The sequence below is a fragment of the Homalodisca vitripennis genome, chromosome 2, assembly GCF_021130785.1.
Source record: "Homalodisca vitripennis isolate AUS2020 chromosome 2, UT_GWSS_2.1, whole genome shotgun sequence".
NCBI lineage: Eukaryota > Metazoa > Arthropoda > Insecta > Hemiptera > Cicadellidae > Homalodisca > Homalodisca vitripennis.
Window position 1 is genome coordinate 163,967,110 of NC_060208.1, and position 132,891 is coordinate 164,100,000.

Consider the following 132,891-nt stretch of genomic DNA (forward strand, 5'->3'; position numbering starts at 1 on the left):
GCTACAGAAATTGAATATCAAATTTTGCAATTTGGCAACAACGGACACTTCAAATTAAAACTCTTTCTCTTGTTCAAAAAGTGCTCAGTAAACAGAAATATCCAATTTATGTTCAGCTTAATGCCTTTTATGTCATGAAGAAGGGGAATAACTTTCCATTTTAGGAAAGGTAAGTCTGCTCTTCCTACCACATTGTCACTCTAGTTAAAAACCTGGCTTTCTGATCATTTTGCACATAAAGTGTGGTAAAAATACATTTTGTGATGAATTCCGAATTAACTGAGATAGTAAGGATTAGCAAAGGATAAAATTAATTTATGTTTTAATGTAGAAACTAACTTCTTATCGCTTTTAAAGGCAATATTAGACAATTTTATACACAAACCATAATCTCTAATCTATGGCATGATATTGCTATTATCAATCAGTACATGAGGGGAAAGCTGTTTGACAACAGTATGTACTAAATTGTCTACTACAAGCAGCATCCCACCTGTGCAGCTCATCCTCCAACTCTTCTTCCTGATCCAAAGCGTCGAGTAGTTTCCACAGATCGTCTTCAGTCTCTACTTCAGTTTTCCGACCTTTCCTCAACTCTGCCAGTTTCTGTCGATGTTCCTTCTCCTTCTGTCTGTGTCTTTCTGCAAGAATATTGTAAATAATCAATCACAAGAATAAAAAAGAAACTACAGTAATTGTTACACAAAAAAGATATACCAATACCCTTTACTCACTGGTTTCCGAGATGAAGTGGTCTACTATTCAATACAATCATAGTTATAAATCCAGTTAAAATAATATTAAAATGGTAGAGCAATTACTTAAGTTAAAATAATTTAGTCACTTGTTCCCCACCAAAAAGGGAGTTGTTTATCAAAGCTCCTTTAAAAACGATAAAATAGACCCCACCATAGGTAAATTACAATACAGGAATACAATACAATACAGGTATTCAAGGATAGGATCAACCATACACAGTCTTAATTGAAATTTCTAACTATGTGTATTTTTAGAAATAAATTTTAAATGTCTTACTTTTGAAATAACACAAAGTATAATATTTGTCAATTTCAAAATATATAGATATTTTGAGATTTATGAGTAATTTGTACTGCTCCCTACATGTGAAGCTTCTGAAACATTAAAGTTCAGGATCATATATTGTGTAAAAAACACCACCAAAAACAATTTGGGACATCTAATTACCTCTCCACTGTTTTTCTTCCTCTTCATCGTAAGGTTCAATGATTTCTTGGCAGTCAGCTGATCCAAATACTTCATTATCACTTGGGAATGATTTCCGCGTGGTCAACAGTTCTTTTTCCTTCTCTAGCTTCCGCAGCATCTCCTCACTATCTGGTAAATACGTGGAACTATAATTCAAGTTTGTTTGACTCTTTCACTGCTGACATCTATACAGTGCAGACTTCTATAATTCAGTATTTGCATACTGTCAAAACTTTTGGAATAACATTAAGAATGGAAAATAAAATTAATTAATTTCATATGGTCTATGATTTTATATTTATTTGGCAGTCTGTGACTAAAACTAATAAATAACAAAGCTAAAATTTTAGTTTATAATTATTATAATGCCGCTAGTATGATAATATTTGAATTAATAATACCTCCCAAAAGTCTATTTTATAGTAATCTATGTGTATACCTTCAATGAAGAATGTTTTAGCATAAATAGTGTAGTAGTAGAGTCATAGATATTGTATTTATGAAAGTATATGACTTTTGGAAAAAAACACTACTTATTCACTCATAATAAAGGTCAACCTACATCATTTGTTTTTTATACACTCCGAAATTACTATAAAATATCATAAGTAACCAATTTTCTATAAATTAGATATATTTTGTGTGATATCTTGTTTACTCATATTTTGATAAAAATCTATAATTTAGTCGTCAATTAAGTCTTTATAATTTTTTCCTAAAATATCAATGTTAAAAAATAAAGATTATTTTAAATAATAAATGTTGGAGGTATTTATTGTGCACACACACATATTTTAATGTAATAATCACAAAACACACACACACACTCCAAATATTAAGTATCAGCTGTTATTTGTTTCATTGTTGAATTGTCATCTTACTGTGAAGAAACTTGAGACGCAACATAATTGGACTAAACTTGGATTAAGTTAATTATTTCCTACCCGATTGATTTATAAAACACTGTTCTATTTGGTATAAAATGTTCTACAAAAGTTTATTTTAAATATTTTAAATGGTCAATACTTTAAAAATTTTATTTTCAAATTCGTTCAAACTTTTTTATTTATGAATCATATTAACATAAAGTTTTAACCAAAATTTGGTTACAATTGGTTAATTGGTTTTATAAATATTGTAAACAAAAAATAAACAAAACATATATACAAAAAATACATATAAACAAACTTATAAGTGAAAAGAGATAGGCCATTATTTATATTTAGTTTTTGGGTCCATGTATTCCATAGAACAATATCCTTCAATTTTGTAATGAGACTTTTGAAACCCTCTGCTATATAGGACTGAAAAAATTAACAACTTTAAAAAAATTTTAAAGACTATCCAATGTTTTTTTTTCATTTTTTTTTTTTAATCTGATGCTCATCGTGGCATCTGGTTTGTTAAGTAATCAAAGTCCAAGGCTACAAAATATAAGTCTTCATTAATTGTTCACAAAAAATTAAAATTCAACAACAAGCCAAATACAATAAGCTATATTGCTTAACCCTTTTAGTACCAAGAGTCGATTTAATCGGCACCCAAGTAATGACGAGAAATGCTGAGGACTGACTAAATCAGCTTTTTGAATATTAATTATTCTGTTACCAATTATTGACAAATGGCATTGTACTTAGTCTCATTGTATACATAATAAATCAAATAAAAATATATTATCTATCTTGATATGATTTGTTACAACAGGTTTAAGCTATTTGACAAATAGCAGAGTCGACTTATATATTGGTGCAGATTTTCAACATTTTGCACTAATATATACAAAAATCAAAATTCATTACACACATACTTACTTTGTTGAAATGATCACTTAAATATTTTAAGTAATAGACTACTATCATACCATTATATTTATCTTTGTAAAAGTTGTGAATTATTTTAGTGGAACACTACACAAATACCCTAAGAGTGATTGGCACTGAGGAATATGTCTTGTCAGCACATAATGCTCAGCACTGAATGCACCACGTTCTCAATAAGCACTCAAAGGATTAATTAAATATGCGGTGAACATAAATGATCTAAATATGACAGTTAAGCTTCTTAAATAAAATAACCAAATAAGTAACACTTTTAACTAAAATCATGAATTAAATAAAACACCTGTTGCAGCAAAAATAAACAGGATTTTAAGATACAAGAGAATTCAAAATTCGAAATGATTTTATACTATTTGGCAGCTAATAGAAATATTATATTAATATACTAGATTTATAAAGTAAGGCATCAAGATCTAAGTGTTTAAAGTAATATTAAAATTATCTGAAATAGTACAAATAATAGTACCTGAAATATTACAAACAAGATTTTTGATGCTTTACACCAGTTAGCAATCAGTCAGAGTAATCAGTAACTGTGCAAATGACAGTAAGATTTTATCCAAGTTTTAAATTTGGTACTGAGAATAGGTTATTTGTGACAAACTAATGCCATAAAATAATAAAACAATTTTACTTCCTTACGTTGGACTCTTCTCTGGCAAATGTCAGCTGCCTGTTTGGCTGACCTTTTGGCAAACCAGCCATCTCCAAGACACACCAAGATTTCGTTAGTGTGAACCAAGTTTCCCCTCATTAAAGCCTTTTTACCAATTGGCACCATGATGGTATGTGTCAATTCATCCCTCAGTGAGAGCAACCTATCGCTAACCTCCTTGTGATCATCCTGGTAGTCTTGCCATCGCTTGGTCTGCAACTCATTGCGTTCCAACGCCTGTAAATTATATTTCTCATAATATTTGGGATTATTTTATCTGTCAGTACAATACACAATAATGATAAAATGTCCATTACAAGCAAAATAAAATGCTGAGTCAGAGTGGACTTAGGTGTGTAATCCATACTAGAGTAAATTATTAGTAAATATAATAAATAATGTAAATAATTTAATTATATACGTTATAGCAGGAATAAAAATGTGCAAAATTAATTATGATTCTTCTAACTGACTTTCCTGGAGTGGTTAGGCCACATAAGCCAAACTAATACCACAGGTGTCAAGGTCAAACAATACAATCACCACATGACATCTCCTTACCCAATTCCTGTCAATCACTCAGTCTAGAGATGATAGAACCAGTGAAGTGATATTATCGGTGACTTCAGTCACTTATTAATATAGGAGACAAATTTTAGTGACCAGTGACTACATTTAACAATAAATGTTGTAGTTTGGACGTTAGACAATGGTTAAGACAAAGTTGAACATTTTGGAAATGCAATTGACCCCATTTAAAGTTTAGAGTAATATATAGTTTTTAAATTACAAATTTTTAAGCTGTTATCTTTTGTCTTTTCCTCGAAATGAAGAGGAAAGTTTTTATCGGCAGAATACATGTGGTGATCAGGAGTAGCGGCGACTGGTGGCGATGCATTTAACACAACTCTCACCAACATAATTTCCTTTTGGGAGGCAGAATACAATAACTGTTCCTCGTAATGACTTTTAAATTTGAAAATAGGTTAAACAAAGTCTGTTCTTTTTCATACTGTAATTTATTTTGATCCCCAATGAAGAAAATTCGTCCAAAAACTAGTGGCCTCCGGACAACACCCAAGTAACAATTTTTCTCTGATAAACATTTTATTTAATAGCAAAATTCAACATTTACTAAATAAAATTAAAAATAAACAAATGAATCACTGAGATATTAAAGATCTGATTTGCTATGTATGTATATAATCTTCAGTACTTTTGTATTATCAGAAGGCCACTATTCTTGGAGAGTTTTTCTTATAGGGGACTTAAAAAAAGGAACATTATTAGAAAGAACAGACTTTATTTGATTTCCTATGAAAACTAAATGTCATTATGACAAATGGTTTTTGATTTCTGCTTCCCAAAAGGAAGCAATGTACCAAGAAGGAGGACGCTCTGTCTCTATCTACTATTTGGTATTCGCCTAAGTAGGTAAATACATACGTAAGTTAAGTATTTTAAATATGAAAAATTAAAGTTAACGTTTACTAGCACTCATGTGATCTGTGCTTGGGTTTAGGTACTATCTAGAGGGAAGGCTTTCTTATGCCGGAAGTGCGTCACTGGTGGCTAAGGACATTTCCGATACGTAATTCCCAATCTCAGTAACCAAATACAAGCTCAAATCACGTGAGGGCTCGTAATAGTTTTCTTTATCTTCAATACTATTAGCAACATATTTGTTATAATGTAATCTAAACCTACTTATACTGCATAGCAAAAAGTAGATGGGGACATAGTGGTCTCCTTCTCTTGAACACTGCTTCCTTTTGGGAGGAAGAATACAAGAACCGATTGTCATAATGACATGTAATTTTGACAGTAAGTCAAATAAAGTCTGTCATTTCTAATAATGTAATTTTTAGGTCCCTGGTAAAAAAATCTCTACCAAAAGCAGTGGCCTCTGGATAATACCAAAGTAGCCAATTTAAAAAGTTAACTATCAATTTTAAATATTAGCTTAATTAGGATTATATTATTTATTTTGATCAAACATTATATTTATAATCATACATTTAAAATGTGTTTATGTTAATACAGATGATTTAAGTTAAAAGTTAAATATAATAATCAGTAAAAGTTGATTATATAGATTGGTATCTACACAATATTGATATAACAAACCGGGTCCGCTTATTGTACTTTACTCTAAGACTGAGACACAAAATAAATTGGGAAACATTAGTAGACTAATGAATAAATGTAGGATGAGTGTACATTATACAAATGTATTTTGTTTCCATAATAAATACTTAACTCTTATTGACATAATGGGTGATGCAGGTAGACTTATTTCGGGTAGGGTACGATAAGCGGACCCGGTTTTTTATATCGAAATTGGCAAACAATATTACTTAATCATAACCATCGATATAATCAATCGATACTGATTAATTATTTTAAATTATGGTACTTTGGGATTATACCGACCACACCAGTATGAAGAACACAAAAATAGAAATTTATAGAAACAAACATGATAGAACGAAAAAAACAACTCTTCAATTACAAAATTACAAACTTACAAGCATTTCCAGGTATTGTGATCGGTATTGTTGTCGCTGTTATCTTATCTTTCTCGAGAATCCTGATTACGGCAGGCCGCGCGGCATCACGTGATTTGCACGGTACATCATTGCCTTTCCATTACAATTCAACAATTTATATTTCTGATTAGCCCCTCTAGAATTTGATATTTTACTGATAGGTACTATCTCGAGGGATGTTTTTCTTTCGTCGACATCAGCGCGGGGCAGCACCGAAGGTGCTGTCGAAGCCCGCGCTGATGGCCGGAGGCACTCGCATTTTGGGTGGCGGAAAGTGATCAAGAATAAAAACAAGTTTTGAGTGTTTTTTTAATAAAAAGTTTAGTTTGGTAAATGTTTGTTTTTGTTGAATTTTTGTGTTTGGAGAAATGTAGAGGTAAAACACGGAAGTACAACAAAGCGATGCACCAGCTGAACGGGCGGCGAGACTCTGCAATCACGTTATCTACTAGACGCTCGACTTTGACCTCTGTCTGAGGATGGGGAGGTGTTTGCGATAAGACAATTCCTGTTTTATATTGACGAAATATTGTTCTACGCTAATCTAGTAATCAGTAGAAACGAAATGTGAAATAACGATTCATGTCTGGGTGTGGTCGGTATAATCCCAAAGTACCTAAATTATTAACTTAAATAGTCTATAACAACAGCTGTAAACACTTTAAAATAATACACGTATGGTAATATTTCTATTTTACATAAGTAATTTTAATTATTAAAAATGGCAGTCAATTTTAGAAAACTACATGACATTGCTTTGAAAGATGATAAGACATAAATAAAATATATTGTTTTTGTGGCTTCAACATGTTGGACTCGTACCGAAAACCCATTATGTGAAATTTGTGGGAAAGAAACAACTGTAACTGTGAGAGGAGCAAAATATTGTCGTCTTCAGTTTTCCTAATTTTTGTTATAATAATTTGTTTGATCACTGTAAATATTACATTCATATTTTAATTTAAAACATATGATTGTTATTGAGGACTATAGATACTTTTATATCGATTGATGGTCTAGGATTTGAGATGCGAATATTAGATATCGAAGACTACATTCTTCGATATAAAAAACCGGGTCCGCTTATCGTACCCTACCCCTTATTTCACATACCTGATCATGTGTCTGCTGTAGTAAATATTGAATATTATATGCTGCTTCCTTAATATAAATATTATTTTCAGAATTACTTGATGCCATATTGAATAATATAAAGTATACTATTATATATTTATAAAACTTGAGATTAGCACCACCAAACAGTAACTAAGGCCTAGCTTTCTTGGGTTCAACTACCATTACACAGCAACTAATGCTTAATGTTGTAATTTCACTCACTCCGCACACATAATATTAAGTAACACATTGAAAATCTGTCATAGCGCAAAACAGTATAATATATTAAATTTTGAAGACGAACATGTTCTCCTTCACAACATAACCTCTTTCCCAAACATTCATATTACCAAAACAACGCATGCAATATGCATATGCATGATTTCATGGTACGGTATTTTTTTTCTTTGTTTCCTAGGTAGTAGTGGTGTAAGTTTAGTATCACGCGTTAGGCAAGTTAATTAATGTGATAAAATGTATGCAGCCTCAGCCTCATATCTTTAGATACACTAAACACACCGCTTTGTAACATTAATCAGACAAAAAATTTCTTGATATTTTAATTTGTATTTTCTACTGCTTTGGTATAGAATTATCTACTGTATGGAACTCGCACGTGGAGTTAAGTAGAGGAGGAATGCGTCAATGCGTCCTCCACCTATCAGGGCACCCTGTCAATAACTTTTCATGCATTTCTAAAAACATTGCGCATGGTACATTATGAATTATTTACTTAATGCCATTCTAAGACTTACTGCTCTATAGTACTGAGCTGAATAGCGAACCAAAACATATTAAAAACCCTATAGATATATTTTGTTTGACACAGAAATATACTATAAATATTCCGGTTTAGTATTGAACAATAATGAAACGTAAGCAACAAATAAAAGGAACAGTTGGTGATAAATGTAGACTAATACAATGAATAGATGAGTAATATTATCCTAAATATTAAATGTAATACATTCCACCTAAATGAAAGGTAGCTAATATATTCATTATCCCCAAAACCTGATAAACCACATTTGTAGATAATTCAAAACTGAATAGGCTGTTAACGAAACGTGATTAATAATAAAGAAACAAGTGACATATGGAAGCTATTCATAGAGTAATAATAAGTTCAAGAACTACAATACACCTCACCGGTTCCTGGAGTTTGCATACAGGCCTATCAATTCCTTTGAAGCTTTGAAAAGAGATGTTTTTCGGAAGGTTGCACCCATTACTTTCTAACTAAATTTGATTCAAAACCATCAATCGGATTCAGACGTTGATATTCAACAACAGGTGCATAGGGTAGTCAATGAAATCAAACACACTCTGGAAAGGGTAATTTTGTTCTGGTGTAGGCCAAGCGTTTGATAAAGTACCATAGCGGCCTTTTATTCAAGATAAAATTACTTTACGTCATACTTTCAATAAAGATACTTCAGAATTAAATTTAAATATTATTATTGAGGTCTGAAAAATTGAATTTTTAGTTCAGCAGGGGAGTGTATTAGGCATCTTTAGTAAACACTCTTATTCACAGCAGATATACCAACGAATCAAGGGACGTCAACCGCAACCTGAGCAGGTGACACTCCAGCTTGGTTTTTTATCAAAACCAATTTATGGCTTCACATATCTTGCAAGATGTTTTGAATTCAATATCTGATTAGCTCAAAAGTAAAAATAACTGAAAATAAATCATATTACATGTACTCTTAACGTAAAAAATAATCATGTTCTCCTAACAACATTCAACTAACTCATAAAAATTGTGAACTATGTCAAATGTTAGGGAATCCACCCCTACAAGGCGATTAAATGGCGATCCCATATAACAAAAACTGCTGCTAAATATACTAATTTCGAAAATATATTAACTCTTTGAAAGATAATCAGGTACTTTGGGATTATACCGACCACACCAGTATGAAGAACACAAAAATATAAATTTGTAGAAACAAACATGATAGAACGAAAAAACAACTGTTTAATTACAAAATTACAAACATTTCCAGGTATTGTGATCGGTATTGTTGTCGCTGTTATCTTATCTTTCTCGAGAATCCCGATTAGGGCAGGGCGCGGCATCACATGATTTGCACGGTACATAATTGCCTTTCCATTACAATTCAATTTATATTTCTGATCAGTCCCTCTAGAATTTGATATTTTACTGATAGGTACTATCTCGAGGGATGTTTTTCTTTCGCCGACATCAGCGAGGGCTTCGGCAGCACCTTCGGATGGCCGGAGGCACTCGCATTTTGGGTGGCGGAGTGTGATCAAGAATAAAAACAAGTTTTGAGTGTTTTTTCAATAAAGAGTTTAGTTTTAGTTTGGTAATGTTTGTTTTTGTTGAATTTTGTGTTTGGAGAAATGTAGAGGTAAAACACGGAAGTATAACAAAGCGACGCACCAGCTGAACGGGCGGCGAGACTCTGCAATCACGTTATCTACTAGACCGCTCGACTTTGACCTCTGTCTGAGGGTGGGGAGGGGTTTGCGATAAGACAATTCCTGTTTTATATTGACGAAATATTGTTCTACGCTAATCTAGCAATCAGTAGAAGCAAAATGTCAAATAACGATTCATGTCTGGGTGTGGTCGGTATAATCCCAAAGTACCGATAATCACGTCTCTCTCCTAAATATAAATTGTTACTGTATATAGTACTACTGTTACAAAGTATATTTAAAATCAGTCTGGACCTTATGTATAATCAGTTATGTTATGTACAATCATAAGTATAACCAATGCGTCCAAAAATTTCTGTTCTTTTTTATGAGTTCGATGCAATTTCTTTTTTTTAAACAGCAAAAATATAGGTATAACTATTTATTTGTAATATTTGATAAAAGCTATTTTGGTCTTAAACTATTTATATGAGTTTCTTTTGCTTTCATACGATTAAGTCAGTATTTTTTCTCTAATTGTTAGCTCTAGGCAAATAGGCTTCAGGAAATCTCATGCCGCCTCAATGTATTATTATTGCTTCTTAACGTAAGAGTCTTGTAAGGATCGAGAATAACTTCTCGCTAAGGGTCCATCAGGCTCCTTGGATGAAGCACCAGTCAGTATTGTTTTGGTGTACTTTGACTTTACATCTATAATCCATTATCTAATACACGCGACCTGAGTCTTGATCATAACATATGTTTTTGACAGTACCTTTAGTTGGTTAATCTGTGTTTTGTTTGAACAGTTGAGAGTCTGTCGTCTGTCAGCTGCGAAGCAAGTTCAGTGTTACGGTATAATTTTAGTCACGTGAAATTAATTATCGCTAAACAAGTTTAGTAATGTTTATTTTACTGTCTTAATTGTTTTATAATAATAATGATAAATTATAATTATCATAATCTGTCTCAAACATTTATACCCTCAAGGGTGCGTGTCCATTTCCCGTTATGATCGTTATTTAAAGATCGTTATATGTAGACTTCTCTAAGCTAGGCTCCATTATAATATTTTAGTTGCGTTTACTGTTTATATAATATTATTAAGGTAGTCTTCGACCAAAATGAGCAATGAATCAGAAGAAACCCTAAGCAATGAAAGTTGCCAGGAAGAATGTCAAGCTTCTTCACTCCCTATTGAGGTAAGACTTAGTCTTGTTAGTCATCAGAAAAGCTTGTAAAATTCAATACTAGGTAATCATGTTGTTTAGGAAATCTGTACGTTTGAACAGGAATAATTTAATCATAGTCATTAGTTGTATGAATGATACCTTAACCCTCAAACTGGTGGTATCTGCTCCTGTATTGGCACCCTTTTTTAGCCATTTGCAAGAATTTTAAACTGTTATATTCCTCTAAAAATTCTTCAAATATAAGTTACAACTTATTATACATAATTTTTTTAGAATATTCCAAATAATAATTATAAATTAGACATATATTTGTTAATATTTTCTAATTTTCAAAGATTTCTGTGTTCGAATGTGCTTGATATGAATTTTAAAACATATTTTATAACTTATCATATACTATGTATGAAAGATTTATAAATAATTCAAAATGTACAGAAGAACAACGATTTTATCCTTACCACAATTTATATAGTTTTAGTGTCTTTACTTAAAAAAAAATGTTTACTTTGTTAGCAATTTTTGAACTTTATAACAAAATTCACTAGTAACATTTTATTTTCAGCATTTTTGTACAATTGCTTACAACACTGAAATTCAACCTATATATGACTTATTATGTATAATTGTTTTCAGGAAAACTAAAGGAATAACAATACTTGCTTTTTAGTTGCTTATATGTTCCTGTAGTTCTTTTATTCACAAAACATTTAACCTTGAAGAGCCTGATAAGGATGCCGGTTCCAATTCAGCTAATAGTTCTCTCAAATCAATTGATTTTTTCCTAAAATTACGTGTGACTTCATCAGCCCTCATTACTAATAACTAAACAAAACATAAAATAAAAATAAATCAATAAGACGGACACCAAAACACAACAGCAGATGTAACTAATAAGACATTTGGCCTGGTCAGCTAGTAACAATCAAAACAGTTGCTTGCACAAGATGTTTCTTCTAACTCTTCTAACCATACAAAGAGGAATAAAGTTTGATTTATTGAGTAATAATATACCTCAATTGTTAGCTCGATTATTCTTCCATCAATTGATATTCAGTTTTAAAACAAAATAAAAAATGCTCAAATAATAACCGATTTCAGACACATCTGCTTACTACGGCCAGTACACGAGTGGCCTAACTGCTGTATATACAGCTGTTGCCAGTTAGTTGGTTAATGGTGGGCATATTTGTTAGACAGGACAGCTGTTAACTTTTGTGTAGTTGTGAGCCTAGCCTGTTCTATCATTTGGAATTTTTGTCATCAATTTATGTTATTAATCTCACTCATGAAGAGTTATGTATATACAGTTTTAAACTGAATGTAAGTGTTTACCCAATAACAGTTAAGAGAATACTAATTCTATTAAATATTTAAGTTCATCATTTATTTTACTTAATTTAAGTAAATATTAAGCTTAGTTAAAGAAATTGAAACAATATTATTTTTACACAAACAATTACATAGAAGTGGTTTTAGTGCAGAACATCAAATAAGAGTAGCTGTCTGTATAAAATGTTTACATTTTTATGATGAAGTAAATTTTGGAAGAGAAAAGAAAATTCACGTAACACTTACTAATTGATTAATAATGCTTATTATGTACCACTAATAATGTAATACGAATCTCCAAATAATAGAAATACAATTATATTTGTATAAAAGTTTGATAAGCTATTAGGTTATATGCAAAACTTTCTCAGTAAGCCATTGTTAGTTTTTAAATTATACAGTTATCTTATTTATTATTTGCAGTAATATAATTGCTCATTGTGATAGAACAAGAGACTTGAGCTAAGTTTAGGGAAAAGAATTACAAAATGACATGTCAATTACATGGTACCCTTTTTGTTAAGTGGTTTCCAGAGACTTGCCAAAATGAAACAAACATTCATTTTTTTAATTGCTTTAGAATCTCTTCTAATTGAATTAGAAGGCTAGGAGTGGTATCATTTTTATGAGCCGTCTCCAGTAATATATATAACATAATATGAGTAATAATTTTTAAATGTGTTGCAATAGCTATACTTATTGAAAATATTCAAAAAATTCCAATGAATGTTTATAGTAATTTACTGTTGTAAATCACTTAGTAAAATATAAACATGGGATAATGATGGGTTCATTCTAACAAAATTTAATCTCAACATGATTTTTCACAAGTAAGTAGTCTTTTTTTACTGAATAATAATACTTATATATATATAAAAAAAGCGTTATTCCAAAAAGTATATAATTTATTGTAATAAAAATATAAATTTGAATAAAATAAATTAGCGCTGAATATTTAATAAGTTAAAAATAATTTATTTTTCAGAAAATTCTGCTGGTAAAAAAAATAATAAAAACTAATTTCTCAATTTTTACTTCCATTTTGAAAGAGTTTTAGACATAAAATCCAAGTAGCCCTTTTCTGCTACAGTAAATGGGATAGATCCTTGTAATAGATTTGGGGTTTCATTAACAGGAATATTCTTTGAAAGCCGTTTTGAAGAAATGTTGTCGCTCTTACTAAACATCTTGCATTAAAATATTTTGAATTACATGAAATAAAGTATCCTTGTAAATTAAACAAATTTCAATTAACATTACTTTTTGGACTGTAAATTTCTATCGGCTTTAAGAAAATCCATAAGGTAGATAGTCACTGATTTAGGTGTTATAATAGTTTTGGAATGACGGGGTTTTTTTGTTTGTACATGTAAGAAGGTCTAACACTTTTGTTTCATATTTGACTCTACCTTCAAACCCTCCTTAAATTCATCACATATTTATTTTTTTGAACCAAATATTTCTCTTGAAACAATGAAAATGTAGTTTCACTACTTTCTAAAACAAGTATACAAATATAATTACGTGAAATTATTGTTTTCAACCATTTAATTATATCCGACTTTTAACACTTGACTAAGGAGCAGCTCAATGTATGGTAAGACAAGTGCCATCAGACACCAATACAGTACTTTCAGTTTTGGTAGCGAACATGTTTGGTTAGTATTAGAATGTAAACAAATTTATAATATTACAATCACCTATTTATGAGATAATACAAAAATCAATATTATCATTTTATTTTATTTACTTTTTGATGTTAGATAGCAATAGATCTATTTTAATTCAATATTTAATGTTTATTGTTTTCATAGCCATATATGGAACTGCAGCAGATATATATTAATAACATAATAATCAACAGTAAGTGTTTTAGAAACAACTAAATAACAACCATTCAAACAAAACTAATATCAATGATAATGCACTTTATGACAAATTAATTAATAATACAATAAATTAGAAATGAGCTATATCAAAATAAGTTGAAGTCACTACACTTCATTAAAGTACAAAATGCAGGAAAGGTGTGAATGAGTATATAAAGTTGGCAAAGATTTTCCAGCTCAAAGACTTTGTTCCTACCTTGCAGCATCCTTGGAATTTGACTGTTTCTTGCGATCTTGTCTGAATGAATGGGGTTAACACATGACAATGAGAACCTTGCTTTTTGCCCCCACTAAGATTGCCAACTTCACAAAATGGTTGTTTATTGATACATTTCAGTTTTGTTCCAACTATTTTTTTAACTGTTTCCTGTAGTATACAGTTACACTAACTTATATATATATATATATATATATATATATATATATATATATATATATATATATATATATATATATATTAAATAGACTTCTTGATATAAATTTCTTTTAATATTTCGGCACTTGCTGTTCTCAAAAAGGATTAACAAAAAATAATAAAATAGTACATCAAACAAACAAAATTAACATAAATAAATAGAAATTTACACACATATTACACATTAGTTGTTACTAATTAATGTTAATGAAAAACACCATTTATTGCATAAAATAATAATTTTTTTTGTTGGCAAAAATGTATACTATCCCTCGTATATACTTTTTTGGATTTATAAAAAAGGACCATAAAATTAAACTAGTGTTTGTTTTATTTCTCAGGAAATTTAAATAGATTATTGAAGTTATATATTATTTAAAATATTAACATTATATGTAAACAACATTTAAACATTATATAATATATGAATTGACACTCATATAATTTTTGCTAATTTTTGCTTTTATATTTTCACTCACTGAAGATTTTTCTTTTCAATGTTTACTCATGACAACTAAACTGCCTTCACAGATGATAAAACATAATGACAATAGCAAGGTTTGTAGGTTTTGCTTGCAGCTGATTTGTTTACACCTTGCTATATTGAATCTGGTGGAACTTGGAAATCTCACTAGCCAACTACATTAAAATAATAGACATCCCAGTATAAAGAGTGTTGGACATTTAAGCCAGATGGCAAGTGTCCAATAGTATTAGAATCTGGAATTCAATTAATTTTACCATGCATTGTCATACTCATTGTCATGAGTCTGTTGTATAGAGAGAAAGTAAATTTATTAAAAGAACATATTATAATTTCAATATTTAGTTGCATATAGCAAGAATAATTTTAAATGGTTTTGTGTCGATTATCTGGTGAGTTATATAATTAATTGTTTTTATATTTTGTGAGTATACTGTACTTTTTCTCCCTGACACTTCAATAATTGAACACATTGTTAAATTTGATAAACAATCTTAGTTGAATTTCTATTTTAGATAACTCTTATCACATGTTTATATAATATGGTTTTTCAACCTTACAAGTTCTTAACAGGTCAAATTAAAAATTATTTTTTTAAATAATGGGATACATTATGTATGTTTTTAAGAATTACCACTTTATTGTAACAAATTCATGTATAAGTTATCATTTACATCCAAATTGTATATAGTTATATGTAGATAATTTTGCATTTAGCGTTTTTTTTTTCTGAAATGTGGAGAACATGAAGAATATATAAGTTACTCTCTTATTTTAATATTACGCCTTTTCTCCATTAAAGATTGATTCATTTTTATATTTTTAGATATTGGGAAGTTATTACTTAAATCAGAATAATAAAAAAACATTAGGCCTAATGTAAACGTGTATATCTTATACAATAATACATCCTTTAATACTTTTTGATAGATTTTATTTTGTACAATGTACATTTAGAATTCAATGAATTCATCATCAGGCACTGATGAATCTTACATGATGTACCTGATGGTGAATTCATTGAATTCGAAATGTACATTGTATAAAATAAAATCTATCAAAAAGTGTTAAAAGTTATAATTATATTAAACACTTTTCGAGGCTACATCTCTAATATACAACTTTATACAGGGTGTAACTGAAATACACCGACAAACTTCAGGAGGTTGTTCCTGAGGTCAAAACAAACCAAAAAGTTCCTATAAATGTATGTCCTAAAATGCATCGTTTTCCGTCTGTCCGTCTGTTTGTGTTTATTACATTAAATTTTTTTTCTAAACAACCATTAAAGGTACAAAGTTAAACTTTTCAACATATGCTAATCTAGTAAAGATTGTCAATTTAAAAAAAAATTGAAAATTTTTACTCAACAAAATTCAAAATGGCGGCTAGTTAAAATCTTTGATGGTGAATTTCTCAAAAACTACTTCCTGTATAAAAAAATTTACTAGAATATAAAAAAATACAAATTTATTTATAAAACGAACGGTACCTCATTTTTTGAAATCGCTCAAGAAATAAAAAAAGAAATAAAAATGCCATAACTTTTTTATTTCTTGAGCGATTTCAAGAAATGAGGTACCGTTCGTTTTATAAATAAATTTATATTTTTTTATATTCTAGTAAATTTTTTATACAGGAAGTAGTTTTTGAGAAATTCACCATCAAAGATTTTAACTAGCCGCCATTTTGAATTTTGTTGAGTAAAAATTTTCAATTTTTTAAAAATTGACAATCTTTACTAGATTAGCATATGTTGAAAAGTTTAACTTTGTACCTTTAATGGTTGTTTAGAAAAAAATTTAATGTAATAAACACAAACAGACGGACAGACGGAAAACGATGCATTTTAGGACATACATTTATAGGAACTTTTTGGTTCGTTTTGACCTCAGGAACAACCTCCTGAAGTTTGTCGGTGTATTTCAGTTACACCCTGTATATATATATATAATGTTTTTAGGTACGGTTTTGTATTTTAATTGTAATTTTTGATAATATAAACACCTTACTCATGAAATGGACAATTATTTTTATAAATAGGCAAATTAGGATCACATAGCTTTTTACTACAACTAACCTTCTTCTTACTCTACATTAACGTTATATTTCTTAATTGATGTATTATATAAACCACTGTAGGTATAACAGTATTGTTCTTCTATAGTAAAAGATAATACACAGTGTTCTGAAACCAAACAGATAATTTATCACAAGATATGAATTAATCCTATTTTCTTTATTCCTTTGCCAGTGCCACATCAACAGTACTTAAGCCAAGTCTGACTTGGCTAATTGTTTCAAATAAATATCTTGTAGTGTTCACTGCTAAACAAGAATGGCTGACAATTGAAGTGATGATGATGTAGAGGTGTTTCATAATAAACTTAAATCAGAGCAAGTACTTCTTGTTGTTTCAATGGCATAGAATTGGAATATATATGAAATATATTTTGAAAATTCAGGCTTCTGTGTTATGTAAATCGAAATTTATAAAATGTTTGATTGAATGTAGTGTATGGTTGGATGTGCTTGTACTGCTTACATTAAGTTCCATTTTGTGCTGAAAATTTAAAACACTGTTTTCAAAATGGAGAAAAATTATAATTTTGTATGTAAAATTGAAAAAAATAAGGGACAAAAATTTGAATTTTTGGTAAAAATCAGTTAGTTGCAAAATGAAGAGAGGAATTATATCTTCATGTCTGGGATTGTAAAATTATAGATCACTCTGTACTATATACTAGCAAGATGAGTTTATCATATCAGAAACAAAACTCAAGTATTAAACAAAATTAAATCAGGTTTATTTTAAAGTATGTATTGTAATTGGTTATTAAAACTTATTATTTTTGTAATTGGATTGTTGTATATATTTCACTATTCATTAAAATAAATGCTTGATCAAACAGATAATTTTATAAGAATATGTAACCAATCTCATTATATAATTTAAAAAGAATAAACATTACAGATTGCTTGTATTGAAATACAATATACTATTCACCCAACAGTATTTTTATTTTTGGTATTAAACGTAAAAAATTTAATTAATAACTTCTAATAAGAGCATTTTTCTGACTGTATGAGAGTGTGTCATAACAATTACTTTTAAGATATTTCAGAATTACTTCATTCATTCAGGAACCATTGAAAATATTTTGTGTTTTGAATTTCTATGCTACTGAAACTTATATGATTGTCTTTAATGATCTGCTATCTACTTGTATTTTCATTCCTTTTTATTTTTTATCTGTAAGCTATGAGCTCCACCCTTAGACAGCCACTGCAGACTGGGATAATCTGTTGTAATTTTTTAAAGTCAGAAGCCCTTTAAACAGAAAAAGTATAACTTAAAAAAAAAAAATCACTCAATGTGGAATCATAGGTTTTTAATTAGATATTAGATATTTTATAACCAATACCAAATAAAAATGGTTAAAAACAAACATGTGAACTCTTTTTACTGTCTATAACCTACATGAGTTATAGCTTCAGAGAGTAACGTGTTTTTTAGTGATGTATGACTTTAAAAAAGTATGCTTTTAATGAAAAATAAATAATCAAAGAAAATTACATTTTTTAACAAAAGTTTTCTCAAAAAGTTATCATTAAATTACTTCCAGTCTTTATTAGTATAAATATTAAAAATAATTCATATCCTTATATTAATACGTGACAGATGGTACCTCCTACTGGAAACAAGAGGCAGTGAAGACAATTGTTTATTTTCCCATGCTTACTTTCTTATTAATTTTTTCATTCAATAGGAAATCTTCTGAAAAAAATCAGTTGATGTTTGACTAACTGTGTCTCCTGATTTAAATTATTTGCAAATACAACTTTGTCTTATAAAATAACAACATGAAAAATGTAACATGAATGTATTATAAATGAGTAATTGTATTTATAAATTCAAATGTTTATACAAGGGAATACTGCTGAATTAGGTGTAAGAGAAAACAGCATTTCAGTTATTTAGAAAACAAAGTGAGTAAACAAATAGATGTTAAGGTCTTGTGAAGAAATTAATGAAAAGTGATGAGTTCCCAAGCTGCTGATACTGTTAATCATAATAATACTACAGAATTTTGAAAATTGCGCTAAACTACCTTGGATGCCACCTCTTGCATGTTAAACTGTTTTCCTTTGTGCCAATGTGTCTCATTAATATAAAGTGCTCCTGAATTCCACTTCAGATGCCTATAACTTCTTGAGTAATGATTAAAAAGATTTCTTTCTATTTTTCTTGTCTTTAAAAAAGGTATTTTAAAGAGATGTGAGCAAAATGCTGTTTTATATATACATTCCAACCGAAAACTGATTGCACCACCCCGATTGAGAATTTTACTTGAAAAATGTTAGATTCTCTATCTAACTAAAGGAACATTAATTTGAGAATTATAGTAAAAGTAATAGTATATGTTTGTAACAATTCAGAAGTAAATTATTACCCTATATAGATGGTAGGGTTCAATTAGAGGGATTCACTTTTAAAGTAATGATTTTCTCCCATAAAAGTTGAATTTGACACAAACTCTGTATTTATATATCTCATTTTTAAGATTTTTAAGAAATCAATATGCAAGTTATAAAAAATACCATGCATATGAGTATGCACTTTCAACAGTTTCATTTACAGTTTAAAATTTAATTCTAATTCAGCAGTTTGTATGACATGACTATTGTTACTTACACTGCATATGAAATAAACAAAAACACACATTTGAAATACATTTTTGTAGGTGTTGAACAGAATTAGACTTGACAGAAATGGAGTACTCCTCTGAACCAAGGTGATAATAAAACTATTCAATACGTATCAACAAGTTTGGACTGTTTATATTTTATATTAGAAAGGCTGAGCACTTATCGATGATTTTGTTCCAGGTTGTAATATATCTGATGGAATTCTTATCTTACTCTGATCGTATAGCAGCAAGTCATGTTTGTCGACATTGGTACGAGGCGTCTCTCCACCCAAAGTTTATCAATCAGGAAAAAGTTGTACTAAAAAAATCCGCGTCAGAAGCTTTGCCCATTTTTAAAAATGCTTCTAGACCCTATTTTCATTTCATGTTTATCGATCTAGAGATTAGCAATAAAATGAAAGAGTTCTGTCTAAAAATAGCCCCTGATCTGAAGTCTTTCTACCTCGAAAACTGTGATGTGTATGAGAAAATGCTGGTGGAGATTCTGTCAGAGTGTACCAGTTTGGAGGCTCTAGTCTTGGAGAACTGCAGAGAGCTGTTCATGCCTGGTTGTCTACTTGACTCTCCTGAAGATGTGGCAGTACTGTGTAAGTCACTGCAACACCTGAGGGAGATCAGTTTAAGTTCTAACCGTTACCTGTCGGATGCCATATTCAACAGACTAATGTCCGCAATGCCCAACTTGAATACCATTTCTCTGGAGGGCTGCCAAATATCGTACCATGCAGGCCTGGTTAAAAAGTATTACCCGGATAGTTTAACTGAAAGCAATGCTGATTACGCATCGGAAACCGTTCTGACATTTTGGAATTTATTTAAGTATATTCAAAAACGAGCTAAATTCATAAAAAATATAAATTTAAGCAGAACTTTGGTGGATAGTAAATGCTTGTCTGTTATGTCAGAAGTGGTGGAACTTCAGTTAGAAGGTTTATATTTAGTTATGTGTGAACAGTTGAATAACGTAGCTATTCGGTCACTCGCTCAACACCAGAAGTCACTAACTGCCCTGGACCTGAGCTGCTGTGCCAGAATCACTGACCAAGCCCTGCAGTTCATCTGCAATGACCTCCATGGCCTGCGCAAGTTAGCAGTGAGAAATTGCCGTGCGATCACTGATTTGGGTGTAGTTCACTTGAAAAATTTGACGAATCTGGTGGAGCTGGATATTTCTCAATGCGAACAAGTGACGGCAATTGGTATTCAAGAAGGATTGTGCTCCAAGGAGAACCGGAAGTTGAGGAAACTATCCATGGAGGGTTTGAACACGATAACAAGCACCACAGTGATCTCACTAGCTGAGAATCTACCACTACTTACCCACCTGAACCTGAGCTACTGCTTCAATGCTGTGACAGACAGCTCCATCCAGGCAATATTCCAGCATCAGTTGAGGTTAAGGTCACTTCGCCTGGCTTGCTGTGATGCTGTAACCGATGCAGGACTGACGGGCATGGGCATGGGAGCTACAGTCGACAACACCGTGATAGATGCCGTGGTAAACTCGATGGTACTGTCTCAGCCACGGCCCAACATCTCGCTTAGGAGTCGGGCAGAGGAGGAGATTGTTAGGGATGCCTACAGGAAGAAGGTAGTACAACAGATGTGCGAAGCTCAACTCACTCAAGGCTCTAGTGTTGGATACTCATTGGCCCGACTAAAAGGTATGTCTTTCATTCTAGTATTAGTAGGTAATACCTCTTATATGTATATATTTTAGACCTATAGAATCTTGGATTCTAATTAACTATTTTCAAACAGTAAATTTTGTACAGCCAGAATGTGAAATGCATGTTTTGTGTGCCAAAAATATTTGAAAAAATCTGGTTATAAAATTTGAAAGACTAGAAAGTAGTATGAAATTCATAAGGAAATTAACAATGTGAAAAGATTATTACGTGACTTATTTTTGGAATGCCATATTTTTTTTGAGGGAAACCAGGACACCATACTTAGAGATCCAGGACTAATGTCCCAGAAAAATGTAAAAATTAAAATTCTTTAAAGTAAATTGTGCTTTAATTTAAACTTACAAATAAAAGAAGTACTGTTTTGTTTTTACAGCTAAACAAACGTTTATATTACAGTGAAGTCAAATGTTTTTATGAGTTATTTTTCACAAGTGGTACTCTAAGACCGAATTGAGTTCAAGAATGATGCAATAAGGAACATTTTAAGGAATTTAATTTTTGTTTGACACTGAGACAGTTGACTTGTTTGAAGATTGTTTATTGTGTATTGTACATTAAGTTTATTGTATTACTTTTACTTTCTAAGCAAGTCATACTTTTCTGAAGACTTGACAGTGCAAAAGTTCAGGTTGTGTTTTCAAATTCATAGGAAGAAAATAGAATAAGATAATATTCAGGCAATTGCCATCGTTATATGGTACAACAAATATAATACTAAATTTCAATGATTGAAATCTACTCTTCTTTTGGTGTCAAATAAGTCGTAACATATAAAAAAATCTAAAATTAAAAAGTGCAGCAATGGACTGCCACTTAAATCTTCACGTGGTACCTGACTGATGCATGTACCACGTCTAGACTGGAGAGAATGAACCTTAGTAATGTCACTGCACAGAAATCACAACACAAACAAAACATCATCACACATGCACAAGCGGTGGACATTTTTCAATGCTATTTAAAAAAAGTATAATAGTGTCAAATATCCTAAACCTTATTATATTTTCAAATCATTCATATCAATAATAAACTTTAAACAAAGAACAATCTTGTTTTATTTTAGTGACAAATCAAGATTTTTGTACTGTTTCTACTAACTGTTGATTAAAACATGTTCTACATTAAAATCGTGTGCCTATTGAATCAATTATTGGCACTTTATAAAAAATGAGACTATTAAAACAACCGGTTTTAACACTTGATATACCTTTTGCTCACATGGAGTTTCTCCCCATTTATTTTCTTCTTAATTTTTCATCTACTTCCATCAGAACTTTATTTTTCACACAGATATATCGGTCAAAAGCTCACTATGTGGCATTGAAATCATTTCAGTGTTGAAATAAGCTAAAACGATTTCTACTTTTCTAAACCTCAAGAATTTAATAGTTTGGCAAAGTTAGGCAACTGTTGAATTAATGCACTCCAATTGATCAAATAATCATAATCACTATGCAAAACTTTCTTGCAGTCCTCAGTAAACTTTTCTTTATCAGTATCTATATAGCTATTACAGCTTAGTTTTTATAGGTGCCAGTGAAAACACTATTTATTTTTTGGGAATATTTTATTTTTGAATTTTTTCCACTTCTACATCAACAGAAGGTACGTTATATGAATAAAAAATATTAAGGTGTAAAATATTTGTTGGATAACAGGTATCTTTGAAATATTTACTCAAAATTTCTTATTAAAAAAATGTTTTTACCTTAAAGTTTTACATTTTTACAAAATTATATTCATGTTATAACCACAACATGACAAACACCTTTTATGAAAAAGGTTAACTTCGGTTTGATCTATAAATCTCTGGTTGGCTACATCTGAAGTTTCATACTTATTTTACTGATAATTTCTTTGTCTCTTTTTAAATACAGCTCAAGTGAAAGAAATATTTTGTGGTTACTACTACCCTCTGCAGGAACTCCAAAATGTGCACTATTTTACAAAAATATGTACTTAGTGATTGTGTGGAAAGCAATTGCTTTAGTACAGTTTGAAGATTATTTTACCACTATATTATAGCTCGAATACAAGAATGGATATAGTAGAATATTCTAAAGATCTAAAAGATTGGTGGTGTTTAACAGAAGTATTTCGCTTTAACCTCTTCAGCAGCTATACACATTTCTATCAGAAAAGATATTAGTCATTTTTGTTGAGGAGATAGCTCCTTTCATGGTATTAAAATGTTCATTGACTTATTATCCTCTGATATATCAGTTCTATTACCATGACTAACAAACATGTAGCAATTTAGAATAAACAATATACTTGTCCATCATTTCTTCTCCTTTTTAGGAAGTCCATTTATTTGAATATTCTTTAACCCTAGAACTGGCAATCAACATTTTAATGCGGATCTGAATCAATTTATGGGTAGCAATCGACATTATAGTCGATCTGACACGTATGTATTTTGACAGTTCATAAATCAACACTACCATCACTGTATATATACCATTTCTAACAGAAAGAATTGTGATTTCAATGGTGAAATGAAATTTGTTTTGCTGTTTTGGGAACAGTGATGTCATAAAGCTTGCCAGAAAGCCCTCTTCATCTAACCATTTTTAAAATTAGTGATATAGCTTATTATGTTCTGTTATAACTTGTTATTGCTTTGTTTTAGACTATACTATGCTAAATTTTGAAAGTATTTAGTGCCACTTTTCAAAAACATTGAAATTAAATATATATATTAACAGAAACAGGTTATTTTCTTCAATAAATAAAAAAAACCATGGTAAAATTGGTTCAAAACATTTATGAATTTTCATGTATCTAAATACACTTCTTTATATAAATATCACTTTACACACACACACGCACACATATACCCAGACGCACGTGCACGCACGCACACACACACACACTCACATATATATATTTAATGTAGTACATTTTTTGCATGTTTTTATACCATAATTATCTTTTCATTTCCAGAAAAAAATAATGTATTTCACATATAGGTTTATGATAAAAATGAATTTTTTGTTACATAACACTATATAAACTTGTATAAATACATACAAGTTTGTTTGCTATTAGTTAAATAACCCTGACAGTTTTGCATTAATATCAAAATGTTCTTTATGTACAAAGGAGAGTATTATTTTCAATACTTGACATAACAGATATATTAAAAGTAATATTAATGTCAAATAAGTATTAGATTGATTATAGAAAGAACCATATTGTCCTAAATCATCTGTGTTGTTAAAGAATTTTTATTTTTATCCATCAGGTAAAAAAAGAAAATATGACAACTTGGTGAAAGCACAGTATAATAATAGTCCCACTAAGACATACTAGTCAAACCTAGGTTACATAATCAAACCATCCTGGGATATTTGTACACTTTTGTGTATTTTTATTATTTAGCTAGTGATAAAAATATTATGATAATTATATATTATATAGAAATATACATTATATATAATATCATAAAACAAACGATTCTTGTATATATATATATATAATATATATATAGTCTGAATTTCGGAAACAGCTCCAACAATTTTCATGACATTAGTATGCAGGGGGTTTTGTGGGCAATAAATCGATCTAGATAGGTTTCATTTTTAGAAAACGTTGTTTTATCTGTGTTTTCAAGCAATGAAAAACTGCTACAAAGTCAATATTTATTTATGTTTTATTTCCTTGTTTACATTCTATAGTAAATAAAATCTGGTAAATGGCATCTGACATATCATAACAAGAGTGTTAAGCCAATCCTCACAGCTGCCATTTCATTCATCAGAGATGCCAAAAAATTAAAATTAAAATTGTTGTATAAATTAACGAAGGTTGAAAACGAAAGTAAATTTTGATTGTAGTATAAGTTGATAAATAATTTCACTCCTTTTAAAATTAAATCTATCATCTATTTCATATACTTCGTCCCACACGTACTACTAAAGTCAAATGCCTGCAAACCTTAGCTAACATTATACAAGCAGAAAAGTCTCACAATTTAGATGTTTCGACGTCTACAAGATTTACGGCAGCGTGCGTCACAGGGTGTAGCTACTGAAAATGTTGAGCAACGAGAGTGACGTCTGCAAGATATGCGGCAGCGTGCAGCACAACGTGTAGCTACAAAAAATGACGAGCAATGAGAATACCGATTAGAAGAACAAAAACGTTGTAATTATTTACTGACACATAAATGTGCCGTTATTGCAGCTGTGCAATATCACGCCTTAGGACCATTTGAAATTTTGTGTATCCATTGCGGTGCATTGCATTTTCCTGAGGAACGGGTTTCCAATCTCATAAATAGAAATTCTTTTGGCGACTGTTGTTTACATGGACAAATTGTAATGGAGCAACAACAATGTTCAAATGAATTAGTACGTCTTTTTTTAACCATCACCCATATTCAGAAGAGTTTCATTAAAAAATATAAGCATATCTTTTGCTCTAGCATCCTTTAAATGCAGACTATGACAGAACAATGAATAGCCATGGCATTTACAGTTTTATCGTTTGCGGACAAGTATATCATAAAATGAATCTCAAAACACGATTTACCAGAAATAATATTGAGCAAAGCTCGGTTTCTTGATATTATTATGATATAATATATGACAGTTGATTGTGCAATACTTTTATGTTGAGAGTGCCACTTGAAAGTACAATAATTGTACACTTGAAGTTATGATAATCTTTATACATTTGTAACTAATTCAATTTCTACTTTGGGTTTATCCAATATCACTTTAAAATTATTATATTAACTGACATTGATGAAGGATTATTATTTATTTATTATTTACTATTATTATTTATATTTGTGGTGGTTTGTTTTATTTTGAAATATAGCCGCTATTGACAATGAGTCTGTAAAACCAATACAACTTTAATCATATTACAATAGAAATGACAATAGACAATAAAAAATAATGATTGATTCATTAGCTCAAGTACAAATTTTACATTGAATAGGTACTTTTATATATTTATGATAACAATAAAATTATATTCATATGCTATTCTATTTCAAATAATTCCTATATTAAGCATCAGGTCAGTTTTGCTAGATATTTTTTTAGTTTTGTTCCCCTCCTAATATCATATGGGATTTTTACAAGAAAATTATTTTCTGCATATACAGTTCTTTTAGTATACTTACAAACAATTAGATTCAAAAAGTAACCTTTTGTTCTTATTTGTTCTTGTTTGTGAAGTTTATGATTTTTTTGTATTATTTAACTTATTGTATATTACAAATATAATTATTGTATCTAATATAGAGCCCATAAACCATTAACATACTTAATTCAAATTTAAAATATCTTTTACAAACTCATTAAAAATGTAATTTAATATCATTTTAATTAATTTAAACTTTATTTGTGGCACAATATAAACAAATTTCGTATGTAATATATGATTGATTGTGGGAGTAATTTATTGGTTTTAAATGTTTGGTACTCCACAGACTTGACATCTTCCTAATTGCACATAGTTAAAACTTAGTTTTATTTAAAAATAACTTTAATATGACTGATAAATGGTTATATAAAGTTAATCTAAAAATTTTATTTGGTCAATAACATCTATACTTTCAATATTACTTTCAATGTTTGGATTCATACTTTGGCTAGATTTTTTTTATGTAAATAAATAAATTTTGTTTTATTAGTCTGTACTTAAATAGTAATAATAAAGGAGTTGTTCTAAACTGACCAACTCTAATGTACCTCACATTTCTGTTACTTCCTCTGATGTACCTGATATTTTCAAATTTGAATTATCAGCGTAAATGCACATGATTCAAAATTTAGACATTTTCTAACATTTTTAAAATACCAAAGGAGGGGAAGAGGTCCTAAAATGAACCTTGATGCACTCTTTGAACTTATTTTAAATCCGATTTGACTTCAAATATTATAATTGTTGGCTGTAATATTATTTATGTGTACAAATTGTTACCTATTTGATTGATGAACATTAGTTAAACCATTTTAGTGTGTTATATTTTATACATATTCTTTCTAGTTTTGATAACAACAAAGAATGGTCAATACTGTCGAACAATTTTGATAAGTCCATAAAAACTCCTACTACTTCTCCCCACTCATCAATTAACTAAATAAAGCTCACGGCTGCTGTTGGTGTTGATTTGTTTCGTAAGTCTGTCTAGAATGCTTTTTAAAATATAGTTATTTTCTAAAATAAATTATCAATTTCTTGGATAAAACTTTTTTAAAGTTTTGAAATTGAAGGCAAGAGTGAAACTAGTCAGTAGCTTTACATATCTATGAACCCATTCTTTCATGAAATGTAATAACCTTTTGAGATTGTAAATTAATCTGGTAAAGAAACATCAATAAAGGAAGAATCGATAAAAATTGATAATACTTTGCTAAATCGCTGTTAACAACTTTTATTGATGATATTGGAATATAGTCATAGCCACAAGGATATTTATTAATTAGAGTCAATAACCTTTTGAATTTCTTCATTAGTTTGTGAAGTATCTGTTTATTCTGTGATTTATCAAATTTGGATTATCAATATTATCTGTAAGATTGAGATTAGTTATCAGGGTTTCTAATACCCTTATTCTAAGCTATATCTATAACATCACCGCTTCATCTCCAGTTCTGTTTTAAAACTTATTGTTTAGAGTTTTCCTCTTAGCCCCAACTTCTGAATATATTATAAAAATTGATTTTTATTGGAATATTTTTTCAAATGTGATTATTGAATAATTCTGAAATATATGACCCAGATCTGTGAATCGATTACACCAATTTTGAAGTAATAATTATTATAAGGTAGGAGTACACCACACCATATATTGCATTGAGGTTGCATGTGAAGTATTGTTATTAGTTTATTGTAATAAAGGCAGACAGAAGAGAAATTTTTACAGCCTATTGAGCGATAGCCTTTAATGACGTTCAGCTATGCACCATGTAGAACACATTCTTGTCTATGTAGAAATGAAGTTTCATTTACAATTTAAAATGTATAGATTTAATCTTTCTAGAGATATCTTTTTAAAGTATTCAAACGCTCAGCCAAATCCCATAGAGGGATATGCCTATCATCAAACACGACGTTGACTATGTAGAAATAAAGTTACATACAAAGATCGTAGCTCAATTAGTTCTTGAGATTTCCAGTGGAAAACACTTTTTACTACATAGAAAATAAATGTTACAGTATCACTGTTGCTATCAGCCACATAAAAAATTAATGAACATGATCCATATTAAAAATAAAGATGTAAAAATAATGTTATTGTCATTTCAAAAATCCGTATGTACATGAGCTCATGATTGAATCTAACCCCAGCACGGTTTGAAGGGCCAAAAAATCCAACAAAAAAGAAGGTATGTTATATTACATTGTTAAATGTGTTTCATTTTGTGCAAAACTGTGTTGTTTGTTATTCGGTGAAACAAAATTGTTTGTAAATTTATAGCAATTAACATTTTTCAGGTCTCCAAGAGCTTGACTTGAGGTCTTGTAACAAGATAACTGATGTCAGCTTGAAGTATTCCTTCCGTTTTCTGGAACTACAGCATCTTAACTTAAGTCAGTGCCAACAGGTAATTTTACCAAGCATGTTTGTGGTATTAAATGTGATATAAAATCGTAAAAGCGATATAAAAATTATCAAGTAGAAACCAAAAAGTTTTATGGCCATGATTACACTGAGAGATATCTAGACTTTGTGTTACACTCATTCCTACAGGCAGTGTTCTGCAAGATGTCACATCAGCACAACCTAATGTGACATCTAGTTGACAAAATATTGCTGTTGTTTAAGTACAATACATTTTTAACAAATTGAACGTTTACTCTCTTTCCTCAACACACCAAATTCTGTCAGAGGTGAGGGTGACACATCCTGGTAATGTAGCGATGATTTAAACACTAAACTACATTTAAATGTAATCAACCAAGACTAAATATTCAATTTGTAACTAAAGGTAAAATAAAAATAAAAAAGAATTTGGTGTGAAATAAAATGTATATTAAAACGTATGTGATTTCAGTCATATTGCAACTGTGTGGCTTACTCTCCCTAAGTAATTTTGTGATGTGTGAGAACTTTAAGTTAATTTCAATTTGAAAAAGGAGTAATTTTATACGATACTCCTCGGTTTATGTCAAGTGATTGCAGGAGGAGCATATTCAGAGATAACTATATCCTTCCCAAACTTTTGTAGCAGAAAATTACAACTGTCTGGATAAGCGTACATCGTTAATAACTTGTCAAATTGTACATTTTTAGTTTTAACTCAATTAAAAATTATTTTTATAATTTCAGAATATGCTTAATTTTACACAAATCACTTCAGCTGCTCAGTAATACAGTTTGTAAGTAAAAACGTAAGCATAATCAGTTCGAGAAATCTCTGGTAGTGAATGTGTTATGATCAGTATAACCAAGTAGAAATACTTTGTTTAAAATTTGTTATTGACGATGGAAGGTTTGAAAGTATAATGGAATTTCGGACATTTGCCAGTGTTATGTGTTACTAAAAAGTAATATAACATGTTTTTTTGTTACCTATAATGATGACAAATGTCTGAAATCCTATTATCCTTTAAAACTAGAGGTAGTTGTGAACAGTTTATTGATGATACAGCAGACCCCTATTATATAAATTTTATATTATATATAAAAATATATTAATATATTATTTATAAAATATATTAATATATTATATATATATATATAATATTAATATATTATATATAAAATATATTAATATATTATATATATATATAAAATATATTAATATATTATATAAAAAAATATATTAATATACAGGGTGGGCCATAAGTCAGTTGTCACTAGCAATCCTTAGACTTTGTTTTATATGGAGACCACTTTGAGCATCTTTTGTAGGTTCATTGAATACTACATGTTTTTCCTGTATTAATAAATTGTATTTGTACTACATAGTAAAATAAATAAATGCATTTGTATTTTCGCTTGTTTGGTATATTATTGCACCAAATGCATTTTTGACCAAATGCATATTATGGCCCACCCCGTATTATATATAAAATATATTAATATATTATATATAAAATATATTAATATTTTATATATATATATATTATATATATTATAATATATATATATATATATATATATAAAATATATTAATATATTATATATAAAATATTATATTATTTATTATATAAATAGCAGACCCTATTATATTGTAGGGACATAATCCCTCAATATAATATCAAGATTACCTTACTGTAGAGTTGCAAACACAGTTGTACATTCAGTAGTCTAATTAAAATACTATCTAAAAATAATAAGCCTAATTTTGGGATTTTCTAATACTACAATTAATTAACCTCAACAGTACTTTTGAGAGGACCAATTGTCTTGGTGCGAGTAGGAACCTCATGAACCCTTCTCTATCCCTCCCAACTATGAAGTATGTATGGGATAGTGGATTTGACCCCAAAATCCGGAATAAAAATCTGGATTAGTGGATTATATTTTTACTTTGATATTGTTATCCTGTTCACTAGAACCAGTTGTATACTATCAACATGTGCACTTTTAAGTTTTAGCATAAAATGTTATTCAGCTTTTCTAATTATTGTACAATTAAACACTATGACTTGAATAGCTATGGGTGTTCAAGAGGGCACAGGTAAGTTTCTTTATTTTATTATGAAAAGAGATATTTGTTGAGTATTGACATTTACATGGGTGCCCAGATAACGCATGTCGGCCTCCAGGCTATTGGTGAGAACAACCCCAGTATTGACACATTGAACCTGAGTGATTGCTACAATTTGACTGATGATGGCATCAAGGCGCTGACTATTACTCTGCACCGGCTCAGATATCTTGACATCAAGGTATACATCAGAATTATGTCCTGACATTTCCTTGCAATTGTACAGATAACATGCAGTAGATGTTTTGTTAAGCTATAGTATTTTTGTATATCTGTTCTTAAACAAAGTTTTATACATTTTTTATTTCTCGTTGCAAACTTTAGTCATTAAAATCACCCGTAGGATGATCTCTCTAATGAAAACTTAATCCAATACAGGTTACTAAATGTTTGGATTAATTGTATTTCCATTACGTTACGATAGTAACATAGTAACATATTTATTTCCTCGGTACCATGGGTTAGTAGACATTAAATTATGTATGTGGCAAATTTTGGTTAGTTAGTATAAAACATAAAGAACTCATATCGGTTTATTAAAGAGTTACCCATATTCGGAAGAGTTTCATAAAAAAAAACATGAACATCTTTTGCTCTACCATCCTTTAATGCAGAAGATGACAGAACAATAAATAGCCATGACATTTACAGTTTTATTGTTTGCGGACAAGTATATCATAAAATGAATCTCAAAACACGATTTACCAGAAAAAATATAACAATAGAATTTTGGAAGTTTCCTACTTCTTTACTAATCCATATGTAATGTTGTTACAATGTTATAATTCACTATCATTAAACAATTCTTACTCTATGTGATGGAGTGATATTAAGCTGTTAGTTCGGGTATGATTCCCTTCCCGCTTGCACTGGGTACATGCATATGCCAGTTGTAGTAGTCTGATGGATGGAACAGCAGATGCACATGGATCTGAATCTGAGTTGGTTGATGAGTATCATATAATTATGAATTACTTTAAATACAATTCAGGGCAAATTCTGATGAGGTTTGTCAGTGACATGTAATTTATATTTAAAATTAACTAAAATGTTCTCATAATTTTAAGTATTGATTAATTAGTTAGCCATGTCTGTGATTGTTGTAATATAACCATTGTGCCAGCATCATTCACCTCCGAAATTACTATAATTTAGTATTTTTTTTTATGTTTACCTATTTGTGGTACTTAATGGTAACAAAGGGTGCTTTCTTTCTACAGACATCTGGGTTATGGGTCCAGCATGCTTCCATTGCGCCTGTAAACAGGAATAAGCTTATATGCTATATATAAGCTAATATAACTAAGGGCTAAAATAGGAGCAAGGGGGCAGGAAATAAAGTGTTTGAGGTCTTGTTACCACAACTGCCTTATCAGTTAGGGCCTTAGAACTATTCTTAGTTATAACGCAAAAGATTCTGTTATTCTTGTCCTACAATGGAAGTGCAATACTGACGCTTAATGCTGTGCTTAACACCTACGATAGGGTGAGAGCTCTCGCTTGATTGGCGTAATCAAATTGGATTTACAGAATTTTTGCATTGACAAAAATCTATTTTAAACATGAAAAGTCATTTTGGAACTCCTCTTTTATATCTGAACTGAAATGCAACTTTTTAATGCCCATTTAACACTTAGGAAATTATTTTTCATGGCTTGGCTTGTTTTGCAGAGTAATTACAATAGCTTGAGTTCTATTGGAGATATACGTAGTTAGGAGACCTCACCAAATTACAATTAATTATTTTACATTCATTAAAAAAATTAAATATATTACTGGCCGAGTGTAAGCAAAGCATAGAGTCTGTCCATTCAAGAGGCTGGAGAAATTTAATTTCTATCTGTCCGTCTATCACCTTGTCTGAACTATTGACTTCAAATTTTGCATGAAGCTTCATTTCTATATAGACATCACTGAGTTCCATGATTGTGCATTAGGGTGGAACGAAAAAATATAGTTTTTTATCTCAATATATAATAGTTATAAAAAGTTGGCTTTTGCTATTATTTAATTAAATTTAAAGTTTTAACATGATTGGAGTAGGGTAAGAGGTGTCGCAGAGGGGTAGAAATTTTGATTTTTTAGTGAAATTTATTGAATATCAATACATTTTTATCTTTAAAAAATATTGTTGTATTTTTCCATTTCTGCTTCAAAAAGGCAGTTATAGGTGACTAAAATGCATTAGATAACACTTTATCACAGTTGGTGACAAAGTATGTACGGTTAGAGTGCAGGGGGAGCGTGTTACTGCTTGTTTGCAGGAATTTGGTGGGAGGGGGCTAGAGTTAGAGCTAAATTCGAATAGCTAGAGCCAGTAATCGAAAAATGGCAGTTGCAACCAGTGTTAACAATAAAGTTGGAGAGAACAAGGTTGTTTTTTGATGGCAGAAAGGATAAGTAATTGTCAAAGAGAACAAGGGAACAAATTTTACAGAAATACTGTTGTTGAAGAACACGATTCGTTAGTTGAAGGACCTTATTCTTTATTCTTTAATTCTGGCACACGTTGCTCCTGGCTCTGGTACAGGTGAAAGCATCAAAGAAAGTATTATTGAGTATATTAATAGTAACTGTGATTTGAAATTGAACAGTGTAACTGCTATTGGATGAGGTGGCACTGCTACAAATACTGGACCTAATAATGGTGTTATCGCTCTATTAGAAAATAATATTTATTGTCTTTGCAGTGGCTAATGTGTTTGTTTCATTGCAACGAGTTGCAATTGCGCCACCTGTTTTGTGTGTTAGATGGAAAAACAAAAGGACCTACTGAGTTCTGAGGAGTATTAGGCGAACTACTTGAAAAATGTCATGAGCTTCCAGTAGTTACGCACTCACCAATTGAGGACAACCTTCCGGACCTAGAAGTTAAACAAGATCTAAGTACTGATCAAAAGTATTTACTTGAAATGTGTAAATCAATCTCAAATGGAATCTGCCTCCCTGATCTAGCTATGAAGAAACCAGGAATGTTAGCACATTCACGATGGGTGAAGTTGGATAGCCGCATTCTCCGGTTGTATGTTGGAACAGAGAACCCTTCAGAAAACCTGAAAACTTTAACAGATTATGTAGTTAAGGACGCTCCCATCTGGCGTCACATTAAGCTGAAGCCCATTGTGTAAATGAAGCCAAACTTATGGAAACTGATTTCGTTCACGTTACCTTTCCGACGAGCACCTCAAAATAATCGACTCAAGTTATTCAAATAAACAGCTACTACGCTCACCCTGTAAACATGCTGCTCTGCATGTTAAGTGATAAGAGAAAACACATTAGAGAGTTAGGCATCCAACGACTTTTGAAGGCAAGGTCAGAACGGAAGAATGAGGTATGGAAGTTTGTGATACCTAAACTAAACTTCAAAGCTGAAGACTACATCGACAATATCAACTGGGCTGACATAACAATCACAGAACCACCAATGACAAAGCACGTGACTAATGAGGACTTAGCCAAGTACATAAGTGAATCAAGAGAAGATGATTTGATGCATTCTATTGATTTTCCTCGTTTTCCCTGTCACACACGAGCAGAGGAAAGAGTAATCAAGCTTGTAAGAGAATCATCACTCTGTGATTGCGGTCTCGAATAAAGAAATGGATTTGTCAAAGCCAGAAGTGCTTCACACAAGATGTTGCCAAAATTTGAAGAAAGAAACACTTACCTAAAATGTATAATTGAGAACATTGAATATTGATTTAGCTTTGTTGCAATGTTTCATTTGTCTATCATTTGTATTTTATGAATTTAAGTCTGTTTAATGAATAGAATGTGACTTTATTGCATAGGTTAATACATTTTCTACTCTTTCATTTGGTTTAATATTATCATTGTACTATAAAAATAAAAGGAGAAATTCTGTAATAAATTTTAGGCACACAATATTATATATTACTACAGCAAAGCCAAAATAGTACATAAAAAAACCTTTGTTTTTTTAAAGTTTTAAACCTACTAAGTGGGACTATAAAATGATGATGGCAGCAAATCTATTTTTTCATGATTTTATGCTTAGTTTTAATTAAATTGACATAATAAACATAAAATATCATCCAAAAAATAAATTTAAAAGTTCTAAAAAATTTGAAAATATATAGACAAAAAACTATTTTCAAGGCTTTTGCGGCACCTCAAGATATGTTTAAAACTTTGTAGAATTACTTCTGACATAAAAAGACAAATTTTGTTCACTATTAGAATGTATAAAACAGAAAACTATTTTTTGTCCGATACCAACGTTCCACCCTATTGTGCATGTTGCCCCATGGGATTTGGCTGAGTGTTAATAAATACTTCTACTTTGATCATATGGGTACAGAAATGGCAACAAGAAAATAAATAAATTTGTTGTACAAACTTGGTATGATCATATGAGATTTTTATATGTGACATTTTTCATTTGTAGAGTAAAACTAGCTGTTACCTACGGCTTCGCATCAATTTCCTGTTTTTAAAACAGGGATACTATGGTTATATTTCTTTTAACCCAGATACTGGTGAGGATTGCTGCAGTGACTTTCTATCACTCTCAACAATTGGTCTAGGATAGGAGTGTCAAATTTGTATTTTAGTAAGTTTTATTTATTTTATACGTTGAATTTTACCAAAATTATATGCATTTGAAATGGATAGGAACTATTTAGATCGATCTTGTGAGTTGTTAGAAAGTGAACCAGTAGACCAAACACCGGTGGTAAATCTGATTAGGCCTAGTGTAAGATCTGAGTACTCCAACCAAAACTAGGTTTATCATTGTACTTTTTAATATATACATTTTTATAACAATTAGGGATATATTTTCACAAAGCAGAATGTTTTTAGTGGATAAAAAATCAATTTCTTCAAAATGAGAAGAAAATTTGAATATTGCTTCTAATTTTGAAGATATGATAAAGTTTGACATATATGAAAATTGTTGCTTTCCGGAAGTTTTTTATTGATATAAAAATAAACATTTATGAAATAAGTCCATAAAACTATATATTTTCTGAAACTAGGGGAATGCATAAATAATATTTATATTTTGGAATTTCGATTTTGTACAAATATACCACTTCTGTAGATATGGTCCCATCCCCTAAAACCAAAAACAAAATATATGTAAAAAAAGTTTCAAATTTTCAAAAAGAAAAACAAAAGAATTTTTCCTCTTAAAACTTTACACAGTAAAAATACAGACTTATAAAAATGATATATGACAATGCATAATAAAATAGTCTTTAGTATTTCTTATATTTTTTATAAAATTCCCTTGTAAAACTTGGAAAGGTTGTCTACCAATAGAGATAATTTAGTTGCCAGTCCTTAATTAAATGACATTTTAAACACTCCTTAGGTAATTTATTGTCACTGAAAGATACTCCAATCTCCCGATCAGTTTTAGCTTTAAGTTTAAAGAACAATGTTTTGGAATCCTGGTGGCGGAAAGTGAAATAGATTTTACAAGCACCCTTGAAATAAGTCGAATTTCTTAACACTCCATTATTTTTTAAAAAATAGCTCCGATTTCAGTAAAAATTTACCTGTATTAGGCCGGCGTAGTAGAATCACAAGTCAAAGTCATAAGCTTTTCAGTTAACACATGATGTAATGAATAAATGATGGGGCTCTATGTAGTTTTGAATGGAAATAGGCATATTTTAGGTACATATTATGGCTTTGAAGTTTTTCAGATGGTAACCAATATTGTTAATGGCTCTTATTTTAGGCTTTCCATGTGTATGAGCACTTCTGGCTTTAATTAACTATATTCCCTGCATGAAGGTTAAGTTTGCTTTGTTGTCCAAATGAAGAAGATACACACATATAGAGGTCTAAGAAGCCATCTTCTGTTAAGAAAAATAACTTTGTTGGGTTTTATACTTTAAATCTTAAAATCTGTACTAAAAGTAAGATATTAGCTTTGTCTGTGTCATCTGCATTTAAGTAACTATCAAGCACTGCATACTTGATATTTACTAAAATCTGCATTTAATAGTATTGTTTACTAAAACTTATAATTTTCTTATCTGGATTAACTCTGTGCTCAACAGTGATTGCAGAAACATTTTAAAGAAGAAGTGTTGTTACTATCATGCTTACTTTATGTTTTCAAGACAGATAAATGTAAATAAATATACAATGGTAGTTAAAATAATTAAACATATGGTTGTGCTGTCATCTTACAATGTTTAAAAAGAACAGTTGATTATATTTAACTGGATCTTTAATTAATAACATGAGTTTGCAGCAATGCATTTCTTATGGGAACTTTTACAACTTAAAGCCAGTGGGGCCGAGTCCTGAGGTTGCAGAGAGAAATCTCCTTAGTGCGCCTCTTAGGGCGCAAGATAAGCATATGTACTAAATTTTGTGTTGATGGGCACTGATGAATCATTAAGTCAGTCAGTCTATTTCTTTTTGTATATAGTCCATCCAATTTTGATAATCCGACATTAGCCAGTCCGATACGTTCGGTAGTCCGACACGCTCGAAAAAGGCTATGGGCAGTCAGCGCTGGCCGCTCAGACCACTATAGTACTGTACAAGTGTACATCTTTTTGTGTCTCATGTTACAACGTGAACACCCCACCCCACTCCACCAAAATCGAACATTTCCCCACTGCCTCTCAGCCATCTGTGAGCTGTCAGTCCAGTCTGTTCGTCCTTTGCTACGATACGTGTGCACACAATCTATTGTGTTGTACAGTACTGTACTAGTAGTGATGGCATCCAAATGTAAATACACAACACTGAAACTTGAAGAGAAGTAGTCCATTATTCAACTTTATGAACGAGGGGAGTTGCCGGCTGCGTTAAATGCTGTGTACGGAATAGGGCGGGCAACTGTATATGATATTGTGAAGCGTAAAAGTAGCATTGAGCAGTTTATGAAGTCTGTAGTAAGTACGCTTGGACTTATAATAAAAAAGCTAAATTTTGTATAATAAAATCATAAATAAAGATGACTTTTGTGCCAGCAATGGCTGGCTTGATAATTTTAAATCCAGATATGGAATATGGTTTCTTGAAATGTCTGGTGAAAAACTGTCAGCTGATGAGTCAGGAATCGAGGCATTTAAATTAAAGTTAAAAAATAAAATTGAAACTGAGGGCTTGACTCCCGATCAACTGTACAACGTTCATGAAACAGAGTTGAACTGGCGTCAGTTCCCAACTTCTGCTTCTGGCAGAAAGTTAAAAAAGGAACGTTTAACGTTAATGCCATGTACAAACGCTTCTGGCACATATAAGTTAAAAATATTGGTAAGTCTAAAAACCCTAAGTGTTTTTAAAAATGTTAAAAAGGAAACACTACCAATTGTTTACAAATTTCAATATCGAGCTTGGGTTTCCAAGGAGGTTTTTAAAGAATGATATTTACGGAACTTTATTCCTTCTGTTAAAGAGTTTTAACTTAAATGAAATGAAACTGAAATGACAGTTAAAATCAAAGATGGAAGCATTGAGATAATGTTTTTACCAAACACAACATCATTGATCCAGCCACTTAACCAAAATGTCATAAAAACCATGAAAATGCACTACAAGAAACGCTTGTTGATGAAAATTGTGAGCAACACAACAGATGATATTTCAGACATTTTGAAGAGATTTAATATCAAGGATGCTGTCATCAACTCTGCTTATGCTTGGAAACAAGTTACAAATTAAACATCATCAAGTCTTGGAAAAACGTGTGGCCTACACAGCCATTACTTGAAAACGATACTGAAAACGAAACAGATTATGATGAAACTTACTTGGATAGTTTGTCTATGACATGTTCATTTATTAACAAAAAAATGTTGAAAGAAAATGAAGGCATACCACGAGAAGATCTAATGAAGTGGGTAGTGGAGGCTGATCTAAATGATGATGAGATTATTGAAGAGACCACTTCTCCAGACAGCGGCAAGACTGACGGCGACGAGATCGAGGTGGCTGCTAGTTCTTTTAAAGTTGATTGTAATGACGCTGTGTCGGCAGCTGCTACTCTTATAACTTACTGTCAAGAGCGTGGTAATGAAATTGAGACAATTGTTCATTTAAAAAATCTCCAAGAGAGTGTGATCTCAGAATCTTTAAGTAAGAAGAAGCAAAAAACTTCTTTTTTTTAAGTGTAAAGATGGTATTTTAAGAGTTTTTACGTGTGTATTACGTATGCACAGTTTGTTCATTCTACTATAATTAGGTACGCACAATAAAAAAGTTTGTTCTTACAGTACAGTGTTTACTTATTTTCACGTTTCTTACTGATTATAGGTTATTTATGCATTGTGTAAATGGCACCCTTGGTAATCCGACAGATGTGGGACCAGCACACTGTCGGATTATCAAGATTGGACTGTACTCATATATGTATAAAAAAATAATAGAGTGCAAAAGAAATATTGAAAGATGGTAACAAGATTTATTTGATTTTAGCACGCTCAAGTGGTTTTTGACACTATTCTTATGTACAGTAGGTGCATTTCATATTATGTCAATTTACTTTTAAAAATTTTATATAAATCTTCACCTGTCACAGATTAATAAGGTTATAAGGATTGTTAGCTCTTTCAGATATTTATGATTCATGATTCTCTCAAATTGTTATATGTCACATAATATGTATTATTACAACAGATGTTTCTTGTTCATTGCCACCAGCATGGATCAGAAATTGAAATCCGTTATAATCTTACTCCAACAGTAATGAAGATTGTTGTTCTTTGTTTGCATTTATATTTCATTATTTCAAAGTACTTTAGATAAACTTTAGGCACAGATAACGGATTTGAACTAAAATAACTGTCTGTCTTTGCCTCGTTGCAGGGATGCAATCAGCTGACCGAAGCCTCAGTTGATGCGATTGTGGAGAACTGCCGCAACCTGAGGTATCTGGATGCGTCTTGTTGTAACAAGATGTCCGATAAGATTGCAGAGTTGCTTCATCGGTTACCAGCACAAACCTTCTACAGTCGAGGGGAGCCACGTGTATCTGCACCAGTGCCGCCACCACCATTGTTACGTCACTGACAGTGGAGTTCCCGTCTGCCCGTCTATGTTGGCATCTATCTAACTCTCGTCATCCTCAAGGTCGTCCTCTACAGCTTTGATGTTCTGTGATCCGTGTTCTGTTGACACAAGTCTAGATAAGCTGCCTATTACCAAATGCCTACTAACAAGTTCATTCGCAGTTGCATGGGACTTAAATTAACAATTCCTATTTGGATGACATAACATTAAAACGTTTTAAAAAATTTGGACTATTCATCTTTTATAAATAAGCATTCTAAAACTTCAATACTTGTGTTTTATAAAGTAATCACAGTATTTTTTATACAAAAATTATTTAAAAGCTCTAAGATTTTCATAAGGTAAAATGTGTGATAACAACCATTTAATAGTGGGCTAAATAACTTGAATGGTAACGGTTTTAATAAAAACTAATGATATACCAATATTTACATTACTGTTTTACAGATTTTACAATGAAAACCAGAAAGCTATTTTATCAGAAAGTTTATATTCTCTTAAGATGTTGTTATGAATATAATGTTACGTTAGTGTAGAATTGAATTGTCTTCATTGTTTTTTTTATAATATTATTGTTGGTTGTACTGTATTCAGGTAGTAATTGAATATAATTTTTCAAAACTTAGCAGTTAAGATATAAATCTTAATGAGCAATTTGCAAGTTGATATTGAACGGGCTGTGGTAAGTGTTGATTTTATCTAATGTTTTAGCAATAATATGGGCAACTAAAATACTATGGTAGATTTTGAACTGCCTAAATTTAATTCACACAAAATAAGAAAGTAATAAATTAGTTTTAAAGAAAAATACATTTTAAAGTTAAATATTTTTTCTATATATTTTATTGAAGCAATACAGGTATAGTCAGTTTTAAAATACAGTAGATATAAATTGTTTGTAATTTATATTAAATAAGTTATAAATGTAAATAGTTTTGATAATAATTTGCAAACAAGACATATGCAGGTCAATAATGTCATGTAAATGCATAATTTTTATTTATTATTGTTTCTGTTTTGTTAAAGGAAATTATATTACTTTAACACATTGACTGTGGCACCTCACTTTGTCACTCCCACAGGCGGTATTAGGCTATGTGGTTCATCTCACATAAAACAGTTAAAGTTTTTTGAAGGGTAGAGATTACTATTATTTAATATGTTTTTATATTTTATTTAAATACGTAGTCCCTCAAATTACTTTCATTATACTTAAATTATATTTGAATAATTTATTCACATTATCGCCTATAATTAGTACATTTATGATATATAAAATGAGGAATTGTGTTTAAATTTTTTGTTTATATATTTTTGGAGAACCTAAAGATACATAATTTATATTACTGTGCAATTTACTAGTCAATACTTATTTACTTGAAACATAAATGTCATCAAATTATGTATATTTTATATCTCAAAATAAAAGTACAACTCTATTATTTTATGTATAAGTGAAATTAATTAAAGTATATATGTACAGTTAAAAGTGTTATTATTTCATGCTTTCTATATATTATAATAAATACAAATATTGGCACAAATTAATTTTGTTATATTCATACAATTAAAAAATAACTTCTATTGTATTTTATTTTTTCATGGAGAAATCAAGCTAAAAGATGTGAGGTAATTGAAGTTAATTTTTATGAACTTAAATACAACAGCACTATACTTAATATATGTATTGATTTAATTATAGTATCTTGACCTCATCAATCTTACAGACTTCTGAAAAGAGTGATTTGGTGTTTGTTGCAAAATAGACACCATAAAAAAATCTGTTGTTTATTCTAAATGAGAAAAATGTTAATTTCTTATCAGTTTATTGATATTATTGTTACAGCAAAGTTATTAAGTCCCATAGCACCACACAATTTCTCCAGTCATTGGATTTATAATTCACAGAACAAATTTTAAGTTTTTAATTTTCATGCCAAACTAAAGTTAATCCATATACAACAATAATGTTATATTTTTTAATCCATTCTGTTTAAATACTAAAGCAAAAATGATAAAGAAGTTCAAAAAGTCAAGAACGTAGAACATTTTCGTAACAATTTGTTTTGAATTTAGAATAAAATGAATTTAATGAGTACCATTTTAGTATTCCATTTTCTCATATTATAATTTCATACTACATATTTTTAATTTAACTAAACAATAATTTGTAATATATGCACTGTATAATAACGTTTAAAACCTTATAAGCAAGAAACTTTAAATGTGGTATGATTTTGATATAAAAATAGTTTTATTTGGTGAAATGCATTATGGATGTTATAGGTAAGAAACTTTATGTGAAAGACTTCACAATGGCACTCCACTGTATTGTACTACTTTCTGTAAAATGATCTCACCTTACAAATTTTGTATCTCATTGTTTGGATTTATTTGGAAGTGTGTGAGGAGTGACATTTGTATTAAGTAGCATGTTGTTATATTTAGTGGTTAAAAAAATAGCAACAAAATAGTCAACTATCTGACGTAACCAAATATTTTAGAATAATCAAATAATTATTAGTCTTTTTATTCAAATTCAATTTTAATATCAGTTATTATTTAAATGGTTACTTCTACTATTACTGTTACTATTATTTTAATGGTATTATATAAATATATGTTTTGCACGGAGAAAAGACTTGTTTCACGTCATGGAACATCACGCATGTTTATGTTTTCCACATGCTTTCTAAGTAGAATGACAGCTTTAGCTAAAAGTAAACAAACGAAGCATGTTTTACTAAAACTACTAGCAATCAACAACTAGGTGATAAGAATGGGGTCTACAACCAGCTATGATGGAGTGTATATATTTTTATTATTTGGATTCACAGGTAATTAATATATGCTATTTCTTTTTCAGCTAATAATTCTAATGGAGAAAACGAAGACAATTATTTTGATTCATCCACAAAACCAAATAAAAAAGTGGTAATGAAAGCTCTGAAAACAGCAAAATAGAATTTGTAATTTACAAAAGGCAGAAAATAGAAGTAAGTGTAAATGGAAATACCACTAATGAAGTAAAGCAACCAAGGCAAAACTGTTGGCTAAATTACGTTAAAAAGAACTTTCAAGACAGCGTTCGCAAAGATACAGATACAATAGAAGAGCAGATAGTTTGAACAATGTTGATCTTCTTCAAGGAAGGCAAAAAGAATTGGCTAAATTACGTAAAATGATATATTTAGAAAGGCAAAAAACGTAGAAAATGATAACATTAATTGTTCATCTATGGCACGTTAAAAAGAACTTTCAAGATGTTTGTAAAGATATAGAACTAATAAAAGAGCAGATCGTTTGAACAATGTTGATATTTTTAGCATTCAATTTAATAATGAGCAAACATACTTTTTCAAGATATATATTCACAGCCCGTTATAAGAAGTAGTCACTTCCGACGGTCAGTCCTGCATCTGCTTTACTTGTATTCAGTGTATACATTTTGAAATTACATTTCATAGAAATATTAATTTCTATTAAAAATCCAGCATGCTGAATGGCTTTGGATAGCCTCCAATGATTCTATCACAGAATGATAACTGTTACCATTTGTGTGAATTGACCTTGTATCCATATGAGGATTTTGTAGCAGACATTCTGTGGCAATTTGTAGATAGCTTTACCATGTCTTTTTCTTGGAGTTGTAATCAAGTTAAATCTTTTTTTATTACCTCATTTTCATTAATTAAATCTAAATATTGAGTATTTTTTATTATTGTCAGAGTTTACTCAATATATAAGTATTTAATATCCTTCTATGTATATTTATAAATAGCTGTTTTTGTTGTTTGCTGGTACATAGTGTGGAATCAGAACACTTCAAACACAGATTGTAACACTGGATGACATATCTTCTTCACATAGACTGTTATACTGTAATCAAAGGTGGTACTGTAATGTGTACAGAATACATTTAAATATTTTTATTTAACTAGTCTGTACTTGTTTGATATTATATATGCTGAGAAATTTACCCCTTAACAATTGATTGAAAATATCCAAAAACGTACAATTTTCTTGATTTTTAATAGTTTTGTTTTTTAGTAGAAATGGTTTTTTCTAAGTGAAGATATTATGTTTATATGGTAAAAAAACCCATCAAAGTAAAGTTTTTCCAATTTTTTCTTAAAAGTATGTTTGCCTTAAACCCTCTTGTTAATAATATTATTAAAATATACGTGTTATAAATAGCTGTTCAAATGTAAGTTTTCAGTGTTTTAAATTGATATTTCAATGAAAATTTCCAATTTTGCAATTTTTAGAATTTTTTAGCCATACACTGCTTTTATTTTAATCTCCTCAGATCAGTATAAGCGTTCAAATGGCAAAATTAAAGTTGAGGCTTCAGGTTTTACTTATTTAACTCAAAACCGAAACAAATAGAAAGCCTTAGACTATTTAGTAGTTTTTTATAGTTTATTTTTGTAAAAATAACGACAAATACTTAACATTGAGGTCCACTACAATGTCTGATACGTCCATTGCACACTAATATGTTTCTATATAACCGTGTAATTGGTAAATAAATTTATTGACAAATTAGCAGTTATCCCAGCTTAACTCCTATTTGTTGCTTGAGTTTGATATGTAATCTTCATTACTCCGCCTCTTTGCCTCTTTAATAGATAGTCTACAGCACCTTCTAAGAGTTCTCAGTAAGCAGTAATCTGTGGTAAGTTTTTTAATCACAAACTCAACCATCACACTTTGTAAACTTTTCAGACATTGTTCTGAAAGTTCTGTAATTATAATACATACATCCAGCACTCACTGTCTAATCGTCTAATGTATGCGGATGACACAACCCTTTTAATAAAAGATGACTCAGCAGAAGAACTTTATGTTAACTCTTTAACATCACTGCAAAATGCTCTCATGTATAGCAAACTCAATGACCTAGCACAAAACCCCGACAAAACAAGTGCATTTCAGTAGGAAAAAAGACCAAACACCAAGTCTACCCAATACATGAGTAGGTAATCAGGTCAAGTTTTTGGGTATCACAATAGATAACAAGCTTTCATGGACAGAACAAGTAAATAACACCTGCAAAAAAATGAGCACAGGACTCTACGTAGTAAAACGAATCAAATGGATTGGAACTTTAGAAGCTGCAAAAACTGCCTATTACACATTAGTGGAATCACATATCAGATATGGACTGGTTGTCTGGGGCAGCTCTGCTGGAAACCTTAATAGAGTACTCATTTTACAAAAGAAAGCAGTTAGGACTCTAGATGGACTGGAACCACTTCAAAGCTGCCAACAAGCCTTCCAGTCTCTGGGTATACTAACAGTAACGGCTCTCTACATATTTGAAACAATCATACATGTTGACAGACTAAACCTCCAGACCAACAGTGACGTCCACACCTACCATACCCGTAATGCTTCCAGATACATATTGCCTCAACACCGCACTGCTCTTTTTGGTAAAAAACCATCATACATTGGTAGAAAACTCAAAAATATGCTCCCAGAAAACATCAGATACCCATCAGGAAATCGACTCAAGAAAGGACTTCAAGACTACCTAGTGAAAAGACCAATATACACCCTTGAAGAGTTCCTGACAACGCCAAGCTGAGAAAGAACTGCACTAATATTGAATGACATAAAATATGTGAACATTTTTACTTGTGTTGACATACTCTCTTTGAATTTTGTATGGCACTATTACTGTACTTTATGTTCATTTAATAAAGAAAAAAACAAAAAAACATAATTTTCATAAAAATTATCTTTGAATTTCATTTTTTAGTCACAAGGGTGATTATACAACTGGGTCCTAATTGTGAACATTGATATGGTCATATTTTAAAAATCATTGTGCAATTATCTCATTCGGTTTTCTTTGATAATGCCAATAAAAAAGCTAATCACGTAGGTACTTGGGAGGTTCCAAGAGGTGGACTTTGGTATTGCAGCGCAACAAGTCATAGAGAACAAAACAGGAGGGAAACAGTCTGTTCCCTATTACAGCTGTGGAATGTTTACTGAGTAGAAACATTTTGACACTCAAATGGCAGGTCTAACCTTGGTTACTTCTGCGATAGATCAAGATCAGTTATTTTCTGGATAGTCCTCGTAACACATTTAGGTTAATGTAGAGGTTTTATGCAACTATGTTAAATAGTGCCAAATAAAGTTTGTGTTTTACAAAACACCATATAAATTTGAAAATACATGAATACCCAAAAATAAGTGTTCCTAAAAAGAATTTAAATACTAGCCTCAGCTTTCTGTGGTGGTGAGGGCTGTTTTTCTATAGTTTCACGATGGCATCTCAAAGTTCTTTTCATCATTCTGGAACTTGTTGAATCTGCCCATCATTGCAAGATTGGTAGTAGTGTTGGTTGGTATTTCCCATAAATATAATGTAAGTGACTGTTTTGAAAGTTGACTATTGATTCATGTTGGCAGTGGACTGCTCTTATTGTACTTACATTCAAACAAATAGTTAAAAAAAAGGTAAACACATGGTTTGATATGAATTCGGCCCTAGTCTTGTTTTGTAAAGTGATTGATGTGGAATATTATTTCATTATGTTTAGAATTCCAATAAAAACAAGATCAGTTATTGTTAATTGAATTGTTTTCATGCTTTTCTTTTAAGTTGAAATCTGTTAGGTCCATTGTGAGTTGAAATTCCCATTACAGAACAGTATTGTTGTGGTTCATGGTGGTGTAGACGAGAGCTTATTGTTGATATTCATGAGTGTTGGACTGTCACAAGCTTATCAGTGAACAGTCGGCAGGCTGAGTTGAATCAGAACATGTTTGGACCTGCTATTTTAAAATCATTTGAATACAGATGATAGAACCTGGGTGTCAAATGGCTTGTGTTATTTTCATTTCAGAGTTTTATTCTGTATCCCCAAATCATGCCTAGTCTACTTCAGTTAATATTTGTAGAAAAAGTTAATAACTATTACACTTACATTTTATTATCATATTATTGCACTTTGTTATATTAATTTCATCGTTTATTTAAACTTTTCATTAGAGACAGTTTGGCATTGAAAAGGCTAGTTTTGAAACATTGACTGTGGGAAAAGACATGCTTTAGATTAACACCAAGTATTTAAAACATTCCTTTATTCAAACGACAAACACATTAAATTGAATAAAATACATTAATACAAAATTGGTTTGCTACAAAAATTTATGTCAATTATGTCACTTTTAGTTTATTTTTAAAACGTGTAAATTACGATGGGTCTAATGTCTAATCCAAATACATGATTGAGTACACATAGTTTCATCATCAACATCAATATTTTTATCTTGCTCCAACTAGTTCTATGTAAGAAGACATATTGTGATGTTGCAATTTTCAAACAATTCCGAAATGTGCAGTCAGTAAATTCCAATGTCTGCTAATTTAGCTTGGCTTATAACTGACATTGGTTCAATAATTCCAGGATTCAGAGCTTGGTAAGATTTTACCACAGTTCAAAACTGAGAAACATTTGTTGTGTAATTCACCTCCCTAAAGACATAAATAGCATTCATATTTCTGTTAATTTAAGCTTGAATATTTTACTGGGATTGAATTGTAGATGCCAATTTGCTGGCTATTTTAAATGCTGGTGATATTTTCTTTCCAATTAAAATTTGGACAAATTCATCTTCAAACATAACAGTATCATTTTCGTCTCAGATATCATCGATAATTTCACTAAAAGGATGATAAATTCACTAGTTTTCTTCACTGTCTTTTCAATCGGTATTAAAAGAAAAAAAATGAAAAAAGAAACTCCTCCACACCAGTCTGGTAAAAGTTTTACATTAGTAATATTAAATGCAATTGGTACAGTTTTTGAGTTATGATAAACACAACTGGCTATCTCATAACTCTTCAGAATTTAATTCCTAGTCCAGGTATAAATGTAGTCATTATTTTTATGTAAGGGATCTCTAGAGAAAGATAATCTTTTATCCCTGCACACAATAAAGCTGTAAATGTTCATCTGTCTGCTGTAAGAGGCAGATTTATCAGGTACCTTGGGGAGCACCTGATTGTTGTGTGACAATACCATAGTACAATCTTTGTTCTTTTTAATGAGCATTGGCAATCTCTTTATTCTTGTAAGCATGCACTCTATAAAATTAGTATTAAATTGATATATTACACATAAACGTATGTCTAAGTTTTAATTAAAATCATTTGGTATAAAATTAATGAGAAGTTTTATTTAAAGTCTTGCTTACAGTACAACCAGAATAGGTACTAGGTATACTCAACTGACATTTGTATGGTATCTTATTATTTCAGTTCCATATCAAAGTGAAATAATAGCCAGACAGATATTACTAGTTGGAATAAATAAATTGTATGAAATAACATTTCTAATCAATATTCTTTATGTGAAATGAAAATAAAGGTGTTTTCCTTTTTGATTTTGTTAAAAATTGCCAAATCATTATTAAAAATCATTAACAAGGATATCAATTACCATTCAAAACTTCAAATAGGTTCCTGTCTTACAATAAAAAATAAACGTAATTCAAGAAACCAAAATCAAAATTAAAAATTTAACAATAGTGAAATCTATAAATAAAAATGTAACGAAATTCAAAACATATAAAAGCATTAAAGACACCATCACATTCAAAATATGGCATTTAAATGAATACTGGCCATACACATACACACGTATATTGAAAACAATCTTGAAATTTTATATGTGTATGCAATAGAAGTCAGCTGATGTAACTGTAACATGTTTTGAAATTCACAAAAGTGCCAAAATCGTGGCGCTACATGAAAAAAAATTATAATTTGGTAGACTTTTTAACACTATAAATTAAGTACAAAATTTAGCCATCTTGATAGTTATAGCACATGTTAATTTAGTTCAATTATTTGTTTATTTGTATTGTATTTACTGTGTGATTATGTTTTTGAATTTTAAATGTCCATAGTACAAATAAAAACAATAAAAGTGTTGTAGGTTGTTTATACTTTTTAGTTGTTTTAAACAGTTTTGGAGGCTACACTACTAAATGTAAAAGTTTTTAATTAAACATTTAGTTGGTTTAAATTTTGTGTATATTATACACATCAAGGATGGTGTTGTCCTTAGCTTCTTACAATTAATTATGTATATATTCCTGGATTCATAATGTAAATTTAATTCACAAATATTGAGAGTAAGAAATGTTTCCACTGGCCTCGAAGCTGATTTGTTAGTTGTTGAATAAAATTAAATTTTCAGAGTTTTTAAGAACTACAGGTTCAATAAAATGTCTACTTGACATGAGGAATGAAACAAATCAGTAATGAACCTTAAGATACGTTTATTAGACACAGAAGTAAACTATTAACATTCAGCTTTAATATTGAACAGTAATTTTATTGGAAGTAAACAACAAATCAAGTAACAGCTAGTAATAAATGTAGACTATTACAATAAATAGATCAGTAATATTATGCTAAATATTAAATCATTATCCCAAGATTCTTTTTGTGACATAGTACTTCAGATACCGTGGTGGTATCCGGGAACGCAGTGGTTAGTGAATACTAGTTTGAGTTAAAGAATGTCTGTCTTGTGATTAATAGGTATTTGAATCACCTGTGAACAGTGTTGGCTTTATCTCCATGGCATGGTCCGGCGATTGATGTATATCAAGAGTTGCTTCATTAACAGAGTTTCTTGGATAACTGACTGGATCTTGATTTTCATATAACTCAAGTTCTGGTATTGGAGCTAGATCTATGATTGATACTGTTTTGTCCTATCCATCTTAGAATCGGACATGTGCATAATCAGGATTTGCTTGAATGAGTTCAACTTCTTCCAATTAAGGGCCAAATTTGCTAGATCGGTTGTTGATTCAGAATGAGGACAGGACGAGGTAGGGAAAGCCATGTTGGAACTGAATTACCATAGTGAGATCTCATGGGATGCTTGAACCCCAGCTCACTTCAATGGCTTCTGGCTTCTGACAGAAATGATTTCCAGTCTTTGGTTGGCAAATCTTGGTTCCCTAGGGCATGTGTGATGGTTTTCTAAATTATACAATTATGTTTTAAAACTTGGCCATTACCTCTGGGATTGTACACTGGATAATGATTTGACGATTTCCCATGTGTTTCAAAAAATGGTTTCAGTTCTTGTGACGTCAGTGCTGATCCAAGTTCTGAATGGATAAAAGAAGGAATTACAAAAGGACTGAAAATTTCACTTAGTCTTTTGATGATTGTTGATGATGATTTGTCTCTGCATGGATAGCGTGAATACTCATAAAAAATAATGAGAATTAATTCGTTTTGATTGACACTGGGCAAAGGTCCTTTAAAACTATATTTTAATTTATAAAGCGAAGATTGAAGAACTCTCTCTTTGTACTATAAAATATAATTTTATTTGTTTTGAGCCGGGAGCGTCTGTAATTTAGTTTTTTGTGGCCCTGGAAAGATGTGGATTCCCATGTAATTGAATATTCCTTTTTGATGGCGGAGGATTCTGAGTATGAAATGTATTGTGCTCTACTTGTAAATGTGCCTTAATCAGTGTGTCATCCCCGTGACAGTCCTTTTGAGGGAGGGGGCATCTCAGCCGTGCCGTGCTTTGTGTGTGACAGGTGAAAACGACTTTGGTGAGTGGCATCATTTCTTTATCCAAACTTTCCTATTTATGTACACCTCCCCCTTTTCTATACGCTTTTGTTGTGAAATTTCTAAAAGATTCATGTGATGTTGCCTCAGATTACCCAAGTAATTGAAAAACCTCGGTTTCAGCTGTACATACTCTATAGCACTACTTCCAAAGAATAGGGCAGTTTTTGTTTTGAACCTGTGACAAAATCTTGTAACTCCATGGTGGAAAAGCTTCTTGTGTATTTCTTTAAAATTAGGCCTGCCTTGAATGGAACCTCACAACCTGGATTTGGTGTCAGCAACTCCATTTTCTGTTCCTGGAGGATAAACAATATGTTTAAAATGAGACAGTTCCAGGGTCCAAGTTTGAATCTTTTTACTCTTTAATTTCCCAGTACTTTTATTGTCAAACCTAAAAGCAATGGATTTTTGATCACTTATGTGCTTAAAGGGTTGCCATTAAGAAATAAAAAATTTCATTAGTATTTTTAAGTAAAAGACATTAGGGTGTCTTGCCTGTGATAGTGTAGATCAGGTGCGTTTATTACCACTGTAAATATCCTGGATAGGTGCCGTAGTTGCAGCAGCTACATTTTCTTTTAATTTTTTAAAGATTTTTACTGATAGCCGTAATAAAGATAGGAAATTTTTAGTGGATGACAGAGGTAATTTCTTCTTGGAAAAGTTTTGAATAAAGCTGAGTAGTGAGCGAAGATGGCTTGACAAGAACATCGAAAGTGAATATCACGGGATATACCCAATTTGAGTAAAGGCAATCTGGATCTGGCCAGATTTTACTTTTTGAAGTGAGGTAGTCCAAGAGGTGAATCAATTCCTGAAAAATGAGCATTTGTCCATTTTTCAGGGGTAAAATGTATTTCTTTGCTTCTTTTAGATATTTTTAGGTACTTTGCTATTTTAAAATTTGAATTGTGATCTGCTTTGTTTATTATCCCAACCTCCACATCATCAAGATACGCTACAGTACACTTTAAATCTTCTTGGATTATTGAGTCTATATTTCTTTGAAAACTATAAACATAATTGTTCATCATCTTCAATTTGGAAGTGGTGATAGGAACTGTAAAGATCAATTGAGCTGATTGTACTATATTTAGAAACCCGTTTTACATTTACCCTTGGTAGTGGGTATGCATCTAGTGTAGTAAAACGTTTATAGTTTGTGAATAGTCAATACACAATCACTACTCTCTTCCATATCCCTTGATACAAGCACATAGGCTCAGCTAGTTTTGTAAAACAGGCAAATGTTTCTTTTATGGATTTAATTGAATCATAAATACTAAACATGCTGTTATTTAGATTTTTGTGCTCTTGTTATGTAATTGCTACCATGAGCGATTGTGTTGAAAGTTTGCATACACACTGAATTAACACTTTCCTTCAAGTATGCCTACATTCAAATGTACGGTAATATGTATTCCTTCAAGTATTTCAAAATCATAGAACTCCTTAATATTAAGAAGTGATCTCATAAAAAGCTAACAAATTCCAATTTTAGGATTCCTCTCCCAGGTCTAAGATGGTTCAAATTCTACTGATGTCTTTTGAGGTGTTCAATAAAATATCATGGAATTTTGCACGGAAATTCGAATGGCCATCACTTTTCTCAAGAGTGAAATGCCATTTAGAAAAGATACCTATAAAGTCCCTGTCATTCAGCAAGAACTTGCGTGCAAATCTTCGAGTAATAGCTTTTATAGGCGAGTTATCTGCATTCTCAACGAAGTAAAGACAAGTCTGCATACACCATTGGAGGTCTCCAAGACATTTAGCTTATCCATGCAGAGCTGCTATACATGGCGATCACCGCTTTATCAGTTGGAACCAGATTACCAGATTTGTGAACTGGATGATATCTTTTCCCGATTCATACAACTTGCTGGTACTAAAGTTAATGTTTAAGCATTGTACTAAACCGGGTTTCAACTGTAAGTACGAGAAAGTTTTCTTTGCCGTCTCTAGCGCTACACGCTACAGTTGCGGCACGAAATTCTGCCAAATATGCAACTGTCAACAACAGCTCTTCTTGTTAGTGTTTTAAGTTTTCGATGAGAGGGTCCACCAGTTTATTATGCTACAACGCCATTGCGTGGAGTTCAAAATGATCTCTTACTAGGACCAAATGAGACCGCTTTTGACAGTAAGGGACAAACTGACGTTGTTTGAGATTATAACACTTTAAAGCATAATATTGCATCAGTGAAAGGATTATATAAAACTCCTAGGTAGTTTAAAACACAGGAAGAGCGTGATTAATTGTTAAGAATCACGTCGTGTGCAGTTTTGATGACGTAGTTATGCGCACATGGAGATGGACGATTCTCGGGCGTAGCTTATCAGTAATAGAATACCTAAATATATTCACTTTAGAAGTATGTTTCACTGTAGGGAAAAATATTATGCTTTCATGCATTCATTTTTGAGTTGTGGTAAAACTTTACTCGTAATAATTTCTGTTTATACAAGTGACATTCATAGACATTAAACTCCACAGTAGCGTTGTTGATTTAGCCGTACGAATCTGCAGTAGAATATTTGATATTGATCGAACTACAATCTAACAGTTTTTTTATCGTAAAACTTTGATTGTTTTACATGAAAAAATAATAAATATAGTTTGTACCTTCTACTTATTAGAACTAATAAAACATAATTCATTCAGTAACTACAAAGCATTGAGGTTCCAGTTGGTAAAGGAATTACTATTTGATTAATTTTATTCATGCGTATTACACAGAGTGCCTCGGGAAGGATATCTATTTTTAAGTGTGATGATATTTTAGAGCTCTATATGAAAATATATGTGATTTTAGGACAATGTATATAATGAATTCTTTGGCCAACATATGCATGAATAATAATTTGGCACCGAGGTTCTTTCACGTCATCCATTAAAAAAGGAAGATCCAGTCATGTGTTGATTCACATTTAATGTGTATATAGCTTATGTTAAAGGGCTTATGTTTTCATATATATATATACATATGAAAAGGGTCTACTTAGGTCAAAAACACTCAACTGATTTTCATTGTGAGTTATGAATTTAGAAAACGTGTATACCATTCTAAGCGATGTGGGCACGCAATATAACATTTTTGCAATATTCAAATCTAAAAGAATAAAAATAAAAAAAATCGTTTTTATCGTTTTATAAAAACATGAAACGATTCGCAGTACTATATTTTGTAGTAAATTTCGAGGTAAGAAAATTTTAAAGATCAAAGTTCTACCTTTAGTGGCGTTTGGTTTGTTTACCACTTGCATGATTTTGTTTTTGTGATAACAAAAGAATGACTGCTTACCTGACATCATTATCTACATATCCCTTTTAGATGAGGGTTGGCACACTGAGGTATAACAGAATTAATACTCGTAATAGTGTCGACAGTGAGTGTTACCAAATTATGTTGTATATAACAGTTAAAGTTGCGTTACATAAGCTTTTGTATTCCGCGAAAATGGTAAGATTGTCTATCTTAATTAATTGTTCACTGAGTTATTCAAATGAGGCAAGCAAACAGAAACAGGTACTAGAAAGAAGATGACCTCGAATTCAACTGTGGGTAGCAGTAAAATACGTATTCTCAGTTCAGTGTCTCTAAAACAGATATACCTACAGGCATTGGTGTTGTTATTATACAGGGTGAGTGGCTCTTGGTGTGACAAAATTTTTTGGGTTATACTGCAATGTAAATATGATACAATGGCGGTTATAAAAAAGTCTAACTCCAAAAATTAGGTCTGAAATGAATTATTTTCAATTTTTCTAAAAAAACCGTGTTTTTGTACGTAAATCTGTGAACTGCACCTCCCTCCACAAGACGTTAATGGAGTCTTGAGAACACAGAAATGACTGGGAAGTCGGCGATCAGGGTAGTGAGCTTGATGTTCTTTGGGCAGCACGCGCATTTCCATAAAAAAAAACCGTAAATAAAGTGCATATCAGCGTATTCTCGTGTAGTGAACTCCATGGCAGCCTACACTTGACTAAATTGAGCAGAAGGACTATTGGAGGTAGAAGTAATTCGTGTGGACACTGGTCTTACAAAACAAGATAAGGAATGAATGTACAATACTGGTGAAAGTGATAAGATAAGGAATTAAAACATTGATAAAGGATGTGACCATAAATCTGTAACTAGCATCCACAAATTATTTTAAACTGCTTTACTTTTTTGTAATATTCAATTCCTTGTTTTATGAGGCAGTTTTATAAAGCATAAAAATTAAGTACAGTTGTTGTTAAATTGTTTTAATCTTTTTGTAACTTGCATGTTTTTTTAATATTCAAACCTATAAAAGTAGGTAACCGAATACTTAACGATGGTCATATGGCATACCATTTTAAAGCGAATTAAATGGCAAAGTTTTTAATATCACTTGACACATTCTTGTGTACAGGGTGTGGTAAAAAGATGTGGTTCAATGATATTTCAGTTTTTCTGAAACTTAGCAACTTTGCCATTTGAATCGACCTGAAGCTTAATTTTCTTTTCTTAACGTTTGAACTGATAACTTTTTCAAACTGAAAATTTAACGGAGAATCTAAACATGATGTAGTTTGCTCACATATGTCTATACGTTGCTGAGAAATATCATACTTACGTACAAAAACACGGGTTTTTTTTAGAAAAACTGAAAATAATTCATTTCAAACCTAATTTTTGGAGTTACACTTTTTTATAACCGCCATTGTATCACTTTTACATTGCATTGTAACCCAAAAACTTTTGTCACACCAAGAGCCACTCACCCTGTATATGAACAATAGTAATTGTGAAGTAATTGTTTTTGTTTGTAAATATTCCCTTTTTTGTTGATGTTTCAATTTTTTGCAAATGATTCCTGATTGAGAAGACTGAACGAGAAAACTGCCATTAAATCTTGAGGAGATTTCACATTATAAATCATTAAATGTAATTGTAATAGTTTTAAGATCTCTTTTTATTTGATTGTTTGTAAAACTATCTATACCTAATTATTTTTATTGTCACAACGACATATTTCACAAAAAAAAAAAAAAAAAAAAAAACATAACAATAATGAATTATTAAAAACGTATAGCAAATTACCAGGTGTAATAGCGTAATATTACTTCAAGAAAGATTTATGTCGAAAATTACTTGCTTCGCTCCACAAGACCTCGAATCCGGTTCTGCCACTTGTATACATATCATATATAGATGATTAGTAAATTTCTAACTTTGAAAGGGCTCCTTCTTGAGGGGTAGTCTGTTGTTTGCACATTATTTTCAATTAAAGGATAATCCATTTCCAATTCCAGTGAAAGGAAATGCTACCGAAGTCGTTGCAATAGTTATTGGTCGCAAACCGAGCGGAATCACTGCTAGAGGGCGGTTGACTGTATTGGACAATGGATCACTTTGAGATGGGACAGTGAACAAGTGACATTACGGCATCTTTTATTTTTAGCCGTATTCAATTTATTCGGATTCTGAAAGATCAGATTAAACAAGGACTAAATTAATAGGCATGATAATTTAAAATTTATTGATTATCTTTATTTGGTACCAGAGGAATGTCATCAACACCATTACACAATTGGCTCAGTCAAAAACGGGTCCTTTGACAGTGTGAAGCCCAATTTTAATTAAAGATTAGTACTATTAAGATAATTAAACACACTTTCTTGCGTACCTTCAATCCATGAACTCCATATTAAGCTTAGTACAATGAAACGACTCCACACAAGACATTCTGAATATATTTGCTTTGGAATGGGTATACTTAAACTGTGTTTTTCACTCTGTATGAATTTGGGAACTGAAAGTATGAAAATAGTTGGAGGTAGTGAGTTGTTGTAAAATAGGAAGGACTCATCATTCATCTTGAATTCGTATATAAAGGATTTTTGTCAATGATATTTTTGGAAAAAGAGTGGGACCGAAGAAAAGTAACGATTAGAATAATTGAGCGCAATCAACTAATTTTAAGTCAGCAAAAAATCGTATTAATTAAACACATGAATCCTTCTGCTCCAAAGTTACGTGGATTCCCTCAAACTGAACAAAAACGCAATACCCGTTAGACCTCAGTACCTTCCCATGAAATGTATAAAAAGATTGAAACGTAACTAAAAGAACATCTCTCATTTCTTAATATATATTTAACAGAAAATATATTTTTAGTTTATAGTGTTATAGTTTATCAGCAAATAAAGAACATCGAGATAAAAAAAAACATCACAATATGATGCATCGTTTAATACAGCAAACTTGACGAAACCATACAATATTAGATGATAATTGGAAATGAATTTATCAAAGGAATCTGTACGAGATGTATACAAATGTGATTCTGCTGGTATATGTATGTAAAATAAAATGTACAGACCCTCATATTATGTTGGCAAAAAATGCCGTCCGTTTATTAAAAGAATCTCTGAATACCAGCAAAAGCCCAAATTAGGCGAAAAATAAAGTTTTACGCAGCATCTTAGTGATAAAAATTACCGTTCAATATTATGAATAAAAACACCGATATTTCTCATTTTCGACAAAAAGGCAGATTAGATTTAAGGACGCACACGAAGGATTCCGTATTTTTAAATCTCATAAAATACGAAACCTGAATATGTAAACCGATTAACTGTTCCTACTTAATTGTCAACCGTCGTTAAAGCATGACAATGACCATGTAGTGACCGAGACAAAATCACAAGAGCTTGGACAGCTATAGTACGAGACATATCATTCCAAGCCTGGCCGTTTGTCTTTATCATTAATCATGAAAAGAAATCTCAATTAATCATTTTAACACTAGTGTTATCGTAAAAAACTAATCTTCTGTACTCGTGCGAAGTTCAAGCAATATATCTCAGACTGAAGTGCATTAAACAACAGTTTATTTGCCGCAATCCAAGCTTGTAATGATATCTATTATATAGTACTATAATAGTACGCACTGGCCGACAAACCTGTATACGCAGTCATTGACAAGAGCTGAAGACAGAGTGGCGAGAAAACAGCTTTTTATGTTGTCAAAGATTAACCTTAAGGAATTTAAAATATAACAATCGTCTGGCATATAACAAATTAAAACATTGTCTTAATATACTTTGTTATATTTGTTGACTGTTAATAAATAGCTGAAGCTCAAAGTTATGCAAATTTATTCTGTGGTATGTATTTTATTTATGGTGTACAAATGACTAACTTACTTAGCCAAGTAAACAAAACCAATTTACTTTCTTTTGCCTTGATTAAATACATTTGAATCTTCAACAGAGCTGTGCTTACTATAACATGAGCAATACAATATTTTTTAAATTCTTAGGTTAAGAAAAAAATAGAGATATATTAAATATAATCAATTTTTTGGTCCTGTAAAGTCAAATATCTTCACACAAGTAATGGCCGAAGTAATTTATAAACGTGCAATTTTCAATGCATTGACTAAAATAATAATAAAAATAATTTGTGTTTGAAAGGAATAATTTGTGATATTCATGTTTAAACGATGAACCAGATATCAAACTTTATTTTACAACTTTCCTTTCTGTTTCATCCACTCACTTGCTTGAGCCTGACAATAATCAAAGGTATGAAATCAGAAGTTATGAGACAAAACAGTCTGAGACAGCGAATTGCTGGAATACCGAATAGGAGTTAAGGTCGACAGGAATGAAGGTTTGGTGTGCGGTAATGTTATTCGCTCATGTAATGTTATGTAGGAAGTGCGATATTATTAATTCTGCTTCGAGAGCTTTCCTTTCCGTGCGAACACAAAGCGGAAATTTCCTGATAGTACACAATTGTTTGAAACCTTTGATGATCACTTCATAGAAATATAGTTAATTGATGATTAAAGCTAGTATTTACAGAAAATATAATTGGTTTAACTATGTATGAAGATGTGAATATTACAATTATAAAACTAAAGTAGACAAAAGATAAAAGTTGTTTATTGCAGTAAATACAGTTATACTCTTTTTTGACGTGACAACGTCTTAAATTAGGTTGCGGCTCGGAGTCACTCATGAAAAAGTGTAACGCCCGGTAACGTTACGATGCCCGTCCAGTGGGTCCGCCGCACGGGATCCGCACGGGATAAAGCAGATAACTGTGGGTCCGCCGCACGGGATAAAGCAGATAACTATGTTTATTCGTGAAAATGTGGAGTGCTTAGATTCGTCATTTACAACAACTACAACAATAAAGGTAAATAATTGTACACTGATATTTCATTATCGTAAACTATGATTGATTGATTAATTGTTAGATTGACACAAAAGTTGAGAAACTGAGTTTATAGGTTATGTCATACTATTGACAAATGTTGATAGTGTTAAGTAAATTATTAGTTTAAATCACTCTGCAATCAATCGTAATTCAGTCGATTGAGAAGAAACAGCGCGTATTGCTAGTCAAACATTTAAAATAACAAATTATAACCTCTAACCTGTCATAACAGTGCGACCAAACAAACGAACTAAACCGACCAATCACCACGCGCGGAGTTAGAATTTAACTGTGTTTAGCAAGAATTTCAAATTCCAATTTTAGTAAATGTTTTATTCAACTTTACCATTTACAATAACAAATTTTAATTAATTTCAAATTATGTACAATGTTTTAGTAAACAAAATATATTTCTATAGTTAAAATTTGTGCAATTCTTATTTTCATTCAATTCCTTGTTCCTATTGTGCAATTTAATAATATTCATATCAATAAATATTCTACCGAGAAAAAGACGTTGTCACGTAAAATCTTCGCCCGTAAAACCGACTTTACAGGCAACCATAATTTTTTTTTTATCCTTAATATACACTAATGGTGTTTACACTTAAAATGTACAATAATTACTTACGTATTAAATACATTGAGATATTTTACCCTCGCTGTGAAGACTCCTCTGCAGTGAATAAATGTTAAACTGTAAACTTTTAATTTTATTAGTAATGTTTCAATGTAATGAGAATCGGTAAAATAGTCTAATAGTAGGCCTAATGAATTTCGTGTACTTTCTTAAATATTCTCAGATTATTACTATATATTTTTCCAAATAGCACAGCAAGTATGGATTACCAAAAATGTACTGTTTGTTGTATATATTTTGAGAGGATTCCTTCTACACCATTGTCATTTTTGAAGTGTCAGAATTGAAACCACGATCTCTCGGTTACAGAGCTGTAACTTTACAGCTACGTTACGGTGATGTCACGATTTGAAAATATTAATATATTTTACAAGTTCTATAAAACTCTGTTTAAAAACGGCTTCTTTGAAATGTACCTATAAACATTTTATATGTTTATTCGTATACGACGTTACAAAATGAATGGCTTAGACCTATATCAAAATTTTGAATTAAATATAAAAAACTGTATAAAGTATATTTAGTATAATGTATACGATACTCACTTCCGAATGTATCGCCTTAATAAAAACGTGATCTTGTAAGAAACACGTCTTGTGGCGTGTCCCGGAGAAACACGCGTCGAGGACTCAAATATTGGCTCTGTCTCAAGCAATAACAGTTCGAAATCAGATGTTGTTTGTTATCCTACGCGTGACCGATTGTTTTCGGATGAATCAGACGCCATATTGTTAGTACGTAATTCCATGTTTGAATGTACTCACCGTCTGGATTTTAGTCCATTTAATGACCATGATGAGGTGGCAGTCTGTGTAGCACAATGCCGATTACATGAGAATGCACGTGTGTTCCTCAAGTGCTCATGGTATCCTAGCAATGGAACAATGGTAGTCGATAACGATCCATTTGGAGAGCCAAATCTCTTAAGACTTGGTGCAGCGATTCAGTCTCAGTTCCACGATTCATTCCAATGCACATTGTTAATATCTGAGAGCTTGGATAGATCTTCGTCATTGGGACGACAGTTACTGATGACACGCCTACTGTAGTTAGCTCAGTGCAACAAGATTAGATGAAGTGCTGGGATGAAAATTTCATTCTCTGTTCCTGTTATCTCTGGGATGTTCGTGTCAATTTGTCAGCTAGGCGAGGTCGATCGGTAACATCTGTGATGGGTTTACTGAGTTTCAACCATCCATGATATATATGATGGATTACGAAAATTGGTTTGTTCAGTATTTATTACCAGACTCAAAAGCCCTAGAATTTGTGTTAGAGTCCGTCCACAAGCTGCAAATTTGTGTAGCCAAACGCCGTTGTTTCAAAAGATTAAGATCACTCCCAATACCCGCAATTGTCCTCCAGGATGCTTAAAAATACCTTGCTACCAACGAAAGGTAAAGATTTTTGTTCTAATTGGTTCTCTTATAAAACGTATCTCTACGTTTGAATAATTAAAATATCTATCTAATGATTTATCATGAAAACATAACTCTCAATGTAGTTAGTTGTTATGTTAAACCATACAATATAGGCATAATACATGGAATTCACTAAATTTACATATAGGTAGTATTTTTTATTTTTGTAGTTAAGATAGTACAGCTTTCTGCTTTGTATTCTTGATGGAAGTGAGTAGGTTTTAATGGAAAAGACATTTTTCATACTTCCACATTTTAATTTATTTAAAAAGCGCTTGGAAGCATGAAAAATATCTTTTCCATTAAAAGATAGTACAGGACAAATTGTATTTACTCTATGGGAGAGATGTGATGTCAGTATGAAATCAGCGAGAAGAGAATATTGGTGCATTTAAATACAATCTTTACTATCTCTTTGATGCTGAACTGATTCAATTTTTCAACCGCGTTGAATTCAATCCTTCGGATCATATCCTCTATTAATATTTTTGAAATAATTCTGACAACAATGTTCAAAAATAGAGATTAATTTCTGCAATTTCATTGTTGGTTAAAATATATTTTTGGCAATTTTTACGTTGGAGTACATATTGTAACCAGATAGAACTAAATCTAGATAGTAGGGGAGATCTGATTCGTGTAGAAATTGTCAATATTAATTTGTATCCACAGTTCCAGAGCGATGTGCTGATGTGTAAGAAGCATATACTGATACAATGCACACTTATGATGGGGTTTTCCTTTTGCATACAACGCAACGAAAGGAACTTATTCATCGAGCATTTCTAATTACGGTCTTGTGTGAACAAACAACTAATGCCCTTTTTTTTATACACATTCTACTTTGGTGATCCCTTCTTGTTCTATGATATGAAATGTGTAATAACAAATTCATATTTTACCCACAGACGAAGAAACCTGCTTCCACTGAATCAGCTGGAGATCGTTCTTTCCCACTAATATTATAAATGCAAAAGTTTGAATGTTTGGATATTTGGATGTTTGTATGCTTAGATGTTTGGAGGTTTGTCCACGAATCACGCTGAAACTGCTATACGGATTGTGCTGAAATTTGGAACAGGTATAGGTTTTGGTGTGAATTAACACTTAGAGTGCTTTTTACCACCCATAACACATTCATTTCACCAAATAAAGTCAAATTCAAATTATTTGTTTAAATTCGAATGTTATGATATTGGAGTGTTTTACATTGGATCCGGCAGATTTCTATAAATTGAACTGATACTTAACAACTGTTATCACTTTCAGCTGAAGTTCATCAAAGAGGCAGAAACATGTTTACATTTAAATTTTAGTAAATATTGAATTAGTGTAAAGTGCTTAATCAATAGTGTAATGCAGATTGCAAACACGAAGTTATTTAATTTTAAATTTAGATTGCGCCAATGGTCAATAATCCATCTAATACAATATAAATGCTATTTATAAGCTGTTATAACAGCTGGATTTGTATAACTGTTGGATTTGTATAAAGCTGTGAATGTTTGCACATAACGTAATCTAATCTGGTTAGTTCCTTTAACATTGTGTATGGCCTTTTTACTGTAGTTATTGAAAAGCAAATGGAGATAACATTGCCCTAATACTTGAAGCATATACCCCTAATACATATTTAGTGATCGGTAAAAATATCAAAATCACTTAATCATAAAAATTTAACCTAAGTTAGATTCCGAAACCAACATATGAGACCATTGTTTTGGTTAGTGCAACAGCATAAATCAATTGTGGAACTGTAAATAGATTAGACCGGGGGTGAATTTAAACGACGAGAGCAGACCCATATTGACCGCAGCAACTTTTTAGTTGTACAATACACTTTCGTCATTGGGATAAAAAGGCTAACTCTTATTGTTACTGAAGCCATCGAAAAACTTCAATAAAATATCATGGAATGTGGGAGGGAAATACTAATCTTATAAAAACTGTTTCTCTTTACGACTTCAGGATCCCAAAACTCTGTTCTTTAAACTTAAATCTAAATTGGATCAGAAGATTGGAATAGCTTTGAGTGACTATCGATTATCTCTAGACTGTTTATTATGTCAATTATGTCATAGAAAAAGAATACATAGATATATTGTCCAGTTTTTCAACAGAAATTGCGTGCGAAGCAGCGGGTAACTGCTAGTCATTATATAAACTAATAATTTGTATTTAAGTCATAATACGATTTCTAACTATACAGCATCGTTCAATGATGTTGAAAATATATTTCAGATCCTCCAAAAGGATGCTGAAAATATTGTTTATATGGATGTTTTAGTGTTACCGTATCCAGACTTTTTATAAATTTATCAATCCACCCTCGTAAATATTGTGAAACAGAGCGTACGAGTATCTACAGTAATTGGATTTGTAAAAAAATGAAGCACCATACATATAAAAAAATAAAATTTATAATAAAAAATTTTCTGTGTTATACGTATAATTCTACTAGCATAGCATACTCATTTTTATCGTCTAATATCCGTCATTTTATGTTAAAAATAACTTTCAAAAATAAATAAAACTAAATTTTGGTATTTTTAACTTTAGCTATTTGCCGAATGCAGACAATAAGACTGTTTTTCTACTACTTCTAATCAGTCTCGCTCTTCTTATGCTGCATTTGTTCCTCATCTAGAAAAGCAATGACGTCATATAGAACAGTGAAGGGGAGGACCTTCCTTCTAACCTGTGGATTCAACCTTCATCTTGTACAATACAGTAGTTTCAGATCAGTATCTTATGATAAGAACTAGTAATTTTGTGCAGAAAATAGGACAGAAAAAATACAAATAGGAATGAATCTAACTGATTACTTAACTTTAAACAAGGTTTCCAAACCAATAGTTTGGTCTCACCAAAACCTTAAGAGTCGAACTTAGTTCAATGATACCCCGTAACAACAATGTTACACTGCGAACACTTTTAGGCTCTTATTTTTCCAAACGGTTTTCATTGTTTTAAAATGTATACCTTATACATATTGAAACGATGATGACAACAAATTTCAATTTTTTTATTGAATACCCATTAAATGTATCGAAAAACTAAAAGTTTTTTGTGTGTATCAATCATAATACCTGTACCTTTATAATGAGACACACAACTTCCATAAATCTAAGAAAATAAGGCAATCTAGTGGTCTCTATTCATTATAATATGTTTTGTTAAGCATATAATCATTAAAACATTTTTACATTTCTAATTTTTAATAATTGACTTAAGTATTAATATCATAAGTTGTTATACACGAAGTAAAACAAATATTCTAATAAAACAGCTACAGTTAAGTTGTGATTGAATATAAACTTGACCAGAGTGACATCGTACGTTGTTAGTATTCAAGAATTCTTTGATTATTCAGTAAATACGTACTAAAAATAATATTTGAACTCAAGAACTAAAAAACTAATAAACTCTGCAACCTTTCGCGAATAAAACAAATCTATCAACGGGGAGACAAAACACAGTGTATATTGATTAGGCCCTCTTCCTGACAGGCTAGCCTTACTCGACTCTCTTTGTTGTGGAGTGCCGCCAGAAACTAGTAATTTAATTTTTTTATTGGACGTGTTATATTTTCAAGGATTTATTGAAACCTTTCTAAACACTTTTCTGAGTTCTTATAAACTGTAAGTTGCTATTACTTAGTGAAACGAAAATATTTGTAAAATCGCCAACGATTGGGGGAAGGGAATTCACCTTTGTCGATGTTTAGTTTCTTTGATTCTCTCAAAATAGAGTAAATAAACAAAACAATAAATGCAGGAAGTAAATATGAAATTTAAGCAAAGGCATTATTTTTATACTTTTTTCTCTCGAGTTTAACAGTGTCTTGATTTTTAACATTGTTATATAATTATTTTAATAGTGTATATTGTAAAATAAAAAAATATTTCATAATATTTTAGACTACGGTCTTTGTGGTTTTTTTGGCAACAAATTTGTATTATATCCAATCATTCTATAAATTGTCATAACTTTTATAACTTCAACCTTTTGTAGCCTAAAAATTTTAAAATACTTTAAAAGCTGTACAGCAGGTTATAATGTACATTTCATCATGATCACATACAATGCAATTGTGCGAAGAGGTTTTATCTTTGCACATTATTCCAATTATGGATGGTATATAGTTTTACCAACTTATTAATATCGTTTTATACTTCTTTTCCGTGTTATATCAAAAAATGAAAAAAAAAAAAAAAAAAAAAAAAAAAAAAACACTTAATGACATTATGCACTCGCTTCATTTCTAAAAAAAATATAATACCTTTGATACAGGTATTATTAATAACTGAATGTAGTGCAACTTTCAAAAAGTTAATCCTTTTAAGCAAACGTATGTGCTCTATTAGTTTCATTACCTTTTTGAGAGTTTTTGTACTTTGTTACGTGTTAAACTTGTCCGATACGATTGATTTCAAGTTTGATACTTTGAAACTTAAAATAAAGAAATGTTTAGCAATAACTATGAAATGAAAATATTTTTCCAGAACAAGATCGCGTTTCTCGTGTGAGGTGTAGCCGAACACGGAAATAAAGCAATCGTGCACTGGCATTGCTTTTCAGGTGAGTTGCAAACGATAATTTTGTTTATAATTGTATCTATGATTTTTTATAAGGATTTCTTTTTCTATGCGTATGTCACCACTTTTCTAGACTTGCTTGGATATTATTATTTTTCTGTGTAATATCATAACAGGTTTATACCATTTTCAACCGTCCTATAAAAAATATTACATAAAACTATTCCAGTTTTCATAGTCTTTGAAAATATCTATTAAATATAATACTCATTAGTTTTGTTGAATGTTTTTAAATACATTTTGGATCGGATGATAGATAACTGTGGTACTTTGGGATGAGTGACAAAACTGAGAATCAAACATAATTTCATTACTTCTGCACATAAAATTCATTATATGGAAATAATTCTGTAGAATATTACTCCCTAAGGGCTATGGCCCGAATTCTATCAGATGTAATGAATGACTCATGAAAGGTAATTCACTATAACTGATGCAAATGATGTAACGTGATTGAAGTATAACCATTTAATTCTCAGTAAAACAACTCACTTTAACTATATTAGCCTACTCTGAAAACAATGGTACGCTTTTTCCTGCTGTACATATTAAAAATAGTATTCAAAATGATTGTTAAGCAGTTTTTACTCTCACAACAATTTCACGACTTAAAAATACCTTAAATACTATCAATAGATCGTACGTTTGAAATCAGTTTTTTTAAATTTAGTTAGAAACATACGTATAGTAACAATGTTTTTTTTTATTTAACAAGACAATATTTTGCTAGCATGAGCATAAATTTCTTACCATAAACAATAATTTTTAATTATATGATTAAGAACCAAGAAAAATAGGGGAAGTTAATTGACATGCACTGCCACAAAACTTTTATGAATATGAGAACAAATGAATACAAAGAGTTAAATTATTGGTGTACTAATACAATGATTAGAATAACGAATATTTTGAAGTCTATTCTTTTTTTGAAAATCCTTCTAGGCTGCGACCCACTAGTTTCTTAAGTTGGAAAAAATTCCATCATGGTCTCTAAAGTTCCATTACTGAAAACAAATGTTATTAATTGAAAGAGTCTGTTAAATGTAATCAACTGTTCTGTGTAGTACGTTTTATGCACAACCATATTATATGCTTAATTAATTTATCACTGTTTTCAATGTTTAAATTTTTAGCCTTGAACCGTTTTTAAGCACAGAGTAAGAAAATGTTTAAGTTTAATTTAAAAATACTTTTGTCTATACGTTTTAGCAAATAAATGTCAAGTATCAGTGCTTTGGTCAGTTCTGTAATGAAGATATCAAAGACAAAATTACCATCCTAATTTTAATATAAATTCAAAAACTATAAGTTTGCTATAAAACCCTTCTTCGTTGTATTTGGACAGAAGTAGGCTTCTCAGACCTGCTTATGAATCGATCATCTTCGTAGTTGTGGCACCAGTAATATTTTAGAGTTTAAGTAAATCATATTGGCCGAAAGTAGACGCTTTATGACAGAAGTAGGCTTCTCAGACCTGCTTATGTATCGATCATCTTGGTCAGTTGTGGCACCAGAAATATTTTAGTGTTTAAGTCAATTATAATGCCGATAGTAGACGCTTTATGACAGAAGTAGGGTTTATAGACATGTGTACATACATATATTTTCTTGATCGTGGCAACAAGATAAGCTAAACATTGGCGTCGGATATACAATTCAATCGAAACAGAAGTGTAAAGCCTTCGAAATTGCGTGCGAAGCTGCAGGTAGCTGTTAGGTAAATATAATATTGAGTATCGTTTGTTCTCCAAAAATGCTCTAACGTTATGCATAAGTGTTCGTTCGACTTAATTTTTGTTCAATACATAATACATAATATATAATACGTATATAATATTTGGTTGCGTTACTTTTCATAAAACTCACTTCCTGAAGTACTGTAAAAAGCCTCATTTTAATAATCATACATTTTAAAGTTTGGTTACAAATTTACCCAAATTACCTACTTTGAATGCTTTCTCATTCCTTGTGGAGTGATTTAAAATGTGTTTCTAGAAAATTTACCTTAAAAAGGCTGTGAGTTGGAAATTAACAAAACTTGACCTGTCAAAAATAATCTGACCACCTTAACTGCATTACCTAAATCCTTAGTACTTAGTACAAAAAATACTCAGTACAGTCTGTGGACCAATCAAAGGAGCCTGATTTTTTCCTTTAGCACGGATGCATCTGTGAGAGCCGTCACTAATATTGCAAGCCCTAAAATTGAAATTAACTTTCAATAAAAAAAATACGAGATAGTTTTTACTTTAGCTTTTATTTTTACCGTCTTCATGGTGCACCACATCATATAAAACAAAATAAGAGAGAAGCTCCGTTTTCAGAGAAGCTTAACATTTCAAGGTTAACAGTAGTGCATTTATCATAGGTAAGATAACAAACACGATTTAAATATTACTTCATTTTCGTAAGTTAAGAATTAAAATAGTTTAGTAACATCTGATAAAGCGTTCTTCATGGTATTGTATTAGCGCTCTTTACAGTACGAGTAGCTGGATATACCTCATAACAATAGGCTGATCATTTATCTAACTCATATAAACCCAAGAACTGGAGGAATTTACAAGATGTCGACTAGTTTCTGAAGGTAATTGCTGCCTCAATAGTGGAACTATGAGCACGTATTAGTTGGTTTAGAAGTGTATAAAATATTATAAAATACCACTGACATCTGGTGAATTATAAAAATAACGCGAAGTAATTTAACCTTAAAAGACAAAATAATGTCCTAATTATACGTGCAAGTGAAGATTTATGTGCAATTGGTCATAAATGGCACACTCCGATATTAAAAACATAGTTTATATGTTCTATATCCATATCCGTAAGCAATGTATTTACGAATACTATCTATATGCGTATAATTGTATCTATGTAATTTTTATTGTTCCATTCGATTCGGTTAGATCAATAACAACCCCTTACAATAAAAAAAGAGTTCACGTTACCTACATCGTTCAACATCACGTTTATTAATTATTTTCATATTCATTCTGAGGAGGGTGAAAGTCAAATTTAAAACTCATAACTGCACTGTAGGTGATTTTATTATACATTTCTGAATTATCTTTGAATAATTTAATAGTTATTGAATGATAGCGAGAAAGGTAGTTACTATTTGGGAATTGTGGCAAAGCATAAGTGAATAATTAATTAAATATGACATCATTTCTTCGTTTATGTTATTAAGTACCCAAGATTCAATATCATATAGTTTTATTTTCTTTACAATCACTTAAATATTCTCAGCTATATGTATTATGCTGCTTACTACGTATATACATACCTGCCTGCAATTATATTATTATATAAAATTAAACCATAACTATTAGCAAATACAAGTAGTAAATACAACGTCTCTTGAGACGTTTTAAGGAACGTATGCAAAATTTAGTTTTACAAGAAATGAATTTGGGGGAAAATATTTGTAATGTGTAAATGTACATGATAAATATACTATAGGCTACACTATTAAGATATTGTATTGTTAAGAAATAACACCAACAACGGCAACAGTTCAAGAGCAGAGCACTAGTGCCTTATTCTAGATGTCTTCTTCTTAAGGGCTCAACAAGAAAAATTGTTTTCCCAGTGATGGAGGCAACGAAGAATACAGTTCCATCTCTGGGTTACCGATGAGACCCGTACAATACACTCTTAGTTGAGACACCTCACGTCTCAGATACATTACTCTTTTTGACGTAATAATAAAAGGAAAGTGACATTTAAAATTCAACGCAAGGAAAAATGTTAACAATTTATTGTTATCAGATAACATGCTCACAGATTATATAACCAATTGTTGATGGTCTGTAAACAAATGCACGATCCACTCGAAAACAGTAGTCCATGCAGGTGTCTAAATAGTTTCATGCAGTATATTATTCATTCAATATGAAACCTTATCATATTTTAAAATGTAGCAAAATAAATAATAGGTCAACACAATGTATTATTTTGGTCACAGTAAAGTAATATAATCATATATTTTATATTTTAATTTCTTAAAAAATAACAGATGTGTATTAAAACTGTGTTTGTTAATTTTATTGAGGTATGTTTGATGTACTTTTTAAATGTTTTGTATTTTGATATTTTATAGTAGTAATATTATAAATTTTATTTTATAATATGGATGTAAAAAAATTAAATTATTTTAAACTAAGATATAGGGGAAGTGTGCTTAAGTTGCACCATGTGCCTAAAATGCACCTCTGGTGTTTTGGCAAAATGAACAGACCATACAGTGGCTCCACGAGGTACCAAGGTGAAGCTCTAACAGTAAAAAAGTCACGCCACTCACTTGGGTTAATGAGGGATTGATTGCCGTTCGTATAAAAAACTTTTCGTTTATTTCACAGTGCGCGTGATATTTTTGGTGATTTTGAGTTTATGGTACCACGATCAGGTGAAGGGTGAATACAATTCTTATTATATCACTATATAGTAGGCAATCTTAGCTTTTAAATGAAACGTAGTCCGATTTAAAATATGCAACCTAACCTCAAAACACGAAGTAGTTAGTTTCAATATTGGCGATTTGCCTAAAATGCACCGCACCGGTTTTCCTAAATTGCACACTTTTTTTTACTGGTTGCAATTTAGGCTAATATGATATTGTTCCATTTCAGATGGCGAATAAAGGCAGAAAATACGTTATATGGAAGGAAGAGGGTATGGAAAGGGCGATTGCGTCATCAAGAACGGTGATATGGGCATTAATGCAGTGGTCGGGTGTAACGGGGTGCCGGAAAAAACATTAAACCGTCGCCTCGCCGGAAACAAATACCTATGCAACTGATTCTAAACAGGTTCGTTCGGGTCGTCCCCAAAGACTTGCCAGCTGAGTTTGAAAATGAATTGGGTACAGCATGTATTAGATTTAGAGAAAATGTTTCTTGGAGTTACCCGAGATTTGAAGAAGTTTGCGTTTCAACTAGCTGAGGCTAATGGTCTACCGCATAGATTCAATATGGAAACCAAAATGGCAGGGGATAAATGGTATGTATTCTTTTATTTCAAGGCATCCACAGTTGTCTTTACGAAAACCGGAGGTAACATTAATGGCTAGGGCCAGTGGGTTTATAAAGGAGAAAAAGGATATTTTCTACAATACACTGACAAAAATAGTTGATGAAAACAAGGTGCATAGCCTCTGATATTTTCAATGTCGACGAGACTCGGCGCTTTCAAACCGTCCAGAGGCCACGTATGATTTTGGCTCAAAAAGGCAAACATCAAGTGGGGTCAAATGACTAGTGCAGAAAGGGGTACCCTTACAACTGGGATATTTTGTATGAGTGCAGCTGGTGTTTTTGTACCACCAATGCTTGTTTTCAAAGTTTTGTTATCAAACCCGAATGGAAAATAGGAGCTCCTCTTGTTTTTTTCCCCCCTTTATTTTTATGGTCCACGTTTGACATGACTGAGAGTAGTTGGAGCAATGCTGAGGTATTTTTGAACTGGTCAAAAACCTTTGTGGTCTTTTATCAAACCTATAGTAATGATAAAAAATGTCTCATTATACTAGATGGCCATACGTCACATACAACAAATCTGGAGGTTATAAGAATATGCCAGAGTCATGGGGTCATCTTGTTATCCCTACCATCACAACACAAGTCATAAGATGTAATGATATGGTATGATAAGAAAAACACAAAATGAAATCCAGTTATTTGAGTTTAAAAAGTTGTGTTTGATTTCATTGTATAACATAGTAAAAGTTTTCTTTTCAATGTCCATGATTCAGAATAAATGGTTTTTTTATGACATATCGTGTTTTATTCTTCCAAAACATGATTTTAAAAGCGGTGCAATTTCGGCATAAATGGAGGTGCATTTTAGGCACATAAAGTGCAATTTAGGAAAAACTTTTTTGTTTAATTTAGCTCGCAATTTTGTTAAATGGCTACTTATTCCAAAAATAGCCATTAAATCTTCTTTGTATAGCCCTTAATGATAACACTGAAGAAAAAAAATATTCAAAAAAATTTTGTTTCCTGAAATATACATGAAAGTGCTTAAGGGTGCGATATAGGCGCACTTACCCTTACAACACTAATAATGATTATTAAAAATCTTTCTATTGATAAGTTAGTTAGTATCAATAAATCCTTAGCACGGGTGGAAATATAATAATAAATACTATGGAATTTTAATGTAACTTAGATTAAAATCACAATATAACGTTTATACATAAGTTAATTAAGTTTCATACTAAAACAATGTATATACATATAAAATCATGCAAACATCACTCTAGCCATATAAAGATGTGGTGCCTACGAGGAGGCCCTCCTGTTCAAATCCTGAACTGGTAACTCAGGAGCAGTTTTGTTCCTTTTCTTCGGACAAAACCCACAGCACAAATGTTGGTTGAAATGTTTCCTTATCGTCTCACAGCAGACGTAGAGGGCGATCGGGTTCATCCAGAAATGGAGACAACCGTAGCAGTAAGCGTAGGACGCCGCGCTGTTCCAGTACGTGTCGGCCACTTCCAAGAAGAAAAGTCTGAGAATGAGTATATTGTGAGGCATGAACCCCACGAAGAAAATGGCCGAAAGTACAATTACCATTTTAGCCACCTTGTATCTCATCCTGGCCATCCTAATCTGACCGACGGACATCCGGCCGGACTTGGCCGCATGGTCCGTAGTCTGCATCAAGTGACGGGAAACACACGCGTACAGCACGCAGATCACACACAGGGGGATGGTGTAAAACACGAGGAAGTCGAACAGAGATAAATATTTCGCTATGTCAGTTTTGTCTTGGTTGATGACACAATACGATCTCTCGGTATGCCCTTGAATACCGTCTATACGGTGTCTTCGTATTCCAGAATTCATGAATTTTGGTATAGAACACAGACAAGACACTATCCAAATGGTGATATTTACTATTATTGTCATACTTTTGGTGGAGAAGTGGCTCTCTATGGGGTGTACTACAGCGTAGTACCTTTCCATACTGAGGGCAGTCAGGGTCAGAACCGTGGCATAAGTCGAGAACTCCATGACGGTCTGGGAGAGTTTGCACGTGGTCTCCCCGAAAGGCCAAGTCCCCGCGAGGTCGGTCAGGATGGGGACCGAGGCGCAGGTCAAGGTCACCAGGAGATCGGTGACGGCTATGCTGAGGATGTACGTGTTTGTGTTGGTGCGGAGAGCTTTGTTTCGACCGTAGACGAGTAACAGTAGCGAGTTGCCGACCAGTCCCAGAGTGAAGGTGAAGCAGTTGACACAGAAGATGACGTAGAACATAAAGTGAGGAGGATTGGGAATATAGGAAATGTTGTTGGTGTGGTTTGTGATGTCCTTGCCGTGTGCGTCTAGGTCCAACTGATTGTCTCGAACTACGTATCTAAACAAAACAAAATTAAGACATCATTAAAACGTCACACGCTTGACATATTTTCTTCATTACTCACTACTTTTGTAAAAATATTTATACGAGTATAACTAAATATGGTAAACATATAACATGATGTATTTTTATACGGATTAGATGAAAATTTCATATTCTAAGTAGTGCAGTTTCTTTAAAAAGTATTTAATTCAGAATGTATGTAATAGTATAGTGTAGTAGTATAAAAGTATATTACAATATGGCAAATACATAAATCAAGGGAGGGGTAATCTACACCATGTGTCGCGTAACAGGCTTTGATAAGCTTGTATCCAAAAGTATAGAGGTCTTTCCATTCTCGATACGTCTTGTTCACAGAAAAGAACATGCGCACATTCATACATAAAAGAAATGTATCTATCTCCCCGGTTGACTCTTCTCTGTGGGACGGACTCGAAACCTACTTCGTTGACCCTAGCGTACGTTTAACATTGTAATACGAAAAAAAGGAATACACAATTTTCTTCCTAGATAAACATCCATTTTATATACGAAGTAGTACAGAATAAAACGTATTTTACAAAATCATTCAATAACATTTTTTTTTTTATTCTTATCGTCCGCTTTCCCATACTCTCGAATTTTGTACAGTAAGAACAACGTTAAACCTTATAGATATGACTTTGTGTTTTGTTGTAGAATTGTGTGAACTATCTGATATTAATGAAATTAGTAGGGATTAGGGCCCATCCTAAAGCTTGTTAGTTTTTTCGAAATATTTATCTGTTAATCAGAAAACTTATTCATGCTTATTTAATATTTTATTATTTAATAATAAAAGAGTATACCCTTTACAAGACAAACTCAAAAGAGTTTGGATGTGTTATTGACCAAGTCTCTAAAATGGAACATCTCCCATACATTATATAACCAAATATGAGTAAAAGTGAGGTTTATTTTTATAATTATGCAACAACTAAACTCATGCTAATTTCACTACACCCGGTTTTTAATAAACCCATTGCTCATAATTCTTGTATTATTTTACTGTACGATGAAAAATTGTTTAAAAGTAAAATTTATCTAACTACTCAAACAAGTATATTAGATAAAATAATATCATTGTTGTTACTACTTATACCTGTAACACTCAATAAAGTTGACTAAAGAGTAAATCTCTTACATTTGTATTTAAAGTTTTATAACCATTTTATGATTTAAAATCAACTTTAATGCAGTAGAAAGGAAAACGTCGATGTAAATTACAGGTTTTGTCCATTTTCGTGCAGGTGATTGCACCTCATGAGGTCAAAGCTGGGGCAGTTACTCACGAACACGACTGTTATCACAATACAGATAAGTGCTTTTGTACGCCATCTTAAACTCCCGAGTGTGTGGTGATGTGATAATTCTATTCTGTACCGGTATTTAAAAGGAAGTACAAGATGAAGAGCCTTGTTATGCCACGACGAGGAAAACAGGTCTGAGGTTAGAGGACACTGCCAGGGCCGTCTCTAGGTTCGGTGCGCCCGGGGCAACCGTAGCCTTGGCGCCTCCCTACTTACCTAAATATGAAAAATTAAATTCACATAATTTTCTAACATTAGATATTTATGTATATTATTTAGAACATTATTTGACGCCAGTATGCACATCAGTGAAGTTAGTGGTGGTGTTATTATCACGCTTCCTCCTTTAGCCTATAACAGAGGCGGCGCCCGGTTCCCCCTCTCCTTGTTGAACGGCCCTGGTAACTGCTAATATAGTCACACGTTTCACATTCCTTAGTAATGTTTTTCGTTTCATAAGGAAAAATGTCGAAAATAAAGTTTGAGAACCTATAATCTTAAGTTATGGCAGAAAACTTATCCCTTTGATGTTAAAATTGTATTTCGGCTAAAATTCTATGTCATTAATATTTGGGACACTATTAATACGTATTACAGTTTTTTACGTATTTGGATGTCTTAAATATTGCATGCATGTGGGTAGGTTTATGTTACCTGTATCAACAGGGTTAGGTTAATTAACAAGATATATCACAAGATTTTAACTTTAGAAGTTAATAGATATCTTACACAGTTACTGCTGCAGATGGAAGAATAGTTTCGTTGTATGTCGAAGGTACAACCCAGTCTTCAACACAACAGTTGTCAGCTATACAGAATGTAATATGAGCTCTATGAATTTTATGATTGGTTTCAAGGATTTGATTTCAAGTTATTCATTTCTGAGAGGAAACAGACAAAGGGAAAATAATAATGAGGCCTGAAACAGTTTGTGCCACTTTACCATCCATCACAGAAAACATTAACAAATATTACTGACCTTTACGTGCAGCCTTATTAGTGATGTTGGTGATCGTGTACTTTAGCAATGAAATTTCGTTCCCAAAATAAAGGATTAGTATTCTTTATATAGATACATAAGTGTCCTAAAGATGTACGAAAAATACTGGCCATCAATCGCATCCACATCTTGGTTGTTTCCTTAAACTAACTATGGACCCGATTAGCCATCAAAATTCCATTTTAGGAAAAAACGTATCACTGAAAAAAAATCAGAAGAAACAGATTAATCTGTGAGATTTCATCTGGTTTTGGATTGAGCTTGTATTACTACATATAAATGTGACTTATATGTTTTGCTATATCGATATAACCCAATCTGGTAGTAAATAGTTGTATGTCTATATGTTTTACATAGGACATCTCGATAACCAAATAAGTTGAACAATGTAGTTCAGATGAGGTGTACCTACCTTCGTGGGATTTAACTGAGCGTTAGTGAAGTTTACAGGCCTGCTTTCGAGAACTAATAAAACCACAAACATGAAATTTTGGCACGTAACTTTACTTCCACGTTAACAAGACATAGTTCAATGAACATTTGGTATTTTCTCGCATCTCTGTTTGTCGTTCCGAAAATAGCCCTCAGTTTTCGAGAACGGCTACAGATGTGAACATAAAATTTGGAAACCTGATCTCCGAATTAAAACAATATCCACTTATCTCCGAATTCGGTCTATATCCCAATTAGGGGTCAAAGGCGACCGTTTATTAAATAATATCAGAACTACGATAATTAAATAAATTATCCGTCACGTTAATTTACTCCAGGCAATGTTTGTACGCTGACATTTCAGAGCTGACATATACAGTGATCTAGGAATAAATCCACCAAGGCCGCAGGTTACTGCAACTGGAATTTCCTTTTTTGGTTTGCAAATACACAAATGCGTATTTTTATCGCACGCTCACTTTGGCGCACATTGAATTATAAATCAAATCAAATCAAATCTTTAATTGCTCGCAACAATTTCTTCACGTTGTATGGCAAACGTCATAATTATTTCTAAATTTTTAACTCTCATACTACACAACTACACAACTACCACATTCAAACTTACATAATTTTTCATACATTCCAGTCTCATTCATCCTTCGCCAATTTCAACCCACTTACAGCGCTGGAGTCAGTTATCGAATTGGGCGGTCTCCCAGTTAAACGCCAGAAACTCGTCATCGCTGTAGAATGCCTTTGACACCAGAAAACGAGCTTTTGACGCCTTGGGCGTTTGGGCGTTTTTCATAGAATTTGGCAATCTGTTGATGAAGTGAACACCTGCCTGCGAAGGCAAGTGCTCATAAATTACCGTTCTGTGTGTTCCAGTTCGGTAGTTATCTCTGCCTCTAGTCTCATACCCGTGTATGTCACGTCCCCTGGTAAGGGCACATTTAGACAAACAGAAAAAAGATGTTTCTAAAATGTAGAGACTGGGCAAAGTCTACAGTTTCAAATTTTTGAATGCTGTCCTGCACGACTCTCTGAAATTCAACTTTGCGATAATACGAATAGCTTTTTTTGTAATTTGAACACCCTCAGGAAATTATTGCCTGCACAGGCCCCCCACAACACCACCCCATAGGAAAGGTGAGAGTGAATTAGCCCATAATATGCCGCAATCAATACCTGACTGGGGCAATATCGGGCCAAGGACCTCAAAACATATATTCCTGAGGACAGTTTGGTACACACATGGTCAATGTGGTTATTCCATGTCAACCCTCGATCGAAGAGTATTCCAAGGAATTTTGCGGAGTAGACTTCTTCCAATATGGAATCTGCCAACATGACAGCTGACCCACATTGGGAGTCCACTGGGCGCAGCGCGAAATTTAGCACGTTGGATTTCGAAGAATTTGTTTGAAGGTTGAGGCTATTGAAACATTGAACTCAATTGTTGATATCGACAAAGGTTTGTAGTTCCAAACCTTCTTGTGAGTTATCTCTGAAACAGAGAGTCGTGACATCAGCATACTGCACGATTTTCCCATGCAGCAGCGATGAATGTACGTCGTTGACATACAACAGGAAAAGGATTGGGCTGAGTATAGATCCCTGGGGAACTCCATAGCTCAGTTGAATTGGTTTGAGATCTGAACCACTTGAGCTCTCTGACTTAAAAATGATTTAAGCCATAAGAGCGGCACGCCTCTGATGCCATGAGATTGTAGTCTGTCAAGCAGTATTTCATGGTCAACGCAGTCGAATGCTTTAGAAAGGTCAAGGAACACACTTAATGTGTGATCCTGACGTTCTAGCCCCTCTACAACCATATCAACCAGACTCACCACTTCGCCTATTTTCCTGTATCCAAATTTGGTGTTCAGAAAGCTGGTTATTTTTATTTAAGAAGTAAAGCATTCTCGCTAGAAAAGGTTTTTCAAATATTTTGCTTAAGATAGGCAAAATTGAGACGGGCCGATAGTTATTTATTGAATAAAATATATGAGATTTGAAACCTATGCCAAATTAATTTCTAAACAAGTAAAAGTAAATGCGATGTTTATTTCTTGCCTTAACTATAATTTTAAGTAATTAAGGTAGAGAGATAGAGCAACATCACTCTATTAGACACAAAGTACTGACATGCTAAGTCAACGCGTCATAATGCGCCGGATCAGTTTTGCGACAATTGAATTTCCGAGCCAGTATAAAACCTCAAACCTGAATTATTCCATTTAAAACATTTGGCAAGTTTTGTTTGCAGATCCTTTATTTGGAAATCATAAAACATGTTTTATTTTAAGTAACCAAGGAAATTGTGCTTTTTTGTCACTCCCGGACCACTACGTGTCGCCATAGCGTGCTTATGCTTGTTCTAGTTGGTCACAATGTAATGCAGATAGAAGGATCAAACTAGGTCTTTGCGTTTGATCATTCATTTGGATTCAATACTGTAATAATTCCAAGGGCATCTTCCGTTCTTAAAAATAGTTTTCCAGAACTATCCATGTTTTCATAGATTAATAATAATTAATAATAAATTACGTAATACTAACAAAACAACTGAAAAGATTTTTTCCAGAGCGTTTGTTGATACTATTTTTACACTTATTTGCCCAAAAATGTCCAAATGTTAAGCCATAGTGAACTGAAAAATGTAATTAGATATGTCTTCCTCTAACCCAAAAACGTAACCGATGAGGTTTAGTCATTAGATATATGTTTTGAAGTTAACACTGAAATTGAATCTGTTGAATTACATAGTGTTTGTAGTTAAAAGCGAATACAACACACTCAATACAACAAAAAACCAAATATGTTTACTAAGACCCTTTAAAACTTACAGGCCAACATTTACACGACACAACAGCAAACCATTCAGAAATGCGTTTTTGAGTAACTGCGAAGTATTATAATGTTATTTTTAATTTAGTTTTAATAAAAGTTTTCAATAAAATAAAGTTGCAAAGTTTTTCATAATTATATTTAATTTATGAGGAATGAGTTTATTTAAAACCAGATTACCCTGAAGTGGTTTGTAGTAATTATGCTATTCCTAATCTAAAAAACATATACGGAGTTTAAAAATAATGCTGAACAAGAGTGGATTACACATTGAATATTCTAATCAAAATGTTCTACATAAGTTCTTTCTGCAAGCTTTTTACAAGCTTTCAAAATCTATATTCTATAGTTTGTAGTGTAAACGGTGCGCTGCCACCAAAACATTTTCTAGAATAAATCACTATAAATACACTTAGTTTATATTTGATCTTTCCCCATTAAATAGAAAGAAAAACAAACAATAAATAATTAATATGACAATATATTCGTATTATAAGTAATATAACTATGCCAAATAGTACTGTAATTATTTTAATACTATTCTTAATTTCTCGGCAGTTCTTTTGCAACAAACGTTGTAACTGCTCGTGTGTCGTTGTCTTTTAATTTCAAATTGTATTTAAATCTTTTGAATAATCTTAAACCTAGAGCAATCCATTCTATGATTCATTTAACAGTTTCACTGCATATGGCCTACACTGAATAGGCCTGTATTCATCCCAGGGATCCTAAGAACGTGTATGTCCAGTTGACAGGTTTTAGTTGTTTGTTAATCTCGGGTTGTGCAAGCGTGCCTTTAAAGTGGTCGTGTTCGTTTACTCACTGCTGGATTTCGTTGAAGCACGTATCGTTGGAATTTTAATGAAATTGCTCAAATAGTTGGTGTCAGGTAAATGATTTATAACTGTACAGGGTTTTTTTTTTTTTATCTCTTTTAAGCCTCAGCTTTCAAGCTATGCTGGCTTCGATGTACACTGATTTATTACACTGGTATTTATTTTTGCAAAGTACTCTAATTTATTATTACACTGGTATTTTGCAAAGTACTCTATCATTCATGTCTTTGCCTGATTGGACCTCCCCGGGATTCGAACCCGTGATCTCTCAGTTAGAGAGCCGAGACTATAACCATTAGTCTGCGGAGGAGGACAGGGTTTTTGTTATTTGAATTGAAATACTTTCAACAGACGCCATTTTGTTAATATAAAATAAAATAACACAATTATTTCTTTAAGAAATGTTCTATTCAATCATATGAGCAAAAATTTGGTTTCCGTAGCTTATATAGTTCTAGAAATATTTTTATATGTATAGGAATTTTTTTTTAAAACGATGAATACTATCCTCCAGAGAAGTTAGTGACACCCTTTTATGGCCCCCGGCCATTGGTGGTGGTTCGGAAGTCATCTTTAAGCTGTTGGCCCCCAGGTTAAGTGTTAAATAAGACATGTGTTAAATGGTGTTGTTAATCCCTTCTGTATCCTTGAAAATACATGAAGGTATTGTACGTTATATATGTGATATTGTAATAAAATACCATAAATATATTGTAACCATCTATGTATCAATGATTAACAATAGCTGGGGAAAAATACCCTGCCACTGCCCGCTTCGCCTACAGCTGTTTTCTTTTGTTTCTACAAAATTAGAAATGCAGAAACTTCAACTTTAAATACTACAAATACAAAAATTAAAAGAGCTTAAAAGTAATGATAATTCCATTTCAGGGTGCACGCGTGTGCGCGTCCAGTTGTTTGTTTAATAATTATTTCAAAATTGTTTTCACGGACAAAGAATTGTTTATATCCGAAGATTACATGTATTACAATATCAGTCTTGAAATAAATAAGTAGAATTTTATCACTCACTGATCTTTAATGTGTTAGATAATAAATAATTAAAATACGAGTTATAAGTCATAAAGAAGATAAATACACATGAATCATTATTATTAAGCGATAAATTAATAATAACAATATTTATTTGTTATGAGTATGTCCCAATATTTCTATTAAATCACTTAATTGGTATACTATTGTGGGCTGAGGAAAACGAAATATTTATCATTGCAATGTAAAATCGTACTTACGGGGGCATGTACAATACAGATGGTATACTGTTAGGTCCACTGTTTTGTGAAGTTCTCCCAAACACAGTCGTAATCATGAGAATTCCAGATAACAAGATATACAGCATCGAGTGGCCCATTTCCATATCGATATTTGAAAGCTGTATCTAAACGGACATAGCTTCTTGTAAACACAACTTTTCCTTCATTAACTTCTTATAAGGTCTACTTTAGTTTGCACTTAAAAGGGTGTAAAATGTGCACCCAATCGTAATCACTCATGTTACAATAGAAGTCTTAAAATCTATCAGAGAACAGATTAGAGACACGTTTTGAGGTACACTTTCCAATTCCCATAAATGAAAAACTCGCTGAAAATTCACACCGAGAAAATATCAACACTAGAGGACTTTCCAATAGAAGAATCCATCTAATTGTAAATCCTGAATTGCTAAACCCCCACGAACTCGGCTGGCCTAGCAGCAGTAAACGCCTAACGTGTGTTCATAGTAACGGACACTGATGTGTCTGGCAGGAATCCTCGGAGTAACCTTCAAGGACCGGTCCGGGAACACCCGTGGCTCGCATGCGTGAAACGACGCTCCTGACTGTTATGATATCGGGGCTGGTGTCGCATACTTTAGCGAGAAAGCGGAAGGCAAGATGGAAGTTTGCATTCCCAGCTTCTTTTAAATCAAATCGCATGTGTTTTAGACTTCTCAACCTGATAAAAATGGTTTATGACGCAAGTAATGAACAGCCTTATGACAGCAAGTAATATGATACGGGTGTAAGCTTTACTGAGCATTTCAAGTATGTGATAATTAGTCCTTCAGGACCAATAAAAAAATCCTCCGTCGATTTAATATTTCTAGCACTTAAATTTGATTCACAATTTTTTCAATTCTGATTCACAATAACTTATTCTGTATTGATAAATTTACTATAACAAACTAGTCCATTTATTTAAATTATTTTGGCTGCGTTATTCAGTGCTTTTTGTATTAGATTATTTTATTTTAATTGTTAGAAGCGCACTTATAAAAGTACGCTAATCGCTGCTGTATTTACATTCTAAGGAATTAAATGGTATAGAAATATATTTTCAAATGTATTTACAGAATTTGTATGTAGATTTAAGAAGTTTTAAATTAATTTACGAATGAAGAGTGAGTATAAATTTAAATAAGGGTTATAGGCATAACTAGATTAGTAACAATATTCTTGAAAATATTAATAAATCGATGATGACCAAGAAGAAATTCATTTAAGTACTGTCCAGCTACAAGGTTATTACTAGGCCTTATTAGCCTACATAAAGCTCCCCAGGAGGTTTCATACTTGGCTGGTTTATACCTTCCAGTTGAACCTATCCCTTGGCACAGCAAAAACCAATGTGTCTCTTAAATCTGGGCAACCTTATGGATGTCCAGGAGCAGCACACCATTAACCGTAAATGTAGAGATTCTGGGATGCAAGGATAATTCAACAGGTCTAGTCCACTTCGGAAAATGACTGTTAGGGATGGCGGGGTTCCCCAAGAGCCTAGACATAAGGGCGTGCCACCCCCTGTCTGTTTTTAACTGGAGAGGCTGGTTCAGAGCTAGCTTCCCCTTTTTCCGAGGGGTCATGACTGTGATTAATGTCCTATATTCTTTATCGTGCATCTCGACAGGATGTGGTCCTACTCCCAACCTTACCCATCCAGAATATCCGGAAGCGGCGTGTAAAGATCCTAAAAGGACTGGGTACAACACTGAGCAAAAACATTAAAGGGGTTTTAGAATTCTGCGATCATTTACATGAACTGTTTTCTTTCTAAGATTTAATGTATATAGTAAGATCTATAGATGAGTAGCCGCACATAGTTACGAGAACTTTACGATTACTTCCACTCCATACAATAAAGTACACCGAACTCGGCCGGCATGATTGTATTTAACAGGCTCTGAAGGTTTTCTTAGAAGGCTATCTACTCAGTTAAAACCCTCAATACGGTAGAATTGTAAAATTCGCATTTATGGAAAAATGGCATTTATTCTGTCCAACACTGCAAGAGGAAGTTGAAAATGTTTATTACGGTTATGCTGTTCGTTTGAGGTCACAGCTTTTTGGTATTTGCACCAACTGCTACTTTCTTTAGGTCAAAGCCCATGATGTGGATTTGAATTAGTTGAGAGCAAATGATAATACTCTGTCCATCATAATGATGTTTCATGTCCATCAAACTACCAGTATTACTTCGAATGGCTAGTCTGTAATATATTTGAACAGTTGCAGCACTACACAACACAAACATATGCAAAATGTTTGCAATCCGGAGAGAACGTACGAAATAACACTGGTAGTATGAGTTAACCATATCTGTATCTGGAATAGGGATCCAGGTGTTCGTAATCTCATCTGGTGAGATTTGTTTGGAGATATAATGTTAAGTAGTTACAAATGCCAATAGTTGAGAAAATAATAGTACTATAAGAAAGTACACTCCTTACCACAGGTACTAAATTCGAGAAAATTTGGTGTGCATTCAACTTGTACTTATTTTTTAATTACTTACCGTCATCGAAATTTGATAATTTTTCACCCAAACGTTAAAAAACAACCCTAAAATATATTCGTATTCTAGGGGCTTTCCTTATCAAACCCCCTTAAGATAATCATATCAAATTACACAAAGCTTGATTTTTTCACAATTATGATTATTGCACTCTTGGTTGTGATGCACGCTGCTTAAAACTAACTTTATTGCCAAAACGGAAATCCTCACAATTCTGAGATAACTAGTAAATCCCCACAACCCTCCACCTTATCCAAGGGGCTGATTACAGTAGGTGTTATGTGATGGGCGTATTAACCGTGTGCTAAATCCACTAGAATAAATGATCAGCTGTTACTCACAACCTAAACATTAGTTAATATTTTATGCAGATAAGAATATGCATTTTTGTGCGTCTGTTTTATTTTTAAATAAAGCTAAATTTCAATACCTATTATTAATTTTTTTCCTAAGTAATTCACTTGAATCTTTTCAGAATTAAATGTTCTACAAATCTGTTTAAGAAAAAAATGACCTTTATTTAACATTTATGGAAGTAATCTTACGTTAAACACAAAAATGTGTTATTTCTTTGCACCAATTCTTGTGTTTTACGTAAGATATCTCTGAAAGTATTGCATTTACAGCTCTGGGACGAATTTTAATAAATTTTTCAGATATAAAAACATAAAAAACAATCGTATTTGTATCTTTGTAACTACCTTTACCATTTTTATACGGCCTGACTTCACCAAGGGTTCTGAAATCCGGGCGAAATCTTTCGCTAGGCGTAACTCGCTAACGAAGCGTTTCCGGGCATATGGTTATATGAACTTTTTTACTTGTTTTTAGCTATAGAATAAGCTCTCGAGAGATTGCCGTTTAGTTTTGAATCACCCTGTATATTAAATTACTATTGCATAACTTATAAATAGTTCGAAGGTGTATAGGGAAATTTCAATAAATTTCTAATTTATTAACGGTAATCATAGTTGAAGCTTCTTCGAAAATTACCAATTTAAGTGAGCTCATATGTAATTAAACATACCAAATTTATAACATCTATCAGCTTTAATTTTGTATATGTGTAAATATTTTGTAAGATCAACCTCTACTGAGATATAGCAAAAAAAAAAACGTTTGAACTCCTTTCCTTTTCTTCTACCACCCCTAGGGCTGAGGACTTACAGGGCGTGATTATATTATATCACGTACCCCAAATAACGTCTCGTAGTAGTTTTTTCCGTTCATTGACTTTCCTTCTGGACCCCTCATTTTGGCCAATCGTTTACAGGATTAAACAGGATTCAATTTAAGATGATTATATATAAACCAAAGAAATGTATAAATCACAGTATTATTGACTAAGCTTGATTCACATGGCTTCTCATTAAGTTAACTATCATAAATCCAAACAAAAGAAAGAACATTAATTGAATGGAGCAGTGCTTGTTGTTTATATAATATATATATATTTCAGAGATCTTTTGGCTTAAAAACGAAAAATTATTTCCATACAAGTCAAAAAAGTATTAATTTGTGTACACAGCTGAATTACATGTTATTACTTACTCCAAACAAATATTGAAAAAACGTAGAAGAAATGAAGAGAACGCACTTAGAAGAATTTGAATTCAGTTCTGTATCTAAAAATGGAGGACCAATGCTAATTTAAGATTTATAATGAAGCGATTATGAATAATAGTATCTGAAAATGTAATGACTTAATATCGTCGCATGTAAAATTTAAAACATAGTACTTTAATAACTTAAATAATATCAGTTATAAAAATCATAAGAAGAAAATAATAATTTCATTTTAAATTTTTTACAAAACAACAATATATAGAGATCTGTACCTGCATCTAATAATTAAATTAATAAAAAAATGATTAAAATCGAATTAACAATAGTAAAATAATAAAATAAAATGTCTAGACACCCGTACTTGTAGAAACACACCATTTAGTTTACACGAACTGTTGCAGTACCAAATATTACGCTTTATGAATAAAACTTTACTTATGTTTTTGTTAGGATATGTAAGATTTATATATCAATACATTTTAAAAATTGAAAAAAATATAGATTTTTTAGAAATTATATTGGAATTTCCCTCAATACATAGACATTATTTAAACTGGGCATACTAACTAACCAATTAGTTGAAATCTGACGGTCATATACTCCTCCCGTCCAGATCACTTTCGTCTGAAGAGATCCAAAAGTCGTCGACGAAGGCGCTCACCACAACCAAACTCTATATAGTTTCGACACCAGTGACACCTAGACTACAAAAAATCTAGATGAACAGTAATTGCTCTCATTCTCTCATCAGGTAAACAATTGAGTGCCCTACAATGTTTTTCACAGCATATCTAAGCGCGGTGGAGCAGCCGAGATTTCTACACATAACGTAGATGGAGACGATTCTATTTGAATGTTGAGTTCAGTAGCATTTCACCTTCCACATATTTTAGCGTCTGAAATCTGACGCTATCACGGATCTCACTCCTGGAATCTGGAGTCCACGTCCGTCTGAAGAGATTTAAATACATATCAATTTGTTTAACTGAATTTACCACAGTGATACTGGAAGAGGATGAATAATTCATGTAAGTAAATAATCGGTGACGCAGGAGCTTAAAATTGAACTCTGTGCATCCTTTTGATCTAGATTATACTGAATAGTTGCTAGGTAACCAGACGGGACCCCTTATTAGCTTAGGTGTCTCTGATGAAGTAAAAAGTTCGTTTTGAACATTTCCGTCGCCAGATTTGTATGTGATTCAGAGAGACGTGGACTTCTGATTCCAGGAGTCAGTCTGTACCCACTGTCAGATTTCAAATGGTGCACTAAGAGGAAGGGGAAATATGCCTGAACTTAATATTAAACTCGCGGGAGTTGTCTTCGTGGTTGGGACATACAAATTTTTCTAACTGAATTTACCACAATTATACCGAAAGAGAATAATAATTCGTAATTAATCCACGAGGATTCATCTACGTAAAAAGTAGAAAGCATTCAGTATGATGTTTTGTACTATACAGTTACAATACACATGACTTATTATTATTTTACATATAACAATTTATTATCATCGTTATAACCATTTGTTGTGTTAACAGGCTTCGCTTTATTTCAAGGGTAACATCTTAATAAAATCTTAATACAGTTCATCCCCTTGGCTTAACCTAACTACTGCCAAAAAGTACTAAACGTTACCTAAAATCATGTTAGGAGACCTGCTGTCCTAAGAACTCCCCTCTGTTTGAAGAAAATGGGCGTATCCTGCCCAGATGAGGATACTATTGTATGAGATAATAATTCGTTTTCAATATGTCTCTATAACTAAAACACTTTGCTAACGCTCAGCCAAATCGTATGTAGATGTATGCGCCATCTTTGAACACGATTTTGAATATGTAAGTGGGATGTTTAAGCATAATTACAAGCCTATAATTCAGTCCGGTGTTTAGACATCCTGAGAAATATAGGCTTCACTAAAGCTGAGATAATTCCTTATGAGGAACATGCACCATCATCAAACTCGATTTTATTTATGTAGAGATGAAGCTTCATGAAAAATTAAAGCTTTACCTCAATTAGTTTTCAAAATATTATGAGGGCAGACATACATAGACAAAGACGTCTCCCAAGCGATAGGCTTCGCCAATGCTTAGGCAACAATTGTATAAACCTATGAACAGTGTTGTCATTTTGATTGTGATCTCTCAATAGTTTAAAAACTCTTCCTATTTGAAGCTTCACACATTAAAAACTTCCCGACTCAGTCAGTACTTTCTCAATAATATTTTTCGCCAATAGCAAATTATTTTACCTTTTTATATACAAATTTGAAACGGTTGTTTTAGTTTCAAAGCCTTCCCAACGTTTGAATTACCGTAGTAGAGGGTTAAAAGAAGCATAAAAAGAAGTTATTACTTTGGACCCACGTAAAGCGCATAAAATGAATACTGAACGATCTTACGAATGTATCTTGTATCTCCCTTCCAAATGTAAGGCTATAAAGGATGTAGTTATGTTCAGTGGAGTAAAGTCATCCAATTTCAAAGTCTTTGACGTGCTGGCGACATTTGGTGTAGCCAATATCCAAAATCTCTGCTTTTACATGATCTGATGCAATGTATTTTAGACTGATGGTTTTGAAAATGTTTATAAATATTTAGATATATATGGCCGTAAAAGCTTTTTACAGAAAACCTTTCAAGAATAAAGCTGAGATATTATTGAAAATAACTTAAAAACCATCAGTTTGTAAAGAACTTTAACAAACTCCAATTAAATAAGCTTAATTTATTCAATGTGTAACGCTGCCTTTATGTTGTTGCCTACGAAGAAATGCATTTTTGTGGAAGTTTAGATTAAAAGATGTAGCCCTAAAAATGTTTTCTTTGATTATTAAAAAACACACATCCTGTAAATTTAAATGTGTGTGTGTGTGTGTGAGCGCTAGCGAGCGCGCAGACCCCACATTAAAACTGTAATTTATCGTGAGTTTTCTTTTGAGAGATACTATTGCTGCGTGCTATAGTTAATTCTCATTTAAATGCAATTTTGAACCAACAATTTCATAGCCATCGAATAGTAAGATAACGTTTTAAAAATAACTAATCCTGGAAAACACCCACTAAATAAGTTAAACTGCCCTAGGACTAAAGCCATCCATTGATAATTGCGAATCGATTGTGTTAAATTAAACACAGTCGTAAACCCGTATATTCTCCGAATGGATTTTCAACGTATATGTGTGGGTTGTTTTCCGCTCCATAAGCCTTTAGTGTAGGATTAAAATGTATGTTTTCACTTGTTTTGTTGTGATTTGCAATGCAATACTGGTACAGATGTTAGATGAAAAAAATTGGTTGAATATAAATGTAAATTATTAAATGGATTGGCGATTATTTTAATTTTATATTAAATAACTTGTGATGTTCGTGATCTGAACCGTGCAGCTTTAATAGTGATTTTATTGTTTACTGAGTGAATATTTATAACCTCATTAGAATTGCATGACATTCGAACTGCGCCTCTCTTGTGACTTAGTTTATTTCTATGTCAAAGGACTCACCCAGATTTCAAATCACATTTCAAATTCCATGAAGATAAGTTATAGAGTATCTCAAGTATCGTTTCTCAGTCCTATTCTCTTCCTTCTTAATGTCAATGAGATAAAATCATCGCTGACACACGATGTACCTATTGTACAGTACGCAGATGTTACGCCTCTACGTCAACGGAATTTCAAATTCGGTTTTGGAACGTAACGACTTTATTGGCTTCAGCAAATGCATCCAACATTTCCATAGCAGCCCCAATATGAAGTCAAATTCTTCAAAATCCAATGTTCTGAATTTTTTAACTCAGTGGATTTCGAGTGTGGTCAAACCATAATGTACCATACTACATGAAGTCAATCTACAAAATTTCTTGGAATTCACTCATAAACGATTACGTAGACATCGTCTGTTCCAAATTAGCCTCAAGCATTGAGGTTTAGAATTCCTTGGCCAAATACTGCCCTATTAAGTTTCTGAAAAGACCTATTATTGCTTGATTTATCAACACCTTACTTACGGACTGGCTTGATACTGTTTAAATTGCTAAAACTGTTTAAATCCTTGTAACTGAAAAGTTTAAGTTCATGGAGCCATGCAGTCCAGCTTTGTAAGTTTGTAAGTGTTGGCTCTGCCAAGTATCTAGACACTGAAAAATATTTTTGTTTTTTAAAGTATCCGAGATATACACTCGTACCCGACTAGAGGCTAGGACTGCGAGACACATGATGGTGATTCATGAACGCATGTCTTTGCAGGAGTTCATTTGATCTACAGATTACCAGACGACATAAAAAATGACCAAACGATCAAGGCGTTTAAAATTTGTCTGAAACGCTGTTTAGCGTCCTATACATTTAATAATGTGGATGAGTTTTAGGCTATAAACTGGCTAAATAAAATATATGAAAGAAAAAATTATTAAAATTAAAGTTTGTAAATTAATTATATTCAAGAAATATTAGCTTTAGTTAAGGATTTGCTAGCGCCCAGCCAAATCCCATGGAGTGACATGTACCATCATCAAATTCTGTCTTGTCTACATACAAATAAAACGATACAACAGAGTATTAAAGGGCCTGATAAACGTAACGAATCTCTTACCGACGCCTGCGACCAGAAGAGTAAGTAACCTATACCTGATACTATGCCACTTTTTAAAATATCAAATCCACCCCCCCCCCCCCCCACCCCCCCCCCCCCCCACCCCCCCCCCCCCCCACCCCCCCCCCCCCCCACCCCCCCCCCCCCCCACCCCCCCCCCCCCCCAAAAATATCACATCATTTCATGATGACTTGGAGTAATAGACTTGTATTATTTAAACAATTATATGAAATACAATTTTTTACTGAACAGGAATGGTGAATTTTATTATGTGGCAAGAGATGTCGAGACATATTTTCAGTAGGAAACTTTATTTCTTCTTATACTCGAAATGAGTTCAATTATCTTACATGTCCTACCAAGGATAATAAGCTGAGCGTCGTTGACGGCTATCACTTAGTTCCTCTATCATACAATTTCCCGTTTGTTTGCGGAGGGATCACAATTGTTATTGTCGTATGTCTATCTTTCTATCTTTTCACTAATGAAATGAGCTATCACACGAAACTGTTCATTGAAACTCAGTGAAGCCCTTTTACGCGACATTGGCTTGGCCGTTTACTCCTACCTTGTAAACTTAACACTACAGTGTGATATTTTTGATGTTTTGCTGCATTCTGTAAGGCACAAACCTTTATACGTTGAGAATTTTTGCACGACCACTGGCAACAATTTGCAATGTTTTACTCATATATGCCTACCATAATGTAAAACAATTATCACTTGAGGATTCCATCATAATTAAACGATGAGTGCCCTTCGCTACATAACATTCTACGGGCAGACTTTAGTGTTCCTCCAATGACAAGGTTCTAAATTAGCTTTTACTGAAAATCCGTTTCAAATTTTCTATAACGTATAATGAATATAGCACAGACATTTGATATATCTCATTTATAGCTTATTAAAAAACTGTTTCGATTCACCGAAAGTGCTCTAAAGCTCACAAAACACTTGCTACTTCCCCAAATTAAAGTTAAAATTATTATAAAATGTACCAGAATTTTGGAATGTATTTCGAGTGGTACCAGCACATCTCAGACTTGTTTGTACTACTGAGCACCTGTTTTAAAAATATAGATAGAGAGCGGATTTGAACGCTCCACTGTTTGTTCAGCAGGTTAATTTTGATGTGAGTGTTAATAAAAATTCCCAAAAGTTGTTTTGTATGAGTGTATAAAAGTTTACTGGAGGTGAATCTTCCCCTCAAGCATGAGCAAAAAAGAATTTAAATGTAATATATATAATATATTGGGTGCTACTTATTTACTCATTTTAAGCACTAATTTACACCTCAGTTCACAGACCAGCTAAATTTGCTAATAAGACTGTTTTTAATATAACACTAGATAACGTTTATGGCGTTTTAATCACGTATTTCTCCGAAAAGATTAATTACCTCGTTAACTCGTTATTAGACTGTGTAAATAGATCCTCTCGCTCCGAAGGCAATTTCACAAAGACAAAAGTGTATCGATGTTAGCCTTTGGATAATAAAAAAATACTTCCAAAGCTAACCGATATATGTTGTTTTCTCTTTTATATAGTTAAAATAATAAACTTCATAGGTAGTTTAATAAAAATCACATTAATGTAGGTGAAAATCGATTTTGAGTTTTGTTAAAATATTTTTTTATGTTCATTATATAGGTTCTTGTAATACACCGTCCTCTAAATACAAAGCGTATAGAATATAATATTTTTCCTAACTCTTCAGTGAGTGAAATTTAAAGGTATTTAAAGTAGGTAATTTAGCGCTTTTTAAAAAATCAGACTCAAATAAAAACTGCTCAACAAAAAAGTGGAATGTTTACAGTATACACATAATTTCAAGGAGTGACACGTTATTAATTCACAGTAAACTTAATTTTATTAAGAAAAATATTTAAGAACTTGTAATGTAACAAAAATACAGGCCCCCCCTCATTTTTCATATACGTTTATGTGTTCATCTGTTTTTATTTACACCTGATTTCAAAATGTTCTTAATGTATTATTTTAAATGCTTTTAATGTCACGTGGAGTAATAAAAATATTTCGTGTATTTTCTTTGTTCTGGAAATGTTATCTTAGAGCTAAGAATTTAAGATTAAAAAAGCATTTTCAAACCCAAAAATGATTTGCATTACCTTAATAAAAGAACGTATAGAAATAGGCATATTCTTTTATATTATATTCAATATGATATTCTTTTAAATTTTATGTCATATATTTGAAGATTTATACTTAATTACAAACTTGAAAGTTAAATTTTGGAACAAAAATCAGCCGGCATTAGATAAGTACTAAGAAATGTTGTATGCAAACCTTATAATTTTTAGACTGAAATTAGTTGTTTATGTCTACGTAATTTGTTCATATAGGAATAGTTTTTGATTCTCATAATTTGTATATACTGCATCAAAATTATCTTTCTAATTGAGGAGTTCTTTGAAGCAAATTCTTGCCCAGATAGTGGTTTCTTCTTGAGGTGACTCCCGTATTCCTTAGGTTTTACTGATAACTTTGATTTATGGCTCAGTGTTTAGTCCGAAGTGTAGGTGTTGTGGAGATTGTAGTTCATTTCATCATTTGAATAGAAATCAATTTCTAGAGCCTTATCCTATCACAGCACAGATAGAAAATATCTACAGACATTTGTAGTATGGAAATTTAACGGTATAGCAATTTAATTACTGTTTAATTTTCTGTAATTAAATAGTTTTTCACCAATTATCTTTAGGCCTCTCAGGGTATATTGCAGCATAGCAAAGAAACCACGCAAAAACATCGGATTTTGTATTATATTTTACTTCGATGCTACGACCTGCTCAGTATCACTGTACTCTGTGAGCAATGGTTGTTCTCACTTTAACAGTTACTGCCTGGTTGTAAAGAGTGATGGGTGTTTGTAGCTCACTTGGAGCGTCGTAATCCTGATATTGGGTAGGTTGTTTGCCGCTCAGTTAAAATGCATAAAGGTTTAGAATGTTTTATAACACCTGTCTAGTATTATATTTTTAAAACATTGTATTTTGTACTGAGTAAAAATACTGAATGCGGATTGCAAACAAATTGTAAGGAGTGAGTTTTAAGTGTTATATAAGTGAATTCCATTTTTTTAATAACACATTTAAAAAAATGACATACATTTATACGCTTACTGGAAGGAAAGGACACGAGATTTTGAAAAAGTATTTTCTGTGAACAGCCAATATCCGTTTATTACCGTGAAAACTTAACTGGTCAGCCCTCTGGACACTTAAATGGTATCGTTCTGAAATTGCAGGTGAACAGCTTATTAAGCATATTCAAAGTTTTTGATTAAAACTATACAATAGTGAAGTTTGTTACCTTCAAAATTCTCCGTGAACAACAAAGGACGTTAGGGTCACCACACTAGTTTCTTCAAAACAGGCAGATGTATCTTTTATTATAGACAGTCCTTAAGAATTGAACTTACGATAATAAACAATAAGTTTTATAACGTAAATATTTGTAAAAACACATTATAGATAATGAGTGTATGTAATTTAAATCACCTATGTTATATAGTGCAGAATAAAAAAACATTTTTATATAATAAATGTGGACAGAGTTTTTGATATTAAAAAAGCTGAATACTGAATTTAACAGTAACTAAAATGTTAAATGTAAAAAGACAATTCCTGTATGTTCGTGATTTATCAAATGAAATACGCTAACATTGAACACGAAACAAGTATTTATCTCTTCTAATGACTTAAAAACTACAGTAAGTTCTTTGACATTACGAAAACTAAGATTATATATGTTATATAATTTTTAATTTAACATATATATAAAAGTCTTAATTTAAAATTGTTCACGTGTACATTTCATAAAATATTTACTTTGGCCCAAAAGTTTTTGTCTAAGATTTTTTTCTCTGCACGTAGTTTTCTCTTCGCACAATCGAATGACTCCGGTGCAAATTGATATTGTATAGTTTGATATTTTTAACATTAGAATTAACTAAAATATGCAAGTGAATACTGAAAAGTAAGGGTCGTGTCATTAGTGCGCAAAAATAAGGTCCGTCTCTTGTTCCATCACTTTGTAAGATTAAGATACCAAAAATCACAAAATTAGTATTTGGGGATTCTATTCAACTAATATGACAATATTCAACTTTAAAAATCAATTATCTACACCTTATTACATGTTGTAAAAAACTTATTGACCCACACAGTGAATATTTTAATTATAATTTAAGTATTTCAGAGAAAATACAAATTACGGAGTTAGTTTTGTTGTAATCTTTTTTAAAAAGCAGGGGCCCAATCAGTGGTTAATTTCAGGGGGGAAAAACGAAGGGAACGGCGTTCCCTTACCCCCCAAGAGTGCCGGAACGCAAGGGAACGTTTTTAAAAACTACGAGTACAAGTTTTTAGTTAAAAAAATTGTAGGTGGATCAATATTATGCTATGCTTTGTTTGCGAGGACTCGTAAGCAATAGTAAGCCCCCGTACAAGCAGTTGGGCTGTGCTGTGATGAGTCTTGCACGGAATCAGGCAGGGGGAAGGTGACGGCGAGTCCCCTAGTTCGCGCATGCGCGGCTGCGCCTCTTAATAAAAGCAATACCCCCCCCCCACCCCCTTCCTTTCCCCCTCCATTCCTTCACCTCGCCCCCCGCCCCAGTGTCACAAGTGTTTTTGACTAGTTGACTTGACCTTGGTTGTTTCGCGTTTAATAACAAGTTGCATCGCATCCCATCACGCTTAAGTTCGTTTTTGAGGTGCGGTCGTTGTTTGTGTTCGTGTTTATGCTTATTAGTGCTGGTGCAGCTAAATAGTTTCCTAATTGCCCATGACTACCAAAAAAATTTGTTGATTTCCTTAAACCTAACCCTAAGAAACAAAAAGGGTTAGCAAATTTAATGAGAACTGCAGTTCGGAAGCTTTGACTACAACTTCAATTGTTGATCAAGATAAAAAATAAGACGCAATGGGGATCAATGAGGATAATTGCGATTACCTTTCCCCCTTGATTTCCCTCGTCGGTCAAAATAGTACCCAGGTTGGGGGGTTTTGGATTGATGCAGACGAAGCAAGGTTAGTAAGAAAATAACGATTTTGTTAATGGGTGAACACCATTTGTTGGCTGAAAAACAAATTTTTGAATTTAAAACTAAAAAAACCATGATTAATTTTGAACAGAGAATAGGTTGCAACGTTTGCCGTAGTGTGATTTCTCTAGGTGCAGAGAAAACGAAGGGCCTAAAGTTAGCGAAAAGTGGGTTTTAGGAACTGTTACCGCTTATGGAAACAATAAAAAAACCCGCAATCCTCTTTAGGAAAAAAATATTTTTACACCGTGGGTCTCGAGCTCATTCTTTTGCTGAAAAAAACTCATTGAAGCTAAGAAAGATACAATGAAAAAAACTGTTGCTTCTATGCTAAAAAGCGCAGATTTTAAATGAGCGCATTTTCGCACGGCTTATAAGCAAGCTAAACTAAATAGGCCATTTTTTTAGTTTGAAAATGAAAATTTATTTCAAATAATGAATGGCTTTGATATGGGGGGAATCCTACATTCAAATGTTGCTTGCTCCCAAAATAATTCATCATATTTCGGATGAAATGAAATCAGACTTGAAAATGGCCTAATCAAGTCGACTCTAAATTTTCCCCCCTTTTGGATGAAGCCCCTTCGTTTCAAACAAAAAAGCTTTGGGGGTTTATATCAAAAATGTTTTAAAGGGAATGCAAACCCCATGACAGTGTTTTAACACTTTTTAGCTAAATAGCACAACATCAGCTGGTATATTCAAGAATTTTAAAACAGTTCAAGCATTAGGTCTAAGCTTTTAATTCATGAAAGACCATTGATTGCTCTAACTTGTGATGGTGCTTTAGTGCTATAGGGAAGAAAACGGGCCCTTTCTTACAGCTTTCTGAAACGTTTCCCCAACTTGTTCATTTGGCATTGTTTGAACCCTCGTTTAGAGCTTGCGTGCACGATTCCATAGAAGAAGTGGGAATCAATCATTTTTAAAATATTATGGGTAAAATTTTGAAACATGTTTAGTTGTTCAGAAAAAAAAGAGGGAGTTTGGAGAAGTGCTAAAGGACTAGAGGAAACAAAAGTTGAAAAAACGGCCGTGTTTTTGATACTCGTTGGGTTTTTCCTCCAGCTTAATGGCGGTGAAAGCAGTTTGGAAAATTTTAAAGCTTTGTACAATCATTTATTGAAGCATCTGAAGACAAACAAAGGGACTCGAAGCAACGTTCAACTTACAAAGGGCTTTGTAGTCATTATCTTTTACAATTTTGTACACAACCCGGCATTGATGTTCGTGCTCTAGAAGAGTTATCGGATTTGTCCTTACAGTTCAAAAAACAAGCCTCCCTTATCCAAGCCCCCGTGATGTAACACTGTTTTTCAAAATGTTTGAAAACCCAGTTTAAAAAAGGGTAGACGTTAGGGAAGCTAAAATTGCTATTGACGATTTTATGTTTCAAGATGTTAAACTTTGTGTAAAATCCAAGATACCCCGTATTTCCCGAAAAACATTCTATCGGAGCCCGTAACAAATTGACTTCAAGGTTTTCTATCACATCTTCAAATGCGGCTGAACACTACACCAAAATCATGAATGACATCAAAGTGATCCACCCCATGTATTGGCCAAAAAACTTATCCATCACCTACGGAGAATGTGAGATCCAGCGAATCTGCGATAGATTTAAGATTAGCAGCTCTCAGGATATAATTAGAGACTTCAGACACTTCAAAGCAGGGACTGAAGCCTATGTTAAGTGGAGAGAAACCTACTATTCTAGAGCAACCGCCGTCGTTTAAGAAACTGATTTCCATCATAAATAGTATTGCAGTGTCTAGTGCTGAATGTGAACGTGGGTTTTCTGCAATGAATCTAATTATGTCTCCTCTTAGATCTTCACTCTACATTAGCACTGTTTGCGATTTATTGCGGATCAGGCTCCTAGGACCTCCTGTGGCTAGATACAATCCCGAGCGACACGTCAAAACCTGGCTGGCGAAGGGAACACCATTCTGCACTTGACACCAAGTCAAAACAACGAGGGCAGAAAACTTACCATGAAGACAGCATTGCATTGTGGGAACTTTTTTCCTAAATCTGTTTTTTAAATATCTTTTAGAATTTCAGAGCATTAAGTTTTCATTAAAATAACTAGCCTATGCCTAACTTATAGTTGTGTTCTGAACTCAAGTTTCTGAGTTCTTTTTTGTACTTACAGTTAGTTTTGTGTATTGTTGTTTTGTTTCTTTTGTAGTTTTAACTTTAAAATATTAACAAACAACTAAAACTAAGTTTACCAACAGTCTTGGCATTGCCTTACAATATTATACTACAAATCCGTACATATTTGTTATAATAACTAATAAGCAAATAAAATAATCAACCTTAACTTTTAAAACTACACTAAATTTCCCCCCCCCCCACCCCCCCCCCCCCCCACCCCCCCCCCCCCCCACCCCCCCCCCCCCCCACCCCCCCCCCCCCCCACCCCCCCCCCCCCCCACCCCCCCAAAACTTAGTTTCCAATTTGCGACTAACTAGGAATGGTGGGTGGGTAACAGAAAACTTTCGTATTTAAATATTCTTTAACATTGAAGTAGTGATTTAAATTTATTTTTTAAGAATAGTTCAAATTGGCTAATCGACTAAAAAAATTAGCTTTTCTATTAACACTGACTGAATGCTACCATATTTGAGGACAGACAGCTCAAAGTAATAAATTGTTCTTATTTAATACGGGTTATACTCTAATGCACGGTTTTAAAACTTCAAGGTTTTAAAAACGCAAAAGTCAATATTATAAGTGTGTGATTTTCCACGAAAATTTTACACTAGGGACAGTCACTTTATGTGAATATGTACAGGTAAAAAATTGACAGAAGAGGATTTAAATATTAAATTATTAGAATCTTTAATGTTTATGTAAACCTTTTTATGACCTGATGGTTTTAATTATTGTTTATTAGTAACCTAATTTTACTTAAAGTGGCTCATAACTCTCATATGTTAGTAAAAGCAATAACGCTATGCAAAGTATTTTTCAAACTAGTAAAATCCTAACATATGCTTAAATACCATTAGCCGTTTGTTAGGTAAAACTGTCAACTTTGACGACTTAAAATCCGAGGAGTTAAAGGGCCAATAATGGGCTGGAGAGATATGGAAGGCAAAACATTTAGTTATTACAATACGTATACTTCACATTTTTTGAGCTCTACTACCAAATAACTTTAATAGAACCCTTAGTCACATTCATAAACATATGTTCAAACCACATATTATACATAATATTTCAATCAAATCAAATGCAAAAACTGTAAAGTGTGTATACGATAAAATCGAATTGACACATTTTTTTATGGGCAGTGATGCTGTAAATGTATTGAAAAAATATATAGCTGAGATTTAAAACTTTTGATTGAATCCGTTGACAAGTGTTTAAAGGCTGCTGATGCTCACGTTTCAGTCACGTTATTTTGATCCGCAGAACCGGTCCAGCAGATGGAAAATTCTGGTGGTATTCACGTGTTACTTATTTTTATACAAAAAATGGTAAAATGTAAATCTCGTTGTTGTAAAACCATTTGACTAATCAACATTAGATAATTTTGCATGTAAAACAATTAAATTCCCTATTCCATTGAAAACACAGTAAAATATTAAATTATATTGGGTTTTGTTATTCAATTACAATTTATAATTTGCCATATGATATAGCCCTGAACTGTGGATTCACTAATAACAATAACTACGTAGCTTCGTACTTTTTAATACATCATCTTCTGGGTGGGTGTCAACAAATATTAAAAAGTGAGGATTATTTACCTGTAAAACCTTCATAGTTTAAAATTTACAAAGGCAGTACAAACACAACTAATAAATAAATAGTACGGTGTAAGCAAAAATTTTGATAGGCCTATCACACATGAATATTAAACATGATACAATATCACGGCCGGCAGAAAACTGGACAACTGACACTAGTTGATTCCAGTTCCCGGTACATCGATATTATTAGCTGATCGGTCGGTTGGCGAGACAGTGGTTGCAATGGAATAAAAAAATAATGTAAACTGCATTGAAGCTTTTCATTCAACATGTTCGTTAAACTTCACATAGAAGACATGTACCCTAATGATCAGTACAAATTGAAAATCATTTGATGGTGACTTCAGGTATAGACTATTATTAGATAAACACTGATATTGAATCCCAATTGAAAGAAAATTTTCTTGAATATATCGTGTGTGGCAAGATACCTCGAGAAAATAGATTTGAAATATTCCTTGAAAACTTTATTTTCACATAACCAAAGAATGAGTTGTTTAATGTTGCATCTTCAACCATGGAATTTGACTGGAATTATTACTGAATAAAAATACACTTTTCTTAGCGTGAATTTACAAATTTCTTCTGCGTGTGATTGTTTGTATCTCATAACTAAATGATATATGGATTTGAAATTTTGCATCGAAATTTAGCGAAACCTGTTTCGTAAAACTTCGTATAGCGTACTCCTACCGTATATAAGTGTGAAAGGTAACCTTAAATTTACTTGTAATGAAAAACAAAGTGAAACTAGGTTCTAAAGGAGAAATAGAAATAGACTTAGTTTAAAAATAAAGATCGGGAAAACGTATTTAATGAAACATATGAACAAATTTTCAAACTAAAAGTAGTAATCAAAAAAATTTTCCAGAATTAGCCACTGGTGGCAAGAATTTATAAAAGTTTATGAATTCTTATAAATTTAATTACTTTAATAAATTTATTTCTTATGATTTACTTTAGTGGATCAATTATCGTAACTGATGAAACATGTTTCGGTAAATACAAATGTGTTTTAAAAGTTCCTAAGTTTAAGGTTTCTAAAATTTTATTCTAAAGTAGGACTATATAGTAAAGCATCGAATTTGTTATACATAATTATAACATATACCTCCAATCACAACGAAAATTCTGATAGGCCAAAATAAATTTGAAGTAGGCTAAGTGCGATGAACATTTTGTATGTTATTCTTTATAAAAACTGTAAAAGTAGGAGTTGAAAACTAAAAAAGGCTATTCTTATTGTATACAAGGAAGTAAAACTTTATAAAGGCAATATTTAACGGTATAATTGCATAATAGCATGCTCAGTGTTTGTTTGTATACAGACTAAAAATAATTTATTACAAGTTAAAACCTGATTGAACTCGATCCATTTCATATTCTAAACCGCCACAATCTACCTACAACACTCTTAACCTCAGACACGAGAGTGAATAAGGTTAATTCATGCTAGCTCTCCTTCCACTACACACTGAAGCTCAACCCACATCCAGACCTAATAACATCAGACATGTCAACACAGTTAATTAGCGCTTGCTTGCTTTCAATCGGTTCCAGTATAACTTCCTGGTGATTGTGTTAACAGCTCCAAAAATGTCTTGAAAAATACAAAAACAGAAAACACCCCGCCCCCCCCAACAGTAATCCATAAACCATGGTGGCTTTAAGTGGATTCACTGTGGAACTTATAATACATAATATATTTAGTTGAAATCTGAGATAAAATTAGCATTATTATAGCAGGAATGTATAAAGCTACCAGAATTACTGGAGATGTATATAGAATGTAATAAACAGTTGGACAAATTTTCAGTAGCACAAGAAACATCTCTGCCATTAGTGCTGAAGTGCTCGCTGCGTGCTTTTACTCATATTACTCTCTATAAAATTCATCTTAAAACGCTGTATGAATAGTAAAATATATAAAATATATGATATTGGCATGTAGCTTTACTATGTATAACTGTTAAAAACGATATTTTAATTATATTTGAGTTTTAAGTGTTTATTATTAATATTTATTTTACTATACGTAACAAATTTATTTATTTACAATCCCACTGTATAACCATTTTTGAAAATTACATTACTTAAGATGGTTAACAATAGCAAATGCTCATAAAAATAGTACGGTATGAAAAATCAAATTCAACAACTAACCATGAAAAGACATAACAAAGATATAACTAAAACAATGAGAAACATAACAAAAGGTGGTATAAAATAACAATAGCGCAATAATAAGTAATAATATAACAAGTAGTAGAAAATAATAATGCAACAACGACAAAAATAACATTAACAATGATAACATTATTAGACTAAATCAACAAAGGTAACAATGGAGTAACTTATTAATATAATTCTGTGTAGGACTCGACAAGCTCACTCTGACTCTAATTTCTCTCCAGCCTCACTGTCAAAAAACAGCACTTTCTCAAAGCTCCCAGTCGATTGCTGAAAAAGTCAACTCCACTGCACACCGTCGTTGCCAAGCCGAAGTATTCTTGGGACAGAGCTGAACTGCAGATAGTTGCGGTTTTAGTGACCCAGCTCGAACAGGCGGCGCGACCTTGTGGCAGAAGGGAGACGGAATACAATTCGCTCCAAGAGATGGGGGCAGGCTACCACAAAGTTGAGAATTTTGTAAAGAAAGACAACATCTGCAACCTCCCTTCTAACGACCAGTGGATGTAGACGGAGCAAATTCAGATGCCTATCAGGCTCTCTCCAGTCCAAATACCTAAGGAATTTACTTTGCACGGACTGCAGTCTATTCGAGCAGCTGGAGGGCAAAGGACTTGTAGAGTACAAGAGCATCGGAGCTAACGCCGTGTCTAGCAGTTTTCATAATCAGCCCCACCATACTAGACGCTCGGCAGCATAATTGGTCAATTTGGAGACTGTAGCCAAAGGAGCATACGAGAACTATTCCATCCAAGATCTTTGATGGAGGTACAGTGATCAAGAAGCTTGTCATCAAGGGAGTAGTTAAAACCAATTGTGGAGGTGGTTCTCTTGAATGTCACTAGCTTGGTCTTGCTGGCAATTAATGGACATCCCGTTGCACCGACACCATTTCGATACACAGTTAAGTGCTCGATGAAGATTTTCGCAGTCTGCGCTGGAGGATACTTAAAGAAAAATTCTTATGTCGTCAGTAAACAGTAAGAAAGGAACTTTGGTGACCTCCTTGATGTCATTAATAAATATAGAAAACAAGAGTGGGCCAATGTGGGAGCCCTGAGGCACACTAGAAGATGGGACAAAGGCGTCAGAAGTTTGATTAGCAAAGTGAACCACCAGCTTACGGTCGGAAAGATAGCTACGTAACCATGGCAGCATAGTTACCTAGGCACCATAACCCTCCAGTTTATTAAGTAGGTGATTGTGACTGATCCTGTCAAATGCCTTGCTAAAATCGATGTAAACAACACCAACTTTCAGCCTACGACTGAAAGCCTCAAGAACATATCTTTGCAATACGAGAAGTTTAGTTACGGTAGATCTCCCAGTCATGAAGCCATGCTGTTCTTCAATGATGATGTTCTTGAAGAGTGGCTGAAGGATGTCCAGCACTAAATCCTCCAATATCTTGCCCATCACTGAGAGGATCACAATCGTCCGATAATTAGTTACGTTCTGTCTGTAATCAGACTTGAAAGTGGGTACGACGTTACCCTCCTTCAGGATTTCAGGAAAAACTTCCTTGGCCAGGCTCAACTTAAACAAAAAGAGAAGTATGGGGGCTGATTCGGCGTGGCAATGTATCAGGACTCCAGGAGTAATGTTATCTGGACCGCATTCCGTAGAAGCGTTGAGAGCTCTCAGCCTTTTATGGATTGCTTCAACAGTCACTGAGACCTCGGAGAAGGTAAAAGGGGTGTCATACGCCTTCGTTGGCGGTGATCCGTTGTGAGCAGGTGCATACACAGAAGAGAAGAATGTGCTGATCATATTACACATCGTTCCTGGATGGGAAGACACTGAGTCACCGAAGTTCATCTCACTCGGGATAGAAGATTTTCTTCTTAAATCGCTGACAAAGCTCCAAATAAAAACAAATGAAACAAATAAAAACTAATCGTGTAATAAAGATTTTCCTTATCAGAAATAGGGAACTACGTATATTTGATTAAGTTAATTAGTGTGTTACTTTGTATAATATAATTATACTGTATAATGCGCTGGCGTAGGAAATTCTAATAACTAAAAAGTGAGATGAACATTTAAAGAGTGCTTCTATAGATTTTATATTAGGCCAATTTAAGGTTCTAACCAAACAGTAAGCTCATAAGACCCACTAATGTTGAAGGGTATTTGTCACAAAATCAAAACTTAGCTCTTGATCTCATTAAAAAATGCAATATTTCTTACCAAACAGTGTAAATTGTAGTAAATATTGCTTTCTCAAATAATAAAGTGGATATATCATACAATTAGTGTACCATGTTTGTATAACAATCATTGTGAGTGAACCACATAAAAAATAAGATGAATAAAATAATTATGCTAATAATATTGTTTATTTTGTATAACTATTTGGATTTCTGTTTTGTATAGTGTTTTAGGGTTTATAATATACTGCAACGTGTGTATTACTAGAAAAACGTTGCGATAATCCAAATACCTAATTTTGGGTTTTATTCCGAACATTACTGGACCCTCAATTAAATAACAGTAATTTATTAAAACTGTGGGATTGAGACAGTAAGCGCACCAGATAAGTTTATGATCACATAGTTATTTTTTCACAATAACCCTGAATACTGTACGTACAGTTGTGAGTATATTAAGCAATATCATAACTACATCTCACGTAGTTAACAGTATGGAATAATGTTCACATCTCAAAAATACAGTCAAGCAAACTTCGGGTTACTATAAACCGATGAATGGCTATTTACAGGCTGTATACTAAATTACAAGGTTGGTATAACACACTCATTGTTGTTCCACTATAAACAATGAGTCAATGATGTTTCCTCCGATATTGATCGAAATATATTTTATAAATCCACGTTACGATCTTTAGCTTGAAGACATTTAGTTTGAAAGACTTGGTGAGACAATATTTTGTTTAAACGTTGTAACGTTAAATATAAAAGTAAAGGGCAATCAGAGACTTTTTAAATATGATTTGTCAAAGAGATGTAAAGTAGTAGATTCAAATCCTCTTATAGATGATTATATGCAGATTCCATTTGAAATGCTTGTATCACTGTAAATATTGTTTGCTGCATATTTTATATTGTTTAATGTTAGTTACTATAAAATCCATTTATGATGTATTATTTATTTGGTTTTGAAACATGATTTGTCAAAGAGATGTTCCAGTGGCAGATCCAAACCCTTTTATATATGATTGTATGCAGCTTCCATTTGAAATGTATGTGGCACTGTAAATATTGCATGCTGCATATTTTATATTGTTTAATATTAGTTACTATAATATTAATTTAAGATATACTTATTTAATATGGTTTTAAATAATATGCCTGATTTACTTATTTAATATTGTCACAGCCAAACTCCACGGTTGTTACACGAACCGTCATACCCTGTAGAATTCATCCTTGTCTATGAAGAAGTGAAGTTTCATGCAAAATTTAAAGTCAACATATATTTTTTTTAAATAAGTTGCCACAAGATAAAAAACTAAAACATGTAGTTTTCATAGCAATGTATATTTTACTTTTTGCCTATGAAAAAAAAAGTCTAATGAGAAATTCTCATATGATTGCACAAAGTGTTGAAATTGATTCTCCGATTTTTTTGATCTCGTCAATGATTACTGACAACACCAATGTAAAAATATTTTTTAACGTTTCAGAACAGGTCAGACAGACTGCAATACAATGTTTCTAGCCCCACGAGTGATAATCTTGGCTAACGTTCAACCAACTATCTGAGAATTTATAACGTTTAATTACCTTACATTGTGTTTGATACCAACCCAGGCAAATTGTTGTCGCAAAGCACTAATTGACATGAACAAAGGCCAGATGTTAGTGAGAACTGTGTGTAGAGTCACCGACCAAAGAAATAAATATTTGTTTTTAATGTGTGGCGTAGAATGTTCTCAAGATACTCAGCCATTGTCACTTCAAAACGTTGAGTGAAATTAAAATACTAGCAGTTACCCGCGGCTTTACAAATTTGTAGGCTTTGAACGTGTATGAGCACTTCTGGTTTAAGTGATTTATATTTCCCACTCCAACGTTGAATTTTTATTGTTGCGGTTGCTTGATCATAAAAAGAATATATATATATATATATAAATATATATATATATATATATATATATATATATATATATATATATATATATATATATATATATATATAAGTAGATATGAATATGCCGGTTCTAGACCACTTTTGGGACAGACAGAAAATCAATGTAAAATACTGTCCATTGAACCATAAACAAATCTAATAAAATCTAACAGGAAAGCACGAATGTTAAATAACCGAATCTTTAGCTGTTTTACTGTTTCAATGTTTGCTTCTACATTTATAAGCTGTTTTAATGAAAAAAATCAAAAAATCTTAATAAAAAATCTTTATTCTACAAAGTTAATTGTTATAATTTCTTTATCTTTTATAGTCTTCTTTCCCAGTAACAACCAAGTGTAATTTTTTCATTTTTGTTTAATTCTTTAATCTTTTTCTCATCCAAAACAGTTAAAAATCTGTTCGGCAAGTGTACTTTACAATCTTCCAACTCGGCAATTATTGTCATCCCGAACTTATCTTTCATTTTCTCCAAATTCAAGATTCTATATCTCTTTTTTTCTTCTAATTCATTCAACTTCTTATACTCTTTGAATTTACATTCACCAATATCATTTAACTCCTTCAAGAACTCCATTTAAATAGAAAAAATTCAAAGACGGAAAAAATGAAATTTGCTAACAATCACTCGAGAAGTCGGGGAGAATGTGAGTAAAACCGCATTCTTTTCAAGAGGTTCTTCGTTTAATTTCTCCAAATGTACTATAAAATCATCGAGGATTTCTGGTTCAAAATCATAAACAAATTCAACATCCAGATAATGAAAAAATACAGGTAATATCTTTTCATAATAAACGTGTGTATCGATACCTACAAACCTAATGTATTCTTTGAAAAGGAAAATAATTTTGTCAATGGTTCCAAGAGATAAGTAAAAATTTTTATTCTGTTTTCTAAATTCTGTAACAAATTTTGTTTGCTTCTTGTCTCCATATTGCAATTTTGTAAGCAGGTTATTCAAATGTGTTAATTTATTTCGAAATTTCTTAGGTTTAGGTCTTTCGTACAAAATTAAATTACAATCTCTACAAACTAAATATCTTTTATCGATAATTTCTCCTCTATTAGAACACTTGTAACAGTTGGCATTATACTCTTCCATTTAAACAAAAAGATTTTTTTTATAAATGGAGATTATGGAACTAAGTCTGCCGAGATATAAATTTTTCAGCGCAAATGTTTATGTTTATATTTCATCTACCGAGATAAATAGAAATAATTTCATTCTATTGTTACAACTATTTAGGATATTATATTGTGTACGATTACAAAGATTATTCCGGAAGAAATCGAGATTTTTCATCAGCGAAAGAGTATATTTTTTGAAGTTTTAGAAGGAAATGAAAGAGAATAATATGAACATCATCAATTATTGTTAAAGACATACAAAATGAGTGTTGTTAGTGTGCGTGTTTTTGCGATATCTACTTAACTTCTAAGAAATTGGGAATGGGAGAAGAAGAAAGGTATCATATATTTTATTTCAATCAACTGTAGATTTGTGACGTCTGCTGTGAGCGTTTGTACCACTAACGCTTGACCTCGAATCTCATTTTATTGAAACATGTGAGAGGCGTTTGTGTCACTAACGCTTGACCTTGCTTTGCACACGCCGTGTGTGGTACAAGGACAGTAGTGACACCAAACAATGACCTTGCTTTTCTCACGCCGTGTGAAGACAATGAAATCACTGTAAAAACACTTAATTCTGTATTACAAATGAACACTTTACATCACTATTTTCACACAATGTTTTTATCACAGTTTAGAATGTCTACACAAATTCACAATCTTCTTGTAACGTCTTTCTTCGAGTCCCAAATATAAAAGTAACTTATAAAATATAATAACACTATGAATGGCAACGCCCAGTGGAACACTTCACTTCACTTTTAACAAGAAACACAGAACATCACACAATCTTCTTACTTCATATAAAGTCTATATCTTCTTTCTTCAACTTGCAAATACATTAGAATCTTCTAAATAATGATATATCTTGTTAAATTTCGTTAAAATAGAGGAGGATCACACATGGCTAGCTATACGTGGCCAACGCCCAGCAAGAGATGAAGACGAGATGTAGTGTTACCAACATGTTAAAATGAAATGTCTCAATTCCCTAGAACTGTTATAGTTTCCAATGTATATTAAATAAGTATATATCAATATTTCTTTCAAACCTTGTTGTTAAAAAACCACTCAACCGATTTTAATGAAATTTGGTACACATATAGTAAATACTTAACTCTTTCGACTTAACTTATCCATAAGGGTGAAATCATCCCCTATTTCTTAATATTCAAAGGAAAAATAAAAAATTTTATCGGAAAAATCTGAAACTTCAAAAACAAGCGAGTTCAACTTAAAATTTCATGAAAATAACAAAATTTTCAAAATCTACCCCAATCATCCCTTATCTTAATACTCTTATATCTCGAGAACTATTGGAGCTTTTTTGATGAAATTTGGTATATAGGATCAGTAAATATTAAAGTATTTTTTAAAATCACCACTTCCGGTCCATGACCTTGAAATAGTTTTTTTCCTAATATCATCCCTATTTTTCAAAATTTTTTAATGCAATTTAAAATGTAAACTTTTATCAATGTCTTTAACAATTCTGTAAAGTTTTAAAACTATCCGACGAATAACGCGATTTTTACTGAATTTCTCTAATATCGTTCTTAATCACATCATAGGCTAAAAATTTCTCAGAAACCACAACCACATAACATGTCGAGTTTGTAACAGCTTTTTGAAAATCCATATTGATAATTATATCGTTCTTTGAACCAGAAATATTTGTCAAACTCTTTGTTGTATCAATGACATAAATAGGTCTATTCGCTAAAAATTCTTTAGGATTGTAATACATTTCCTTATTATTACAGTAAACTTTCTTAAAATCTTGATACATCTGATACATGATTCTGAAAAGACCTCCTGAAATGTTTAAATTTTGTAATTCATCTGGATAATAAGAACCGTTCAATTTTACTCTGATATTTTTTACATCCAAACTATCAAACTTTGAAGGATTTTTTTCTTGATTATTCTGTCTACCTGTTTGAAAACCTATAATAACGAACTTGGGATTGAAGATATTTCTATAAATATTTGTGATATCGAACGAATAAGTTGTTCCGGAAATACCTTTTTGTTCAATACATTGCCAATCTAGAAAATTAAACATAATGTTTTGACTTTTTGTAATTTCATCAATCAACCTTATTTTACTCGTGATTTTATAATCAATCATTGGAACTCTAATAAAAAAATCTGTAATTGTTATTTTTCCATCAACAGGCATAACATTTCCAGTTGCAGTCTTCAGAATCACATCATCGTCTTCTGCTCTTATAAAACTTAGATAAAATCCTCCTTTATAGATCGGAATAGTAACATTTTCAAAAAATCCTAATCCAAAATGAGATAAATTTCCAGCTGCTTCAAAAACACCAAATTTAAAATCTGATTCAAAGCCATTAGAAGTTTGAGAAATAACATCACTTTTTGAATACGAAATAGTTCCTTTAATTGTGCTTAATTGGCCACAGTTTTCGACTTCTTCTATCAATTTATTGTGTTTTCTTACTTCAATCTTAGAAAATAAAAACGGTATAAAATTATCGATTAATCTAACATTATCAGTTCCAAGATATGCTTGACCATCTTGTTTTGTTAAAGTTCCAGAAATATAAAACTGGAAGTTAGACGAGCAAAAGTTATCTCCAAAATCAATATTAAACTCAGTTCTTTTATTCGGTTCATTCAAATGTTGTTTACTAATTGGATAGAAATTTTTAAACTCCGCCCTTTCAATATCACTAGCATATTTTCTGTAGTCCGCCATTTAATAAGACAAATTTTAAACATCATGTATCATTTTTTTCATCGATCTAATGTACGTTTTTATAAGAAAAGATATAAATTTTAGTAAAATAATTAAAAAGATTAGAGTCATTTTTTAATGATCTACTTCGTCATATTCGGGATTCTCTTCCTTAAATTTTGCGATCTCGGTCACATATTTCAATAAAATTTGCACAGGATAGTAACCGCTATCTATAATATTGTTCCAATCAACTGTATCTTTATTTTCATCCAAAAACTTTATACTCAAGTGTTGATAGAGACAAAGAACAGACATATGATCTTTTAATTGATAATGTATATTTTCTTGAATGAACTCTGGGGACAGAGTTTGATATTTTGCAATGTTATACCAATTCAATTTGTTTACGTATAATCTCATCATATCTTCGGATAATTCATATTTTTGAGAAATGTCATCCCAATGTTCTTTTTTCAAATCTCTTTCGTGTTGCATTATAAAAAGATCGAAAGCACTGTAATGTCCCGCCATCTCTATTTATTAAGAAAAAATTTCAAAATCAAGTTTTTATAAATTGGCTCTTTTTAGCGTTACATTCAGCACATTTTCCCGAAATTCTTTTAACTCCGTTAATGTTTGCATAGTATTTTATATCATTTGTGGCAGTTTTCTCTTTACATCTCACACAATATATGAGCGCCATTTATATAAGGAAAATTAGTCATCGTAACCACCTACTCCATTAAATCTGTTGTCGATGTTTTCAAAAGTTTTTATCGACATCTTCTTTAAATTTATTAAAGTTTTCTTCTAGTTTATTTACTTTATCGAGATATAAATCGTTGTATGCAACGAGTTTATGATCAATATTCTCAAAAGTTTTTGTGGCATCTAAACTAAACTTATCAAAAGACTGCTTATTTTTTATAACTTTTTCATTAATTTCGCCAAAGTTTTCTTCTAGTTTAATTAATTTATCATGAAGTAAAGATTGATTAGTAACTACTCTTTCAAAAACTTCACCATTTTTTCTATCGGTTTCATTAAAACCCTCTTGAAATTTAGCGAAATCTTCCAAAAAGTTTTGTTATTTTTCCATAAAGATCGCCTTTATATAGATTGAAATTTTCCTCAAAATTTGTAAATTTTTCATCACAATTTTCTATAGATCTTTTATTTCTTTCTTCAAGTTTTTTCATAGACTTCTGTTGTAAAATCTTTAACATGCTGTTTTATGATTCTCATAATTTTGTTTTAGTTCATTAAACATTTTAATAGGATCTTCTAATTGAATCATTACAACAACATCAAATGGATTAATTCCTTTACTAACACCGCTAATTCTTTTTCCTTTAAAATCTAAGGCATTTTTAACATTCGGATCATGTAAATCAACAATATCGATGTTTTCTGATAATTTTAGAGGTTTTAAAATTTGTTCTTTAACAACAACATCATGTTTGTCAATACCAGGTCGAACACCGACAATTCTTTTCTTATTAGCCAAACTAACATAATTCTTTTCAACTTTGATCGCTTCAGTAATTTCATCAGCTTTTTCGATATGAGACATTAAATTGGTAAATAATTTTTTTACACCATCATCAACTTCTTTTTCCAATGTTTTTATTTTATCAGCAACTTCATTTGAACTCATGAAATTTGCAAGTTTGTTATCATATTCTGCTTTAAAATCTTCAATCTCGACAGCAAACATATCTGAAATCTGGAAGGTTTTGTAATACATTTTCTAACTTGTTATCAAACTCATTTCTCAAACTATCAAAATTCAAACTATTATCTACATTTTGAATAATTTGTGTTCCAAATACGTCAAAAATATTTTGTGAATCCATATTTATTAAGCAATAATTTGTTAACAACTTCTTTAAAATCTTTACCAGTACTCAGTTCATTCAAAACAAAAACACATAAATGACCACAAATTGGGGGATCTTTATAGTCTTGAATCTGAGAATCATTGTAGTAAACGCTTGATTTTTTCAAATATTTAATCAATTCTATAGGTGGTTTGTCCTCAATTCTTCCATACGAATCAAAATAAAACGCAATCTTATCATTTTTATAATAGCAAATCCAATGTGTTTCCACTTCCCATAATCGAGTCTAAATTCACAATTCCACATTCAAATTTCTTAACTTTTTCAGGTAATGTATCTCTCATGAAGATTCCTCTAAAATGTTTAATATTTTTGCAGATTTCTTCCAATTCCCCGAATGTTAAAGGTTTAAATTTTTTTTTCAATGTTTGATTTCACGTAATTCAAAGTTTTTTCATCTAATCCAGATCCTGTAACATCTTCCAACTCTTTATCTAACCAATTTAAAATGTTTCGAACAATAGGAATCACATCCTTTTTAACGATTGGAGCAGCTTTACGAACATAAGGAACAACATTTTTAACAACTGGAATATTTTCTCCAAAATCTAATAAATCTTTCAAAAGTCCACCATTTTTAAGTTCTTTCAACTGATTATAAGAAAATTCTATTCTGGTTCCTTTATTGTTTTTTCTTATGTTTTTCGAGTTTATTGTATTGTCTATTTGTTAAAAATATCTTATCTTCGCCATTTTTTAGTTGATCTATTTTAAATTGAATACTAACGGGTATTTTCTTCTTAAAAGCGGATTTTATTTTTTCTTTCTGATTTTTGCTGAAGTTTACGTTCACCTCCATTTATATAGTTAAAATTTCAAGTTCTCTTCGATTCCCATTCCTAGTTTTCTCTTCAAAAACATTGCTCCAGCTGTTGGAAGCGCAACAAATCTTTCACCTAAACTAGCATCTTTTGATAAAAATCTATCCATTGCTTTATCTTGCAAAACTTTATCTGCTATATGTCTGGAATTTGTGTCTCTATGTTTTGCATAAAAAATATCGTGTTCCATAGCAGCTTGATCTAATTTATTTATACCAGGATCTCCTCTTTTTAGTCTTTTTTCGAGTTTTGTGCCAGGCCCCAGATACTGATAAGTTGGTACGTGTAATTCAAAAGGTAAATTGTTGATAAAATCATTCAAAAGTCCGCTACCCTCAATCACAGATGAACTTATTGCCGGCAAAACTCGTTTTAAATATTTAATTCCATCAGGTTTTTCAATCATTTCATCAAGTTTGTTCGAAATAAAATCTTTAATCGCTTTCTTTTCGTTCAAAAAATTGTTGTTTCCAGCCTTTTCTTGAGCATAAATATAATTAATAATTCCATCGAGTTTTGTCAAATCGTCGATATATCTGTATTCAATCTTATTATAACTGTATTTTCTCACACCTGATCCTTCGATTCTTTTTTCCCAAATTGGTTTAATCAAATTGAGATATTTTTTACCTTTACTTGACTTTGGTTTCTTAGTTGATGGATCATTATTTTTGTAAATTGAATCAGATTTCCATAAAATTTCAGTATACTTTTTCAAGTCTTCTTCAGAATATAAACCGTCTTTTGGAACATCAGTGCCTGTTAATAATCTCCATAAACCTTGAGTTCCTTCATATGTTTTTTCATTAATAATGATATCATTATGCTCAAAATTCACGGGTAAATTTCCAATCATAAAACTTTTCTTTTTTCTGTCCCAATACAAACCAAATTTATCATCCTTTGCTCTAGGAAGAAATTTTTTACCAATTTCACCAATTATTATATCCGTTGTTCCAGGACTTATTGGTTCAACTATGGTAGAGTCTTCAATGATTCGAGGTCTAAATGGTGTTGAAGATGGTAATTTTGGCAATTCAAACTCAGATTCTGGTATCGAAATATCAGCAAATTGTCGTACAACTGGAACCAAATTCATCAAATTTTGATTATCGCTTAAAACATTTTCAATTTTGCCCTCAACATTTTTTATTGCAGATGTTACAGGTTGATTAATTTTTTGAATAAATTCTTGTTCTTTTTCATCAATTCGAATCTGTTCTTTAAATTCTTTGATTAATTTCTTTTCTATTTGATCAAGTTTTTTTGCTTCTTCTGAAGTTACGTTCGCCATTTATTTAGGAAAATTTTAAACGTGGAACGTAAAACGTGAACACGAAACGTGAACACGGAACGTAAAACGTGAACGTGGAACGTGAAACATGAACGTGAAACGTAAACACGAACGTGAAACATGAACGTGAAACATGAACGTGAAACATGAACGTGAACGTGGAACGTGAACGTGGAACGTAAAAACGTGAAACATGAACGTGAAACATGAACGTGAACGTGGAACGTAAAAACGAGAACACGAAACGTAAACGTGAACGTAAAAATCATGAAAACAACTAGATTATCACACGTTTATATTGGAAAATTTATTCAGATATTTACCATTTTTAGGCTTCAAAGTTAGATTAATAGTTAAAAATCCGTAGTCTTCCTTCCAAATTTTATCAAATAACTCAATAAAGTGGTTAAAAACTCATATCAGATCCCACATAATTGTTATAAATCTTTCTCGAATAGTGATCATCTTGCTTAAAAAACACACAACATATTCAAATTATTTCTAATAACTTGTTTATCAACCTTTGAAAAGCATTGAGAAAGATAGATACAAGATATGTTTTTGTGACGAGACATTACGAAATATTCCTTGATAACGTCTTGATTTTCCAAAATACAATCATCAAAAACGATTAAAGAATTCGGTTTACATTCGCTTAACGGAACTATGTCCTCGGAAGCATTATAAAAATATGATATTTTCTTACTTAAGTTTTTCTCAATATTTTTCAAATCTTTCTTGTAATTTTTTATAGACGTCTTGTTCTAAAGATTTACTAAAAACATACAAATTGGAATAAGGAATCAACCTATTGTAGATAAAATTCAATAATAAAGTTGTTTTTCCACATCCACTTGAACCAACAATTAACAATCTGATTGGTTGATCTTTCTTATTTTCTTCAAACGTTTGAAGTTTTATCTGATCTTTTTGCTTTAAAAATTTCTCCATTTAAATAGAAGATTTTCATCTTGAAGCAACGCTTGCGAAAATGAAGCTGTTCAAGTTGACTTCAGAAAGCTCTAAATTAGTTTTAAACTTGGAACATCCTATACACTTAGAGGAAGAATCAAATTATTTTATCGGTTTAAGCGGTTTTTATTCTGACAATTTTGTAATAAATATTAGTGAAAGTTCTCCTTATTGTATAGGATTTAGTGAGAAGAACATAACAAAATATTATGGTTTAAACAAAGGATATTATACTTTCGATCAAATAAAAAATTCCCTTAAAAATTATCTGAAAACATTCAAACAATCAGATAAATCTCTAAACTTTGACGAAAACAAGTTTGAAATGCAAAAAAATTATCTTTATAATAAAATTTAAATAAAATCACCAGTAAGAATAATGTTTTCAGCAATTATTGTAGATTTGTTAGGGTTTGTTCAAGAAACTATTGAGCCAAATCAGGTAAATTTAGGAAATAAAACGCCAAAATTTAGACCGTTCGATGTAATTGAAGTACATTGTAATCTCGTTGAACCTAGTTTTGAAAATCATACCGAACATCTTCACAAAGAATCTGAAATTTTGTACACTTTTTTTCCCAAATGTTGCTTATGGATCAAAAATCAGTGAAAAACCGAATGAAATCGATTATATTCCAATTAGAAAAAATATTAAAAGAATTCAAAAAATCGTTCTAACTATTCAAGACTCTGAAGGAAATCTATTAAATAATGAGAGTAAAACAACAATTTATTTAAGATTGATGAGAGGCGATTAGATTAAAATGACGATAATGACGAGAAAATAGCCCTTAAATGTATAAATCACTGGAGTCTATCCCATAGACCCCGAGAAAATATTCAAAAACATACGTTCTGACAAGGGTATCGAATCGCGACTCTTACAAACATTACATCCTAGTTCAATTTTTATTAATGAATCTGGACTTTACACTCAAATAATTGCTTGTTAAATTTTTTCTTTCTAAATGGAGTCAGTTGTGGATCTGCTCAATAACCAACTTACATTCGATAACACGAATATCTTAACTATTGTAGACGAAAACAATGTGATCTGGTTTAAAGCGAAAGATGTTGCAGAAATATTAGAATATGAAAACACTAGACAAGCAATCATATTAAACGTTGATGATGATGACAAAATTCAATATTTTTACTTAAAAAACAAGGGTCTATTCGAATGGCCCCTTAACAATCTTCATCCCCTGTACTGTTTTTATTAATGAACCAGGTCTCTCAAAATAAAAATTGCTTGTTAAATTTTTTCTATCTAAATGGAGTCAGTCATAGATCTAAGAAATAATCAACTAAAATTCAATAATAAAGAAATTTTAACAATTGTTGACGAAAATAATGAATTTTGGTTTAAGGCTAAAGATGTTGCAGAAATATTGGAATATAACAATACAGAAAAAAGCGATTAGAAATAATGTCGATGAAGGTGACAAATCTCAATACTTTTATCTAAAAGATAAGGTAGCCCTCGAGGGCCACCTCGCAAATATTCACAAAGATACTATTTTTCATTAATGAATCAGGACTTTATTCGTTAATTTTAAGATCTCATAAAATAGAAGCAAAAAGCTTTCAACAATGGGTTACGAGAGATGTTTTATTACCAAGCATTCGTAAATTTGGTGTGTAACAAACTTGAAAACAAGATTAAATATTTAGAGGACAAAGTTAAGCACTTGCAAATTAAAAGATGAAAATCAAAACGGAAATAATTGCAAAACAAAGTGTAAAAATTGACTTAATGAAACCAGATCTTGTTTGTAAAGATTTTGATAAGAAAAAACACCATGTTTTTGTGTTAATTAAGAAGAATCACATGTGGGAATGGCCTTATTACGTTTATCAGAGCTCAAAAGAGAGAAATACCGAAAAGATTGAAAGAACTTGAAATTGGATTACCCAGAAATGGAAATTTTATTAAGACATGGAGATCCAAATAGTATAAATCTCTACAACCAAATGAAAGAATCTTTGAATATTTTATACAACGGAAATCATTTTACTACAAATATGGCAGAATCTCGACTGATTTATAGAATATCTAAAATTACACGATGAAAATGTTTTCTAAATTTTACTAAAAACTCTCGATTTATTATATTTTGTTTGTAAATGTTTAGCATAACTAGGTAACCATTGTAGAATTCTTTTTTCATATTCACAAGGCATTTCGTTTTTATAACTTTCGCTGAAAATTTTTTTAGCACAATCTTTGCAAAAAGCATCTTTTCTATCTTTTACTATACTGCCAGTTATTAAATTCAGAAATATTTTTAATTTCTTTACAAAAGGTAACACTTTTTCTCTTCTAAAGTTAGTTTGTTCATTTTATCGTATAATTCCTTACAATAACAGTCTTTTCTATTCTCTTCTTGACACTTTGTACATTTCTTTTGAGACTCCATTTATATAGAAAAAATTATTACACGATGAAAATGTTAAACTCTTGAATTATGATATTTTGTTTGTAAATGTTTTTGATAATTATTTAACCATTTTATAGTTCTTCCACATTCACATTGAGTATCTTCATAATATAATCTATGGTGATTCTTCTTTACACAATCTTTACAATATGAGTCTTTCTTATCTCTACTATAGTGATCACTATTAAACTCTGAAATTTTTTTAGTTTCTTTACATTTAAGACATTCTTTCTCTTCCAAAGTTAATTTTTCTATTTTATCATACAGCTCTTTATGATACTTCCTATAACAATCTTTACAATTATAAATAATTCCATCTTTTCTACTCTTATCTTTATAAAATTCTTCAAAACCTTTTAATTCTTTGCACATTGAACATTTCTTTTGGGCCTCCATTTATATAGAAAAAATCTTTGACTTTTCTCAATTTCATATTCATAAAACTTTCCGGTTATTTCTTCATTATTTAAATCTTTTATACTATAAGTTACAGGATCTGTGTTATTAATTTGATAAATCACAAAGATTTTCTCTTGACCAATTGTTCTTATATTTGTTCGAAAATGTTTGTTTTTTACTAACAATTCTTACATGATCATTGACTTTAAATTTAGTTTTCGTGTGAATTTCAGGTGGAACATACTTGAAAACGGTCTCTAATAACTCCTTTTCTGCATCCTTATCTACGTCATTCGGTTTCATTTTGATTGTGCTGTGAACTGTATCGTTATAATTGTTTACGATTTTTTGAAGAATATCAATCCATTTAAAGTTTTTATTAATCTCAAAAATTACTTTCATTCTCTCATTTTGAGTTCTGTTATATCTCTCTACAATACTTGATTTCTCTTCGTTTTCAGTATGATAAATCTTAATGTTGTATTTCCTCAAAACATCGTTAAATTCTTTATTTTTAAACTCTAAACCCTTAATCTGTATGAAGTAGGTTAGGAGGTTTGTGATTGATCCTTATGGCATCTTTTACTATATCTTCGAAGGCTTTTTGAAATATCTTTACCGTTTTTTTCTTTTGATAGCTCTTGACCAAGCATATTTTGAGAAAGTATCAATAACATTTAACATATACTTAAATCCATCATTTTGATCTGAATAGTTAGACATTATAACTAAATCTGCTGCCCATAAATCGTCAATTCCTAATGTTATAATTTTTCTCTTTTTTAAACTTTTTTCGTACCGGTGCATGAATTTCTCTAGCTTCAATCTCTATCTCATCTTTAGTCTTCAATTCTTGCTTAACAGGTTTTGGATTTGGATTCTTTATAAACTTACTCTTGTTTGTCTTACATTTTGAACATTTTTGCAGCAATTCTATACAATCCATTTTGAGTTTGAACGATTTTTGAATCTATATTTTTCGTTTTCTTTTTACACTTGTGACAGTGAATTAAATCATCTTCCATTTACATATCAAAGTTTCCAAGTTTATTTAATTCGTCTAATATATCAGATTTTGCCTTCATAGCCATACGGTACTGTATCGATCTTATTTTCTAGGACAATTCTCTTATCATCTTTAGCGTTCAGTGCCAGCTTTGTTTATGGTAACAGTGTACAACTCATGTTTATAACTTTTGATGACTGTCATCTCCCTAAATTCTTCTTTATCTTCGAACAAACATCTCTTCAAGTTTTCGATATTTATTGTTTTATTTACAACGCTTCTCTTAATTCCTTTACACCTAACTGGGTTTTTATCTAGATATTTGTACGAGTACATCTTAGACCTTAAACCACAAAATTCTTCTAAAACTTCGCTATTTAACTCATCTTTGAATTTCCCTATTACCTTCTTATTTTTAGTAGTGAAACATTCATGATCTTTTGGATAATCACTTGTATCAAAGTCATCTATATTTTCTTTAATAATTTTAAAAGGATCACGTTTCAATTCTAGAAAATAACTGTCTGTATCCATGTAACACAGATTCAAATCTGGATCAAACTTCTTTAATTTGTTGTCAATATCTCAAATTTCTCGAATGAACAACGTATTCAGTTTTATCCAGTAGAGTTGTGCAAAGTTTGTTTTTAAAATGTTCTGGAGCAAGAGGTAAATCCTTGTGATGTTCGTGTAAATTCGTTGGATATCCAAGATCAACTTCGAGAATATAGCCATAATCTTCGTCGCCAGTGAGTTCCAAAATTGTTTCTTTCCATTCTTCAGTTGTGTAAGTTTTTGGATCCATCCACTTGATATCACTAAACGGCAGTTTTTGCATTAGGCCATACCCATAAAGGTTATTAGCATCAACGTATAACAAATAGTTTTTCGGGCTTTGGTCTTATCGAAATCTTTTCAAATATTTGTTATTTGCTTTCACATATCGTTTAATACACTGAGAAATGCCCCCGCGAATGCCTTTTTCAATCATCAAAATACATATTATAATCGTTAATTAGCTGAAGCTCAATTTTCGTTAATTTTAACATTGCGTCCCCATGCGAGACTGGGAGCTGTTAGATAGTGTGCCGGATCGAGTTTATAACAATTAAGGCAAATGTTTCTGAAATTTTCGAATATATCAGCAAGCAATAAAACATCTTGGATATTGTACAAATTCAGAGTAATTTCCAAGATTTTTTCTCTTTTAATTTGTTCCAAACGCTCAAGTAGTGTTGATAATCTTTCTCAGATATGCTCTCATCTGTCAAAAGTGAATAGAAATCTGGAATTCTCAATTCTTCTGTGTAATCAAGTTTTTCAATACTGTCGATAAATTCATAGGGAAATATTCCTTTTCCAGATAGAATTTTAAAAATCTCGTCGTCGTCATTTGGCTGTCTTTCTATTATCTCATTCAGTCCATCTTGTATAAAATGATTTTGTATGTTTGAAGTCTTCTTTCTTGAGGTTTTTAGCTAACTTTTCAATAGACGAGGCCATGAATCTAAACGTGTCTACGAAAGAGAATTTTATGAACTTTCTAGGTTTGTCACCATCAAATTCATACCCGTATCCAGAATTTACAGAGTAATTTATATATCGTTTCATCGGTGTTTGCAATCAAATCAACATTACCGTATTGTTTTGCCAATTCTTTTATGTACAAATGCGTATCGTAATTAGACATATTGTGACAGAAAACGGGAATATTCTGAGGAAATTTCAAATTCAGATTACAAATTCTATGAGCTGCACCTCGAAATTTTCCAGTCAAATGACAGTGATCTCTGCATTTTTTTGAATGCATCATAAGCAGAACTCCAATTATTCTGGTAAAAACCCTAAAGTTTTTTCAGTGTCTTGATACGAATATTTCTTCACAAATGTGGCAAAGATTTGAATTTTGATACGAAATTTCTTCTTCGTCAGTCAATTTCATGGGCTTCATGTTCTTTGAATTATATTTTTTAGCTATGTACTTCGATAATTTATTGAGTTCTTCAAACAATTTTGCAGGAACGTTCGGCGGGCAACTCTTCTTCATTTTTTGCTCGATAACATATCGGCTTGTACATACGATTGGTCACATTAGACACTAAATATAGAGTAAAACCATAAGGAATATGCTTCTGAATCTTGGTTGTAGTTGATTTTTTGCGGATTGTTTTTGCATGTGGGAATCTTCTCTAATATGCTTTCAAAATCCATATAAATAACGTACGGATGGCTAAATTTCTTTTGATAATTAGTAAATTTAGTTGTTTGACCTGGAAATGGCATAATTGGCTTACAAACTTCATGATTTTTACAAATTTCTAAGTGATCTGTTAAATCTCCAGATTTGTAAAAATGGCTTAAACATCTTCGACACAAGAACGTCTTGTGAGCATTTTTTGATATCTGTGAACTCGCTAATCTACTTAAATCTGTTATCAAAACATAATGGGATTTATCATCTTGTTTAACATACAATAAATCAACTTCTAACTTGGCGTCCATAAAACTTCTGAAATTTGCAACGGTACTATGTGTAGTTTTTCATCAAAAGTATAGACATTTACAGACATTTTCGGATACTTGTACTTTGCTTTGCTGCTTCGTTTTTCAAATAATTGTATATCTTTTAAAGACATAGGATAGTCGAATCCAGAAAATATCTCATCGTTCACGAATTTTTCGTATTGTTTTGCTCTGTCAACATGAGTCTCGGGTTTTTCAATAGCACATCTTATTGAGTAAATAAAGCAAAAATCATCTCTATTTTTTATATTTATACAAGCTTTTTTATCTTTGATATTCTTTGGTAAATCGATGTATGATCCTGCATTCATCATTTCGTGTTTGTTAAGGCTCAAAACTAGTTGTTTACAACTTTTAAATGTCCATCCGGAACCTTTATTTGGATTATTCGTTTGTTCTCGATGTGTTAATTTATTAAATTGCTTAGTAATAAAGTCGTTTACGTCAAAGATTTCGTCTGCTTTGATAGTAAAATACATTAGACATGTTTGCGGTTCACCATTCACTAAAGTTCGTTCGTATTCACATTCCAAAGAGAGATAGCCCTTCATATTTTTAACATTTTCTTGAAATTTCTCGATTAAACTTTTAATTTCTGACCGCATAATTGAAAGATATTTGTAAATTGACATGGAATTGTCGTTCAAGTTTGTTAAAATGTATTGCTTGAAAAGACCGTGTATTGAGGATAAAACTTCTACATCAATGATATTTTTAGGTTTTTCGTTAAGAGTTTTGTCAATTTCTTCGATCATTTCAGACTTAGTTTTATCGTTTGTTTTCTAAGGACAATTTTTCAGCGATTGATTGAATTTTTTCATCATTAAATAGATTGAGATCTTTTTTATCTTCTTTAAAGCTTTTCTTTTAATTCACGCAATTTTTCTATATTGTACATCTTTTCGTGACCATCGATTTGATTCTCTTTAGCCCAAGTCCTCAAATAATTTAGTTCTTTATTATAAATTTCTTTGTTCTTCAAATGATTTTTTCGAATTGTAATGACGAGTATAGTGATGTTCAAAAATGTCTTTTTTGCAGTATGGGCCACTCTATCTTTTTCCGCTCCATATTTAAAGAGCAAAAATTTGTAAACTAAAATTTTGAGAAGTGGTGATTTTTGTGACAACTTGACACAAATCAGCACAATTTCTGGTCAAATGTTTTCAGATTGTTCTATTTGTTATAGAAAAATCTTTTAACTAAATTTAGTTAAAAGATTTTTCTATAATAAATGGCAGCGCTGTTACAAGAGTTGAATAAGGTTGGTGAACTAAGATTCAAAGAATATAAGAAATTAGTGGAATTGGAAGAAAAAAAGAAACATAGAATCTTGAATTTGGAGAAAATGAAAGATAAATTCGGGTTTACAATAATTGCCGAGTTGGAAGATTGTAAAGTACACTTACCGAACAGATTTTTGACTGTTTTGGATGAGGAAAAAGATTAAAGAATTAAACAAAAATGAAAAATTACACTTGGTTGTTACTGGAAAGAAGACTATTAAAGATAAAGACTGTGTTACCGTCAATTTTGTAGAGTAGAAGATTTTTCGTTTATTCGAGACATTTCAAATAGATTGATTTGACAGCTCAAGAAAGTAGAAGCAAACAGCTATAGATTCGGTAATTTTTCATTCGTGAGTTACAGATTCGTTTATTGTCCTTTAAACAGTATTTTTCATTGATTTACCGTCTGTCCCAAAAGTGAGCTAGAAACCGCCTTACTGTTTGATTTTACAGATTCGTTTATTGTCCTTTAAACAGTATTTTCCCTTGATTTTTCTGTCTGTCCCAAAAGTGCGCTAGAACCGCCATATTCATATCTACTTATATATATACATACATACTTCTGTGAAAAGACAATAAGGGTTTTGTAACAGTCTTTAAATTGGTATTAAATGTTACATAGTAAGTTTTTCTTTGATATCTTCTTTATATAACCAATAAAGAATTGCATACTCAATAGTTACTTAAATTGTTGCTACTAATAATTTTACTCTATAGTTTTATACTATAAATGTAAAAAAATGTTAAAATTCATTAAGTATGTCGTGCTGTCATAAAACAATGTTTACTCAGAACATTTAATTAAATTTTACAGGAACTTTCAATTAATAATATTTATTCGTTGTAATGCAATTTTATAGACCAGTGCGGCTATATCCGGAAATATTTTTGATCGTGATTGAGTAAAAACACACATGAATGCACAAATACAACGAGATTATCAAATAATAGTATAGATAATTATAGTTTCTATTTCCCAGTAAATCTCCAATCAGGTAGCATCTTATGTTTTGTTCAGTACGGCCAGATTAGATAGGGGAAAATGAAATGTGTCTGCCCCTCGATCATGGGGAGAAAATCAGTTATGGTTTGGAAACAAATTTAAGTAATACAATTAAACATTTTTGTTACGTGGTGTTCTAAACAATATAAAATTTATAAAAAGGTTGTAAATTACACTAAGTAAAGCTTCAAATCGAATAATTTGTAATAAATCAATTATTGGTATCTTTTCAAAGTTACTTGGAAACAGCTTTAACGAGTGACTCCAAGAAAATCTGATGTGAATTTAAAGATAATTATATTTGGGTTAACTTGATAATTTACTCAATTATTTACCAAAATCGTTGTGATTGTTGTTAGGTGTACGCCAGAACATTTATTTTCAGCAAAAATATAAATATTGTGCCTGAACAAGAATTAAGAAGCGAATACACATTTTGTGCTAAAGTTATTTCTAACCGTTTACGCAGTACTTTACGTGAAACTTATTAATATTTATTGGAATTTCAAAACGATACAACGTTGGAAACATCAAATCATTCACGTCTTGTACTTTTCTACCAAATATTTTTACAGAAGCTAAATGTTTTGTAATTTAATATCATTATATTAGCGCTGTTTTAAAACTAAAAATGGTAAATTAATAAATTCTGTTAAACTTAAGATAGTCAACTTATACTTTGTCTCAAATTTAATTAAGAAATATGGAAGAATTCGTGGGATGTTAAAAAAAGTTTATTTATGTTATATCAATGTGTATTGTATTAAAGTAAAAATGCTTCACGATTTCTTTATTTATATTATATAAATGTACAGAAAAACAAACAAAGTGGTCGTAAATATTCTGTTACGAAAAATCTTAATGTTTTATTACTAGTATAGACAATAGAAAGAACCCCAAAAAATGAAAATTTTTCTGGGATGGTTAGTAATTATATTGTAGGACCCTTTGTTGAACTGATGATGAGAAATACAACTATATCGGTTTTACGTACTGCGTAATGTCAAAGTTATAACACAATATGTTATAAACCCAATCGACTATGGTTATCCCAATCGAAAGATAGGACGTAGGGGAGCAATAGAGTAGCCAGCTAGATTACACCTAAGCCTGTCAAACACAAGAACGAATTGATTGCATCAATGAAGGAACTCGGCAAATACCTCCGGATATGGTAAAAAGTTAATGATAATTATTTTGGGTTTTACTACACATAGGGATGACACTTATCAAGCATTTTGAACACTTACTGTAACTTTAAGTATTAAATTTTTAATTTTAGTACAGTAAATTAATTTTATTTTTAAGAAATAGAGTAGTATGTGTTATACTAATTTGAAATATGTAAGCATTTTTGCAATAATAAACTAAATAAATGCTTCATAGACTCCGAACAAGTAAACTCTCCGAATCAGGGGCGGACGGAAAAGTCCGCATGCTTTATTTTTGCCAGCCACAGGAATGTTAGTGAGCAGTGCCACCAAAATAACCACACTGGGACGAAAACTGAATTCACATAGAACCAAAAAGTAGTTATATGTTTTGTTTTAATATGACGGAAATGGACGTGTATATCAATGAATATAGAGTCTGTTACAGCTCAATAAATTGCCTCTTATTTTAGTCTATTTATGCAAAATTTACAAAACTTTTGGAAAAGAGATGAAAATGTTAATGTTCCTATCAAAAGCTTTACTCTACCACTAGTATACATGTGACCTAACGTCTGTACTATTAAACTGATACTACAACAGCCTGCAATTTTAATATTTCTAGTTACGGAATTAATCGTATCATATACGTAATACAAATCCATATGAGACGTTCAGCATGGTCCCTTAATCCTAATTAAGATTGTATTCAACAAGTTTGGTACTTCACAATGATTCCCGGAGAATAACACAACCTCACCCAGTGCGGCTTCAAGGCACTGAGAGATTGACAATATTGCTATTGATACATCCAGATTGGAGGCTTATAGTCGTGTCCTAATGAGCGTCAGTCGTGTCAGCGATTGGCAAAATACAATGAGCTGTGAATGAGCATAACAATTCAGAGTGCCCCTAATTTCACCGAAAACATAATAATTATTAAAATCTAACGGTTCTGATTTATATAGATTAAAATTGGTTTTTATAATTATAGCTTCTGTCTAATCCTCCTTTGACTTCATAATATGAATTTAGGCTACTTATATTACGGTTTATTCACGGTTAAAAATACTTTACCACAAAAAAAGGCAATTAGATTCAGCTATAAACCAAAGATTAAGATTGCTGTGTAATAATAATTACGCGTTATGAAGGAAAAATATAAAATAAAGAAACAAAATAACTCGGAAAACTCATGTCTTGAAGCCCATTAAACAAAGTGTTTTACTTACATTTTTGTTATGCGATATCTATTATGCAACATCTTTGAAGAAGACAACCATCTACGTAACAAAGGGTTTCCGTTAAACAAATCCACAAGATACCACAGGCAGTGAATTTTCACGACAGTAGACACTTTTACTGGAAGCCCATAAAAGTAATGACTGCTCTGGAGAGAGATTTGTTGGTAACTTAGTAAAACTCTTCTTCAATATGTTCAACTTTTTCGAAATGGAATCCATATAACATTCTTACGATATATGGTTTACGTATATGTAAACGTTAAATTTGTGTAGTTAATTTTTGCGTTTATGAGTTTACTAAAGTATATTTTATTTATAAAACATAATATCTCTATATATCTAATATATATTAGATTAATGATTATTTATTTTCAAATTTCTTACTAATATTTAGAATAAAATTAGTGAATCATTTAGAAAATTACCTTATACTAGAAAAAATATTTTCTTTACTAAATAAGGAAAGTTTGAGACTTACCCTCTGATTGGTAGGATTGGAGAAAACTTCACCTATTTTTTAGACTATATCGGGTAGTTCAGCATCATGCAACAGCAATCTTGTAAAGTCCAAGATATTAATATTTGATTAATTCTACTGTATAGCGTTATAACTTGTATCGATACAAGTATGGTGCAGTTGGTACAGTAATTAAATAGACTAATGTCTAATAGACTTAGGTCTTCCTTACTTTGTACTAAAGTTATATACAACTTCTTTGCCAAACAGATGATACTAGTACGTTAATAATAGTGGTAATAATGAAGATCAGACTATGTATCAGTTTAGAAACGCATAAAATTTGTATTTTTATATCAACGGAAAAGTTTTTATATCGAATAAGGTATTTAAATCTGTGTCAAGAATTATTTTATCCAGGCAATATTATAAAATACACACATTTAAGCAGAGAAAGATATTAGCTGTAGAAGTGGAGTATAATAACTTTAAATACTTTCGATACGCATTGTCTTTGTGAAATAAACAAACTATAATAAAGATTATCCAGTGAGGAAAAACAATGATTGAATGCCTTACTGTAACTTTCCAAGCTGTAACTAATTGGTAATTGACTTTTACCGTGATCAAACTGAGTTTCAATTCGGATGTAGTGGGGTGAAATAAGTGACAATCAAAATGTAATTGTTTGAATCGTACTTATATAATATAAATATAAGTATAAATATAATATCTAGTTTGAAATCATACAAACGTTGGTAACATTTTGAAATTAAGTAAAATTGTTTTTTTTCGTATTAAAATTGAGCTACCGATAATTATAGTTTTGTATTAAGAAGTAATAGCAGGTGACTTATTGTTTACCAACATACATAAAAATAAACAGTGATATTAAAAGAATATTTGGATAAGTTAATTTGTAAACATGACAACCTTCTTCATTTCAAATTGTAAATAGTGATATTGTTGTGGTATTGATATCGTGACCGGAAAAGCTAACACAGGGAGGCAAAATTAAGGAGTGAAAGCGTGACACAGCGTTGTAGAAGAGATCCGCTAACCGTAGACATCTTTATCTCCGATTACAAAGCTGAGTTATTCTGTATTGTCATGACATTTAATTTTTTATCTAAAGTTCCATAATTTTTTTATTTAAAGCACTTGTTGATTGCGTTCCCATAATTTATTTTATTTTTACGCAAAAGTGAAGGTATTATGTCTGAATATATCTTTGTATTATTTATTGTATTTCAAGGAAAATGCAGTATTCTTTGACCACTCTTCTGTTACAACTTGTTGGAGAGTGACTGTTGGAATGGGTCCTTAATGTTAAAGGTTTTTTAAAACATAAACATGGGATACTATGTTTCACTCACTACTGAGAGATTCCTCTTTTCCCGAGGTCACATTATCCCTCTTCATTTTACCTCGACAGGAAGCGGCCCCTACTCACACCCTCACTCACCCTCAATATCCTGTCACTCCGGAAGTAGCTTAAAGGTCCTTTTAGATGTTAGTGCAATGAGGGACTTCCTCATTTTCTTGTCATAAGTGAACAGAACGGAACAGTAATCCTAGAGATAACATTTATTGTTTGGCAATGTAATAATAATTATTTGAACGGTTAGCGCACCGTTGAAATATTATTTGGTATTTATTTAAAAAATTCGGGCAGCTAGGCATTAAATGTTTTGCTGTTATTGCGAAAGTAAAAATGTTTTTCTTTTATTGAAAAGTAAATGTATTTTATTTAATACAGCCAATCTGTAAAAATTTAGTAAAGCTCATTTTATTATACAATGCTTATATTAGAATCAAACAGAAGGAAACATGTTTGCTAGGATTAATTTGTTTAGATATTTAATGAGGAAAAAACATTTTCGGAAATTTAGTTAGCATTATTAATTAAAATTTACGAAATAAAAGTTATTTTTAAACTCTTTTGTAAATTGTTCGTAATTATTTTGTCAAATGATGTATTATGTACGTTTATTAAACAGCAGCTGTTTTGGGCTCCGGGGGTCATGTTCATTGACTTTATGCAGAAATGTTCGGTAAGTGCCACCATGAAAACGATTTCAATATGCTGATGGTGTAAGAAGATCCATGCAGATTTTAATAACTTTCTTTTTAATTCTGAAATTGGATGGCTTATAACAGTATTAGACGCGTTTACACGAAAAACTACAAAATAAAATCTCATCCAAACAAGAATCTTACCTTAGCTTTTAATTTAGTTTAACATATGTAACACTCAAAGTTGAAATAGTAAGCTTAACAAGGTTACTATACAATGAGTATTTATTAGTGTGATTCAAATAATTCATTATATCAAATTGATTTTGTTACGTTGTGTCTCCTCACAAAATTCCTGGGACAATTTCTCCACGACGATATTATAGGGTAAAGTTTCCAATCATAGAAAATTATTGTCATGTCCTACATTTTCTACGAGAGAAACATTATCAATCATCCAAGCCAATCTCTTTGACTTCAGAATTCGATTTACTTGACACAATTGCTTATTTTTTCCGTTTGAAGAGGTTTCCTATCAAAAAGGATTCAATCAACCAGTTAAAATCAGAAAAAGTAACTTCGTGAAATCAATTCTTCAGCAGACTAATCACATAGACAAATCTGAGCATTGGATCAAAATAATTATCAAGGAGATTTAAAAAAGTTTGGTAATTTTAGATATATATATAAACAACCACTACAAGAATTATAATAACATATACTTCTTGACAGTGTTATTTACTCCTGTCTAAGGTATTAAGTTGACAATGTATCTATTGATCAGATAGGTCTGAAAAATCCTGCATTGCTTACAAAACGTGCATTTTTATTCTTAATAATCTACTTTCGGTATAAGGTAATTTTAGGACCATAATAGCGTTTGTCTTGTCCTGATCTAGAATTTATATAGGCTAAATACGTTTGGTATAAAAGTCTATTTCGGTAAAAAGGCGCTATTTACAGACATTACAATCTACTTCCGGTCCAAGCTAATTAAAATCACGCAGTAGCGTTTGAATTCATGTCTCGATCAAAAACATATATACATACGTTGGTTTAGAGAGTCTTCTTTGGTAAAAAAAGCATCTACTCTCTGCCATTCTCAGCTACTTCCTGTATAAGGTATAATTTTATTAGATTTTGCATTGTTGCCCTGATTGAGAAAATATATGGGTACAGGACTGAATTGTCTTCTTCAGTCAAAATATGTCTAAATCAGACCAAGATCGAACATTCTTTACTAATTCATGCTACAATTGAAAATGAACGTTTATTGTTATAAACCGCTTACAATGTATAAGTCTTGTTATTTTTCGAATAACAATCTGGTTTGTACGATCAGTTAATACTCGTATGTTGTATGCAGTTATGTCAAGTGTAGTAATAAAACTCGTTAAGAATATTGAAAAGTATGACGTTATTATTTTGATGACAGATTATATTTAAATATTGTTTCTATTATGCGGAGACGCGATAGATAGTCTCACAATTCTTACATTTAAGGAACTTAAATTAAACTTTATTAATAAAATATTTTTATTTTTGTATGTATTATACTCAAACAGATAAATTGACTTACATATATGAAAATTCTCTTTGAATTATCACTAAATTCTCTAATAATTATTTTCTGACGATTGCTATTGGTTTGCGTTTAAAATTTGACTTATTGCTCTTTATGGCTCTTTAGTCATAATATTTTTATTGCTTAGGTGCAGTTGAATATATCGTGGTTTAGATAGTGAACAAAAATTTCAAAATAAAAGCTTTAATCAAGACTTACGTACAATTTACCAGTATTTTTATAATTGTATAAGTTTCGAATATAACTATGAAACGCTACATTTTGTTAATAAAGGCTCATTTTATAATAAAAAGACTGCTGATACGGTTCGTGGAAGAATGGGATAATGAAAACACTTATAGAGTGTTCCTATACCTCTATAAGTCTTTTGATTGTCCTATTCTTCCAAACACTTTTAAAATAATTCAAAAACTTTACCGTTAAAATAATATTTGCAAAATAATGAAACAGTCATGTCATGATTATTAAATTTTGATTGAATTATTATTTTTTGGCAACCTTTTCATGACGGAAATGACATAATTACTGTATTAGGATGTAATTTAATATAATGGATCGTGTGTACAAAAGTTTTACTTGGTATATATATATATATATATATATATATATATATATATATATATATATATATATATATATGCTTTGTATACAAAGCATATTTTCTTCAGTTTAAAGTCTTGTATATTTGTTGTAGAGTCAAGTTTTTTTTTAAATAATTATGCTAATCAGTTAAGGTTTGGAAATAATGATTCAGAATGAGTTGCATCCTCCTGACCCACATTTTCTAAAAGAGGCTAACAATAATACAAATATTATACTCTTATTTAAGGCCTGAATATTAAACCTAAATATTACCGTAGGCCTGGTACCATTTGTTGTACATGTAAACCTACAATAACACAAATAAAAGAGTAGCTTTAATAGACCACTGCAATTCTCCAGGTTTACCATTGAGTATTTGACATGTTCTATTCCCGGTAGGACAATACAGGTCGGTGAGCAACAACATTTATATTACCGTGACGCAGTCATCACTTTAAAATAACACCGCATTCTACAACTGTGTATCGTGATTCCTTTACAGTACATGCGGGAGTTTTCTAACAGTTTCTAGTGTTCCTTTAATAACAAACTCAAGAGCTGTGGAGTAGTTTATTCGACGGATACTTTTACGTTTTTGTTTTATTCATCCGAATCCTGTTGACTTAAATACGTAATTAAATTATAATTAATATTACGTTGTTTAATAAGATAAACCACTCATTTCTTAATTTTAAATTCAGTGCTACTTATAAAACAATTATAAACAAATAGGCTTTCGGTATTTTGTATAACTGGCGGTTGTTAAAATTTCTAATTAATTTTTAAATATCTTGCTTAAAAGATAACTTTTAAACTGTTTAAATATAAATTAAATTAAATATATATATGTATATATATATCAAAAGTGTTCAAAGGTTTATTATTGTATATAAAAAATATTTTGTCTTTTGATAGGCATCAGCTGATTTACATAGGTTAGAACAATAATTTACCAAAATACCAACTATTTAAGTGTCTCTTCTGCTACAAAACTAAAGCCTAGTTTGAAAAGTAAACAGCTAGATAAATATAAATAGATATAAATGCTTCTATATTTTTATATAAGTTAAGCTTTTGAGAATTTGGTTCTGTTCGCTTGCCAATATGAATTTTTAAAGTAAGTAGTTACTCCTTAGTTAAGTAATTGTAAGAAAAACTTATTTGTTCAAGTTATCATGTTATTATAATGAGCTGTGCTTTAGAACATATTTTATATCTAGTAAGGATTCAAGTTGAAACCGATTTGCATTTAACTTTTAGGACCAATATGAGTAAATACTATCATTACTGCAATTTATAATCGATTGTAGCCGAAACTAGCAGAATTATATCGATTATAAAAAAATAAGTGTGGAAACCATGTCGATCCAATAAATGTTCAGTACGGCTGCTAATCATATTAAATCGAGAAATATAGTTTCTTCACTGTAAAAATTGAGAAAGTGAAATCATATTAAGTTGAGAAATATTGTTTCTTCACTGTAATAATTGAGAAAGTGAAATCATATTAAGTTGAGAAATATTGTTTCTTCACTGTAACAATTGAGAAAGTGAAATCATATTAAGTTCAGAAATATTGTTTCTTCACTGTAACAATTGAGAAAGTGAAATCATATCAAGTTGAGAAATATTGTTTCTTCACTGTAACAATTGAGAAAGTGAAATCATTTTAAATTGAGAAATATTGTTCACTGTGTTTAGAAACTGTAATATCGGCTTAACTTATTTCTTTAACTTGTAACACGAAGTAAAATTTCCCTCATACTTACTTCATTTTAAAAACTATTATTGCATCTTCGGAGTGGCATTTCCAGATTACAGCAGTTGAAATAAAAGCCATTGCAGATAATTATGGTAATGCAGTTAAAGAAGATAATGATAGTAATAAACTTAAATCAAACTTATTTCCCTTCGAGCTATGTCCGAATTGTTGCTCATAATAAAACAGATGGATAGTACTGAAATATATCAATTAACTGCTTGTTACATGTTATTAATATCATTAAACACATTTTAACAGTTTAATATATTAATTGCATTATAAGTAGAGTATGGTACTAAAGAAAGAGACAAGAAACATAAGAATATGCAGAATTTATAACAATTTAAAATTATAACGATATTATTACAAGTAATGTCACAGCACGTCATGGTTTGACAGACGGACAGCTTAATAAGTTCACATTTTAGTGCGGATTCTTGGTTTTGTCTGTTGTACATTAATGGTTCAACAAAACTCTTAGCGCTAACATTGAATTTGTAAAACATTTCAATTTATATGTAGTAGAACCCATCACTACTCTGATAACATGTCGTTCAGTAATGAATAGCATTACCTGGTAAATCAAACTTCTTTTACCTGGCAATTATCTTCTTTTGAATTAATAGAGTTCGACAGAGATTGCATTATTATAAAGAAAGCGTAGACTATTATCAGTGGAGAATGTTTATTGTATGTAACCCTGGTTTAAATAAAGATGAAATAAATAAAATAAAATTCAAATAAAATAATGTAACTTAATTATTTATTTAGTTTTATTTTATTATACATTGTAGTTATGTGAATAAGAACTAAGGTGCCGGAGATAAAACAATATATACATTCAAAATTAGGAAATTAAAGATTTGAAAAAATGCAATAAAAGTAAATATTGGACATTATTGATTCACGTAGAAAATAATTTTAAACTAATTGTTAGTAATAACAACGCTTTACAAATATTTTTTTGTTTTTGGACGAGGCTATTCAAAACTGTTTATATTTCCCGTGACGCCTGATGCTGAATACTTTGTAAATATTACCATACTTTGCAGTCTATACGGCACACATTGTTTTTATAAATATATGAAACAGGCGTGCTAGTTATGTTGTGTAAACAACGCATGAAACTCTGCAGTGTGAGTAACAAAGGATCTACATTGATTTTCCAACCCACATAGATTTTGTATTTACGAATGTCCTCCTACGTACTGCCCATTAGAAATGGAACAGTTCTTTACGTTTCTACACCGTAATTGATATCAGACAGAGAGATTGACATTTACCACATCTACCACTCGTGCTCATGCATCATTTCAATGACATATAAGGCCTGAAATAATAATCTTACATGGAGCTCGATAAACCAACACTTACCTTTCATTAAATAATAATAATATTAATACATTTCAAACTCAGGCTTACGTATTAGCAAAACTAGTAAAAACGCTATGAATTCGGAATAATTTATTTGTAATAAACGTATTTACCTTTTATTAGTATTTAATAATATTTATTAAATAATCCCTAGGTAACATATATGACCTACTGGATATATTATAAAAGTATGTTGAAAAGTTGGAATCAAGATAACTACAAAAAATTAATTTTTCTTTTTTAATAATAAACATTACCGGGAATGATTATACACTGCGTAGTTATTCACAATTCCCAGCAATGAAAACTGCGGCACAGCGTCTTTCTTTAAAATCCTGTGTATTAGTGCAATTTAATTATGTATGCGTGATGGTCTCTAACTAAGAAAAATGTGAAACTGTCACCTAGGCACCAAGATGGTGTTATCATGTATGTGAATAATATATAAGAAATTAAAGCTAATCATATTTGGACAGCTGGAGGCTGAAATTAATTCCTGAGGCCAGATGGTTACTGGTACAGATGATCGATCATCTCTTCATGTGATTTTGCCTCAAAGAAAACAATATATTTCTAAATACATTTTTCATCAGTTTAAAAAAGTTAAATATAAATGTTTATAAATGTTACTTGGTACATCTTGTGTGTAAAAGTACA

At 31.5% G+C, this 132,891-nt stretch overlaps 3 protein-coding genes across 4 annotated transcripts in view; 1 reads left to right on the plus strand and 2 right to left on the minus strand.

Annotated features, from left to right (window-relative positions):
• LOC124354980 (unconventional prefoldin RPB5 interactor-like protein) overlaps nucleotides 1-7,939 on the minus strand; it is an 8,728-nt gene extending 789 nt beyond the window's left edge. The window contains exons 1-4 of the mRNA XM_046805819.1: nucleotides 7,383-7,939; nucleotides 3,708-3,957; nucleotides 1,207-1,356; nucleotides 494-641 (exon numbers count right to left, since the gene is read on the minus strand). Coding sequence (XP_046661775.1) covers nucleotides 494-641; nucleotides 1,207-1,356; nucleotides 3,708-3,957; nucleotides 7,383-7,469 — 635 coding nt within the window. The 5' untranslated portion in view covers nucleotides 7,470-7,939. The remainder of the gene's footprint in view (nucleotides 1-493; nucleotides 642-1,206; nucleotides 1,357-3,707; nucleotides 3,958-7,382) is intronic.
• Nucleotides 7,940-10,582: 2,643 nt separating this feature from the next.
• On the plus strand, nucleotides 10,583-45,921 carry LOC124354981 (dynein regulatory complex subunit 6-like). 2 transcript variants are annotated; one of them, XR_006921728.1, is made up of 6 exons: nucleotides 10,583-10,978; nucleotides 19,977-21,462; nucleotides 28,948-29,057; nucleotides 31,207-31,350; nucleotides 39,972-40,235; nucleotides 43,042-45,921. XR_006921728.1 is itself a non-coding variant. In XM_046805820.1 (5 exons), the coding sequence occupies exons 1-5, from the start codon at nucleotides 10,901-10,903 to the stop codon at nucleotides 40,173-40,175; spliced, it is 2,022 nt and encodes a 673-aa protein (XP_046661776.1). In that variant the 5' UTR covers nucleotides 10,583-10,900; the 3' UTR covers nucleotides 40,176-41,224. The 2 variants fall into 2 exon arrangements, 1 of the variants encoding a protein (XP_046661776.1); XM_046805820.1 differs by lacking the exon at nucleotides 43,042-45,921 and having other exon boundaries at nucleotides 39,972-41,224.
• Nucleotides 45,922-71,823: 25,902 nt separating this feature from the next.
• LOC124356363 (neuropeptide CCHamide-2 receptor-like) lies at nucleotides 71,824-81,247 on the minus strand. Its single transcript, XM_046807548.1, has 2 exons — nucleotides 80,745-81,247; nucleotides 71,824-73,036 (listed from the first exon to the last, which is right to left on the minus strand). Exons 1-2 carry the CDS (start codon nucleotides 80,867-80,869, stop codon nucleotides 71,959-71,961), a joined length of 1,203 nt encoding a protein of 400 aa, XP_046663504.1. The 5' UTR covers nucleotides 80,870-81,247; the 3' UTR covers nucleotides 71,824-71,958.
• Nucleotides 81,248-132,891: the final 51,644 nt, after the last annotated feature.

Excerpts from the sequence above, each read along its gene's own strand:
- LOC124354981 (XM_046805820.1), top strand. The coding sequence starts at position 10,901 with ATGAGCAATGAATCAGAAGAAACCCTAAGCAATGAAAGTTGCCAGGAA. Across the intron at positions 10,979-19,976 it reads CTTCTTCACTCCCTATTGAG|GTTGTAATATATCTGATGGA; the intron begins GTAAGACTTAGT and ends ATTTTGTTCCAG. Across the intron at positions 31,351-39,971 it reads TCAGATATCTTGACATCAAG|GGATGCAATCAGCTGACCGA; the intron begins GTATACATCAGA and ends GCCTCGTTGCAG.
- LOC124356363 (XM_046807548.1), bottom strand. The coding sequence starts at position 80,869 with ATGGAAATGGGCCACTCGATGCTGTATATCTTGTTATCTGGAATTCTC. Across the intron at positions 73,037-80,744 it reads TCTGTATTGTACATGCCCCC|ATACGTAGTTCGAGACAATC; the intron begins GTAAGTACGATT and ends TGTTTTGTTTAG.